The sequence below is a fragment of the Cervus elaphus genome, chromosome X, assembly GCF_910594005.1.
Source record: "Cervus elaphus chromosome X, mCerEla1.1, whole genome shotgun sequence".
NCBI classification, from domain to species: domain Eukaryota; kingdom Metazoa; phylum Chordata; class Mammalia; order Artiodactyla; family Cervidae; genus Cervus; species Cervus elaphus.
In genome coordinates, this window is record NC_057848.1 from 110,905,739 (window position 1) to 111,048,630 (window position 142,892).

Sequence of the window (142,892 nt, forward strand, 5' to 3'; positions counted from 1 at the left end):
AGGTGAGGAAACAATGGAAACAGTGACAGACTTTATCTTCTTGGGCTCCAAAATCACTATGGATGGTAACTGCAGCCATGAAATGAAAAGCTGCTTGCTCCGTGAAAGAAAAGCTATGACCAACCTAGACGGCATATTTAAAAGCAGAGCCATCACTTTGCTGACAAAGGTCCATCTAGTCAAAGCTATGGTTTTTCGAGTAGTCATGAATGGATATGAGAGTTGGACCATAAAGAGCTCTGAGTGCCAAAGAATTGATGCTTTTGAACTGTGGTGTTGGAGAAGACTCTTGAGAGTCCTTTGGACTGCAAGCAGATCAAACCAGTCAATCCTAAAGGAAATCAGTCCTGAGTATTCATTGGAAGGACTGATGTTGAAGCTGAAACTCCAATACTTTGGCACCTGATGCAAAGAACTGACTCATTTGAACAGACCCTGATGCTGGGAAAGATTGAAGGCAGGAGAAGGGGATGACAGAGGAAGAGATGGTTGGATGGTATCACTGACTCAATGGACATGAGTTTGAGTAATCTCTGGGAGTTGGTAATGGACAGGGATGCCTGGTGTGCTGCAGTCCATGGGGTTGCAAAGAGTCGGACATGACTGAGTGACTCAACTGACTGACTGACTGATAAGTTTCAAGCAAAGGTGATCGTTGAAACAATAATATAGATTAGTTACATGAAAGAAGGAAAGGTAGAGAAAAAGAGAAGAGAGTTCAACATTGGGCCTCAAGGGTGCAGGTAAAAGGAAGTACAGGAGCCAATAAAAAGGACTTAGAACAGAACATGGAAAATAGCTTTAAACGTTATAAGAAATATACGCAACAGTGTCAAATAGGAAAAAGAGCTTAACGAAAACAGGGAGCAGCAGTGGCAGAGCTTCCGTTGTTGTTGTGTCCTACTCTTTGCGATCCCATGGACTGTAGTACGCCAGGCTTCTCTGTCCACCATCTCCTGGAGCTTGCTCAAACTCATGTTTGTTGAGTCAGTGACGCCATCCAATCATCTCATCCCGTCGCCCCCTTCTCCTCTTGCCTTCAAACTTTCCCAGCATCAAGGACTTTTCCAATGAGTTGGCTCTTCCCATCAGGTGGCCAAAGTACTGGAGCTTCGGCTTCAACATGAGTCCTTCCAATGAATATTCGGGACTGATTTCCTTTAGGATTGACTGGTTTGATCTCCTTGCAGTCCAAAGGACTCTCAAGAGTCTTCCCCAACACCACAGTTCAAAAGCATCAATTCTTTGGTGCTCAGCCCTTTTATGGTCCAAATCTCACATCCATACATGACTACTGGAAAAACCATAGCTTTGACTACAGGCCTTTAGTGGCAAAATAATGTCTTTGCTTTTTAATACACTGTCTAGGTTTGTCATAGCTTTTCTTCCAAGGAGCAAGCAGCTTTTAATTTCATGGCTGCAGTCACCATCTGCACTGATTTTGGAGCCCAAGAAAATAAAGTCACTTTTTCTGTTTTTTCCCCACATGTCTGCCATGAAGTGATGGGACCAGATTCTGCGTTCTTCGTTTTTTGAATGTTGAATTTTAAGCCAGCTTTGTCACTCTCCTCTTTAACCTTATCAAGAGGCTTTTTAGTTCCTCTTTGCTTTCTGCCATAAGGGTGGCGTCATCTGCATATCTGAGGTTGTTATTTCTCCTGGCAATCTTGATTCCAGCTTGTGCTTCATCCTGCCCAGCATTTCTCACAATGTACTCTGCATATAAGTTAAATAAGCAGGGTGACACTATACAGCCTTGACGTACTCCTTTCCCAATTTGTAACCAGTCAGTTGTTCCATGTCTGGTTCTAAATGCTGCTCCTTCACCTGCATACAGGTTTCGCAGGAGGTAGGTCAGGTGGTCTGGTATTCCCATCTCTTTAAGAATTTTCCACAGTTGGTTGTGATCCACAGAGTCAAAGGCTTTAGCGTAGTCAATGAAGTAGAAGTAGATGATTTTCTGGAATTCCCTGGCTTTTTCTATGATCCAATGGATGTTGGCAATTTGATCTCTGGTTCCTCTATCTTTTCTAAATCTACCACGTATATTTGGAAATTCTCAGTTCATGTACTGTTGAAGCCTAGTTTGGATGATTTTGGGCATGACCTTGCTAGCATGTGAAATGAGTACAATTGTCTGATAGTATGAACATTCTTTGGCATTGCTTTTCTTTGGGATTGGAATGAAAACTGACCTTTTCCAGTCCTGTGGCCACTGCTGAGTTTTCCAAATTTGCTGGCATATTGAGTGCAGCACTTACACAGCATCATCTTTTAGGATTTGAAATAGCTCAACTGGCATTCCATCACCTCCACTAGCTTTGTTCATAGTGATGCTTCTTAAGGCCCACTTGACTTTGCACTCCAGGATGTCTGGCTCTAGTTGAATGATCACACCACTGTGGTTATCTGGGTCATTAAGCTGTTTTTTTTTTTTTTTTGTATAGTTCTGTGTATTCTTGCCACCTCTTCTTTATATCTTCTGCTTCTGTTAGGTCCATACCATTTCTGGTATTTTTAACTTTCTTGAAGAGATCTTTAGTCTTTTCCATTCTATTGTTTTCCTTTATTTCTTTGCATTGTTCTTTGCAGAGCTTCTGAAATTGTCAATAAAAATACCTGAAGGTTGGCAACTGCAAAATAAAACATTTTAGAGCTGCTAAGGGAAAACTAAATGCAGACTAGGCATTAGATGAAATTGGGAAATTATACATTCTATTGAGTGTAATAATGTTATTGTAGTTATATTTTTTAAGTCTTTGCCTTCTAAAGATATATATAAACCAAAATATTTAAAAGTGAAGTGTGTAGGAAGATGTCTAGAATATGCTTTAAATACTACAGCAAAATTTTCCTAATAATAATATTAATAGTAATAAATGAGAGGGCTAAATAAGGCAATAATAACAGAGTTCATTATTATTGAATTGGGTGATAGGTACATGGGGACTTATTATACCATTCTCTCTCCTTTGTATGTGCTTGAAAATTTCCACAGTAAAAGGTTTAAAAAGGAGAGTTTGGAATGACCTGCAAGATATAGTGTTAAGACAAAAACAAGATGCAGAACATGTGGATGGTATGCTATCATTTTGATAAGAAAAAAATTAAAAGAAAGACTATCAATTTTTGGTTATATATCACAGAATATCTCTGAAAAGATACTCAAGACACTGATAACTTTAGGGACTTCCCTGTTGGTGAGTGGTTAAGACTCTGTCCTTCCAGTTTAGCATGTGGGTTTGATCCCTTGTTGGGGAACTAAGATTCTCACATGCTATGCAGTGTAGCAAAAGTGAAAAAGAAACTGGAGACTTTAGTTGTTTCTTAGAAGGAGAAACTGTCTGGCTTGGGGACAAGAGTGACAAGGCGATTTTTAAACTGTATATCCTCTTGAAACTTTTGAAATTTTTAAACTATGTAAATATTCAAAAAGTAAATAACAATTAAATATTTTCTGATAATATGGCTCTGACCATAATCATTAAGGATTCCTACAATATAAATATTGTATCCAAATAAATATTGTATCCAAAATAAAAGAGGTATAATTTAGCCAAGAATTTTAATAATCCTAAAACCAAAATTTGAAATAATTTTACGGAAACATTAGAGGTGGGGAAAAATATGAAGGGAGAACAATAGGTACAAAATAATTATTGTTTCAGACAGAAAAAGTATAAGTTTAGGTGTTTTGAATACAGGAGTTATTACTCATTGACTAGAAATAAGAACTAAAACTGGAGGGGAAAAAGGAACAGGACAATTTGATCAGCCAAGTAACCAGACAAATCAGTGCAGAAGTAGAAGACTTGAACAAGACTATAAACCAGATGACTGTTGGCTGGCTGGGGACTTCTGGATATCCTCAGGATGGGAGATGACACCCAGGGAAATGACCATGTGATTAGATGATTAGAACTTCCAGTCCCATCCCCTGACTTTCAAGGGAGAGGGGCTGGAAATCAATGGAATCACCAATGGCCAATGATTCAATCAAACATGCATATCAAACATGCACCTCCATAAATATCCTAACCAAAGGAATTTGGAGAGCTTCTAGGTTGGTGGACATGTGGAGGTACTAAGACGGTGTCACACCCAGGGAAGTCATGGAAGCTCTACACTCCTTCCCCCATAACTTTATGTATCTCTTACATCTGGCTGTTTCTGAGTTTTAGCCTTTGATAACAAACCAATAATCTAGTAAGTAAACTGTTTTACTAAGTTCTGTGGGCCATTCTAGCAAGTTACAAAACACAAAAAGGGGGTGTTTGGAACCTCCGATATGTAGCTGCTCAGTCAGAAACACAAATGACAACCTGGACTTGCAATTGGCATCTGAAGTGGGAGCACACTTGTGGGACTCAACACTTAACTTGTAGGATCTGATGCTATCTCTTGGTAGATAGTGTCAGAATTGAGTTAAATCATAGAACACCTAGTTGGTGTCCCCTGAGATCTGCATAATTTCTTGGTGTGGAAAAAACACTCACACATTTGAAATACAGTAGTCCATGGGTAGAGGAAATGAGTATGTCCCCTTCATAAATTACCAAAAATGGCCCATAAAGAAATATAAAATCTGAGAAGACCTATATCTAGTAAGGATATTTAACTAGTAATTGAAGACTTCCCAACAAAGAAACACTCAGGATTACAATGGTTTCACTGGTGAATTCAACCAAACATTTAAAAAAGAAGCAACACCAATTCTTCTCAGACTTTTCCCCAAAAATTGAAGAGGAAATACTTCAGAATTCACTCTATGGCCTATTACCCTGAAACCAAAGCCAGACAAAGACACCACAAGAAAAGAAAACTACAGGCCAACATCCCTGATGTACACAGGTGTAAAAATTCCCAACAAAATACTAGCATACTTATTTTGACAGCACATTAAAGAGATCATATACAACAACCAAGTAAGATTTAGCCCTGGGATGCAGGGATGGTTCAGTATATGCAAATCAATCAATGTGATACATGATATTAACATAATAAAGGATTAAAATCACATGATCATCTCAAATTTTATACACACATACACATACCCAAGGGTTTCTCTGGTGGCTCAAGTGGTAAAGAATCTGCCTGCAATGTGGGAGACCTGGGTTCAATCCCTGGGTTGGAAAGATCCCCTGGAAAAGGGAAAGGCTACCCACTCCAGTATTCTGGCCTGGAGAATTCCATGGACTGTATAGTCCATGGGGTCACAAAGAGTCAGACATGACTGAGCGACTTTCACTTCACACATTGTAGGGGAAAAAGTGATCTAAAGATTCAGTGCAATCCTGATCAAAATTCCAATGTAATTTTTTGCAGAAATAGAAAAATCCATCCTAAAATTAATTTGGAATCTGAAGGGACCCTGAATAGTCAAAATGGTCTTGAAAAATAATAAAACAACCAAATTCAAAGATGGGCAAAGGGATTTTTTTTCAAAGAAGGTATAATAATGGCCAATAAACATACAAAAAGATGTACAACACATAATTAGTCATTCAGTTCAGTTCAGTCGCTTAGTCATGTCCAACTCTTTGCAGCCCCATGAATCGCAGCATGCCAGGCCTCCCTATCCATCACCAACTCCCGGAGTTCACTCAAACTCATGTCCATCGCGTCGGTGATGCCATCCAGCCATCTCATCCTCTGTCGTCCCCTTCTCCTCCTGCCCCCAATCCCTCCCAGCATCAGGGTCTTTTCCAATGAGTCAGCTCTTCACATGAGGTGGCCAATGTATTGGAGTTTCAGCTTCAGCATCAGTCCTTCCAATGAACACCCAGGATTGATCTCCTTTAGGATGGACTGGTTGGATCTCCTTGCAGTCCAAGGGACTCTCAAGAGTCTTCTCCAACACCACAGTTCAAAAGCATCAATTTTTCGGCACTCAGCTTTCTTCACAGTCCAACTCTCACATCCATACATGATCACTGGAAAAACCATAGCCTTGACTAGACGGACCTTTGTTGGCAAAGTAATGTCTCTGCTTTTTAATATGCTACCTAGGTTGGTCATAACTTTCCTTAGGGAAATGCAAATCAAAATCACAATGTGATACAACTTCATACTATTAGAGGTGGCTATGACTAAAAATGAAAAATAACAAGTGTTGGTGAGGATGTGAAGAAATTAACGAGACTAAGAAACTAGATTAGAACTTAACTTGACTAAGAAATCGACTAGCACTCTAGTCAATTAATTTATGACAAAGGAACAAAGAATGTACTATGAAGAAAGTACCAGTCTCTTCAATAAATGGTGTTGGGGAATTTGGACATTCACACTTGAAACTGGACCACTATATTATATCATACACAAAAATTAACTCAAAATGGTTAAAGACTTAAATGTAAGACCTAAAACTATAAAACATCTAGAAGAAAATATAGGTGGGAAATATAGGAGGTAGATCTCCTTAACATCGGTTTTGATGATGATGATTTTTTTTAGTCTGATAGCAAAGACAAAAGCCACAAAGGCAAAAGCAACAAGTGAGACTACATCAAGCTAAAAATCGTGTGCACAGCAAAATAAACCATCAACAAAATAAAAAGGCATCCTATTGAATGAGGAAAATAATTACAGGAGGGAGGGGATATATGTATACATATAGCTGATTCACATTGTTGTATAGCTGAAACTAACACCACATTGTAAACCAATTAACTTCAATTAAAAAGAAAGAAAATAATTACAAGTCATATATCTGAAAAATATTTAATACAAAGAACACATACAAGTCAACAGCAAAAAAAAAGTCTCATTAAAAATGGGCAAAAGGTCTGAATAAGATATTTTTCCAAAGAAGACAAAAGGTGGCCAACAGGTACATGAAAAAATGCTCAACATCATTAATCATCATGGATGCAATTCAAAACCACAGTGGGATAGATATCACCTCACACTTGTTAAAGTGACTATCATGGATATACTTCTTTTCTGGCCAGGTCTCTTTTCTCTGATAACGCTCTTGCAAACATGGTGAACATTTCCAAAGTCCGTTGGACTTTCTGTTAGAAGTATGGCAAGTACCAACCTCACAAAGTGACACAGTACAAGAAGGGCAAAGATTCTATGTATGCCCAGGGAAAGCGGCGTTATGACAGGAAGCAGAGTGACTATGGTGGGCAGACTAAGCCGATTTTCCAGGAAAAGGCTAAAACTACAATGTAGATTGTATTCGGGCTTGAATGCATTGAGCCCAACTGCAGATCTAAGAGAATGTTGGCTATTAAGAGACACAAGCATTTTGAGCTAGGAGGAGAAAAGAAGAAAAAGGGCCAAGTGGTCCAGTTTTGAGCTTCATATTTTATTATGAAGACAATAAAAATTTGAGATTTTTTTACTTAAAAAAAAAAGACTATTACAATCAAACAAAAAACAAGTAATAACAAGTGTTGGCAAAGACGTGGAAAAAATAGAACCCTTGTGCACTGTTGGTAGGAACGTAAATTGATGCAACCACTATGGAAAAACAGTATAGAGGTTACTCAAAAAATTAAAAATAGGACTACTATATGATCCAGCAGTTCCACTTCTGGGTATTTTAATTTTTATTTATTTAATTTTATTTTCCTGCTGCACTGCTTGGCATGTGGGATCTTAGTTCCCCAACCAGTGATCAAATCAGAGACCCCTGCATTGGAAGCACGGTCTCAATCACTGGACAGTCAGGGAAGTCCTATCTACTTCTGGGTATTTATCCAAAGAAAACAAAAACACTAATTTGAAAAGATATATACACCCCCATGTTCACTGCACCATTATTTACAATAACCAAGATATGGAAACAATGTAACTATCCACTGATAGATGAAGTGATAAACAAATTATATATATATATATATATATTTCAGCCATAAAAGAATGATATCTTGAAATCTGCAACAACATGGATGGACCTAGAGGGAAGTGAAACAAGTAGGACAGAGAAAGACATATAGAGTATGATCTTACCTATGTGTGTAATCTGAAAATAATAACAACAAAAATCCCCAAGCTTAGAAATACAGAGATCAGACTGATGGTGGCAAGAGGCAAAGAGGGGTTTTAAGAAGTGGGGGGCAGGGGTTGGGAGGAATGCATAAACTTTTTAAAGTTTAAATAAATTGTATAAGTTTTTTAAAAAGGAAATTGGAACTTTTGTACATTGCTGATGGAAATGTAAAATGCTTGTAGCTGCTGTGGAAAATAGTTTGGTAGGGTCTCAGAAATTTAAATATAGAAATACCACATGATACAAAAACTTCACTCCTAAGTATTCAGTTCAGTTCAGTCGCTCAGTCATGTCCAACGCTTTGTGACCCCATGGACTGCAGCATGCCAGGCTTCCCTGTCCATCAGAAACTCCCAGAGTTTACCCAAACTCATGTCCATTGAGTCAGTGATGCCATCCAACCATCTCATCTTCTGTCATCCCCTTCTCCTCCCACTTTCAATCTTTTCCAGCATCAGTGTTTTTTCAAATGAGTCAGTTCTTCGCATCAGGTAGCCAAAGTATTGGAGCTTCAGCTTCAACATCAGTCCTTCCAATGAATATTCAGGACTAATTTCTTTTAGGATTGACTGGTTTGATCTCCTTGCAGTCCAAGGGACTCTCGAGTCTTCTCCAACACCACAGTTCAAAAGCATCAGTTCTTCATCGTTCAGCTTTCTTTATAGTCCAATTCTCACATCCATACGTGACTACTGCAAAAACCATAGCCTTTAGTAGACGGACCTTTGTTGGCAAAGTAATGTCTCTGCTTTCTAAAATGATGTCTAGGTTGGTCATCACTTTCCTTCCAAGGAGCAAGCGCCTTTTAATTTCATGACTGCAGTCACCATCTGCAGTGATTGTGGAGCCAAAAAAAATAAAGTCTGCCACTGTTTCCCCATCTATTTGCCCTGAAATGATGGGACCAGATGCCATGATCTTAGTTTTCTGAACGCTGAGTTTTAAGACAACTTTTTCACTCTCCTTTTTCACTTTCATCAAGAGGCTCTTTAGTTCTTCACTTTCTGCCATAAGGGTGGTGTCATCTGCATATTTGAGGTTATTGATATTTCTCCCAGCAATCTTGATTCCAGCTTGTGCTTCATCCAGCCCAGCATTTCTCATGATGTACTCTGCATGTAAGTTAAATAATCAGGGTGACAATATACAGCCTTGACATACCTCTTTCCCTATTTGGAACCAGTCTGTTGTTCCATGTCCAGTTCTAACTGTTGCTTCCTGACCTGCATACAAATTTCTCAAGAGGTAGGTCAGGTGGTCTGGTATTCCCATCTCTTTAGGAATTTTCCAGTTCATTGTGATCCAAACAGTCAAAGGCTTTGGCATAGTCAATAAAGCAGAAATGGATGTTTTTCTGGAACTATCTTGCTTTTTTGATAATCTAACAGATGTTGGTAATTTGATCTCTGGTTCCTCTGCCTTTTCTAAAACCAGCTTGAACATCTGGAAGTTCATGGTTCAACGTTCTGTTGAAGCCTGGCTTGGAGAATTTTGAGCATTACTAGCATGTGAGATGAGTGCAATTGTGTGGTAGTTTGAGCATTCTTTGGCATTGCCTTTCTTAGGGATTGGAATGAAAACTGACTTTTTCTAGTCCTGTGGCCACTGCTGAGTTTTCCAAATTTGCTAGCATATTGAGTGCAGCATATGCAGGTCAGGAAGCAACAGTTAGAGCTGGACATGGAACAACAGACTGGTTCCAAATATGGAAAGGAGTACGTCAAGGCTGTATATTCCCACCTGGCTTATTTACCTTATATAGAGTCCATCATGCGAAATGCCAGGCTGGATGAAGCACAAGCTGGAATCAAGATTGCCTGGAGAAACATCAATAACCTCAGACAGGCAGTTGGATGGTGAGAGGGTAACAGGCAGGAAGGCCAGGGGTCTCCAAACGGAAGAAATAGGCTGCAAGTGCCAGACATTTTTATCTCTCTTAAGCGGCAGGAAGAAACAAACTATAGATATATTTTTTCCTTCTCTATACAAATTTAAAAGGAGGTTTCACTTAAAATGCTGTGTTGCTATGACACCTGGTTTCACCTGAAGCTAACTATTCTCAAAACCTTGAGTTAACCAATACATTTTTTCTTATAGAAATGTTTGTCTTAAGCTATGTTAATGTACCCCAGACTCTGTCTTCAAGTTGGTTCCGCCAAATGGCTCAACCTACTTGACAAACCAGTATGTTATACTCAGATATTGTTCCCCTAATCTATGTAAATGAAACTATTTGCGTGGTAATCTGCCCTTCTACAAGATTCAAGTCAATTGTTTTATGGCCTGGGATGAATTATCTGGTGTCATTCTAAATTTTAAGACATTCCTTTCTTTTCATTAACAGACTGCAAGTGACTATATAACATACAGCTGAAGACTAGCAGGGGGTACTCTTTCTGCCCCCTTCTGATGACTATGTCAGAAGCTTTCTCTATCTCCTTTATACTTTAATAAAACTTTATTACACAAAAGCTCTGAGTGATCCAGCCTCGTCTCTGGCCCCGGATTGAATTCGTCTCCTCCGGAGGCCAAGAATCCTGGCATCTTATTGTTCAGCAACAATCTTTCAATGGCATCACTGACTCAATGGACATGAGTTTGAGTAAGCTCTAGGAGTTGGTGATCACAGGGAAGCTTGGCATGCTGCAGTCTATGGGGTCGCAAAGCGTCGGATATGACTGAGCCACTGAAATGAACTGAGAAATGACTCAAGTGTCCATCAACAGATGAATGAATAAATAAAATTTGGTATATACATGGAATGGAATATTATTCAGCCATAAAAAGGAATAACATTCTAATATATGTTACAATAAATATGAATCTTGAAAACATGCTAAATGATAGCACTTGTGTTTGTTTTTGTTTAATTTGTGGACAAAGACTTAACAGACAAGTGCAAAAGTAAGTCCTCTTTTGCAACCCACAACTCATTGTTCAGTATGAGTTTTGATACAGATAAGAAGGAACATGATCCATAAAATGGGTGTGTATTGATGAGCATAAAGATTGCTTCCAGGGCTATAAAGTTAAATAAGCTTTTAAATTACCAGCTGTATTGATCCTAGTACTCAGTTTTAATGTTGACATAAAACAAACGAAGATGGGCTCCTCTTTTTAGGCTTTTATCTTCGGAATACAGTGTCTGGATTTTCCAAAGGTATTGGCATATCCTAATGATCTCTGTCAAGTTCTAGGGTGTGATAACATAGGAATTAATATCATTTGAACTTGATAAGCTTTTAGAGAACTAGACATCCCATCTCCTGACCCTAAACAGGAACCTATAGTGAACTGCTTGAGGAAATTGGATCTTAAAGATTACAGGTGGCAAACTTTGAAGTGCACTCCACTGAAGATCAGAGAGGCCCAACTAAAACAACTGTGGCAAGCATCACAGCTGTGGATTGAGCAGAACTTTTTGTAGGGCTGCCTTGAAGGTGACAACTTTGGAGGAACTATGGTGACTGGCAGTGGAAAGAATCAGGACGTGTGAAAATCCTTAAAAATTTATTGACTTAAATAACTTTGCCTATGTTATGAATAAAAAGAAACCTTTGTGCAGAAAACATGCTAAATGAAATAAGAGAAAAATTCAAATATTGTACAATTACACTCATATAAGTTACCTACAATAGGCAAATTCATACAGACAGAAATTAGAACAGTTTACCAGGTCTGTTGGAAGGGACAATGGAGAATTATCATTTAATAGGAACAGAGTTTCTCTTTAGGATGAGAAAGTTCTGGAAATAAATAGTGGTAAAGGTTATACAATATTGTGAATATACTTAATGTCAATGAATTGTGTGCTTAAAACGCTAAATTTTGTTATATATATTTGCCATAAAAAAGCAAAAAGAAGGGCTTCCCTGGTGGCTGAATGGTAAAGAATCCACCTGTCAACGCAGGAGACATGGGGTCGATCCCTGGTCCAGGAAGATCCCACATGCCATGGAGCAAACAACTGAGTTCATACACCACAACTACTAAGCCTGTGTTCTCAAGTCCAGGAGCCACAGCTACTGAAGTCTGCATACACCAGATCCACAACAAGAGAATTCCATAACTAGAGAGTAGCCACTGCTCACAAACTAGAGAAAGGCCTGCACAGCAAGGAAGACCCAACACAGTCAAAAATAAATAAATAAACAAAATTTTTAAAAAATGCAAAAAGATCCTTGGTGGTCCAGTGGTTGGAAATCTGCCTGTCAACGCAGGGGATCGGGTTCAATCCCTGGTCCAGGAGAATTCCACATGCTGCATGGCAACTAAGCCCATGTGTCACAACTACTGAGCCCTCACTTTAGAGCCCATGAGCTGCAACTATTAATGCCTGAGTGCCCTAGAGCCTGCACTTTATAACAAAAGAAGCCACTGCAATGAGAAGCCTGTGCGTTGCAACAGAAAGAGCCCAGAAGCAACAATGAAGGCCCAGTGCAGCCAAAAAAAAGTTTTAATGGAAAAGGAAAATCAAAAGCCAAAGAAGAGATTCAGAAAGTACATTTCAACCCACATAACAAGAACCTGATTTACTTCAGATACAAAAAGCTTTTACAAAGCAATAAGAAAAGAGAAATAGAAAACTAGGCAAAGGACATGAGTAGTATACACACACACATGCAGACAAAAAGGAAATATATGTGAATTTTAAGTATATTAGAAAGCTTAGGGAATTCTGGTGGCCCAGTGGTTAGGAGTCCATGCTTCCATGCAGGGGACACAGGTTCAATCCCTGGTCAGGGAACTAAGATCCCACATGCTGAGCAGAGTGGCCAAAACATAAACAAACTAACAAAAGTTTAACCTTACTCATGATAAAAAGACTGTTATGATATCACTCTTTTCCTATAAAAATGGCAGTATCAGATAGTTTGATAATATATTATTTTGGCAAGGCTGTAGAGAAACACTCATATTTTGTTGCTGGATTGTAAATCGGTATATCTTTTGTAAGGCAACTTATCAAAAAATTTAAAGTGTGCTCACTTTGGCACACTTTACTACATTACTACAGCACATTACTACAATTGGAACAATATAGAGGTTAGCACAGCCCCTGCACAAGGATGATACACAAATTCATGAAGTGTTCCACATTTTTAAATACATGTATATGTATAACTGAATCATCTTGCTGTACACCTGAAACTAACACAGCATTGTAAATCAACTATACTCCAATAAAAACCTTTTTAAAAAAGGAAAAAAATAAAGTTTATATGCTTTTTTATTTGTAAGTAACAGAAAACTCAACTCCAGTAGTCTTAAACAATAAAGAGGATCTATTGGTTCCAAATTCCAGGGGATGAGTGGGCTTGGAAATTGGTTTGCTTCTGTGGATCAACAATATCACCAAGGGCCTAATTTCCTACCATCTGTCAGTTCAGTCGTCCCAAGTGTGAGCTCCATTGTAAATTTGACTCTGTTCTTGGTAGCAAAAGGGCTGCAGCACTTGAACTCTTCACATCAGCTACACCATACTGTGCGAAAGAAGAGACAAAGCTGACTTTTATTCTCTCTCACAAGAGCAAAGGAAAAAAAAAAGAAAATAAATCTTCTTCCTCCCAATATGTCAACAAATATCTTCTACCATTTCATTGACTTGGTATCACTGGACCATTCCTGAACTTTCCCTTTGACAGGACAGTGGTATGCATTGATAGGTGAAGGCCTGGCTTGCCTGAACCAATAACCAAGGCATGGGGGATGGACTTACTTTGATCGTGTTACACGGTGGTGCACCCACTCTTGAAGCTGGGAGTGAGATCAGTTCCACTCCCTTCAAACTTTATGACTGCTGAACAATGGTGAAGACATGGCATGGATACTGGGCTGGGAATAATATCAATCACTATAATACATTGATACAACAATCATACCTCTAGGAATTTTTCCTAAAATATACTAACCCACATGAGCAAATAAGTATGTTCAGATGTTTTCATCAGTAAATCAGACAGACAGATATTCAAATGCATGTGCACACATACATATACCCCCATGTATATACTTGTATGGTTTGCATAAAAGATATCTGGAGGAATAAACAAGAAAATGACAGTGGGCATCTCTGGAAAGGGAACCGAGGGAACAGGGGTTATAACTTCAATTGTATATCCTTTTATATTGCTTGTGTTGTTTTTTGCCATGTGCATGTATTTTTAGTAAAAAAAAAATTATTAGTTATAGGTTTCTAACCTGTCAGATTGTCAAAGATAAAAATATTTCTTACTAGTTTCTTTATTGGTCAAAATCACCGAGCAGGAAGACTCTGAGCTTACCTCCTCTCAATGGCACCACCAAAATCGCAACTATTTGATGAGAGCAACTGTTGATGAGAAAGACCAGAGTCTAGCAGAAAAGATCTCCTACAGCTAAAGTAGTAGGAACCACAATGAGATGAGTAGGAGGACCAGAGTCACAGTATAGTCGAGACCCATACCCCAGAGTGGGCAACCTATAGATGGGAGAATAATTACAATTGCAGAGGCTCTCCCCAAGAAGCGAGGGGTCTGAGCCCCACACTGGGCTCCCCAGTCCAAATGTCCAACATCAGGAAGATGATCCCCCAGAATGTTTGGCTTTGAAGGCCAGTGGGGCTTACTATCAGGGGAGCCGGAGGGTTATGTGAAATAGAGACTTCAGTCTTAAAAGGCATACAAAATCTCACACGCTCCAGGACCCAGGGCTGAAGCAGTAATTTGAAAGAAGTTCATGTCAGCCCCATCTGTTGATCTTGGAGAGCCTTCCAGGGAGGCAAGAGGCCAACGGGACATAGACATATGTCTCATCCTGGAGACGTAGACACTGGGGCTGGCAAGCACCATTTTGGAATCCTGCTTCTAGTTTATTAGCCTTGGGATGCTGCCCCACTCCTGCCCACCAGCCTGTAGGCACCCATATTGGGATGCTTCAGGCCAAGCAACTAGTCAGGCAGGAACAGCCACACACACCAGCAGGTAGGTGGTCTTAAAACCCTCTGAACCCACAGCTGCCTCTGGACATGGCCCTGTCCACAGAGGGCCCAGGACCCAGTCCTATACACCAGAGCACAGGCACTAGACCCAGGACCCCCAAAGCCCTGCAGCCAGAGACCCCCAGGACTCAGCTCTGTCCACCAGTGGGCAGACACCAGCCTCAGGACACCCTGTGACCTGGACTCACTCACCCGTGAGCAAGCTCTAGCCTTGGAACCAGCCTCACCCACCAGTGGGCAGACACCTGCCCAAGGACCACTGTAGCACCACAACCTGCCATGGCAGGACCCAGCCCACCCACCAGCAGGCTGGCACTAGCCCTGGAACCTACTGGGCTATGCCCTCACCCACCAGCAGGCCAACATCGGCTCTGAGACATCTTGAGCCCGTCAGCCACCAGGATCCATCCTCAATCACCAGTGGGCTGACACAAGCTTGAGGACAACCCAGACCCTGCAGCCATGTCAAGAACTGGTCTCAACCACCAGTGACCAGAAATCAGCTCTGGGACCCCTCGGCCCTGCAGCCAGAGACCCCAGGACATGGTTCTACCCACAAGTGGACTGGCACTAGCGCCAGGACCCAGCTTCACCCATTGGTAAGTGGGCACCACTGGTGAGATCTCCTGGACTCCAACCCCGCCAACTAATGGATAGACACTGGCCCCAGGATCACCACAGCCCCACAGCCTGCCTTCTCAGGACCCAGCCAAAACATCAGCAGGCAGAGAGCAGCCCTGGGACACCCTGGGCTCCTTAGCCAGCAGCCTTGGGATCCAGCCCCATACACCAGTGGGCTGAAACCAGCTTCGGGATGCATAGGGCCCTGAAGCCAGAGATACCAAGACCTGGCTCTGCACACCAATGAGCTGGCAATAGCCTTGGGACCACCTGGGCCCTAGCCACACCTATCAGCAGGCCAATACCAGCACTGAGATGCCTTGGACTCCTCAGCCAGCCACCTAGCCCTATTTACCAGTGGGCTAGTACCAGCAATGGAATACCCGGGAACCTGCAGCCAGGCATGTCAGGAACCAGCCCCATTCAGAAGGCTGAAACTAGATCCAGGAAATCCATCCTAGAAACTGATTCTGCCTACCAGTGAGCAAGCACTAGCCTAGGACCACCCCCCCCCATAACCTGGATCCTTCAGCCAGGATTTGTGACCTGACCCTGCTGACCAGCAGCTAGTAGCCTCTATATAATGCAGGGTCTGAAAACCAACCAAACCAGAGGTGAGCCACACCTATGAGACCACCCACAGTAGTCAACCCACCATAACAGAAGGAACCACTTCTAGAGCATATAGCTCTGGTGACAACAGGGAAGTGTGCTGCTGGGACACATAAGATGTCTCCTACAGAAGGCTACTTCTCCAAGGTTGAGAAACATAACAAGCTACCAGATACACAGAAATAAAAACAGCAAATTAGGCAGAATGAGGTGACAGAGGAACATGTTCCAAATGAAGGAACAAGATAAAACTCCAGAAGAACTAGGTGAAGTGAAGATAGACAATCTACCCAATTAAGAGGTCAAAGTAATGATTGTAAACATGATCAAAGAACTCAGGATAAGAAGAGATGAACAGACTGAGAAGTTAGAAGTTTTAAACAAAGACTTAGAATATATAAAGAACAACCAAACAGACAAAGAATACAATAAGTGAAATGAAAACTACACTAAAAGGAATTAAAAGTACACTAAATGATACAAAGGAATGGATCAGCAAGCTGGCATACAGAGCAATGGAAATCACCAAAGTAAAACAGAAAAAAGAATAAAAAGAAAAGAGGACAGTTTAAGAGACCTCTGAAACAACATCCTGGAACATACACATTACAGGGATCCCAGGGGGAGAAGAGAGAGAAACGGACAGAGAATTTATTTGAAGACATAGTAACTCAAAACTTCCCTATCCTGGATATCCAGATATCCAGGTCCAGGAAGTACAGAGTCCTAAACAGGATCAATTCAAGGAGGACCATACCAAGACACACTGTAATTAAAAGGGCAAAAATTAAAGATAAAGAGAATATAAAAAGCAGCAAGGGAAAAGCAATACATACCATACAAAGGAATTCCCATAAAGCTATCAGCTAACTTCAGCAGAGACTTTTCAGGTGAGAAGGAAGGGGCACAATTCATATGAAGTGAAGTAAAGGAAAAACCTACAATCAAGAATGCTCTACCCAGCAAGGCTTTCATTCAGATTTGATGGAGAAATCAAAAGTATTACAGACAGGCAAAAAAATGAGTTCAGCACCACCAAGCCAGCTTTATAAGAAACATTAAAGGGAAGTGAAAAAGAAAAGGCCACAGCTATAAACATGAAAATTACTAAAGGAAAAAGCTTACTGATAAAGGCAAATATACAGTAAAGGTAGTAAATCATCCATGTACAAAGCTAGTAGGAAAGTTTTAAAATAAAAGCACTAAAATCATATATATATTCAGTAAGTCGTTAAAGGCTACATAAGATGAAAAGATGTAAAATATGATGTCAAAAACAGTAATCATGGGGTGAGGCAAGTAAAAATGCAGGGCTGTTAAAATGCCTTTGAAATTAAGAGATTAGCAGCTTAATCACATATATGTATATATACATTGATTTTATACACATACAGACACGCACACACACACACACCCCTGATGATAACCACAAACTAAAAACTTATAGTAGAAACACATACACAAAGAGAAAGGAATCCAAACTAACACTAAAGACAGTCATCAAATTACAAGAGAATAGAACAAAAGAATAAGAGACGATCAAAAAAATTACAAAAATGACCCCTAAGTAATTAACCAAATGGCAATAGGTATGTGTCCATCAATAATGGGGAATGCACTAAATGGAAATGCACTAAATGCTCCAATTAAAAGACATGGAGTGAATGAATGGATACAAAGACAAAACCCAAATATATGCTGCCTACAAGAGACACACTTCAGATCCAAAGACACACACAGACTGAAAGTGAGGGTATGGAAAAAGGTATTCATGCAAATGGAAATCAAAAGAAAACTGGGGTAGCAATACTTATATCAGAAAAAATAGACTTTATTTTATAGGTTATTAAAACATTTATTGGAATTTAGTTGCTTTACAATGTTGTTAGTTTCTGCTATAGAGCACAGTGAGTCAGCTGTACGTATAATACATCCTCTTTGTCACCACAGAGTACTGAGTAGAGTCCTCTGTGCTATACAATAAGTTCTCACTACTTATCTATTTTATACATGGTAGTGTAAATATATCAAAACAAAGACTGTAACAAGAGACAAAGAAGGGTATTACATAATGATTAAGGGATCAATTCAAGAAGATATAACAGTGACTTCCCTGACGGTCCAGTGGTTAAGACTCTGTGCTTCCACTGTATGGGGCACAGGTTTGATCCTTGGTCATGGAAACTAACATCTTGCATGCTGTGGCAAAGCTTCCTCACAAAAAGAAGATATAACAATAGTAAGTATACATGCACCCAACATAAGAGCACCTAAATACATACAGAAAATATTAACAGACATAAAGGGAGAAACTGAACAGCAACACAATCATACTAGGTGATTTTAACACCCCATTTCCAAAAATGGACAGATAATCTAGATGAAAAATAAGCAAGGAAACTCTGGTCTTATATAAAACATTAGTCCAAATGGACTTAATAGATAAATATAGTACATTCCATCCAATAACAATGGAATATACACTCTTTTCTAGTGCACATGGAATGCTCGCCAGAAGAGATCAAATGCTAAGCGATAAAACTAAGTTTCAGTACATTTAAGAAAACTAGTATCATATCAAGTATCGTATCTTTTCCAGCCACAATACTATGAGACTAGAAATTAACTACAAGAAAATAAAACTGCAAAAAAAACCCCACAAATACATGGAAACTAAACAAACCAAAGGATCAATAAAGAAATCAAGAAGAAAATTCTAAAAATACCTGGAGACAAAAGAAAATGAAAACATAATGATCCAAAATCTATGCGACACAGCAAAAGCAGTTCTAAGATGGAAGTTTATAGTGATACAAGGGACTTCTCTGGTGGTCCAGTGGATAAGACTCCTTGATCCCAATGCAGGGAGCCCCAGTTTGATCCCTGGTCAGGGAACTAGGGCCCATATGCTACAACTAAAGATTCTGTATGTTGAAACTGAAGATCTCACATGCTGCAACTAAGGCCTAGTGTAGCCAAATAAATAAATAAATACAGTGATACAAGCTTACCTCAAGAAACAAGAAAAATATCAAATAAACAAATCTTACACCTAAAGGAACTAGAGAAAGAACAACAAACAAAAGCCAAAGTTAGTAGAAGGAAAGAAATCAGAGAGAAATAAATGAAATAGTGACTAAAAAAACAATGGAAAATATCAATGAAACTAAAAGTTAATTCTTTGAAAAGATAAATGAAATCAATAAACATTTAGCCAGACTCATCAAGGAAAAAAAAAGAAACGAGGGGCTTCCCTGGTGGCTCAGTGGTAAAGAATCCACGTGCCAATGCAGGAGACTCAGGCTCAATCACTGATCTGGGAAGATCCCACATGTCACAGAGCAATTAAGCCCATGTGACACAACTATTGAGCCTGTGCTCTGGAGCCTGTGAGCCACAACCACTGAAGCCCATGAGCCCTAGAGCCTGTACACCACTATAAGAAGTAAGTCACAATAAGAAGCCACCACAATAATTGTGGAGCCTGTAATCCACAATAAGAAGCCACCACAATAAGAAGCCTGTGCACCTCAACTAGAGAGTAGCCCCCTCTTGCTACAACTAGAGAAAAGCCTGTGCAGCAATGAAAACCCAGCACAGTCAAAAATAAATAAACATTAAAAAAAAAAACCAAAAGGGTCCTAATCAATAAAATCAGAAATGAAAAAGAAAGTACAACTGGTACCACAGAAATTAAAGGGATCATAAGAGACTACTACAAACAACTATATGCCAATTAAATGGACAACCTAGAAGAAATGGACACATTCCTAGAAATGCACGATCTCCCAAGACCGAACCAAGAAGAAACAGAAAATATGAACAGACTAATTGCCAGTAATGAAACTGAATCAGTGATAATAATAAAAAATCCCCCAACAAACAAAAGACCAAGACCAGATGGCTTCACAGGGGAATTCTACCAAACAAACATTTAAAGTTGAGTTAACACCTATCTTTCTCAAGCTATTCCAAAAATTTGCAGTGGAAGGAACACTTTGGAACTTTCTATGAGGCCAACATCACCTTGATACCAAAACCAGACAAGGATATCACAAAAAAAGAAAACTATAGGCCAATTATCATTGATGAACTTAGATGCAAATATCCTCAACAAAATATTAGCTAACCAAATCCAACAATACATTAGACAATCATACACCATGATCAAGTGGGATTTATCCCAGGTATGTGAGAATGGTTCAGTATCTACAAATTAATCAATGTCATACACCACATTAAAAAACTGAAGAATGTAATAAAAATAAATGAAAAAATAAATAAATAAAAAAAATAAAAAGCAAAAAAAAAAAAAACCTGAAGAATGAAAATCTTATGATCATCTCAATAGATGCAGAAAAAGCTTTTGACAAAATTCAGTATTCATCTATGATTAAAAAACTCTCCACAAAAGTGGTATAGAAAAAAAGGGAATTCCCTGGCAGTCCAGAAGTTAGGACTCTGTGATTTCACTGCCAAGGGCCCAGGTTCAATACTTGGTGGGGGAATTAAGATCCCACAAGCCACGCAGCATAGCCAAAGAGTAAAAAACAAAATGGGTATAAACGGAACATGTGTGCATGTGTGCTCAGTCACTCAGTCATGTCTGGCTCTTTACAACCCCATGGACTGTAGCCCACCAGGCTCCTCTGTCCATGGAATTTTCCAGACAGGAATACTGGAGTGGCTTGCCATTTCCTATTCCAGTGGGTCTTCCTGACCCAGGGATCAAACCTGCGTCTCTTGCATTGGCAGGCAGATCTTTACCACTGTGCCACCTGTGAAGCCCATAGAGGGAACATACCTCAACATAATAAAGGCCACATATGGTGAGCCCACACCTAACATCATACTCAACAGTTAAATGCAGAAAGCATTTCCTCTAAAATCAGGAACAAGACGAGGATGCCCACTCTTGCCACTTTTATTCAGCATAATATTGGAAGTCTTATCCACAGCAATTGGACAAGAAGAAGAAATAAAAGGCATCCAAATTGGAAGGGAAAGAAAACTGTCATTTTTTTGCAGACTACCTGATACTATACATCGAAAATTCTAAAGACACCACCAAAAAAACAGTAGAGCTCATCATTTGGTAAAGTGCAGGATACAAATTAATACACAGAAATCTATTGCATTTCTATACACTAACAATAAACTACCAGAAAGAGAAATTAAGGAAACAATTTCATTTACAATCACATCAAAAGGAATGACATACTTAGGAATAAACCTAACTAAGGACATAAAAGACTGGTACTCAGAAAACTATAAGATACTGGTGAAAGAAATTAAAGATGACACAAACAGGTAGATATACTGTGTTAATGGATTGGAAGACTTAGTAGTTAAAATACTACCCAAGGTGACATACAGATTCAATGCAATCCCTAACAAAATACCCATAGTATTTTTCACAGAACTAGAACATATAATTTTAAAATTTGCATGGAAACACAGAAGATCCCAAGTAACCAAAACAATTTTGAGAAAGAAGAACAGAACTCAAGAATGATGCTCTCTGACTTCAGACTATACTACAAAGCTATAACAATCAAAGTAGTATGGTACTGCCACAAAAACAGACACATAAATCAATGGAATGGAATAAATAAATAAAACCACACACTTAGGTCAATTAATTACAATGGAAAAAAGACAGTCTCTTCAGTAAATGGTACCAGGAAAGTTGCACAGCTACATGTAAAAAATGAAATTAGAACATTCTATAATACCTACAAAGAAAGCTGAGCACCAAAGAATGAATGCTTTTGAACTGGTCTTGGAGAAGACTCTTGAGAGTCCCTTGGACTGCAAGGAGATCCAACCAGTCCACCCTAAAGGAGATCAGTCCTGGGTGTTCATTGGAAGGACTGATGTTGAAGCTGAAACTCCAATACTTTGGCCACCTGATGTGAAGAGCTGACTCATTGGAAAAGACCTGATGCTGGGAAAGACTGAGGGCATGAGGAGAAGGGGACGACAGAGGATAAGATAGTTGGATGGCATCACTGACTCAATGGACATGGGTTTGGGTGGACTCTGAGAGTTGGTGATGAACAAGAAGGCCTGCCGTGCTGTGGTTCATGGAGTTCATGGGGTCACGACTGAGCAACTGAACTAAACTGAACTGATAATACCATAAACAAAAATAAACTTTAAAACTCCTAAAACAGAGCACAGGCAGAAGAACTCTCTTTGACATAAATCACAGCAATATTTCTTTGGATCTGTCAATTAAGGCAAAGGAAACAAAAGCAAAAATAAGCAAATGGGACCTCATTAAATGTAAAAGCTTTTGCTCAACAAAGAAATGATCATGTATTAGGAGCTGAAAAAAGTTGGTTCTTGTCTCAGTTCTGCTAATAACTATAATTTTTCTGTTTCATTAAGTGATTATTAAAAGCATAACTATGCATTCTTCTCTAAAAAAAATAAATAAATAAATAAATAAAAATTGAAAAAAAAAAAAGAAAAGCCTGGCAGGCTAAAGCGTAGGGGGTTGCAAAGTTGGACATGACTGAGCAACTAACACACACACACACATATATGTGTGTATGTGTGTGTGTGTGTGTGTGTGTGTGTGTGTGTGTATGTGTATACATATATATATATATATAACAGGTTTGCATGAAGTTAGGTACTTTTCAAATCAAATAAACTGAATACAAAGAAAAAAAAATGATCATGAAAATGGAAAGGCAGCCTACTGAATGGGGAAAAAATATTTGCAAATTATATGACTGACTAGGGGTTAATATTCAAAATATATAAATACTACATACAGCTCAATATAAAAAAAACTGATTTAAAAGTGGGCAGAAGATCTAAATAAATATTATTCCAAAGAAGACACACAGATGGTCAACAGATGCTCAACACTGCTAGTCATCAGAGAAATGCAAATCAAAACCACAATGAGATATCACCTCACACCTGTAAGAATGGCTATCATCAGAGACAACAAATAACAAGTGTTGGTGAGGATATGGAGAAAAGGGAACCCTAGTACACTGTTAGTGGGAATGTAAATTGGTGCAGCCACAGTGGAAAACAGCATGGAGATTCTACAAAAAAACTGAAAACAGAATTACCATATGATCCAGCAATTCCACACTTGGGCATATATCCAAAGAAAATGAAAACACTAATTTTAAAACATAGATGTACCCCAAAGTTCATCAGTTCAGTTCAGTTGCTCAGTGTGTCTGACTCTTTGCGACCCCATGTACTGCAGCACGCCAGGCCTCCCTGTCCATCACCAACTCCTGGAGTTTACTCAAACTTATGTCCATTGAGTCGGTGATGCCATACAACCATCTCATCTTCTGTCATCCCCTTCTCCTCCTGCCTTCAATCTTTCCCAGCATCAGGATCTTTTCCAATGAGCCAGCTCTTCGCATCAGGTGGCCAAAGTATTGGAGCTTCAGCTTCAGCACCAGTCCTTCCAGTGAATATTCAGGACTGATCTCCTTTAGGGTGGACTGGTTGGATCTCTTTGCAGTCCAAGGGACTTTCAAGAGTCTTCTCCAGGGAGGTGGGAAGGGGGATCGGGATGGGGAATACTTGTAAATCCATGGCTGATTCATGTCAATGTATGACAAAACCCACTACAATATTGTAAAGTAATTAGCCTCCAACTAATAAAAATAAATGGAAAAAAAAGTCTTCTCCAACACTACAGTTCAAAAGTATCAATTCTTCAGCACTCAACTTTCTTCTTCTTCTTTTTTATTTTTATTTTTTGATCAGCTTTCTTTATAGTCCAATTCTCACATCCATACATGACTACTGGAAAAACCATAGCCTTGACAAGCGGACCTTTGTTGGCAAAGTAATGTCTCTGCTTTTTAATATGCTGTCTAAGTTGGTAATAGCTTTTCTTCCAAGGAGCAAGGGTTTTTTAATTTCATGGCTGCAGTCACCATCTGCAGTGATTTTGGAGCCCCCCCCCAAAAAAGTCTGCCACTGTTTCCCCATCTATTTGTCATGAAGTGATGGGACCAGATGCCATGATCTTAGTTTTCTGAATGTTGAGTTTTAAGACAACTTTTTCACTCTCCTCTTTCACTTTCATCAAGAGGCTCTTTGGTTCTTCTTCACTTTCTGCCATAAGGGTGGTGTCATCTGCATATCTGAGGTTATTGATATTTCTCCCAGCAATCTTGATTCCAGCTTATGCTTCATCCAGCCCAGTACATCTCATGATGTACTCTGCATAGAAGGGTGACAATATACAGCCTTGACATACTCCTTTCCATATTTGGAACCAGTCTGTTGTTCCATGTCCAGTTCTAACTGTTGCTTCCTGACCTGCATACAGATTTCTCAAGAGGCAGGTCAGTTGGTCTTGTATTCCCATCTCTTTCAGAATGTTCCACAGTTTATTGGGATCCACACAGTCAAAGGCTTTGGCATAGTCAATAAAGCAGAAGTAGATGTTTTTCTGGAACCCTCTTGCTTTTCAATGATCCAACGGATGTTGGCAATTTGATCTCTGGTTCCTCTGCCTTTTCTAAATCCAGTTTGAACATCTGGAAGTTCAGAGTTCACATACTGTTGAAGCCTGGCTTGGAGAATTTTGAGCATTACTTTACCAGCGTGAGATGAGTCCAATTGTGTGGTAGTTTGAGCATTCTTTGGCATTGCCCTTCTTTGGGATTAGAATGAAAACTGACCTTTTCCAGTCCTGTGGCCAATGCTGTTTTCCAAATTTGCTGGAATGTTGAGTGCAGAACTTTCACAGCATCATCTTTTAGGATTTGAAATAGCTCCACTGGAATTTCATCACCTCCACTAGCTTTGTTTGTAGTGATGTTTCCTAAGGCCCACTTGACTTCGCACTCCAGGATGTCTGGCTCTAGATTAGTGATCATACCATCGTGGTTATCTGGGTCATGAAGATCTTTTTTGTGTAGGTCTTCTGTGTATTCTTGCCACCTCTTCTTATTATCTTCTGCTTCTGTTAGGTTCATACCATTTCTGTCCTTTATTGTGCCCATCTTTGCATGAAATGTTGCCTTGGTATCTCTGATTTTCTTGAAGAGATCTCTAGTCTTTCCCATTCTATTGTTTTCCTCTATTTCTTTGCAATGATCACTGAGGAAGGCTTTCTTACTGGAACTCTGCATTCAAACGGGTATATCTTTCCTTCTCTCCTTTGCCTTTTGATTCTCTCTCTCTTTTTTTTTTTTTTTTGCTTCTCTTCTTTTCACAGCTATTTGTAAGGCCTCCTCAGACAACCATTTTGCCTTTTTGCATTTCTTTTTCTTAGGGATGGTCTTGATCCCTGCCTCCTGTACAGTGTCATGAACCCCCATCCATAGTTCTTCAGGCACTCTGTCTATCAGATCTAATCCCTTGAATCTATTTCTCACTCCCACTGTATAATCATAAGGCATTTGATTTAGGCCATACCTGAATGGTCTAGTGGTTTTCCCTACTTTCTTCAATTTAAGTCTCTTCATAGCAGCATTATTTACAATAGCCATGATATAGAAGCAAAGTAAGTGTACATTAACAAATGAATGGATAAAGAAGATGTGTTAAAGAATGAAATTTTGCCATTTACAACAACATGGATGGACCTGGCAGGTATTATGCTTAGTGAAATAAGACAGAGAAAATAATTTATGTTGCCACTTATATGTGAAGTCTAAAATATAAAATTATGGAAGAAAAAAAATAAAAAATAAAATATAAAATTATGTATAAAATAAATAAGCTACGTAGACTTCCATGGTGGTCCAGTGGTTAAGAACCCACCTGCCAGTGGAGGGGACATGAGTCAGATCCCTGGTCTAGGAAGATACCACATGCAGCCAGGCAACTAAGCCTGTGTGCCACAACTATTGAAGCCTGCATGCCCTAGAGCCTGTGCTCCACAACAAAAGAAGTTACTGCAATGAGAAGCCTGCACACCAGAACTAGAGAGTAGCCTCAGCTTGCTGCAACTAGAGAAAGCCCACACGCAGCAATGAAGACCCAGTGCAGCCAAAAATAAATAAATAAGCTACAAGGATATACTATACAACATAGGGAATATAGCCAATATTTTATAATAATTTAATTTTTTCAAGTTCTGCTTATTTATTTTTTTGGCTCTGCTAGGTCTTAGTTGTAGCACACAGAATCTCCAATCTTCATTGTGGCAAGCAGGATCTTTAGTTGCAGCATGCAAACCCTCAGTTGTGGCATGTGGGATCTAGTTCCTCGACCAGGGATCAAACCCGGAAGCATGAGTTTTTAGCCACTGGACCAGCAGGGAAGTCCCTATAATAATTTTAAATGCTATATAATCTATAAAAATTTTGAATCATTATGTTATACACCTGAAACTAATATAATATTATAAATCAACTATACTTCAATTTATAAATTGTTAATAGTTAGCAAGGGTGATGAGAATCAGACTCATATATACTGCTGATGGATTTATAAATTAATACATCCTCTTTGGAAAACAATCTGGCAAAATCTATTAAAATTAATAATGCACAGAATATTTTACCTAGCACCTACACATCTAGGATTTTATCCTATTGATATACATATTGGCAAAGGTGCATGAATAAACATATGTACTGCAGTAGTGTTTGTACCAAGGTGAAAACCATTTATATATCCATCAACAGAGGATTTGTTATCTATGTTATGATATATCCACAAAACGAAAGTTAATTTTTTTATTGGAGGAAAGTTGCTTTATAATGTTGTGTTGGTTTCTGCCATACAACAACATGAGTCAGCCATAATTATACATATAATCCCCTCTCTCTTGAGCCTCCTTCCCCTCCCCCCATCCCGTCCTTCTAGGTCATCACAGCAGAAGTTAATTTTAAGAAAGAATTCTACATAGCAATGAAAAAGGACAAATTATTATTATTATTGTTATTGGCAGCACTGCATGGCTTGCAGGGATCTTAGTTCCCTGACCAGGAATCGAACCCAGGCCTCTGGTAGTGAAAGCCTAGAATCTTAACCACTGGACAATTAGGGAATTCTGAAGAACAAACTGTTGATACTTTGAAAATAGATGAAGCTCACAGACAATGCTGAAAGAAGTCAGATTCAAAAGAGTTCATACTCAGTATGATTCCATGTATATGAAATTCAAATATAGGCAAAACTAATCTATGACTATAGAAGTCAGAAAGCGGTTAATCTTGGAACTGGATAATGACTGAGGTCACGAGGAGCTAGCCTCTGTAGTGCTGAAAATGTTCTGTTTTGAGCTGGGGGTTGTTTCATAGATGTATTCATACACAAAAATGTATATCTCTGTCCATATATACATATATGGTACATTGGCAGTAAAGCAGAGGAAACAATGAATAACTACAACTCTAGTGGGTAACTGCTGCAGCAGACTCTTGCTCTGAAGTCATCTAATCCCTGGTGGGCAACAACGTTTTAAAAGCCCTATGCTTACAGGTGTTGTCTAATTGGAGTTCAGCCCAAGAATAGGGAAAACAGTAGAACAGCAATATTTGAAGGGAAATAGCTGAGAATGGATTTTTTTAAATGCCAACCTTAAAACTCAGGAATCCCAAACAGGAAAAAGAAAACAAAGAAAGGAATCTCCACTTGGACATTTTTAATGAAACTTCAGAACATCAAAAAGATTGTAAAAGGAACAAGAGAATTTGTGTCTACTTATAGTATACAATACTACCTATGACATACTCTTGTCCCTCAATAGAGTAAAAAATAGAACGCAAATGTAAATCTAATCACGTCTCTAGCTCTCCTAGGTATTTAGGAAATATAAGGAATAGGAAAATATCACCACAGGGATACAATTACTAAAATGTATCTTATGGAAAGTGCTATGAGACAAATCACTCAGTTTCTTCAACTAATAAATCCCATGGGAGTTAAAAAAAATGGTGGGAGAAGGAATGGGCACCTATGGATTAAGACACTAAAGAAACAGGGACTTCCCTGGTAGTCCAGTGGTGAAGAATCTGCCTTCCACTACAGGGGACATGGGTTTGATCCCTGGTCAGGGAACTAAGATTCCCACATGCTGTGGGGCAAGTAAGCCCCCATGCCACAACTACTGAGCCAGTGTGCCACAACTAGAGAGCCTGTGCATTGCAACTACTGAGCCCATACCCCACAACTTGAGAGAAGCCTGCAAGTCACAATGAAGAGCCTGAGCAGTGCAACAAAAGATCCCTCATGCCACAACTAAGATTCAATGTAGCCCAAAATAAATAAATAAATAAACATTTTTTAAAAAAAGAAACATATCAACCAATTGCAGCATATAACCTGTGCTTGGATCATGATTCAAACAAACTAAAAATAAACACACAAACATTTATGAGACAATCAGGAAAATTTGAACAATGACTGTATACTTGATGAATATAAGAATTTTTTAGAGGTGCTGGTTTTGTTGTCATGTTCTTATGATGTCAAGTTCTTATGTCTTAGAAATACATAGCAAAATATTTATGGATGAGATGAAATAATATGATATCTGATATTTGCTTCAGAATATTCTTACGTGGGCAGGGAAGCAGGAGCTAGCAAAATATAGATGAAACAAAATTGGCCATGAGAACCAAAACAATCTTGAGGAAGAAAAATGGAGCTGGAGGAATCAGGCACCACCCCAACTTCAGACTATACTACAAAGTTACAGTAATCAAGACAGTATGATACTGGCACAGAACACAGAAATATAGATCAATGGAAGGATAGAAAGCCCAGAGATAAACCCACACACCTATGGTCACCTAATCTATGACAAAGGAGGCAAGAATATACAATGGAGAAAATACAGTCTCTTCAATAAGCGGTACTGGGGAAACTGGACAGCTATATGTTTGTTTATTTGGCTGTGTTGGGTCTTAGTTGTGGCATGCCCTATATTCAGTTTCCATTGCAGCACACAGGATCTTTTAGTTGCAGCATGCAGAATCTTCAGGACTTTCCTGTAGTTCAAGTGGTAAAGAATCTGCCTGCAATGCAGGAGGACCAGGGTTCCATCCCTGGATCGGGAAGATTCTCTGGAAAAGGGAACAGCAATCCACTCCAGTATTCTTGACTGGAGAATCCCATGGACAGAGAAGCCTGGTGGGCTACAGTCTGTGGGATTGCAAAGAGTAAGACACGACTGAGTGACTAAACCACTTGCAGGATCTTGCAGCTGTGGCATGTGAGGATCTCTTTTTTACCTGCAGCATGAAAACTCTTAGTTGCAGCATGTGAACTCTTACTTGGGGCATGTGGGATCTAATTCCCTGATCAGGGATTGAACCTGGGACCCCTGCACTGGGAGCTTGGATCACCAGGGTCCTCCTGGACAGCTACATGTAAAATAATGAAATCACAACACTCTCTAACATTATATATAAAAATAAGCTCAAAATGGATTAAAGACCTAAATGTAAGGCTGGGCAATATAAAACTCTTAAAGGAAAATACAGACAGCATACCCTTTGACATAAATTGAAGCAAGATTCTCTCTGACCCACCTCTTAGATTAATGGAAATAAAAACAAAAATAAACAAATGGGACCTAATTAAACTTAAAAGGTTTTGCACAGCAGAGGAAACTATAAACAAGAGGAAAAGACAACCCTCAGAATGGGAGAAAATATTTGCAAATGAAACAACTGACAAGGGATTAATCTCCAAATATATAAACAGCTCACACAGCTCAATATTGAAAAAACAAATGAGACTGTCATATAGAATGAAGTAAGTCAGAAAGAGAAAAACAAATATTGCATAATATCACTTATATGCAGAATCTGGAAAAATGGTACAGGTGATTTATTTGCAAAGAAGAAATAAGAGACACAGGGACTTCCCTGGTGGTCCAATGGCTAAGACTTCGAGCTCCCAATGCAGGGGGCCTGGGTTCAATCCCTAGTCAGGAAACTAGATCTCACAGGCTGCAACTGAGAGTTCGCATGCCACAACTAAAGACCCTGCATGCTGCAATGAAGACTGAAGATCCCACATGGTGCAACTAAGACCCAGTGCAGCCAAAGAAAGAGAATATAGAAAACAACTGCAAGGCTTCCCTGGTGGCTCAGTGATAAAGAATCCACCTGCTAAGGCAGAAGACCTGGGTTCAATCCCTGGTCTGGGAAGATCCCACATGCTGCAGATCAACTAAGCCTATGCGTCACAACTACTGAGCCTGTGCTACAATTTCTGAAGCCCATGTGCCCTAGAGCCTGTGCTCTGCAACAAGAGAAGCCACCACAATGAGAAGCCTGTGCACCACAACTAGACAGTAGTCCCTGCTCACTACAACTAGAGAAAAGCCTGCACAGCAATGAAGACCCAGCACAGCCATAAATAAAATTTTTTAAATTAAAAAAAAGAGGAAAACAACTGCAATCATCATAATAGTGAAATACTAGTGGCATTCACCTTAAAGTCAGAACAAAATCAAGAATATTCACCTGTTTTCTCAACTATTACTGAATGTTGCTCTGCAGGTTCTAGCCAAAGCATGAAGACAAAAGTTAAAATGCTGTAAAGGAAGAATCATAAAATGTCCTTGTTTATATATGATATACAGACAATATAAGAGAATGAACTGAGATACTATTAAAATTAAATAGAAAAAGAGTTTAAGTTTTAAATCAATAACTTTTCTCTATAAAAACAATATCCAATTAGAAAATGCAATGGGGGAAAGATCTCATTCACAGCAGTGAAAAAAATGATAGGAATAAACCTAATAAGAAACATACAAAATACTGACATGAATAAAATTACAAAATATTACTGAAGGCTATAAGTATGAATATCTGACAAACAGATAGATGTACAATATTCCTGAATGAGAAGTCTCATTATTTAAAAACTTTTCAACTAAGTGTAAATTTCTATAACAATCTCATTGGGATTTGCGAGGACAGGGATAAGAGTACTAAACAAGTTGGTTCTGAAGTTCATCTGCAAGAACATATAAAAAGAGCCAAGAAGCTTTTAAAAGATAGAAGTGAGGGAAGCCTTGCCTACCAAATATCAAATTATTATATAAAGTTGTGAAATAGTTCAAGAATAGACAAATATATCAATGGAACTGAATAGAGAAGCGGTTATGTGTGAGAATTTAGTTTATGACAAGTATTGCATTTCAAATCTCTTCTGAGGCACCACTAAAAGTAAACCAAAACAATATACAAAATGTGTACAAACCTTAAAGGATAAAAAGTTCTTGGGATTTTCTCGATGCAGGAATGTCATCTGAGAAATTGTAGCTGAAATATTAATAGTAGCTGGGAAGAAATTTTGATCTTCTACAGAGGATACAGATAAGAAGGGGCCATTTCACCAGGAAAACTTTGCAAAGATCCAAGACACCAGGTACAGTAGAGGATGGACATGACATATGGGGCTGGAAACAGAGTTTAACAGAAATTTGGTGCCTGAAAACAGTAATCCCCCCTTAATTGCAGGGGATACTTTCTAAGACCCCCAGGGGATGCCTGAAACCACAGATAGTACCAAAACTTATATATACTGTTTTTTCCCTATACGTATTAGTATCTATGATAAATTCTACTTTATAAATTAGGTACAGTAAGAGAATATCCGAATTGCCAGCATCTACTCTTGTACTTTGAGGCCATTACTAAATAAAATAAGGGTTATTTGAACACAAGCACTGTGACACTGAGACAGCTGATCTGATAACTTCTAGGAGGTTACTAAGTGATTAATAGGAGGGTAGTGTATACAGCATGGACGTGCTGGACAAAGGCATGATTTACAGCCTAGAGTGGGATGTCAGAAGATTTCATCTTGCTATTCAGAACTGTGTTCAATTTAAAACTAATAATCCAATCAAAAAATGGGCAGAAGATTGAAACAGACATTTCTCCAAACAAAACATACAGATGGCCAATAGGCACACGAACAGATGTTCATCATCGCTTAATTATTCAAGAAATGCAAATCAAAACTACAATGAGGTACTACCTCACACCAGTCAGAATGGCCATCATTAAAAAGTCTAAGTCCAAAAAAATAAATAAATAAATAAATAAATAAATAAATAAAAAGTCTAAGTCCCTGGCGGAATTCCAGTGGTTAGGACTCAGCGCTTTCACTGTCAGGTCCCAGGCCTGACCCTTGGTTGGGGAATTAAGATTCTGCAAGCCACGCAGTGCAGTAAAAAAGTCTACTAGTAATAAATGCTGAAGAGTGTGTGGAGAAAAGGGAAGCCTCCTACATGGTTGGTGGGAATGTAAATTGTATAGCCACTAGAGAAAACAATATGGATATTTCTCAAAAAACTAAAAATAGACCTACTATCATATGATCCTACAATCCCACTGTTGGCATATACCCAGACAAAACTATAATTTGAAAAGATACATGCACCTTTATGTTCGTAGCAGCACTATTCACAATAGTCAAGACTTGGAAACAACCTAAATGCCCATCGACAGATGAACGGGTAAAGAAGATGTGGTATATGTGTATATACAATGGACTATTAACCATTAAAAAGAATGAAATAATGCCACTTGCAGTAACATGGATGGACCTAGAGATTATCATACTAAGCAATGTAAGCCAGAAAGTGAAAGACAAATACTAAATGAACATAATCTATGAAACAAAAGCTGACTTACAGATATTGAGAACAGACTTGTGGTTGCCAAGGGGGAGAGGATAGAGATGGGAAGGACTAGGAGTTTGAGATTAGCAGATGCAAACTATTATATATAGGATGGATAAACAATAAGGTCATACTGTATAGTACAGAGAACAATATTCAACATCTTGTGATAAATTATAATGGAAAAGAATATGAAGAGAATATATATATATACATGCATAACTGAGTTACTTTGCTATACAGTAGAAATTAAATACAACATTGTAAATCAACTATACTTCAATAAAATATTTTTTTAAAACTTATGAGTTGCTTATTTCTAGAACTGTCCATTTAATGTTTTCAGACTACATTTGACTGAGGGTAACTAAAATCATGGGATGTGAAACCATGGATAAGGAGGACTACTATATTCAGTAAAAAATGCTTACTGTTTCCTGAGACCAGAAGAAATGCAAAATAAAAGTGAGATACCATTATTTGCATAACTTGTTGATAAAAATTTTAATTCATAACAAAATATTGAAGACGGTTTTGGGGAAACTGGTACCTCATACACTGCTGGGTGGCCATGTAAACTGAAACAGCCTTTGTGAAGGGAAATTGAGCAGTATATGTTAACACTTCAAATGTGTAAGGATATTCATACCTCCTTTCCAGCAATCCCACTTCTAGGAATCTATCCTCAAAAAATATTAGTATAAATATTCAAAGATATGTGTATAACAATTTTAATTGCTGCATAATTTGTAATATTAAAAAACTGTCAACAACTTAAGTGTTCACCAATAGCAGAATAGTTAAATAAATTATGACATATCCATACTATGCAGCACAAAAAAGAATGTCAGATCTATATATATTGATGTGGAAATATTTTAAAGGACAATAAAGTGATATGCTTAACAATTAAGCTACAGAAAAATATTTATAGAGTAATTCCAAATTGACCAAAAAGAAAAACTAAACCTCTCCTTAAAAATGTAGGTATCTTTTTAGCCCCGCCTCTGTCCCCGTCTGTGCCCTGTTGCTGTTGCGCTGCCGCTGGCTGCAGCCCCTGGACCCCTACCATGGAAGAGACAGTAGAAGATCCCCCCACATCAGCTGTCTTGCTGGACCACTGTCATTTCTCTCAGGTCATCTTTAACAGTGTGGAGAAGTTCTACATCCCTGGGGGGGACATCACGTGCTATTACACCCTCACCCAACATTTCATTCCCCGTCGAAAGGATTGGATTGGCATCTTTAGAGTTGGATGGAAGACAACCTGCGAGTACTACACCTTCATGTGGGTTACTTTGCCCATCGACCTAAACAGTGAATCAGCCAAACAGCAGGAAGTCCAGTTCAAAGCTTATTACCTGCCCAAGGATGACGAGTATTACCAGTTCTGCTATGTGGATCAGGATGGTGTGGTCCGGGGAGCAAGTATCCCTTTCCAGTTCCGTCCAGAAAATGAAGAGGACACCCTGGTTGTTACCACTCAGGGTGAGGTGGAAGAAATTGAGCAGCACAACAAGGAGCTTTGCAAAGAAAACCGGGAGCTGAAGGACAGCTGTGTCAGCCTCCAGAAGCAAAACTCAGACATGCAGGCCACGCTCCAAAAGAAGCAGGAGGAGCTGGAAACCCTGAAAAGCATCAATAAGAAGTTGGAACAGACAATGAAAGAACAGAAGGACTGTTGGGAGATGGAGCTGCTTCAACTGAAAGAACAAAATCAGAAGATGTCCTCAGAAAATGAGAAGATGGGAGTCAGGGTGGATCAGCTTCAGGCTCAGCTGTCAAATCAAGGGAAAGAAATGGAGAAGCTTGTTCAGGGAGTTCAAGATAAGACGGAGCAGCTGGAGCACCTGCAAGAGGAAAATGGCCAGCTCTTTCTCAGTTTAACTGAGCAGAGGGAGCACCAGAAGAAGCTTGAGCAGACAGTGGAGGAGATGAAGCAGAGAGAAACTACTGCAGCAAAGAAACAACAGGAGTTAATGGACCAGAACATGGACCTGTCAAAAAGACTGAGTGAGAACAAGATGATATATAATGTTCTACAGAGAGAGAAAGAGAAAATGGAAGAAGAAAATGATTTTTTGAAGAGAGAGAACAGCAGACTGCTGAGTTACATGGGTCTGGACTGTGACTCTTTGTCATATCAAGTGCCCACTTCGAATCAAGGAGGTACAAGACAAGACCCAGGACTTGTCTTTGGAAACCCATATTCTGGTATCCAAGAAAGTTCTGCCCCAAGCCTGCTCTCCATCAAGAAATGCCCCACCTGCAAATCAGACTTTCCTGATGATGTTTTTGATCACAACTTGGCCTTGGAGCAGCACCTGCAGACCCCTAGTTTGAGTTGTCCAATATGTGACAAGACCTTCTCAGCAAAAGAGAAGCAGATCTTTGAAGACCATGTATTCTGCCACACTAAGTGTCCCAGCCTCTTGGATCTACACTGTACATGTATTTTATACAGTAGAACCTATAGCTTCTTCTATGAGTTATGACCTAAGATTCTGCCTAACCTCAGTTATTAGGAATTTACTTAGTCCTACTGCCCCATAGGTGGAGTCATGTCAATTATCTGAAGCATAGTGTTAAGGGCTATTACTTCCATCCTTGAGAGTTACAACCTTTTAAGTCACCTAACTCCAGCTATATCAGCCTCTCACTTAAAATGCCTAGTCTTCTGAGGGTCTGTAGCATAAAGGCCCTGCCTGCAACAGAGCTGACCTGGCTCTTCACAGCCAGCCTGACTCAAGTGAGTAGTTTCCCAGGTTGTCCCACTGTTGTCCAAGGTCAGACCTTGAGTATGTTTGTACTTAGTCCTCACTCCTGACCCTGGGACTGGCGACTGATCTGGAATTGAGAATTTCTTCCTCCTCCTCAGGCCTAGCCCAAAATGGCATGGCAGAGAACCCAAACATCCAATTTGGATACCAAAGTTTTCTCACCTTGATTTCATAGCTCCCAATAGAAGCATTCCTGAATCATGGACATGAAACATTATTTAAATCACAGAAAGTCTTCTTTCTGTTTGTATTATACCTCTGAATGACATTTTTCTACTCTGGTTTTTCATGTGCACATAACTTTTATTGTTATAAGTCCTTTCTTAATGGTTAGTGGGACTTGGTAGAAACTGTATGGGTTTGTAACTTTCTGAGCAAGTGAGTTTGAAAAAGGATAAGTCAAAATAATGAGAACTATTGTTAGTCACATTAATACTAAAAATAAACTAGTCCTCTACTTCAGGGACTTTGGTAATTAAAAAAAAAAATGTAGGTATCGCTCATACTTTTACTATGTCTCTACATGTTGTATGCCAATATGCTTATAAATGTATAGAAAATGTTTGTAAGGATACACACCAAATTTCCTATGGTGACTTCTTCTGAGAACAATTTAAGAGTTCAAATACTGTGTTTTCCATTTTACTCACATCTGCATGTTTTTTGTTTTTTAAAGATGAAGGAAGCTCATACTAGTAAGTTAAATGTTTGTGTCATATTGATGCAGATGATACTGAACTCTATCTTCAACGCTGATTTTTCTCATGAACTTTAATTTTGCATTTCTAATTAACTGCATTTCCACTCACATGCTTTGCCACCATTTCAAGCTCATATCTAAAATAAAATTCACTATTGGAATATTCAAATAATATTAATTCTAGTTCCCAGTTTTCCTGTTTCTGTTAAAAGCACTAACCTACCTGTTAACTTAAGTTTGAAGCCTTGGAATAACTATCTTATACCATTCCCTCTCTATCAGAAAAAAATCAAGCCCAAGGTTTTTTTTTTTTTCCTTCTTTTTAAATAATATCTTACATATCTCCTTTCTACTTTCTTTATCACCCTAACTCAGGTCCTTCATTCAACAAACATATATTAAGCACATAATATATATATACGCTAGGCAGTTTTAGACACTGCATATAGTACAGAAAGACTTATATGCTAGTGAATGAGAGAAATAATGTACAAGAAAAAAATAATTATGCAATATTGTTAGCATTTATAATGCTTATCCTGTACTAGGTACTATGATAAGCAATGAGGTAGATATTAAATGAGATAGACTTATCTCATTTAATATTCCTAATGACCCTATGATATAGGCACTGTTATTAATCCCATTTTATAGTTGGGGAAACTGAGGTCTATAGCTCTTAAGTACTTTAAGGTCACATAACTAGTAAGTAGTCAAGATTTCAACCCAGGCAGCCTGATGTTATATTAATAGTTTTTCCTCTTAACTATTATGCTATATTGCTTATCATGTAAGGAAACTTCAGCAGATGATAAAGGACATGGGGAAAATCAAACAGGGTAATGTGATAGTACCTTGGCGAGTATGTGCTAACTTAGAGAAGATAGTCAAGAAAGGCCTCACTGAGAGGTGTGATTTTTTATTTTTTAGTGGAAGAACTCAAATTTGACCTGTGAAGCTTCTCACTCTGCATTTTGCTAATTGCATAGGCATTATGTGGTTTCTATGTATTTCCTGCAAATTGGCACCAGGATCCAAAGACTAGATCAAACTCGGATTCCATCCCTTTCATATGACTATAGGATAGACATAATGTCTACTATCTTTGCTCCTTATTTATCAAGGATTGCAAAACAGTGATATTCTAATTTTATTTCTTTTTATTAATTGGAATGGCTTTGGAAAAAGACTTGTCCCTTCATCTACCCAGTTCATCCAGGAAAGGCAGGATAAATAGTTGATTATCTCCCTTTATTTATTAATTTTTGAGATGATGAATTGTTTCCCTATCATGAGTGGTGATAGTTGAGCTGTGAATGTTAAGAAAGAATCACCTATTCAAAGACCTGGAGAAAGACTTCCAGGTAGGGGAAATAGGTAGTACAGAGGCATGGAGGAAGGAGTGAGTTGCATTAAGTTTAAGGAACACAGAGACTAGCAATGGCCATATTACTTTCACTCCTTCTGATGTTGTGGACTCAGTGTTTGTATCCTCTAAAATTCATACATTAAAGTCCTACCCTCCAATGTGATGGTATTAGGAGATGGGGCTTTGGGGAGGTAACTAGGATTAGAAGAGATCATGAATGGGATTAGTGCCCTTATAAAAGTCATGAGAGAGCTTGCTTTCTCTCTTTCCTCTCTACCTGGTAGAGGTCCCTCACCAGAACGTGACTATGTTGGTACCCTGATCTCACACTTCCAGCCTCCAGAACTGTAAGAAATAAATTTATTTGTTTATAAACCACCTAATCCATGGTACTTTGTTATAGCAGCATGAATCGACTAAGACATATCTCTTAAATACATTATTCTCTCCTCCATTCTTACTACCACATCCACTTAGTTTGAGGTCTCATCTTTCTTTCATGGACTACTGCAACTATCTTCAATTGGTTTCACTGTCTCTAAGAATCTTTCTTCCACCCTAGTCAATTAACTTCTTACTCACCAAAAGCTTTCAATTCAGTCTATAATTCTTTTTGGTGAGAATGAATCTAAGTTTTAATAATGGATGTCATTGGCAAAATAACACTGATTTAATGGATGGAGGTATTTGCTGGAAAGTAGTGTTAGAAACAAAAGACCACAGGCTTTGTACTCAAACCTTGATTTGAGTCCCAGTTCTGACACTTGATAGATGTGTGACTTAGAGAAAATTATGCAACCTCCCTGAAGCCGTTTCATCATCTATTAAAAAATAATAATAATGCTTTTTATACACTATTGTGAGAAGTAAAGAGAATATATATTCTCATTTGAGATATATGTATATATAATATATACAAAGAGAAATAACAGATAAAGTGTGCATGTACACATGCACATATTTTATTACAGTACTTAGATCATAGTAAAGGCTCAATAAAGTTTTTTTTAATTACTCTTCCCATCATGTATCTTGCAGAAGTTCTAGTTTCAGTGATGACTGCCACATGTTTAAACTTCAGTCATTGCTAAGAGTTGTCCAAGAGTCGTCTAAGAATATCTAAAATCTAAGAACCCAACTGGGATTTTAGAAGACGATTTTAGAAGATAATCACACTACTCTAGTCTAGCAGCATCCCTTTGACAAGCCTATGTGCGAACCAACGAGGCCCTTAGTTGATCAGTGATGTCTCATATTGATACAACACTTTTCCAAATCACTTTTCATCTCTGATCACCTCATCCCTAACCTAAGTGGGACCCCCCTGGTACTTTACCTGTCACTTTATCCAGATCAGTAATTATCTCCCAATTACGCCAGATTCAGTGTTACTCTCTAGGACCCCTGCCTCTACTGTTCTCTCTCTCTCTCTTTCTGCTCCCAGAGTCCCAGAACACTGCTAGAGGGAGAACCAAGCAGAGCAATATAAATTCATGCTGTCCAATTTCAACTTGGCCCTTGCAGCTGCTCAGCAACCCTTTTATTTGTCTCATATGTTCCCTGGCACTCTCCCCACAGAGGCTGTTTCAGACCTTCCTCTTTCTCCTCAAATTATAAACTCCAATCTCCCTCCTTCTACTTCTACAGATTTCATATTAAACACTTTCATCAGATTAACTGTCCCTCCTGCAGCAAATCAGTAATATCTTTCTCCCTTCCAGCCTTGTCCTCTAGCCATCCAGTTTCCTTCCCAGGACAGCAATCAATGTTCTTGATCTCTTGTTTATCCTTTCAGAGATATTTTATGACTCTACAAGCTAACGTACAGAGAAGAGGGAACTTGCACTGGTCATTAAAGGTAAGTAGAATTTGGATGGGTAGAGAGAAAGGAGATGCTATTCCAAGCAGAGGAAACATCCGGGGCAAAGGCACAGAAGTGGAAATGAATAAGATATATTTAGAAAACAGGGTATAGCAAGAAGAGTAATCCCCTGAGAAATAATCCCAGCTGCTGCCTCAAGAGCTACCTCTCCTTTTCTAGTTCTGACTTCAGCCTGATCATTGCTTCCCTGACTGTCCTGCTCCACATACCAGCAGAGTAGAAATCTGACACTGCATGGCCCCTTACCCATCTTATCTTGCCTGGACCTCTGTTACTATTTATTGAGCCATCTGTTTCATTCCTGCTAAAGAGGTCCTAGCTTCTTCCTGAGTCACTCTCTAGGCCAGACACCTTCCATTTCTTTGGTCACGTAGACAATTTCCCCACACCACTGAAAATAGGACAATGAATATAGAATATGCATTGTACAGACATTACAGATCTTACCAATGTATACAACAGAGAACCTATACAACAGAGGTGGAATTGGCAAAACCCATACTATGAAATTCTACTGAAAAACAATCCAACTTCCTCAACAAAAAGTTGCAAGGAAAAAAGTGACATATAATATATATTCAGTCACAATGTGCGATCTCATTTAGATACTGATTCAAACCAAAAAAGCCGTAAAATTCTTTTGACGTTTATGAAACTATTGGAAATTTAAATGCTGACTTGATATTTAATGATATTAAGGAAATACTTCTTGTTTATTTTATGTGTGCTAATGATACTACAATTATGATTTTTAAAAAAGAATCCTTACCTTTAAAGATACATAATGAAATATTTAGGTATGGAATGACATCATATCTGGAATTTGCTGCAAAATATTATAGGACAGAAGAAACAGATGAAATGAGAGTGCCCAAGAGTTGAGACAAGTTGAAGCTGAGTGTTTAGTAAGGGATTCATTACAGTATTCAGTCTACTTTTGTACATGTTTTACATTCTCCATTAAAATGCTTTTTAAAATGTTATTGAATTATCAAGCATCTGATGAAAGTGTGTGTACTAATCTGAAGGAGTGGAACAGGAGGAGCTGGAACATGAGAAGAGGAAGGTCTGGAACAGCCTCTGTGGGGACAGTGCCAGGGAATGTATGAGACAAATAAAAGGGTTGCTGAGCAGCTGCAAGGGTCAAGTTGAAACTGGACAGCAAGAATTTATACTGGCCTGCTTGGTTCTCCCTGTAGCAGTGTTCTGGGACTTCGGGAGCAGAGAGAGAGGGGACAGTGAACAGGGGTCCCAGAATCAGTAACACCGAATCTGGTGTAACTGAGAGAGAATTACTGATCCAGATGAAGTGACAGGTAAAGTACCTAAGGGTCCCACTTAGGTTAGAGATGAGGTGATCAGAGGTGAAAAGTTGTTTGGGACACTGGTCCCCAACCTTTTTGGCATGAGGGACTGGTTTCGTGGAAGACAATTTTTCCATGGACCAGGGGGTATGGGGATGGTTTCAGGATTATTCAAACACATTACATTTATTGTGCACTTTATTTCTATTATTATTACATCAGCTCTACCTCAGATCATTAGACATTAGATCCCAAAGGCTGGGGATCCCTAGTTTAGGAAAGCATTATATCAATGTGAGATATTACTGAACAACCAAGTGCCTTGCTGGTTCCCAGAGAGGCTTATCAAAGGGACTCTGTTAGGCTAGAGGGGTGTGATATCAAGCTCCTCTTCTAAGATTTTCATTGGATTTTAGATATTTGGATATTCTCAGATGACTCTTGAACCATGACTGAGGTTTTAATCAGTAGCCATGTGACCTCAAGCAAGCTATGTCCTTCTCTGAGCTTTGATTTCCTTATCTATAAAAACCGGGGATAATAACCCTCAGGGATCAGGTGTGGGGATTAAGTAAAATAATGTGGGTAGAAGTGCCCTACACAGTGGCATTCTATATATGATGTTTACTCCCTCAGGAGGTGAATACAATCATACATAATGCTGAAGTTGATGCAACTGTATGGTAAATATGTTATCACCTTATAGACTAGCAAAACCTAACTGTCAAGAAAAATTCTATTTTCTGGGAATTCCCTGGTAGTCCATGCTTAGGAGTCCAGGTTCAATCCCTAGTTGGACAACTAAGATCCTACAAGTCACGAGGTGCAGCTAAAAGAATCCTATTTTCTTACTGAAACATTATAAAATTGGACTCCTTACTGAAACATTATAAAATTGGACATTGCAAATGTGTCCCTCTTCTCCAAGGGAAAAAAAAAAGAAACACCTCGGCCTTCCCAATAGGCCAAGGTAAAAGCTTTTGGTGAAAAGAAAGAAGAATAGTAGTGGTACTAATAATAGGTACTTTGAGCTTCCCTGGTGGCTCAGAGGATGAAGCATCTGCCTGTGATGCGGGAGACCCGGGTTCGATCCCTGGGTTGGGAAGATCCCCTGGAGAAGGAAATGGCAACCCACTCCAGTATTCTTGCCTGGAGAATCCCATGGACAGAGGAGCCTGGCAGGCTATAGTCCATGGGGTTGCAAAGAGTCAGACACAACTGAGCGACTTCACTTTCACTTTTCACTGTATGTCAGACACTGATCTAAATCTGCATTAGCTACTATTATTATAACACACAGATCTAGACCTCAAAGAAAAGATATGGCCTATAGAGAAAAATGCATGAGTCATTTGCATGTGCGTGGTATTTGAAGTCATGGGCATAATTGAGAGTGTCTAGAAGAGAGTTATGTATGTCAATATATGAAGAGACCTAGATAGTATATTAAAAAGAAGAGACATCACTTTATGGGCAAAGATTCATATAGTCAAAGTCATGGCTTTTCCATTAGTCTTATACAGATGTGGGAGTTGGAACATAAAGGAGGCTGAACGCCAAGAATTGATTGTTTTCGAATTGTGGTGCTGAAGAAGACTCTTGAGAGTCCCTTGGGCTGCAAGGAGATCAAATCAGTCAATTCTAAAGGAAATCAACTCTGAATATTCATTGGAAGGACTGATGCTAAAGCTCCAAAACTTTGGCCACCTGATGCAAAGAGCCAACTCATTGGAAAAGATCCTGATGTTGGAAAAGATTCAAGGTAAAAGGAGAAGGGGGCAGCAGAAGTTGAGATGGTTAGATAGCATCACCGACTCAATGGAGATGAATTTAAACAAACTCCAGGAGATGGTGGAGAACAGAGGAGCCTGGCGTGCTATAGTCCATGGAGTCACAAAGAGTTGGACACAACTTAGCAACTGAACAACAACAATGAAGAGACCGAGCCTAGGACTGAGTCCTGAGGAACTTCATCATTGAATGGCCAGTAAGAAGAGGAGGAGCCTGTAAGAGACTGAAAGAAATGGCCAGAGAAGTAGGAAGACAACCAAGAGGAGTGATGGGTCATAGAAGCCAATGTATGAAATGTACTTCAAGAAAGAAACCATCATTAATGTCAAATTTTGCTTGAGAGTTCAAGTAAGATGGGGACTAAAGTATCCATTGGATTTAGTGACTTGGTGGCCCGGCCAATGGTAACCTTATCACCCCAGATTGAGGGAGTTAGAAGACATATTGAAGTGTGTTGTGAATGGACTAGGAAGAAGGAAATGGAAAAAGAGTAGTTATTTTAAGAAGTTTGGTTACAAAGGAGAGAAAGGAATTAATAGTAGCTGGAGAGGAATATGAAGTCAAGGGAAATTGTTTTTGTAAGACTGGGGAGACTTGCACATGTTTAAATGTCAACAAAAATATCCAAAGAGAGGAAAAGGCTGAACAAACAGGGGAGAGAGAGGATAAATAATAGTGTAAGGTTTCTAGAGAGGTGTGAGGGAATACGATACAAAGCACAGTGGAAAGAAATGAGAACTATAAAAGGAGGCAGGGAGAGTGTGCTATTATGAATAAATATGTAGATGTGATGGTGGGAAGTAGATGATTAAATGAGATAATACATGCAAAGCACTTAGTATAATGGTTGGCAGGTTAGTTTGTATCAGAAATGGTAGCTATGGTTATTGTGGTGGTGGTGGTTAATAATGTTACACACCTGCTTGAAACTCATATTTTGGGTTTGGGGCTATGTAAAAGGATCTACTATACTACCTTATTAATGCTGTAAATTTTAAGCTTTATATATAAAGTTTATATACAAGGGTTACTTGAAATTTTTGATTCCTCACCTCCATCCTCTCCAGGAATTCTGAGTAGTTGCTGGTCCCCTGATTTTGATAAGATAGAAAAAAGTTGTACATTTAAGATTAGTGTACTTTATATACTCTTCTATATATATTTTACATCTCTAAATTTAAAAAAATACATCCTCTAAAGCCCCTTTTGATGTTTCACCCACAGAAAAATGACATTAAAAGTAAACTTTTGGACTTCCCTGGTGGCTCAGTGGATAAGAATCCATATGCTGATACAGAGGACATGGGTTTGATCCCTGCTCCAGGAAGATTCCACATGCTGCAGAGCAACTAAGCCTGTGCACCACAACTTCTAAGCCCACGAGCCACAACTACTGAAACCTGTACCCCCTAGAGCCTGGGCTTCACAACAAGAGAAGCCACCACAATGAGAAGCCCAAGCACTGCAATAAAGAGTAGTTCCTGCTTGCTGCAACCTAGAGAAAGTCCATTCACAGAAACAAAGACCCAGTGCAACCAAAATAAATAAATAAATAATAATAAAGTGTTCCTACTTTAAAAAAAAAATTTAAACCTTTGAGCTCATTTTACATGCTAGGAAAGTGATGCTCAAATTCCTTCAAGCTAGGCTTTAGCAGTACGTGAACCAAGAACTTCCAGACGTTCAAGCTGGATATAGAAAAGGCAGAGGAACCAGAGATCAAATTGCCAGCATTTGCTGGATCACAGAGAAAGCAAGAGAATTCCAGAAAAACATCTACTTTTGCTTCGTTGACTATGCCAAAGCCTTTGACTGTGTGGATCACAACAAACCATGGAAAATCCTTAGATGGGAATATTAGACCACTTAACCTGTTTCCTGAGAAACTTATACACGGGTCAAGAAGCAACAGTTAGAACTGGACATGGAACAACTGACTGGTTCAAAAGTGAGAAAGGAATATGACAAGGCTGTATACTGTCACTCTGTTTAACTTACATGCAGAGTACCGAAATGCAGAGTACTTAACTTACATGCAGAGTATTCAAAATGCCGGGTTGGATGAATCACAAGGTGGAATCAAGACTGCCGGGAGATAAGATGATTAGAGAGCATCACAGACTCAATGGACATGAGTTTGAGCAAACTCTGGGAGATAGTGAAGGACAGGGAAGCCTGGCGTGCTACAGTCCATAGGGTCACAAAGAGTCGGACCCGACAGCAACTGAACAACAACAAACTTCTGGGATTTCCCTGGTGGCGCAAGTGGATAAGAATTTGCCTGCCAACGCAGGCTTCGATCCCTGCTCCAGGAAGATTCTACATGCCTCAGAGCAACTAAGCCTGTGCACCACAAACACTGAGCCTGAGTTCTACAGCCCGTGAGCCACAGCTACTGAGACCACGTGCTACAACTACTGAAGCCCAAGTGCCTAGAGCCTGTACAACAAAAGAAGCCACCTCAATGAGAAGCCCACATACTGCAATGAAGAGTAGCCTCCACTTGCCACAACTAGAGAAAGCCCATGAATAGCAACAAAGACCCAGCGCAGACAAAAATAAATAAAATTATTTTAAAAGAACTTTTTTTTTTTAAAAAGTAAACTTCCAAAAAAAAAAAGTGAACTTCCCTGGTGGTTGAGTGGTTAAGACTCCAAGCTTCCACAGCAGGAGGCACAGGTTTGATCCCTGGTTGGATAACTAAGATCCCACATGCCACCTAGTTAGAAAGGATCTGAAGGATTCAGTTCAAGGGGAAAACTTAATTTGCACTTGAATGAGAGCAGAGAGCTAAGCCAGAATTATTGAATAACCTGGAGGTCCAGGAAACCCCTTTATCTGTGCTCAAACTTTCCTGCAAGGTAGAGGAAACTTTCCTGATGCATTCTCTAACATCCCCTAATCTTGCCTCAGTTTCCAAATCCTCAGCCACAATGCTGCAATCCCTCACCTTTGCTGCCCATGTCCATTCTCCCACCCCCATCTTGCTCCTAGCTACTAATGAAACGTTATGTTCCTTGAATCTGAACTGAGATAAAAGGGTGCTATGAAAAATACTTGAGATCACCTGAGGTTTGGTAAGCTTCCTAGTTTGATGTTTCTAAGAATCTGAAATCCCAGATTCTTGGCCACGCTGTTGAAGGAGTAAATCTGATTTAAGAGAGACTCAAAAAAAGAGATATCACTCCTCTAATTAAGATCTACATTTAAGGGAATTCCCTGATGGTCCAGTGGTTAGTGCTTTCACTGCCATGGTTCTGGGTTCAATCCCTGGTCAGGGAACTAAGATCCCACAAGCCGTGAGGTGCAGCCAAAAAAAAAAAAAAAACCAATAATCTACATTTAAAAAGAAAAGGCTGAACTTCCCTGGTGGTACAGTGGATAAAAATCCAGCTGCCAATGCAGGGGACACAGGTTTGATCCCTGGTCTGGTAAGATTTCATATGCTATGGGGCAACTAAGACTGTGCACCACAACAACTGAGGCCATATGCACCTAGGGCCTGTGCTCCACAACAAGAGAAGCCACCACGAGAAGTTGGTGCACTGCCATAAAGAGTAGCCACCGCTCGCTGCAACTAGAGAAACCCTGCATGCAGCAGCTAAAGAAATCCTGCATGCCGCAACAAGGACCCAGTGCAACCAAATAAATAGAATAAAATTTTTTAAAAAGAAAATGGCTATAATGCCTTTTTAACTCTCTTTTAAAATCATATTCAAAATCCTTGCTCTAGAATTTTAGGCTCTTCCCAATCTAGCCACACTTCACTTGACTCTTTTGTTCCCTCATTTAAACCTTCTGAGGGAATTACCTGGTGGTCCAGTGGTTAGGGCACCATGGTTTCACTCCAGGGGGCACAGGTTGGATCCCTGGTCAAGGAACTAAGATCCTGCATGCCAAGTGGCCAAAAAAAAATCCTCTGATATGTTAGCAGTGGCTACAAACCACAAAAGAACTAAGTTTGGAGAGAATCCAAAGAATTCTTACTTCTTACTCTACACATTTCTGCATTGTCTTTTACAACGACAATGTATTGCTTTTGGAGTTTATAATAAAACATAAAAAGTAAAATAGAACACCTTCCTACCCAAGCCTGGCTCTCCCAACTCTTCCATAGCCATCCAAATTTCTTATTCTTCAAACTTCCACTCAAAATATATCTCTTAACCCTCACATTTATGGTTAATTGATTTTCAACTAGGGTGCCAGGTCAATTCAGTGGGGACAGAATAGTCTTTCCCACAAACAGTGCTGGGACAACTGGATAGCTATAGGTAAAAATATAAAGTTGGACCCCTACCTCATACCACATACAAAAACTTTTAAGAATTCACCTGGCAATGCAGGGGACACAGGTTTGATCCCTAGTGGGGGAACTAAGATCCCACATGGCGTGGAGCAACTAAGCCCATGTGCCACAACTACTGAAGTCCCTGTGCTCTGGAGCCCACGTGCCATAACCAGAGTTCGTGTGCTGCAATGGAAGATCCCACATAACACAATGAAGATCCCAAGTGCAGCCAAATAAATAAGTATTTTTAAAAAGATGGATCAAAGACCAAAATGAAAGAGCTGAAACTATAAAACTCTTAGAAAACACAGGAATGAATTTTTATGACCATGTATTAGGCAATGGTTTCTAGGATATGACATCAAAAACATAAGCAACCAAAGGAAAGATGGATAAATTAGAATTCCTAAGAATTTACAACTTTCGTGTATCAAAAGACACCAAGGAAGTAGAAAGACAACACAGGGAATGGGAGAAAATATTTATAAATCATGTTTCTGACAAGAGATTTGTCTCTAGAACATATTTTTTAAAAACGTCACTAAAAAGACAAACAACCCTATTAACAAATGGGCAAAGGTTTGGTTTAGACATTTCTCCAAATAAGATACAAAAATGGTCAACAAGCACATGTAAAGATGCTCAGCATCATTAGCCATCAGGAAAAAGCAAATTAAAACCACAGTGATATTCTACTTCACACCCACTAGGATGGCTGTAATTTAAAAGACAGGTAACAAGTGCCATCTAGGATGTAGAGAATTGGAACCCTCATACACAGCTGATGGGAATATAAAATGGTGCAGCCTCTTTGGAAAACAGTCTGGCAATTCCTCAAAAGGTTAAAAGTTATCATCTGACCCAGAAATTACACTCCAATTATACTTGATATATATCTAAGAGAAATGAAAACATAGGTCCACATAAAAACTTGAACATGAATGCTCATGGGAGCATTATTACAGGAGCATTACTCATAATAGCCAAAAAGTAGAAACAATCCAAATATACCTCAAGTGATGAAGAGATAAACAAGTGTTATATCCACACAATGAAATATCATTTGGTCATTAAAAGGAACAAAGTACTGATGTCGGATGAGCATCATGTTGTATGAACATGGATGAACCTTGAAAACATTATCCTAAGTGAAAGAAGTCTGTCACAAAAAACCACATATTGTATGAAATATCCAGAATAGGTAAATCCATAGAGGCAGAGAGTAGATCAGTGGTTGCCTAGGGCTATCAGTTTGGGGGGAAATTGGGAGTGACTGCTAATGGGTATAGGGTTTCTTTTGGGAATGGCAAAAACTTTTAAAACTGATTGTGGTCGGGACTTCCCTGGTGGTCCAGTGGTTAACACTCTGTGCTCTACTGCAGACGCATGGGTTCGATCTCTAGTTGGGGAACTAAGATCCCACATGCTGCAGTGTGGCCAAAAAATAAAAATAAAATTGATTGTGGCTGCACAACTCTGAGTATACTAAAAAAAACCCTGAATTTTACACTTACACCTGGGTAAATTGTATAGGATGTGTACTATATTTAATTAAAGTTGTAAAAAATGTACTTGTTCCATGGTGTTTTCCCTTTCTACTACAGTCCACATTAATCACTCCATTCTCTCAACTCCTATAGCTTTTAAAATTGTACTGCACAATTTAGCACTCAGTTAAACTACTTGATAATATTTATTATTATCTCATGTGGATTAGCCTTGACTTGTCAACCACACTACAATTTTCCTAAGAGAAATGAATAAGTCTACTGCTTCTCAGATACCTGTAAACCACCTAACATGTAACTGGGCACGTAGTAAGTACTCAGTAAATACTTGGTGGTTGTGAAGAATTGATTGCATGTGCTTGTATTCACACATGTGCGTTACACACATACACAGAAGCTGGAGGGAATGAATGCAATCTTAGATAGTGAGGTGAGAGAACGACACTATGTGAAACTGCAGAATACAAGATTTATTTAAGGGAAAAAACAGCATGGTTTGGACACTTTTGTTCTCCCCTCCTTCTGCCTCCTGCTGCTCAGCGACACTCCATGGCCAACCATACCCTGGTCTCTGAAATCCTAAGGGAGTCACTGAGGTCCTATCTAGACACTTGACTGTCTGGTGTCACTATTCCCCCATTGCTTCCTCCTCTTCCTCCTCCTCTGTCCAGCTCAAGTTATCATCTGAATCCTCAGACTCTTCCTCATCCATCTCTAACCCAACCTCTGCCTTAGCCTTCTCAGCCAGTGCATCGGGGTGCTCCAGCTGGGCCCAGGATCCTGGGTCAGCCTTGACCAGGGAAATTTCAACCCGAGATGGCATCAAGGAGACAGAGCTCTGCTCCACGTCTATGACCTGAGGAGGAGGGAAAGATAGAGGAACACAGAAGAGAAAATGAGGAAACCAAAGGGATTGGGGTCAGGGCAGGGTGGTGGTGAATGACAGGGAGAAAAATAAAAAATGCAAGATGGGGGAAAATATAGGGAAGGATTAAGTAAGGGAGAGAGAGAAAGAGGAAAGAAAGGGAGTTGGGGGGAAGGGGAGAAAATAGGGAGAAGAGGGAGAGAGAGAGAGAATATCAAAGCAAATGAAGAGAAAACCTCCACTTTCCCACTACAACTTTGTCCCTCAAGACACCCTCTATTCATTCCAGTCCGGCCCTTCTTTTTACCCCATCTGCCTCCCCCTCTTGTGCCCCTTTCTCTTCACTTACCCCCCAGAGCTTCATCTGTGCTTGGAACACACGGTTACCATCAAAGACAATGTGGACATGAAGCTGAGAGAAAAGAATTACAGGGTAGGAACAATCCCAGGTCAGAACACGTTATTATGACACAGAAGCAGGCCAGTGGTGTATTCCCTACATCCACAGGCCAGTCAGATAACCCTGACCTTACAGCTCTACCAGAGGACTATGGAGCCTACATGTTAACTGCGTATGACGACTCAGCCTGTAAGATGATAATATCACCCAATTCACTGGCCTCCCATCCAGCATCAGACATTCCTCACCTCAGTTTGACTGGCCTTCACCCAGTTGAATGCAGGAAGTGGAATCTGGCCATATACAGTCACCACTACTAAGGAATCTGTCTGATGCCAATCATGACGGCAAGATGCTGGCAGCTAAAAAGATGTGAAATGTGGATGGTAAGAATGAACTCTTATCCCAAGGGGCGTTCTCATGGTGTATGTGGAAAAGAAACAGAGAGTGTCAGAAAGATTAACATGACCTCATATTGCAAAACCGCTGGGAGCAGAAATCTCATTTGGTCCATGCAAAAGGGAGAAGATAGAGCTTGGCCATGAGGTACAGGGAGGAGAAATTATTTGGGAACTGGGTTCTAATCAAGAGTTCAGTAAAGTCGGGACTTACCTGCTTTCCCCAATCATGTCTACCAACTCTGCATCCTGGCTGTGCCAGGAACGCCCCAAAATCCAGGGTCTGGATGCCACAACAGCTCCAAGATTTCACCCTGAGGTAGGAATAGAATTCACTTCATCTCCTTTCCCCTCCCCACAAGCACTCCATCTTAAGGTCAACATTGGGAAAATCCTGTCTCACAGCCCACCCAGTCCCCTCCATCACCCCTCATGGAATTGAGGTGCTCCAGGGTGGTAGGTACATGGAGTAGCATCACTCTCTAGGCCTTGGTATACCTAAGACAGATAAAGGAGAATCAGGAAAAGAATCAGATCATTTAAAAATGTATGCAGCCTCACATCTATACCCAGCCATCCCTCAGGCATCACGTCTCTCAAACACATGCTTGAGTCCTCCACAAACTCTCACTCACAGCATCACATCCTGGGTTCTGGCAGCTGGCTCCAATCCGGATCAGGCTACTGTCAACTCCTGGACAAAGAAAACAAGAGTCAGGAACCCTATTCATTTCTTCCACCCAACTGCCACTTTCACTAAATTCCAGCCTGTGAAACCTGTCCTACTAAGGACCCACTTACCTGCTCCAGGTTCTTGGTCTAATTCCTTCTGTTCCAGTGCCATTTCCAGGGCTTGGGATATATTTAGTGGAAGCAACTTTGGAGGCAACTCTGACCTAGGGGGTATGGGTGGGGTGATTTAGTCCGGACCCACTAACTATGACCAACAGTGCCAACCTTCCCACCAGTGGTAATAGAATTGAAGAAGTCTGGTGAAAGTAGGGCAGAGTTAGAGAAGATGGATAGCAATCCCATTGCCAATTTTCTTCTCTGTGGATATGCCAAATCCTTGAACCCTGGGGAATTCCCCAGGGCTTCTCTTGCCAATCTACTCAGTTGCTCTAAATCCATATTTTTCTATACAGCTGCATTATTCCCTTTTCTTCATCTAATTAACTATAGACTTTCTTCTGTTGCTCATATTATTTCCACAAAATTTATTCATTCTTCTCGGCAGCCTCCTGGCTGCCAATACTACTACATTCTTTTCTTAATATATAAAACTCTTTTCCAAAAAGAAAGAAACCCAATTCATTCAACAATCACCCTTATATTATAACTAAGTATGTATTTGTGAGAGGCTATAGTTACTCTGTTGATTCAAAATACCTACCCCATCACCCCATACCATCTTAAAAGCAAAGGACATTATTTCTGGACACAAATTTCCCCTAAGGTACAAAATATACACCAAGCCCTGACACTTGGGTCTCCTCCTATCTCTAGTCTCTAGTTCCCAAACCTCAATGACCCATTAATCACTCCTAGGAAGCTCCATGAATGTACGAAAAACCCAGGGACCTCCTCTTTACTTGGGCCTCTCCCGACGCAAAGTCTCTGCTGACTTTGGAATCACATTCGGAGGTCTTTGCTCCTGAAGTGAACTGCTTGTACCAGGGCCCTCAGGTTGAGGGACCTCAGGGAGCTTCTCAGCACAGTGTGGTCCCACAGTACAGCCCTAGTATAGATACGGAAAGAAGATTAGGGACGGAATCCTTCTATTAGGGGCAGAATCCCCGAAAGTAAAGAATTTACCTTGATGTTTAGGAACTCAGAGAAATCTACAGTTCGCTTCCGGCAGCAGGACCAACCCTGATAACAAGAGACCCAGCTCAGCTTAGATTCCTGGCTGTTTCTTTTGCAAAATGCTCTTGCTATTCCCCCCTTGCCTATTCCTCACCTTAAGTGCGTCATGGAAGATTGGGACCCCAGGGTGATGGCAACAGGAATCTGTGGATACCAGTAACAAGATCAAGGAAGGAAAGGAATTCTTACTTTTCCAGGTTTATATCCTTACAATCTTTTCATATGGTATATAAAAAAAAGAATATCAGTAAAGACTGAAGAACATGCAGACCAATTAAACTAAGACAGGTACACACTAAATTTCTGTTCCTTTAACGGACTGCCTACAGCTGACAACTCCCTTAGCACCCACAGAGCTCCTGGCAAGGTCAGGATTACTCACCAGGAAGGTTGGTTTGGGGGTCAAAATGCTGCCCACAGCCTTTGTTATGGCAGAGTAGAGACATGGAGGCGTTGGTAAAATTACTGAAAGGGTATTTCAAGGAGTCTGGCTGCCGAGTGGGGAACACCTCTTAGTCTGGAGGCTTTTAGCTGCCTGGAAGGGCCAGCTGTTTCTATCTTTAGTTCAGGAGGCGTACACCTCCTAACATGGGCAAGGGAACTTCAATTGGTCTTCCCAGCCAATAGGAAAGAACTCAGGAACATTTCAGCTCTGAGGCTTAAGAAAAAAGTTATCAGGCAGAGTAGGGCTCAGAACCTGGGTGAGGTCAGCTAACCACTGCTGAGACTTGTTTTAGATTCACCATGCCAATTTCAAGCCTCTTACATACCAGCACCTGCTCAGAAAGAAATAACCAATTTTAAGCCCCCTCCCAGTTTGGTGAAGGTACCCCAATTCCTCTAGCCCATTCTCTTTCAAAGCAGCAGCTTTCCTCCCATCCTCATTACTTCTGTGTACCACCAAAAGCACGGGATTTTCAACCACTTTGACCATAGTATACATCTACCCTCCCCATGTTTGCCTAGATGATTAATATTTTAAGCAAAAGGTCATAAAGGATTATTCTTATAGCCTTGCACTCATCTGAGACAGAACTCCCCTTCCTCCCCCCTTCAAAAACAGCACAGAAAATTAAAAGGCTTAAAATGCATTTTAATAAGTTGATGTTGCATTAATTCATTTCTCAGAAAAACTTCAAAGGTATTAGGGACAAATCAAACATGGTACACCAATAAAAAATGCACAGCATAACTACCTAAGATAGGCAAAGCTAAGAGCTACTGTCTGACATTCAGCATACAGCAACCCTGTTCTCAAGATTGTACTAGGCCTATCAAGAAAAGCTGTGAATGGCAACATCATAGACACAAAAGGGCCATTTCTGGGTTGTCCTTACCCAAGAAAAAGATGGAGGCAAGTTTAACACAAGATTTTTTAAAGATATACTAAATGAAAATCTCTAAGAGAAAATGTCTTCCTTGGGACATGAAAGGGTAATATATGGGATATAACAGAACCGTATGTATGTTGTCTGTGACCTCTGTGGACATGTGCCTGAATTCCCACCTGGGAGTGAATGGAACAGTGGGGCCAAGGTCATTGGGGGATGTTCGGTTTTTGTGGTATATGTGGCAGGATCTCTGGGGTGGGGGGGGGTGTAAGAACAAGAAAGCAAATAGAACAGGGTGGACAAAGAGTGGAATGATTAAGATTAATGGGGGCTCTAACTGGATCCATTTTGCCATGGCTCCCTGACCCTCACAGGCTCTCAACAATCACATGAGATTTTAGGAATGCACCACACAGAATTGATTAGTGAAAGGATATACCACATAGAACTGATTTGTTAAATATTGCCCCTCCCTTACCCTCTGCCTCCAACATACTCCCTAGAGTACTACAGGCAGGGAAGACCTAAACTATTGGGAGGAATCCCTAACACTTTTCCAGAGTAGAATTCGGCTAGTCCAAAAAGGGTCTTTCTTTTAAGGGTTTTGGGAAACTAGACACTGCAATTTTATTAGTATCGACGACGTTTGTTTGGAGCAAATTCAGCTCCAGGAGCTGCACGGTTGAATGCAGGAGGGGTTCCACCAATTGCCCCAATTCCTTCCATTGTAGCAGCTTGGCCAAAGCGTTCAGTTGTTGGTGGGGTCTTAAAGAGAAAGAGAACGATGTTATAATAGAACCTGTGCCCGAGCTTCCCACCCATCCATAGTCCCTCGCCTGGAGGCCATTTCCACTCAACATTCAAGGTTCCTGATGGTAGGGGAGACTAAGTCTATTTAGAACTATAGTGGATAACCCTAAAAAGGAAGTTGCTGCCAGTTCCACCCAACCATCTTCTTTAACTTTTTATCCCGATTCCTACAGGCTAAGCAACACTACATACTAAATTCCTGGGCTGGATAAATGTTAGCCAAGTCCTTTTTCCTTAACTAGGTACATGGACAAGGGCAGGCCATCACTCTTCAGCAAACTTAACCCTATTCAAAGTAAACATTTTGACACTACAACTAAACCACCTCAGGATTGAATGAGCCATAAAGCTTTTGGACTCACATGTATTTTATATGATAATGCCTAACCTTTGTTGCCTTCCCTCCAAAAAGGAACCTATTTACCCAGGGTAGCAAAAAATGTCAGTCAAAACTAGCCAGTCAGAGGATAAAATATAATTTAAGATTGGGTTTGCACAAAACTCAAAGAGCTTGAGGTTAACATTTTATAGATAACAGTGATCCTAAATACTATTTAATCTGTAGCAAAACTGTAGCAGGCCCAAGGACCATGAAGGCAAAGTCCTTCCTCCTATCACCATAAAGCTCTGCAGTTTACCAATCCCAAGGTCCCATCTGGCATCATAGTGGCCGGTCCTGGAGGAGCTGGGGTACCAGCTGGCACAGGAGCAGGGGGCATGGCGCCTCTGTTGTTTATGCCCATAGCACCTAAAGCAGAGTAGTGATCAGTAAAGGAGACAGACATTGACCTTCTTTATCTATGCCAAAGGAAACAATTCAAGACTTCTGGGCTAAGACATGTTACCCTCCTGCCAAAATTTGCTTCCAGAAATGTCAAGCCCCTTAAATTTGGACTAGGTAGGAGAAGCTACATAGTTCACCAGAGATGAGACAAAAAAAAGAAATCTGTACCATTAATCTCGTAAGTCCTTACCTCCCATAGCCATCTGACCCATCCGTATCTCTTGCTCTCTCTGAAAAACAAAAAAAACACTCAAGACAGTCCAAGACGGCACTGCATTCATTCTACCACAATCCACTAAGGACCACATACTAAAGAACACCTACAACAGCTCCTTGAACTAACTCACTGTAGTTGTACAATGAATTCAAGTTTAGAGCTACTAGGACACAAGTCAGAGTTTCCTATTAGGAACAAATTGAGATGAAAGGAGAGACACATGATTTCTTTCAGGGCTTCAACCTGTACAACAACTGCTGAGGACATCAAAAGACCAGGCAAGGCTGCTACAGGACTGAATCTATCTGATCCTGCAGTCACTGAGATTAAATAGCATACACCAGCCCCAGCTTTTCATCCTAAACTGCCTGTGAGGCAAAAAGAGCTCCTCTTCAAACCTTACCTTTCCTTCCTATGACTGCTTCTTTCTAAAAGTGTCACAGAATGGAAAAATTGGTCATAGCCTATTGTGTTTTCTAATCCTACTGCTGAGTTTGTCGTATCATGGGCACATGAGAGATATACCGCATCAGGGAAGGTTCCCTTGAATCCTTCCTGCTGCCGTCGCATCATTTCTTCTTGTTGCCGCCGCATCTCTTCCTCACGGCGCCTGCGCTCCTCCTCCTGCCTACACAGAGTCACCAAGATATTTAAGCACAGGCATTCCAGAACTTGAACAGATTATCTATCTTAATAGGGGACTCAGCCAAGGAGATCCAAGAGCCCACTGAAAACTACCTTAGCTCTCCAGGAAACTGTTAAGTGGACCCAGCCCTAAAACAACCCAGATGTGTCCTTTAGGGGAAAAAGTTCTTTCCCAAAGGAGCCAGCCTCCTGAGAGCAGTCACTCAGCTGCTTTCCTCTTTAGTGCAGTCCCAAGAATTCACAGAACCACGGGCAGTCAGAACATCTACCTAAAGGGAGAACTTGAGAAGCAGCCAGGAAATATTTGCCAACATATTTACAAACGCATGAGGTAGCATGGTGGTAAGAAGCAGGAGTGAGACATTACCTTCTAGAGTTATTGGAGAAAAAGGGTTAGAGGAAAAAAAAAGTTACCTGAGCTCCAGCTGCTTTCGTTTTTGCACTTCTTGATTGTGCAGCTCTTCCATCCTCCGAAGTTCTTCTTGACGCCTCATCAAATCTAGAAAAACAACAGACTGATTCAGAGTATTCTCCACCCTCCTCATATAGGCCCATTGATTTTCCACAAATAAAGATCCAGAAAGCAAAGGGGATATTTAATCCCTGAGTGGCCATCCGAGGTATCCAGATTCCAAAAATGAAGTCAAACCTATTAATTCCTTCTCCACAGAATCCAGTATCCTCTGCCACATCTCCAAGCTCATTTGCCTACCAAGATCAACAAAATATTTCAGAGAATAAAAGTTGAAGTTTAGGCCTTTCTCTACTGACTGATACAAAGAAACTCCTGAAGTTATTTTGTCCTTCTAGTTTTAAGACTTAGGTAGATACTCACCCTGCCTCATTAGCATGACCTGGTGCTCATGGCGAGCAGCCTCCATCTCCATCTCCAGCTTCTCACGAGCTTCCTTGATGTTTCGGTCCACTTGGTCCTGCTGCTGCTTTTCCATCTCAATAAGTGCCTTCCAGCGCATGGCATACTCATACTCAAAAGACCCAGGCTGTGCAAATCTGGGTGGCTGTTCTCGCTCTCTATTGACAAGATTTCTGGGTTACTAAAACTCTGTCCAAGATTCTCCCAACTAAACACTACATTCCTCCCAAGGGCCAAGACAAGGGCTGCCACTGAACACATACAGCAAAGACTTGCCTCTTTTACACAGCCCATTACAAGCTTCCTTAAGAATAAATAGGCAAACAACTAACAGGAAATCTATCAGGATCACATACTTGTGAAATTGCTGGTTCTTTATAACCAGCTTCTCTGGGAGTCCCTCTTCATCATCTAACTGGTCCATGGGCTCCACAGTCACAGGTCGAGGAAATCTGGAAGAACAACACTCAGTGTTAGTCAAATTATAACCTTCATTAGGCTTCCCTCTCTACATAAGACAGTGGCACAATGAAATAATTAATGGTCAGCACTAAACAATTAAACATACTTCTGAAGGTGCTTTTACACCTAGTCCCAAGTAACCAAGTCCTATAAACGGAACTATGCGGAATATGGGGTTGACAGGATGGGGTCAGGGTTCAGATCTCTGAACACAGCCTTTAAGTAGGTAGAGTACTTAAGTGCGGGGCTGCCCCATTGCAGCCATCATTTGCCTGCAATGCTAGAGATGCTGCAGGGGCCACAGGCTTGAGCCCTGGGTCGGGAAGATCCCCTGGAAAGGAAACAGCAGCCCACTCCAGTATTCTTGCCTGGGAAATTACACAGACAGGGGAGCCTGGTGGGCTACGGTCTATGAGTTCACAAAAATGTCAGATACAACTGACTGAGCAAGCAAACTCAGAACTCAAGATAATGACTTGGAATAAATACTAAGAGAGATGTTGCATGCACAAAACAATTTACGAGTTCTAAAACTTCAAAGTAAGGGGAGATTTAACACTGACTAAATGACAACTTACTGAAAATGTGTACTTTTAATCCTCATACCATTTCCATTAATTTAAGATTACACTGAAAACCCTACCAGAGAGCTGGATTGTATCTAAAGTCTTCTAAATGAACACAAGAACATGGTTCTTAGAGGCTGACTCCCCAGACCACAGAAGGAAGTAGCATTTAAGGTATGTTTCTGAAAATGACCCCTCACTCACGTGGTTAGCAGGAAGGAGCCTTCACTGCATCTGTCCAGAGCTTTCCGAGCAGCTGGCTTCCCTGAGAATTCAACAATGCCCTTTCCTGAGGGCCTGCCTCGATCATCCACAATGACTACAGCCCTCTCCACCTGGCCGAACACAGAAAAGGCTTCCTCCAGCAGTTCATTGGACACATACTGAGGAAGGTTTCGGACTGTAAGGGATGCACTATGGCAGGCAAAGCGCACACGCAGCTGCTTTCCACGGAGTGGCATGTTGTCGAGTTCTACTTTGGCAATCTCCGCTAGGGTTCGTGTTTCCTAGGAAGCAGAGAAGTCAGAATAACTCAACAGCTGAACAATGACCACCTACACAGCCATCAAGAGTCTAAAGTACCATAGCTCAATACCTCTGTGTCTCCAAAAAAACCCCCAAAAAACCAAAACCCCTAAAACCCTTGGCAACAAGCATACAAAAAAAATGGACAGAACTGGAAGAACAGATTCGTGTGTTTCAGATAATTCTTTGGTTAACCTAATTGCTCTGATGGCCTTGTAATAAATCAATTGGAAATTCTAGAGTTAATATCACTTACATGGTCATCAGTATCACAGGCTATTCTTTTAAGTGTTAAATCTGGACAACGACCAGCATAAAACCTACCCTTACAATACAGAAGTCAGAATTATTTTAGTTTTAGCTAGTTATGTACCAGAGTAATCAGAATCACTACACCCTTGAAGAAGCCTCTTTAGAACCACACACCTATCAAGGGACCCTCCCCTCCACATTCTTAAAGAGGAACCTGAACCCCAGAAAAAATGACTTGCCCATATAGTTTTGAGTTAGTGGTAGATCTCACTAGCACATTATGTTCCTCATTTATGGAGATAGATAATGCCCAAAAAGGTTTCCCCCATGCACTTAAACACATTTCCTAAATCAAATCAGACATCTACACTTAAAAATGGTTATGATAAATGTTATATTATGTGGATTTTAGCAATTAAAATTTTTCTTTCAAAGTAGATACAAAAAAAATAGATATAAAACTGTCCCCTCAAGGTTTTGAAGACTCTTAAGTGAGATAATACATGCATAAGGGCTTTGGAAATAAATTATATAAATCTTGATCATTACCAAAAGTCTTTTTCCATTTTTTCAGGGAAAAATCTTAACTTACTAAAAGTATTTCCAGGGGACAGTAATGGGAAAGGTACAGAAAAAACAAGATTAACTATGACTTGATAGTTATTGAAGCTGGGTAACAAGTATGTGCAGGTTCACTGTACTAGTCTCTCCACTTCTATATGCTTGAAATTTCCCAATTAAAAAAAGTTCCAAAGGGGATACTTAAGCCCCAGAGTCCTAGGCAAATAAACCTATGTTGTCTTGAAACAAAAACCTATCAAGAAAAATAAAATCTGCATTTTGTCCTGTTCTACCAACTATAAGCTTTTACAATCATCATCTGAGAATTATTTCTATTGCCTAATTTTCCATATCCATCATTTCCCAGCTTCACCACTTTTTAGAGCATACTCTAAAAGACCACAGCTGCTTACCAAGCGGATAAAGCCAAAGCCCTTATCCTTATGAATGAAGACTTCGCCTGCCTTCCCATATTTCTCAAACAGTTTCCTCATTTCCTCCTCAGTGATGTCAGGAGGAAGATTGCCCACAAAGAGCCGGCTACGCTGGGTGAAGGTCTTCTCTCCTGGTTTCCTAAAATTCTTCAGGTCAATAGTCAAGCCTTCATCTGAGAGAAGAAACATAGTCACTTAAAAGATTGGGGAGAGATTTACAGTCATATCCTCAAAGAGTTACAACTGCTGCTAGATAAGAAACGTAATTGCTGTAGAGAAGTCAACACCATTTCCCAATGGAATCTATCCACTAACCACTTATCACTTAGAATGTGAAAGCAGTATGCAGAGATCTGGGGGTGGAGGGAAGGAGGGAGGACTTCTCAACAGCTCTACTATGGTCCAGGAGCCAACCTAGACTAACTCAGAGACAGAAAGACAATACAAGAGCTACTGTCAAAGAGAAAACCAAGCAAGTCAAGGAGTGATTGGATTTTTACATTTAAAATATAATTACAAAAAAAAAAAAAAAAACCCACCTGTCCCATTTCCCAATCCCACATCAATCTTCATAACCTTAACAGTTCTCATTCTTTCAGGCTTGGGGTAATGTAATAAAAAGAAATTAGTTAGGAAAGAGTATTCTTTGTAGGAATTTTTGGAAATAAGGAAGATGAGGTTGTTTGTACTTTTAGACGCATACAAGAGGTGCTCAAAGTTAGCTGAATGGATGAGAACATACCTTTAAAGATCTTTTACCCTGATTAAAACTAGGGAGGCAGAGGCCCCAGGCTAAAAGTATAATACTCAGTATCAGATTTCTTCTCCATTAAGTCTTAAAAATCTTCTTTATATTTTCTCTACCTACTAGTCATACAATGATTACCATAGTAAGAACCAAGCTCTCAGGTAAAACATGCAGTCATCTGTTTAGCAAAACGATGTGCCAATGCAGTGAAGCAACCTGTATTCAACTGCTATCCTACATATCTGCTCCTTATTTCAGAGCATCAGCCTTTTTCTATCTTAAGTATTGAGGTAAATAGGGAAAAGAACAACAAAGGTGTGCCACAAAAGCCCATTCCTTTATAATCCCAAGAGTCTAATCTAAAAATCAAGAAACTATTCCCAAAAGAAAACCTATTTCTACTTCATTACCTAGCATGTACTTACTCTGGCTGCTGGCTTGCTGCCCATTTGCAGGCATTGGCGGAGGTGGTGGCTGCTGCTGTTGCTGCTGGTGGTGCTGCTGATGGTGATGTTGATGATGCTTCCTTGGAGTGTGGTTTTGTTTCTCCAAGTTAAAAGTTTTATTGCTCTGCATCTTTGTACCCTAAAAATAAACTGGAATGTCAGACACATTCAGTGCTAAGAACATACTCAGTCACTAGTTTCCTGGTGACTTACATGCCAATTAATCACCTATGGTACTATTTCAAACAGGTATGGTGAAGGAGTACAATTCAAGCATCTAAAACCACCAGCACTAGCAGTTATATTGCACACAGAAACTAGACAAGTACTAAATAAGAACAGCTTGCAATAGAATGACTTGAGGAACCTTCCAGTTCAATAACTATATGCATTGAAGTGACTTTCCCAAAATAATCTACTCCCTAAAAAATGGCCCTATCATAATATTGAAGCACACTTTAAAAATACAATGATTGAAATAGATTCTCATTATCTCAAGGACTAGTAAGTCTTGTTCTTCTCTGGCACCTTGCAGCCCTAGCCTACAGTTGATACTGTGGAATGAACAGCAGGAAAAGTATGAGCTGTATAGACTTAGACATACTTACATTTGAAACATGGTCCTAACACTTACTAGTAAATTACTTTTGAACCAGTTTCTTAAGTTGTTATAAAAGGAATAATAAAAACACTTACCTCTCAAGGTAGCTATGAAGATGAATAAACATGTGAAAATACTAGTTCTGTACTAGCATATATTGTTATTATTTAATCACAACAGAAAAATAAATGACTATCAAAGTAATAAAAGCATCAAATACAAACATATACAATCATAAAATCTTAAATTTTGTCATTTAAAAACCAACATAAGGAAGTTCCCTGGTTGCCTAGTGGTTAGGATTCCAAGCCACTGATGTGGCTGGGATTCAATCCGTGACTGGGGAATTGAGATCCTGTAAGCCACAGCATGGCCAAAAAACCCATAAGATTAAAATGAAAATTCCTGGTATAATCCAGGCTGAATACAAAAGTTGAGGGTTTTAAGATGGAAATTTCCTAATGGATCAGCTGAGGGCCATCTCCCTTATCCAAAGGCAGTTTTCCAGTAAATTAAAGGGCAAAAATCAATCCTGAATCTTTTACCCTAAACACAAGACCCTCCAGCCAGATTTAACTGAAAGAAAGATGCAGAAAATGATCTTTTCCCTGAAAACTGTATTATTAACATCATATGATTCCCTTAGAATAAATTATATTCCTCAGATTAAAAAAATGTGACAAAGGCTTGCTAACTGTTGATTCTGGATGAGGAATATACAAGACACTTATGTGTATAAAACTTTCTTAACACTGATATATTTTTTCTATCATATCCTACCAAAACTGAAAATATCAATGCAGTTAAGTTCTGTATAAAGTTCTTTTATAAGACAACAGGTAACATGAGGTATCAAGATGTTCATATTCCTTAGCTCAGGAATTCTACTTCTAATAATTTACTCTAAGAATATAATTTTAAGATTTAAAAACTACATTCATGAAATATTCACTGTAACTGGCTTTCTGGTAACAAAATGATAAAAATGACTTTTTCTTTTTGACTAATTTTTTACATTAATTCACCAAATATTCACCAAATGCTTATTTGTTAGACACTATTCTAGGTGCCTGGGATGAATCAATGAAGTCTTGCCTTCAGCAGTGATAACCTTCCAGTGAGAGAAAATACACATAATAATTAAATTATGTAATACTTAAGAGGTTTAGTGCTAGGAGAAAATAAAAGTTGAGTGGGGGGGAAAGTGGAAGGGGAAGATCTGCAATTTTAAATAGAGTTGTGAGTTTAGCTTCACTAGAAATTTGACATTCAAGCCAAAACTTGAGTTCTCATTTATATAATTTCATCAGTCTTTTCTTTTTCATTAGTAAAGTACAAACTACATCTTTAACATAGAAAACTTAATAAAACAAAAACCCAAAGACTGACCACTGAAAAAGTCACTGTTGGCAATTTGATATACCCTTTCAGTCACTGATTTACATATTTGTATGTACTCTAAATGGTATACTCCATGTCACTAAATCTTCTACATTTATTAATGGACTCTGTATTCTGCTGTCAACCAAGCCCTTATAGTGCCGGGACACTTAGGTTACTTGTAATTTGTCACTATTACAAACCAATGCTCTCAGCTAAGTCTTGGGGCACTTCCATGAGCAGACATTCCTCCCCAATTTCCATTTTCATTTCTTTACCTTTAAAAACATACACTGTCATTTCAAAACTGCAACCATAAATGCACTGTTTTATATTCACCCTTTTCTCATTCCTAGTGTCAACTTAATTATAATTTTTAACGGTTACATAAAGTCCAGCTGGATGTACACTAATTTACTAAACTACTCCGTATGAGACATTTAGGCTGTTTTCAGCTTTTTCCTATTATAATGCTGCAATAAATAATCTCCGTAGGATAAATTCTTATTAAATGCCTTTGTGACTCTTGCCACATAGTTTACAGTTTAACGATTTTAAATACTGTGAATACGTGCAGCAGTTTCAGAGCAAATTTGATACCTTAAAAAAAGAGAGAGAATTTAAAAATAACATACAAGAAATTAAAACATAAAAATAGAGCTGGGGATAAGTAAGGTGGGCATTAGCATCAGACGTTTTCCCATATGAGTCCTACATATTAAACACCCGTGTTCCTGACCCCAAAAGCCTATAGCAGAAACTTGAATTATTTTCACAGCCATTTCTCCAACTATTTCTTCTTACCTCTGGCTAGAATCCAAAGAGTCTCTCCCTTTTTTTTAATCTCCGGCCTTTAAGAGTCAGTGGCCCCAGCCTCAATACCTTGCATCCCATTCAGGAACCCACAATGCTATATGTTAATAGAAATCCTTACAGAGATCCACTCAAAACTGAATTATTAAAAACTCTATATTTACATCCTAACCAAACCTCACCACTCCATTCAAAAAGGCCATTTTACAATTTCTTAGTAGAAATTATCTCTTTGATCATAGGGATGTTTTAAACTATTCAGAATTACTTCAACGGAAGTTATTTTTTATTTTAGAAAGTGTAATGTGGTAGTTAAGATGTTAATACCAGATATTTACTGATCACTGAATGTCAGACACTGTGCTAAGACTATATTATCTCATTTAATACTCATAACTATCTTCTGAATAAGAAAACTGATGCACATCCAAGGTCACACAAATGTGATGAAGCATGGAGTAAAACTCAGGTCTGTTGAACTCTAAAGCTCATGTTCACTGCTATGGTACAAACTGAGTAATCGAACTCACCTTGATTTTAGACTTTAGAATTCAAAACACTTACTAAAATGTCACCTAACCTCTGAGTCTTAGTTTCCTCACCTGTAAGATGGGGGTAACATCTATCTCACAGGGCTGGTTATTTTGACCAAACCAGATAATGGACATAACAGCTACTTGTTCCTGCTGGCAATCACCACCCCTATTTCTACATATGTGGTGCTCCAGTTAGACAAATGTCATCAATTACATTCTTCCCTTGCTCTTCTGGAGTCTAGCAAAAATTATTTTTACAACCAAACTGCCTACCTTTGTGTCGAGTAAATGTCTCCATAATGCCAATCTTTATACTCTTTCCCTTCAGTTTATTTCCCAAGAAGGCATTCAACAGTGAACACAAAATAATACTGTATAAATCACCTAAAACAGTGCCCACAAAGTAGCAAGTATTCAGTAAGCATTTGTCCCTTTAATGTACTTCTGATGATGACCATCAATATAATTTGGAAATATGTGCAGATATTTGGGTAATAAATTCACTGCCCCTAGCCACTGGGGCCTCTGAGAAGGGACTAAATCATAAAGATCAACAGTAAGGAGTTATGTCTACTTATTTGCCCCAAAGACTAACCCTGATGGACTTTCTTGAGAGCAAATACATAATGCTGTTAGAAAAACTGGGGCTATTTGCAACACAACTGCACAAATGTTGTTTAAGACCACACACTACACCACATATCTGTAACCTAAATAAAATGTCCCCTTAATTTTCAGGAAAAGGACCAACTTTTAAGTGGAAACTGTGTAGGGGGAAATCTGGTAAAAATCTACCAGATGGAGATGGCTGCCTGGATGTGGACCAGCCTGAAAGCTGCAGCAGGCACTGGCAAGGTAAGGTCCTTTTCTAAAAATCTCTTAGGACCTTTCATTTAGTAACAAGGAACATAGACAAAGACACAATATAAATCTAGCCAGGACCCCCCCCCCCCAATTAGAGTGGCCAGATGTATCAAATAAAAACACATTACAATTAAATCTGAATTTCAGATTTTGAAAAATAAATGATTTTTAGTGTCCCATTCCACGTATAGTAAAAAAATTGTTGTTTACGTAAAATTCAAATCTAACGGGGTGTCCTGTATTTTCTCTGACAACCCTACCCCTACCTCAACTTTGGAGATAACAAAGTGCCTCCCAGTCCTCTTTAACCTCGACTTCTGTTAAGAACACAAAGCGGCAGCTTACGACAATAGTTTTTCCAAATGTAAAATACCCGATAGGAAAGCCATAAAATTCATTTTCATTTTTAAAAAGTGATGTCATAAATAGATCGAGTAGACAGGCAACAGGACAAAAAAAATCTTCAAGAACCTGCCTAGGAAAATAGCAAGGGCTGGACTAGCAGATGAACTTCCCAGCTGAGAGTTCTGACAAAGAAGCAGAGCTGGGGTAGGGGAGGGGGCCCCCTTTCTCCTCCGGAACTAACGGCCTCACGAGGTCGAGAGGAGGAGCGCCCGACAAAGCGCCTCCTCCTGCAGCCGCGACTTCAGGGCTCTCGGATAATAGACCCCACACCCTCAGGCCCAGGGCGGCTCAACGACTGGGGAACTTACTGACAAGATTCAGCTTCCAAGATGTGTTGCACAAAAAAACGACAAGGGAAGGGAAACGGGAACCAGGTTAAAGCAGAAGGCGAGACCAAGGGAGAGCGATGGGCCCCCGCGGGTGGGATAAGACCGTGTGGCCGCCGAGGCAAGGCCTCAAGGGGCCGCGGAACGAACGGCCCACCTTCCTCCAAACGCAGCCTCGCCCTCATCTCTTCCTTCACCGATTGTCGCTAGAAATCCTACCCTTCTCTCGAACAAGAACTAAGTCGACCCCATACTCACCCTCTACCGACTGTTTTCTCCTCAGAGTAACGGCGACGCTACACGGCCTTTACCGTCCCGAGAAAAGAGCGCGCGACCGCCGGAAACGAGACGGCGGAGATCGGTGCCTCCCAAGGGGTACAAAGTGGCGTTCCCTATTGGTTGTCTGACATGCCAATCAACATTTATCTCCAGAGGTGGAATCGGTTTTCCACCATTTCTTCGATCTTATTGGCTACTGAATGTGAAAGACTGGAGTTCGTGTGAACGACAGATGGGGACAAAGAGCGAGGCTTTGTACCCAGTGCGCTTGCGCAAGTTGCGTCCGCTAGAGGCGGAAAAGGAAGGGGGGAGGGGGATAAACGGGTAGGGAGTGGAGGGTCGGAAGGAGAGACGTCAACCAAGTAATGGAAAGACCAAAAGACCAAGTGATGGGAGGGGCAGAGGAGAAGGGGAAAAAGGGAGAGAGAGAGAGAGAGGAAAGTGGAAAGAGAGGGAAAGAGAAGGGGAGATAATGGGCGCGTAGGCGTGCTCTGAGAATTCCTGCACTGCGCCTGTGCAAACAGCTAGAGTAACAATGTCATTGTATTCAGTGTAGTAGATCTAGCTTTTTTCTACTGAAAAAATGCCCCGCCATGTTTCTTTTTTCACACTTCCTCATTAAAACTTACACTCTGACACTTCTTACTTAATCAGATTTTCTAGTTGCTTCTCCTGCTGCCAGGTGGACTCATGCAGCCCAGCTGAAACAGTCATCACTATGGTTATGGTTAAAGAAAGAGATTGAGGAGAGGAGGGGAGATCGATACTTCAGTCTCTGCGTAATTACACAGAATTGTAACCAGCACTCTTATTTCCATGGTAACCAGGGAACCCAGCAGTCCAAACATCATTATTGTTACCGTGCTTTACAGAGAGAATCAACAGGTGTCATCATTGCCATGGATACATTTTAGGCCTCCAGATCAGACGGATTTCTGTATTCCAAAGGATGCCAATTAGGTAATCACCTTCATTTTTCAATAATGCCTAGCTAGCCCTGTGGCTAATCAAGGACTACAACTGCTCACCTGATAGGTCTTTGTAGTTAATTCCACTAACTCACACTCAGGGTTTCAGGGGTTCCCACTGGCGCCACCTTATGTGGGGACACAGTGATCTAAATCTGCATTATCTAGAACCTTCTGCAATGACAGAAATGTTCTATTTCTGCTCTATTCAATATGGGAGTACCTACTGGCCATATGTGGTCATTGAGAACTTGAAATAGGAGTGTGTGTGAGGAACTGAATTGTTAATTCCACTTCATTTTAATTAGCTAAAATTCAAGTAGTCACACCCGGCTAGTGGCTACCATATTGGACATATCAATACCAATAATTACCAAACTTTTTGAGAATAAATAATACCTCTACTGGGCTTCCCGGGTGGCGCTAGTGGTAAAGAACCCACCTGCCAATGCAGGAGACACAAGAGACTGGGCTTCAACCCCTGGGTTGGGAAGATCCCCTGGAGGAAGGCATGGCAAACCCACTCCAGTATTCTTGCCTAGAGAATCCCATGGACAGAAGAGCCTGGTGGGCTATGGTCCACAGGGTTGAAAAACGTTGGACATGACTAAAGGAACTTGGCATGCAGGCAACACCTTTATAATGAAAAACGAATTAATACCTCTACCCTGAAAAAGGCATTTTTCCTGCTTACAGAAAACGAAAACAAATACCCAGGAGTGAAAATAGAAAAGTCTCTCCTGTTCATCCCAGTGGTTACAATTATGACTGCATTCTTACATTTCTATTTTCTATATTTATACTGTCCTGGTCAAAGAGAAAAGTTTCTACCTTTTTATACATGAAGGATTAAGCTACATATACTTTTCTGAGCTATGGCTTTCTCATTTTAAAAATACTTTAGCTATCTTTCCATATAAATGCATAAAGATCTATAAGAACTTTTAACATCAAATATTTTACAGACTCTGGCATGACTGTTTTTAGTATATGTTGAGTGAAAAACAAAGTTAAAAAAAGCTATGGATTCAATAACATTTTAACAAACTTTGTTAATTACGATAGCTGTTTACACCATTGGAAAACCAAATAAAATAACAAAAGAAAACTTGTACTTTTGTGTATCTTCTTAAGGCAATCACAACATAAGCAGAGAAATGTTAATGTAAACAATACTGTAGGCAAATGAAATAACAGTATCATGCTAAAGGTAAAGGTCACAAAGAGTCAGACAGGACTGAGCGATTGAACTGAACTGAAAAGGTAAAGGTAACACAGCTCTACTTGAGTGGATCAGGAATGGCTTCTCAGAAAAGAGCACCTTTGAATTGTCTTAACTAAGAGGTTGACGTCAGAGACACCAGTGTACAAAGGTTCAGAGACAGAATGACCTATGTTTTAAGTAATTTGTCATGACTGAAGAGAAGTGGGGAGACTGAATGATTGGAAATTCGACTGAAGAGATGGATATAGGCTAAATAATTAAGGGCCTGTGCCATACTTAGAATTTTTTACTTGAATCTGTAGATGATGGAGCTCAGTCATGTCTGACTCTTTGTGACCCCATGGACTGCAGCCCACCAGGCTCCTCTGTCCATGGGATTTTCCAGGCAAGAATACTGGAGTGGGTAGCCATTCCCTTCTCCAGGGGATCTTCCCGACCCAGGGATCAAACCCAGGTCTCCTGCATTGCAGGCAGACTCTTTACCGTCTCAGCCACCAGGGAAGACAAATAATTAAGAGCCTGTGCCGTGCTTAGAATTTTTTACTTTAATCTGTAGGTGATGGAGAGATTTAAGGGTTTTGTAAAAATAACATGTCTTTATTCTTATTTTAAAAGTAATAAATGCTTATTGAAGGAAACATTCAAAAATACACATAAATATAAACACCATCCATGGGCCTCCCAGGTGGTGCTAGTGGTAAAGAACCTGCCCACCAATGCAGAAGACCTAAGAGACACAGGTTCAATCCCGGAGTCAGGAAGATCCCCTGGAGAAGGAAATAGCAACCCATTCCAGTATTCTTGCCTGGAGAATCCCATGGACAGAGGAGCCTGGCAGGCTACAGTCTATGGGGTCACAAAGAATTGGACACAACTGAAGCGACTAAACACACACACATAAACATCATCAAAATTCACTATGCAGAAACAGCTGTTGGACTTCCCTGGTGGTACAGTGGATAAGAATCCACATGCCAATGCAGGGGACACGGGTTCGATCCCTGGTCTGGGAAGATCCCACATGCCACGGAGCAACTAAGCCCATGCACCACAACTTCTGAAACCCATGCACCCTAGAGACCACATGCACAACTATTGAGCCCACCTGCTGCAACTACTGAAGCCCGTGCACCTAGAGCCTGTGCCAAGAGAGGCCACCGCAATGAGTAGCCAGCACACCAAAACAAAGAGTAGCCCCATTCACCGCAACTAGAGAAAAGCCCACACACAGCAACAAAGATCCAGCACAACCATAAATAAATAATTTTGAAAAAGAAACAACTGTTAGCATTTTGGTAGATTTTCTTCCAGGCTATCACAGATACATGCACACACACACATATAGAGAGAGACAGAGACAGAGAGAGACAAAGAGACTGAGAGACAAAGACAATAATTTTTTCCATATATGATAGGTCTGAACTTCAGAAAGATTACTGTATTAATGTACTGAGGTTGCTGTAAAAAATTACCACAAACTTGGTGACTTAACAGGAATTTATTCTCTCACAGTTCTGGAATCCAGCAGTCTGGAATCAGTATAAGTGGGATGAAATCAAGGTGCCAGCAGGGCCAGGATCACTCAGGAAGCTCTAGGAGTGTTTCTTGTCTCATCCAGCTTCTGGTGGCTGTTGGTATTCCTTGGTTTGTGGCTGCATGGCTCCAATTTCTCCCTCCGTGGTCACAGGGCCTTTTCTTCTTCTTTATATGTCAAATCTTCCTCTGCCTCTCTCATATAAGCACACTTGTCATTACATTTAGGGATCACCTGGAATACTCTTCATCTTAAGATCCTTAACTTAATCACATCTGCAAAGTCCTACTTTTTTGCCAAATAAGGTAATATACACAGGCTCCATGAATTAGGACATGGATATATTTGGGGGGCATTATTCAGCTACCACAGTCACTCTGGCAACAGTGTGTAGTAAAGATTGGGAGAGACAAGCTAGGAGATCAGAACACCAGCTAGAATACAATCATAATTCCAGGTGAAAGATGGGGAAGGACTGAACGAAGTGTTTGTAGGGATAGAGAAGAGGAAACCAAATCTAAACAATTAGAAGGTAGGATCAAGGAAATGTAATCAATTAAGAAGGTAAGGAGTAGAAGACTAGAATGATTTGCAGGTTTCTGGTTTGGGTGCCTGATTGTCTGGTTGTGCCACTAACCAGGAGAGGAACCAGGGGAAGCAGAGGGAAAGTCAATGAGTGCAGTTTTGGTCAAGGTGAATTTAAAATGAGAAGAGCCAACAAAGCAACAGAGTAAAAGGGTCAAAGCGAGGCTCTGAGAAGTCCATTTTTTCCTAATTATCATTATCAATCACATAATACTTGAATATTTTCAAGGTACTGAACATAATAATGGCGCTAGTGGTAAAGAACCCGCCAGCCAATGCAGGAGATGCACGAGGCACGTGTTCGATCCCTGGGTCAGGAAGACCCCCTGGAGGAGGGCATGGCAACCCACTCCAGTATTCTTGCCTGGAGAATCCCATGGATAGAGGAGCGAGGTGGGCTACAGTCCTAGTGGAGTTGCACAGAGTTGGACACACCTGAAGCAACTTAGCACGCACACCGAACATAGTAATATAGGGTTTTTCAGTACTAAGGATGATCTGTCCTCCACAAATTACCAAGTAACTAAATAAACAGGTAACATCAATTAAAAAAAAAAAAAGGTGGTACTTCCCTGGCAGTCCAGTGGTTAAGATTCCACTTCCAATTCAGGAGCCATGGGTTCCATCCCTGATCAAGAAACTAAGATCCCACATGCCACATGGTGCAGGCAAAAAGAAAAAAGTGAATGGTCCAGTGTGCAAGATTCTGTCTTTTTTTTTTAATTGAAGGCTAATTACTTTACAATATTGTGGTGGTTTTTGCCATACATTCACATGACTCAGCCATGGGTGTACATGTGTCCCCCATCCTGACCCTCCCTCCCACCTCCCTCCCCATCCCATCCCTCAAGGTCATCCCAGTGCACCAGCCCCGAGCACCCTGTCTCATGCATCGAACCTGGACTGGTGATCTATTTCACATATGATAATATACATGTTTCAATGCTATAATCTCAAATCATCCCACCCTCGCCTTCTCCCACAGAGTCCAAAAGACTGTTCTTTACATCTGTGTCTCTTTTGCTGTCTTGCATGTAGGGTCATCATTACCATCTTTCTAAATTCCACATATATGCGTTAATATACTGTACTGGTGTTTTTCTTTCTGACTTAACTTCACTCTGTATAATAGGCTCCAGTTTCATCCATCTCATTAGAACTGATTCAAATGAATTCTTTTTAATGGCTGAGTAATATTCCATTGTGTATATGTACCACAGCTTTCTTATCCATTCATCTGCTGATGGACACCTAGATTGCTTCCATGTCCTGGCTATTGTAAACAGTGCTGTGATGAACATTGGGGTACACGTGTCTCTTTCAGATCTGGTTTCCTCAGTGTGTATGCCCTGTAGTGGGATTGCTGGGTCATATGGCAGTTCTATTTCCAGGTTTTTAAGGAATCTCCACACTGTTCTCCATAGTGGCTGTACTAGTTTGCATTCCCACCAACAGTGTAAGAGGGTTCCTTTTTCCAAGAATCAGTATAGTGAAAATGAGTATACTACCCAAAGTAATCTATAGATTCAATGCAATCCCTATCAAGCAATCAACGGTATTTTTCAGAGAACTAGAACAAATAATTTCACAATGTGTATGGAAATACAAAAAAAAAAAAAAAAAAAAAAAAACCCTAATAGCCAAAGCAATCTTGAGAAAGAAGAATGGAACTCGAGGAATCAACCTGCCTGACTTCAGGCTATACTACAAAGCAACAGTCATCAAGAGAGTATGGTACTGGCACAAAGACAGGAATACAGATCAATGGAACAAAATGGAAAGCCCAAAGATAAATCCTATAGACACCTTATCTTTGACAAAGGAGGCAAGAATATACAACGGAGAAAAGACAAGTTCTTCAACAAGTGGTGCTGGGAAAACTGGTCAACCACTTGTAAAAGAATGAAACTAGAACACTTTCTAACACCATACACAAAAATAAACTCAAAATGGATTAAAGATCTAAATGTAAGACTAGAAACTATAAAACTCCTAGAGGAAAACATAGGCAAAACACTCTCTGACGTAAATCAGAGCAGGATCCTCTATGACCCACCTCCCAGAGCAATGGAAATAAAAGCAAAAATAAACAAATGGGACCTAGTTAAACTTAAAAGTTTTTGCACAATGAAGGAAACTATAAGCAAGGTGAAAAGACGGCCTTCAGAATGGAAGAAAATAATAGCAAACGAAGCAACTGACAAAGAATTAATCTCAAAAATATACAAGCAGCTCCTGCAGCTCAATTCCAGAAAAATAAATGACCCAATCAAAAAGTGGGCCAAAGAACTAAACAGGCATTTCTCCAAAGAAGACATACAGATGGCTAACAAACACATAAAACATGCTCAACATCACTCATTATCAGATAAATGTAAATCAAAACCACAATGAGGTACCATTTCACACCAGTCAGAATGGGTGCTATCCAAAAGTCTACAAGCAATAAATGCTGGAGAGGGTGTGGAGAAAAGGGAATCCTCTTACACTGTCGGTGGGAATGCAAACTAGCACAGCCACTATGGAGAACAGTGTGGAGATTCCTTAAAAAACTGGAAATAGAACTGCCATATGACCCAGCAATCCTGCTGCTGGGCATACACACTGAGGACACCAGAATTGAAAGAGACACGTGTACCCCAATGTTCATCGCAGCACTGTTTACAATAGCCAGGACATGGAAACAACCTAGATGTCCATCAGCAGATGAATGGATAAGAAAGCTGTGGTACATATACACAATGGAATATTACTCAGCCATTAAAAAGAATACATTTGAATCAGTTCTAATGAGGTGGGTGAAACTGGAGCCTATCATACAGAGTGAAGTAAGCCAGAAATAAAAACACCAATACAGTATACTAATGCATATATATGAAATTTAGAAAGATGGTAATGATAACCCTGTATGCGAGACAGCAAAAGAGACACAGATGTATAGAACAGTCTTTTGGACTCTGTAGGAGAGGGCAAGGGGGGGATGATATGGGAGAATGGCACTGAAACATGTAAGTTATCATATGTGAAACGAATCGCCAGTCCAGGTTCGATGCATGAGACAGGGTGCTCGGGGCTGGTGCACTGGGATGACCCAGAGGGATGGGATGGGGAGGGAGGTGGGAGGGGGGTTCAGGATGGGGAACACATGTACACCCATGGTGGATTCATGTCAATGTATGGCAAAACCAATACAATATTGTAAAGAAAATAAATAAATAAATAAAACTTAAAAAAAAAAAAACACACAGTGAGGGACCATCTCAGGCCGGTCAGAATGGCTGCTATCAAAAAGTCTACAAGACTCTGTCTTAAGAACTATAAGTGGACGCCACCTGTATTCAACATTGTACTAGAGGTTCTAGCCAGGATAATTGGCAAGAAAAAGAAATAAAAGGTATACAAAATGGAAAGGAAAAAGTAAAACTTTCTCTCCTTGGAGATGACATGATCTTATATACAGAGAATCATACGGAATCCACTAAAAAATGATTAAAATAATAAACAAGTTCAGCAGGGTTGCAGGATACAAGATCAAATGTCAAATGTATTTCTATACACTTGCAATGAACAATTTGAAAATGAAAATAAGAAACAATCCTATTTACAATAATATGAAAAAGAATAAAATGCCTGGGAACAAATTTAACCAAAGAAGTGCAAAATTTATACTTCAAAAGCTACAAAACATTGTTGGAAGAAATTAAAGAAGATCTAAATAAATGAACTTTGATTAATCAGATAACAAGAGTTAGCAAGAATGCAGAGAAACTGGAACTCTGCTGCTGAGAATATAAAATAGTTCCGCTACTTTGGAAGATAGTTTGGCAGTTCCTCAAACAATTAAGCATAAAGTTACCATATGATCCAGAAATGGCACTCTACCTGAGAGAACTGAAAACATTTATTCACACAAAAGCTTGTAAAAATGAATGTTTATAGCAGCGTTATTAATAATAGCCAAAAGGTACATCAACTGATGAACAGTTAAACAAATATGATATATCCATCCAACGGAATATTATTCAGTCATAAAAAAGTAATGAAGTTCTGATACATGCTACAACATGGATGAATCTTGAAACCATTATGCTAAGTGAAAAAAGCCAGTCACAAAAGCCCACATATTTATATGATTCCATTTACATGAAATGTTCAGAATAGGGGAGTCTATGGAGAAAAAAAGTAGAACAGTGCTTGGATAAGGCTTTGGGAAATGGAGAGATGGGGGAAGATAGCTAAAGGATATAAGATTTCTTTTTAAAATGATGAAAATGTAAAATTGACTGATTATTAATGGTTGCACATATCCCTGAATATACTAAAATCCATTAAGTTGTACATTTTAAATGGCCAAATTGTATAGTATACGAATTCCATCTCAATAAAGCTCTTATTGTAAAAAAAGTATAAGTTGGACCCAAGGAAGTAATATTAACCTAAGTTGATTTCTCAAGGGACAGCACCATAGCAGAAAGTCCTGTAGAGATCTTGGGACCCATATAGACCCGAGGGTGTGTGTCTTATAAATTCAGCTGACCCTCTGTGGAGTAAATTAGGATATGTTGCTTCCTAACCTGGGAGAGATGTTTGGACAGGTCAGAGTGAATGTTAAAGAGTGGAGTGTATGACTTCCCTGATGGTCCAGTGGTTAAGAATCTGTCTGCCAATACAGGGGACAGGGGTTTGATCCTTGGTCTGGGAAGATACGACATGCTGTGGGGCAATTAAGCCTTCAAGCTCCAGAGCCCATGCTCTGCAACAAGAGAAGTCACTGCAAAGAGAAGCCCACATACCACAACTAGAGAGTGGCCCGCACTCGGTGCAACTAGAGAAAGCCTGCTCCCAGCAATGAAGACCCAATGCAGCCACATATAAAATTAATTAATTAATTAATATTTTAAAAGAGTATAGTCAAATTTACACTAAGTCAGACTGCCACCATTGGACTTTCTGATTAGGAGGAATAGGTGCTCTTTTGCTACATTTCTCTCATTCTTCTTCTTTTTCTAAAATCTTCAAATAATTTTATTTTGTGTTTTTAAAGTTTCTTAACAATACAAAAAGAATTTTGCTCTCAATATTTTTTTCTTAATTTTCAATGAAGCAATGTTATTGACTCTGCTTACTTTTTAAAATTGAAGTATAGTTGATTTACAATTTGTGTTGATTTCTGCTTACAGCAAAGTGATTCAGTTATACATAAATATACACTATTTTTTATGTTCTTTTCCATGATGGTTTATCACAGGATATTTAATATAGTTCTCTGTGCTATACAATATGTATGACCTTGTTGTTTATAATAGTTTGTATCCACTAACCCCAAAACTCCCACTCCATCCCTTCTCCAGCTCTCTCCCCTTGGCAACCACAAGTCTGTTCTTTATGTCTATGAGTTTGCATAGGTTCATTTGCATCATATTTTAGATTCAACATATAAGTGGTATCACATGGTATTTGCCTTTTTCTAACTTACTTCACTTAGTATGATAATCTTCAGGTCCATCCATGGTGCTACAAACGGCATTACTTCATTCTTTTTTATGGCTGAGTAGTACTTTTCTTTTTAAAGAAGATGAAGATTCCTTATCTTTGACTGTCTGCCTTTCCTCCCCTCTTGTTTCACTCTTATTTCTTTCCTTATTAACCTTATATTATAGAAATGTTACTGCAATTTGAGTTCACTGAGGCTTCCCCCCCTTTCTCTGGAACTCATTTGTCCAGCAATTCATCCAATAAACATACCAGGGACTATGCTAGAGATTGGAGATAGAGATGAGTAAGAACCAGCCCCAATTGTTGAGGAGCTCACAGTCTAGCATTTCCCCATTGTCTACCTAAATGCATATTTCCTTTTCTTCATTCCAGGGTACTTTGTGTATGTGTGTATGTGCACGCGCTTAGTCACTCAGTCATATCTGATTCTTTGCGACCCCATGGATTGTAGCCCACCAGGCTTCTCTGTCCATGGGATTCTCCAGGCAAGAATACTGGAGTGGGTTTCTATTTCCTTCTCCAGGGGATCTTCCTAACCCAGGAATTGAACTCTCATCTTCTGCATTGCAGGCGGATTCTTTGCTGTCTGCACCACCAGGGAAGCCCAAGGGTACTTTAGAATGGTATAGAACATTATATAAAAATCCATATGTTTCCAGAGTCAGTTCTAAAGACTGAACATCACTCTAATCAAATGGCTGCCAAGTGAAAGTGAAAGTTGCTTAGTCGTGTCTGACTCTTTGCGACCCCATGCAACAGTCCATGGAATTCTCCAGGCCAGAATACTGGAGTGGGTAGCTATTCCCTTCTCCAGGGGATCTTCCCAACCTGGGATAGAACCCAGGTCTCCCGAATTGCAGGCAGATTCTTTACCAGCTGAGCCACCAGGGAAGTATCACCATTTGTGTATTCAAGTTATATGCAGCCTTGCCTGTCATGAAAAAATAATAAAAGCTTGACATCCAGCAGTAGTTAGTTAAGTAAAACATGGCACATGCAAATGATGGAATAATCTACAGCTATTACAAGTATGTTGTAGAACACACTGTACAAGATAATTCCTACTTTGAAAAAATATATATGCAAAAAGAAAACAAAGGACTGGAAGGATATACATCAAAAAGAGTCATTGTATCTCCAGGTATGATGGGTAGGATAAAAGTGATCATTGCTTTCTTCTTCAAACTTTCTATGCTTTTCAATATTTTTACAGTGAACATTTATATTTTTATAATCAGAAAAGTATATATATAACTAAAATGAAAGAACTCTCATGAAGACAGGGACTGAGTTTTTACCTGTCATGGTGTTTATCAGAACTTTAGGAGTGCTTTATAAATGGTGAATAACAAGCAATAGAACTCAGTACTATGCCATAACTGTAACAAGGCTGAAATGAGTGTTGAATTGCAGGCCACAGTCTTACTCAACACTTGCTCCATTGTCCCCCATCAGCTCATTCTATGTTAGAGCCTTTCATCTGTGGCTAATACATACTCAAACCTATTAAATATGGGCACTCTTCGCTTACTCAAAGAGAAGTATATATACATATATATATATATATTTTTTTTTAACAACATGAAGGCTCCAGGGTGTGAAGTCCCAAATCATTCATGAAATCAGCTCTATTCCTCTTATAATAATAACAAGTATCTATTAAACACCTGCTATATGTCAGGCAAGTGTACATCTCACTTAATCTTAGTAACATTGCTATATGAGGTATCATTAAATTCACTATTTCTTTCCAGTCATTTTCTTTTTTATATAATTGTATTTATTTATTTATTTTTGGCTGGGCTGGGTCTTCATTGCTGCTCGGGCTTTTCTCCAGTTGTGGCAAGCAGGGGCTACTCTCTAGTTGCAGTGCTCGGACTTCTCATTCTGGTGGCTTTGGTTGTTGCAGAGCATGGGCTCTACAGCACTTAAGCCTCAGTAGCTGCAGCTCCTGGGCTCTAGAGCACAGGCTCAACAGCTGTGGCCCACGGGCTTAGGGCTTAGGACTTAGTTGGTCCGCAACAGGTGGGATCTTCTTGGATCAGGGATTGAACCCGTGGCTCCTGCATTGGCAGGCATATTCTTTAACACTGAGCCATCAGGGAACCCCTTTGCAGTAATTTTCTAAGCACACCTATATATAGAATTTTTCTACAAAGTTAGCATCACATTTTAACTCCTTTTGTAAAAAATGTAATATCAGAAGTGTTCTCATGTGTCATTTGTTTTTTTTTAATAGACTATTTTTAGAGTAGTTTTAGGTTTACAGCAAAATAGAGCTTAAAGTACAGAGTTCCCATATACTCCCTGCCTCCCAGCTCCACAGCCTCCCTTAACTATCAACATCCCCCACCAGCGTGGTACATCTGTTGCAACTGATGAACCTACACTGAGGCATTTATTGTTGTTCAGTTCCTAAGTCGTGTCCAACTCTTTGCCACCCCGTCAACTGCAGCACACCAGGCTTTCCTGTCCTCTACTATCTCCTAGAGTTTGATCAAGTTCATGTCCATTGAGTCGGTGATGCTATCTAACCATTCATCCTCTGCCACCCATTGGAAAAGACCCTGATGTTGGGAAAGATTAAAGGCAAAAGGAGAAAAGGGTGGCAGAAGATGACACATTAATATCATTCAAAACCCACACTTCAGGTAAGAATTCACTTTTGTTGTACATTCTATGAGTTCTAACATGTCACAAACATGTATTCACCATTACAGAATCATGCAAAATAGTTTCACTGCCTTAAAAATCCTCTGTGCTCCACATCATTAGTTTTTTCAAAAATGTGTTTGTTAATGATTACATTTATTGTATGAATATAACCAAAGTTGATTTGAGCAGTCCCCTATTGTAGATTTGGATGGTTTTCTTATCTCTGTTTTAAAGATGAGAAAAATAAGACCTACTGACTTAACAAGTGATGTATCCAAAGGCAACTGGCTAAAAAGAAGGCAGAGTTGAGATTAGAGTTCTGGTCTGTCTCCAGAACCCACACACAATACCTCTGAATACACCATCAACCCCCTTTAGATTGTCTCCTCTCAACTTGAAACCAGGCACAAGGATCACAACCAGAGCAGCCAAAGATCCAAGCATGTGTTGAGAAGGGCTGGCGATACAAAAGAACAAGGTGGCCCAACTGAGATGGAACAAACTGAAAAGCAAAAAGGAGATACAGGGACAGAGAAATAAGAAGAAAGTGAGAGATGGTTACACAGTATACTGGTTAAGATAAAGAGAAAGCTGGGTTTGGGAAAGCTAAAGGGGAAAATTCTTGCTTTTATCTCTGTGTATAGGAGAGAGCAAAGATAACCTCAAGGCCATGAGGGGAGCCAGGAAGGATAAGGTTTCTGAAAAAGTGAATGTGGCAAGGCTGGATAAGACTCCGGAGGACTACAAGGCTAGGAGAGGCTTAGTGTGGGAAGGAAGAAAGGCCCAGAGAAAAGAGGCAGGCCAGAGCAGGAACTGGACACCAAACCTAAAAATGTGTCGGGACTCCCTTCCAGCCCGAGCCTCTTCTAGTATCTCAGAATACTAAATACTCTCCAGCCCTTAGAGGTCGGAGAGGGGAAGTGGAGAGCGGGGATTGTAAAGTGCTCTAACTCTAATGAGGGCTGGGAATGGATCCTGGCACGCATTTTTTTTTTAAAGCCTGTAGGCCTAGTGCTAATACCCCCTCCCCCTACTCTACTTCTCTAGCTTCAACCCCAGCCACACCCACATGCTAAGGACCTTCCAGGAGGGGGAGTGTGTGTTGCGTGTGTGTGTGTGTGTGTGTGTGTGTGTGTGTGTGTTGCGTGTGTGTGTGTGTGTGTGTGTGTGTGTGTGTGTGTGTGTGCGCGCGCGTGCGTGCTCGTGCCTAAGAGAGACAGAGAGACAGAGACAAAAAAGAGACTGGGGGAGAGAGTGCGCGCGGTGGGGGTGGGGGGTGAGGGACAAGGACAGAAAGGAGGGAGAAACAGAGAGAAAGGAGGAAGAAAATCTGTCGGCCTCGGTGAGGAAAACTACTGAAGAGATAACTCAGGGGGCTCTTGGGGGAAGACTCAGGGAGAAGATCCCAGAACTTACCCTAAGACCGTGGAAGGAGTGGGGGAGTGTCTTTGCAGGACCTGGTTTTGGGGTCACCAGGCAGTAACGGTTACTGCATAGGCGTTGTCACTGAGCCAGAGCCATTTAACCCGCCCTGGGTGGCTGGAGACCAGGCTTAAGACACCCCACAACTCTGAGTCTCAAAATGGTTAGGAGGGCCCGAGGCTGCAGACAAGAGGAGGAGGGGCACGTGAGGGCTGGGTCCCTGCCTCCCCCCACCCTCCGCTGTCACTCATTACCCCAACATTCGCCCAGGGGGCGGGCTCCGGAGAGGTGGGGTTGGGGGGAGGGTAATCTTGGCAGGCGCCTGCTGCATGGCGTAGGTAGGGACTGTTGAGGGGGGCGGACGCCGGGGGGTTGAACACGAGTGGGAAGCGGAGAGCGACACGAGGAGGGGGAGGGGACCGGGAACCATTTGAATGAGAGGAGGGGATCACGGGTAGAGTGGGCTCCAGGAGGTAGGGCGGGCACGGGTGTTGACGAGGGGCCAGACTGTTGAGCCAGGTAAGGGAAGCAGGTGCGTAGATTTGTTTTTTGTGGGTTAGTGTACTCGGCCCTTTGGTGGAAAAGGGGGTGCCTCCTTCCCCAGGGGCGGGCTTCCAAGCTCGGGAGGCTAGCTTTTCCTCAACTAACGGGGCCCCGGGCGGGGGCTCAAACTCCATCTCCAGTGCCGACGTTCCACTCCGCAATTTCCAGGCGTCCGTTGGGCTGGGAGTCTCGCGCCGGGGGCCGGCGCTGTCTCGCGAGCCCCCTCCTTGAGCCAGCCAATGGGGTTGGTTGCTGACGCCGCCCGCCCGCCTGGTGCATAGCGCTGGGCTCCGTGAGCGGCGCTGCCATTTAAAGGGGCCGCGACCCCTGTCCCGGCTGCTAGGGAGGGAGGTGGAGAAGGAGCGCGGGGCCGTCGCTGACTGCAGTTCTAGGCTTGTAACGGTTACACTAACCCTGCCGCAGGTAGGGGTCGGGCCTGACTAAGCCGAACCGAACCTGCAGGCAGGAGCTCGCAGTAGCCGGGAGGGGGGTCTGAAGAGAGACCGTAGCTCCAAAATGTCTTCCTGTAAATGCCTGCGGTGGGGGGTGGGCAACAGGAGAAGAAGGACCAGGGGAGCAATAGGAAAGGGGGACTGGGCTTGAGGAAGTGGGCGACCCTGAAAGGTAACTGGGGGGGAGGGGTTAAGAAGGGCAGTTTGGGGGGGCGAGGAGAGGGCTGAGGGACGACTATGTAACGCGGGGAGGGGGGGTGGGGCCAGACAGGGTGGGTAAAGACTGGGGAACTGGGGGGCTCTAAGAGAGAGGCGGGGGGAGATAGAAACTGAGACCGCGGGGGCGGGAAAGGCTCCTGGTGGCTACGGCCCTGGGAGACTCTAAGGGGGCGTTCAGCCGGAGTTGGGGGGGGAGTGAAAGGTGAAGGGGGAGGGGAACTGGGAGTTGCAGTGGGGTGGCGGGGGCTAGGCGGGCGGGTGGAGCGCCTGGAGAGTGGGGGTACAGGGCCAAGGCGGGGAACGCTTCTTCCCACAGGGGGCGCTGTACTGGGGGGGAGGAGTGGTCATTCGCACTAAAACCTGTGGTAATGCTTGTCGATAGTGGTGGGGGCGGTTCAAGAGAAATCCAAGTGGATGGTGGGGTGTGTCCCAGAGCCTATATAAGAAGGAATTCTGGCGAAGACCACCTCTTCTGCCCCCTTTTCTACCCTTAATCTACAGCCCACATCCAGTCATCCTCATGGATCCCAGTGATTTCCCCAGTCCGTTTGACCCATTGACCCTGCCAGAGAAGCCCTTGGCCGGAGACCTTCCAGTAGACATGGAATTTGGAGAGGATCTACTGGAATCTCAGACTGCCCCAACTCGAGGATGGGCCCCCCCTGGCCCTTCTCCATCCTCGGGAGCCCTGGACCTGCTTGATACCCCTGCTGGCCTGGAAAAAGACCCTGGAGTCCTGGATGGAGCCACTGAGCTGCTGGGGCTGGGGGGGCTGCTCTATAAAGCCCCCTCTCCCCCAGAGGTGGACCATGGTCCTGAGGGAACCCTTGCATGGGATGCAAGCGATCAGACCCTAGACCCTGGACCAGGGGGCAGGACCCCTGAGGTCGTGCCACCTGACCCAGGGTCTGGGGCAAATCCCTCTTCACCTGAGGGGCTACTAGAGCCTTTGGCTCCAGATTCTCCAATAACTCTGCAATCCCCACATATTGAAGAAGAGGAGACCACCTCCATAGCTACAGGGAGAAGGGGCTCCCCTGGGCAGGAGGAGGAGCTTCCCCAAGGGCAACCACAGAGCCCAAATGGCCCCCCCAGCCCTTCAGTGGGAGAGACTCTGGGGGATGGAATCAACAGTTCTCAGACCAAACCTGGGAGCCCTAGCCCCCCTGCACACCCTTCCTTGCCAGGTAGGTTGCCTGATCAGCTGGAAAATCAAGGCTGGGGGATGGTAAGGAGGTGGCTGTGTGTTTGGAGGAAGAAGTGGGGGTGGAGGGTGGAGACATAAGAGTAGGGATGTGTATGGAGGAGTTAGGGGTTTGGAAAGGAGGAATGGGGGTGTGGTGAAGAAGATGAAGGAAAGTAGGGAAGGGGGAGCTCAGTGGCTCTGGAGGAAAAATAGGGGCAAGGTTTCAGGGGGTGGGTTGAGAAGACTGGATTTTGTGGGAGAGAGTCCCTTTTTCTTCTCCCAGTGGTCTTTTGGTACCAGGGTCCTCCTTACTTCAGGACTTGGGGAGGACACCAGGCTTCTTGGTTCTAAGATCTTTCTGTTTTGTTCTAGATGAGAGTGGGGTTTCTGGGTTTGATGAATGATGCTAGGTTCTGGAGCCAAGTGCAGAGTGCTTTCAGAGGAATGGTAGACATGCAGGGCCTAGGATTGTGTCTCTGATAGTCAGAGACTTGAGAGGCTCACATTTCTTCCCAGTTCTACCTAGCACTGTGCCTCTCCCAGGTTGTGACCAGGGTCTTAGGGCTTATATAACTACCTGAGTCCAGGGGAACCTCCCCATACATTATTGCTTCCTTTTCCCCTTGCTACCTTTGGGTGGTTGCATTTGTTTTTGTTGATAAACTATAAATTCTTGAAAGGGATGTTACCTGTATTTCCTTAACTCCCAACCATTGGGATAGAAAGCTGGTGGGAAGGTAGGATTGTTTCTTCATGGAGAATAGCTGCAGCCCCCCCCCCACTTAGTGCATAGCTCGAGGTAACCCTGAGAGGGGCCTCAAGAAGCCACAGGCACGCGAGTTTTCCCTTTCAGTTTTGAGTAAGTTCTTCCCCAGGAATGGAGGCGGGGGTTGAGCCAGGGAGGGGGTGGTGAGGGCAGGCTCAAGAATTAGGCTGCTTTCTGCTTCCTTTGCAGGAGATGGCCTGACTGGGAAGGCGAGTGAGAAGCCGCCTGAGAGGGTGAGGGGGGAGGGGACTGGAAGGAGTCTGGTTCCCCCTATAGCTCTGGGAAGGGCAGACCCTTCATTTTCCCTCCCAGATGTTGTTCTGTGGAGAGTGTGTGTGAGGAGAGTTAGGAGGAGGGAGGGAGCACTTGTGTCTATTGCTTCTTAAGGAGAAAGTCCAGCCTCCTCCCCTCCTCCTAAGGGCTGGGTCCAGGGTCCCTACTCTCTCTTCCCCCTCCCATCTTTGTACACCCCCCCAAACCCTGTACTAGTGCAGCTGGCCCTTTAGCCTGCCCCTGGTGTCAGCTTTCCTCCCTCCCCATGTTTCCAAGGTGCAGAAGAGAAGCGAGCGCGTTAGAAGAGTAGAGCCTCCAAAACCTGAGGTTGTGGATTCCACTGAGAGCAGTGAGTAGGGCTTGAAGAAGTGTGACCGGGTGGGATGTAGCCGGCATGGATCTCCCAGCTCCTGTGGTGCTGCGCACCATGCAGAATGTGAAGCACCTGTCTCTGCCCTGGATTGGCATGGGAACCCAGGGCAGTGGGGGAAATTGAAAACAAGAGCAGTGAGAATGGAGTTTCCTGTTTCAGCTCTGCCATCCCTGTCCCCGAATCTTCTCACTTGGATCCCTACCTTCCCCTTCCTAGGACGTTACAGAGTAATTAAGGGATGGTGACACCCAGTAGCTTGAGATTCCAGTGTAATAGGGGCAGAGTGGAAAGCCAAGAACCATAGGGATTGGGGAATCCCAGGATCAGCTCAACTACCTGCAGGTCAGGTGATGGCTGGAGGCCTGGTCCCTTAGCCTTTTCTCCCCATGCACCCCCCCACCCCACCCCCGCTCAGTTCCAGTGTCAGATGAGGATTCTGATGCTATGGTAGATGACCCCAACGATGAGGACTTCGTGCCATTCCGGCCCCGGCGCTCTCCTCGCATGTCTCTACGCTCAAGCGTGGCACAGAGGGCCGGGCGCTCTTCAGTAGGCACCAAGATGACGTGTGCCCACTGCCGGACACCGCTGCAGAAGGGCCAGACGGCCTACCAGCGCAAGGGGCTGCCGCAGCTCTTCTGCTCTTCATCCTGTCTCACCACTTTCTCCAAGAAACCCTCTGGCAAAAAGACCTGCACCTTCTGCAAGAAGTACGTGAGAGTCCGGGGCTGTGGGGAGAGCAGGGATCAGGCTGGGAGTAAAGGGTGAGAGAGATTCTGTTGGCAAGACCCTAGTACCATACGGGATAGAGGCAATTCACTAATAGAAAGGGTGTCTGAGAATGTTTTTGATTCTGTGGTCATTGATCCCAGAGGAGTAAGGTGGAGGCTCATGAAGTGAGGGGGTGGTATCAACTAAATGTACAAACCTGTCCCCACCTCCAGGGAGATCTGGAACACCAAGGACTCAGTTGTGGCGCAGACTGGTTCGGGAGGCTCCTTCCATGAGTTCTGCACATCCGTCTGTCTCTCCCTGTATGAGGCCCAGCAGCAGCGCCCAATCCCCCAGTCTGGGGATCCTGCTGATGCCACTCGCTGCAGCATATGCCAGAAGACTGGAGAGGTGAGGAAGCTGGATGGGGGCTGACTTGCAGAGCCTGGCCAGCCCTGAGCCGCCCCTGCAATCCTGGGGCTGCAGGGGCCAGGCCCTGTGGATGAGGGATGTGGGGAGGGGGGAGCAGCCATCGTGAGGGAGTGGATTCAAGGCTAGAGCTTCTCCAGGATTGTGTGCGGCTGGCCGTCCTTGCCTCCCAAGACCTCAGCATCAAGTCGACATCCTGATGTGCAGGTTGGGGGGTCCCTGGGCCCGCTGTCTGCTGTAAAGGTCTAGGGTGAGGTGGGGCGGGCCATCCTTGCACCAGGGTGGGTGGTGGTGGCCAGGCCCCAGCTCAGGGTGTGTGTGTGTGTGTGTGTGGCAGGTCCTGCATGAGGTCAGCAATGGCAGCGTGGTGCACCGGCTCTGCAGCGATTCTTGCTTCTCCAAATTCCGGGCCAACAAGGGACTGAAAACCAACTGTTGTGACCAGTGCGGGGCTTACATCTACACCAAGACTGGGAGCCCTGGCCCCGAGCTCCTCTTCCACGAGGGCCAACAAAAGCGGTTCTGCAACACAACCTGCTTGGGGGCATACAAGAAGGTGGGGCCGAGGGAGTAGTGCATTAGAGGGCTGTGGAAGGGGGTGCGGTTCTTGGGTGAGAAATAAAGGTGCCTGACGGGTCGAGGGCTGGGAGAAATAAAACAAATAAAGGGGGTTTCAATTGTATCTGTTATGTTTTATTTTTGAAGCTGGCTGGTGGACACACAGGTGTTTGTTATCTCATCATCTATACTTTTTGTATGCCTGAAATATCTCATGTTTTAAAAATTTAAAAAATAAAAGTGAAGGGACAAATCCAGCCTCAGCCTCTCCTTCCCCATCCTCACAGAAAAACACACGGGTGTACCCATGTGTCTGGTGCAAGACCCTGTGTAAGAACTTTGAGATGCTATCCCATGTGGACCGTAATGGCAAGACCAGCTTGTTCTGTTCCCTGTGCTGTACCACTTCTTACAAAGTGAAGCAGGCAGGGCTCACTGGTAGGTGCAAAGCCCTCTTCTCTGAGACCCCTGCTGGCCTTCCTTCTACCTCCCATACTCCCTTCTTCTATAGTAACCCCTGCTGCCCAACTTCGGCCCCAACCACACTCCCGTGGATTTCCCATTCCATCTCTCTCTGCACTGCCTTACACCTGCTATGTGTTCTCTCTCTCTTTCTCTCTTTCTCTCCCTCTCCTTCTTTCTCTCTCCTTTTCTCTCTGTGCCCCAGGCCCTCCCCGACCCTGCAGCTTCTGCCGCCGCAGCCTCTCTGACCCCTGTTACTACAACAAGGTTGATCGCACAGTCTACCAATTCTGCAGCCCCAGCTGCTGGACCAAGTTCCAGGTACTCCAGACCCTGGACGAGGGATAATGGGTGTGGCAATAGAAAGGGTATGAGATCTGGGGTAGGTAGGCCTGGGCAGAGCAAAGAGCAAGCCTGACTTCCCCTCCCTCCACCAGCCCACTGCACACATCTTGCCCCTCCCTTATTTGTCTTCCTTCCCTCCAGCGCACGAGCCCTGAGGGGGGCATTCACCTGAGCTGTCACTACTGCCACAGCCTCTTCAGTGGCAAGCCTGAGGTCTTGGACTGGCAGGTAAGATCCCCACCCCCACCCATATTTTGCTACATGACCGGATGTCTGTCTGAAGGGGTCCTTTCACTTGGCTCTCGCTGGGTCCAGATGTCACAGCCCTGTTCCCCCACCCCGTGCCCCATCCTAGGACCAGGTGTTCCAGTTCTGCTGTCGTGATTGCTGTGAGGACTTCAAGCGCCTCCGGGGTGTGGTGTCCCAGTGTGAGCATTGCCGGCAGGAGAAACTCCTGCATGAGAAGCTCCGATTCAGTGGGGTGGAGAAGAGCTTCTGCAGCGAAGGTAAGGAGTCGGGGAAGGGCCGGAGAGTCCTGTACCTTGCAGCTGAGAAGAATGGCAGATTAAGTAAGGCAGGCTTGCAGGGTGGTCCGTTCTGCTCAGGACACTCTGGAGGCTGTTTGACGTTTCAGGTGCACTGCCTTGAGAAAGTTGGGTCTCATGGCCACAAGGAGATCTCATGTCTCTGGACTCTTCTCTGTTGCCCCCTTTCCAGGCTGTGTGCTGCTATACAAACAGGACTTCACTAAGAAGCTGGGATTATGCTGTATCACTTGTACTTATTGCTCCCAGACCTGCCAGCGCGGAGTCACCGAGCAGCTGGATGGCAGCACCTGGGACTTCTGCAGCGAGGACTGTAAGAGCAAGTACCTGCTGTGGTACTGCAAGGTAAGGGGCGCTGCATGTCACAAAGGAGGGAAAGGGCAGCAAGGAGTACGGGCTGTTGTGCCACCATCAGGCTGTGGGTTCATGTCCAGGGAGGGGGTTCCGACTAGCCCAGCTTCCATAGAGTGGCATGGCTTATCCCAGGGCAAAGGACCCAGCGCATTTTAGGGAGGCAGGTCTGACCACCCTGTCAACACCCTCAGGCTGCCCGGTGCCATGCCTGTAAGCGCCAGGGGAAGCTGCTGGAGACCATCCACTGGCGTGGGCAGATCCGTCATTTCTGCAACCAACAGTGTCTGCTGCGCTTCTACAGCCAGCAGAACCAACCCAACCTGGATACCCAGAGTGGGCCTGAAAGCCTCCTGAACAGTGAGTCCTGGGCAGGGGGCACAGTCTGTTAGAACTGGCCTGGACTCCTCTGACCCTGGGCCCAGCACCTTTCTTCTTCCTCTCCTGCTTTTACCTCATCCCTGGCCAGAGCTCCTGTTCCTGTGCTGTTTTTTAGCTTCTGAACTGTGCAGGTACTAGAGGAGTCTCATTTAAAGGTTCTGAGAGCTTTAAAAAAAGGGTTCTGAGAGTTAGATCCTACTGATTTTCTATAAGGGATGTATTGTAAGGAATGGGTACCTGCCATGGTAGAGTGGGGCATATGGGGGTTGTGGTTAATTTTCAGAGAGAAGGCAGTGTCAACACAAGCTCAACATAAACACCTTTAGGGAGAATGAAGACTATTGTCATTTCTAGAATATCACCATGGCCCCTCCACACTCCAGGGGTACTAAACTCCTGATGGCCATTTAATGGAAGGTCTCAAATTATGGGTTTTTGGGGAAGCAATGTTTTTAATCCTTCTTGGCAGCCAGGAGCAAAGAATCTTTTTGGCCACTATTGCTGGGACCTAGAAAAGATTAGAGCTGGGATGGAGTGGAGGGAAAATTCTAGACTTACTGTTCACATTCGGTATTCTCTTAACAAAGCCCTCCTGGAGCAGGAGTGAGGAAAACAGAGAGCTAGTGCCTCAGATGAGAGCATTCATTTGTTTTGATCTACAGGTCAGTCTTCTGAGGCAAAGCCCCAGACACCCGCTCAAACCAAAGTGGAGAACAGCAACACCATAAAGACCCTCGAGGAAAATGGAAATCTGGGCAAGGTCAAGGCAAGAGCCAAGGGGGAAGATGGTCTCCAAGGGGTTACCGTAGCAGTGGTACTCATGTTCCTTTGTGTTTGCAGATCCCTGTGAAGACCCGACCAGCCCCCGCTGCTCCCACTCCTCCACCACCACCGCCTCCACCCCCAGCAGCACCCCGCAAAAACAAAGCTGCCATGTGTAAACCACTGATGCAGAATCGGGGGGTCTCCTGCAAGGTGGAGATGAAGTCCAAAGGGAGTCAGACAGGTGAGCAAGGGTACCAAGGCGCCACAGGCTGTATTTCATGGTCTTAGGCCTCCTCCTGTGCCTGGGAGCTGGACAAGGGAGTTTCTTAGATGGCTGAAGTGTCCTGCATATTGTCCTGGAATCCCAGGGTCATCTGTCAACATTTGTTTCAAGGGCAGCTTTGTGATACTGAGCACATGTTAGAGCTTTTGGGCGTGATGAACAAGTATCAGGTCCTGGGGTGGATGTGACCCATCTGTCAAGGTCTCTGAGAAGACCCTTTTCTTGTCAACAGAAGAGTGGAAGCCACAGGTGATCGTGCTGCCCATCCCAGTGCCCATCTTTGTGCCAGTGCCTATGCATCTGTACTGCCAGAAAGTGCCGGTGCCTTTCACAATGCCTATCCCGGTGAGTGTTCCTGCCCTTCCTGCTGGGGGCCTCTTTCACCTTTCCAGGCTGGAGGCCACCACCCCGACTCCCTCCCTCTCGCTAGCTGTCCATCTCATGTGCTAGTGTGGTTCTTGGCATTTAGTTGGGCTTCATGCCTCCAGGTGCCTGTGCCCATGTTCCTGCCCACTACCTTGGAGAGCACAGACAAGATTGTGGAGACCATTGAGGAGCTGAAGGTGAAGATCCCGTCTAACCCCTTGGAGGCTGATATCCTGGCTATGGCAGAGATGATCGCAGAGGCCGAGGAGTTGGACAAGGCCTCATCTGACCTTTGTGGTATGCCATGGGTAGCGGTGGTGAGGGAGACAGGGTGCTACCAGTCTGTGTCTGTCTAAGGGGGTGGAGAATGGTGATCTTATTGCCTGGTGGAATGGGGGAACGGTTGGGATCAGCCCCTGAAAGCCTTTTGGGGGCGCCAAGGAGGAGCTGCAGAGGCTGAGCCAACCTCCCTGCCACCCAGATCTTGTGAGCAACCAGAGTGCGGAGGGACTTCTGGAAGACTGTGACCTGTTTGGGCCAGCTCGGGATGATGTCCTGGCCATGGCCGTCAAGATGGCCAATGTGTTGGATGAGCCTGGACAAGACTTGGAGGCAGACTTCCCCAAGAGTGAGTAGGATTCAGGGCGTGCCCACTGCATATAGTAGCATGTGCACCATCAGGAAAGAAGTGTTGCTTGTGACCCCAAGAATGACCCTAAACAGAAGACTGTCACAGAGAGCAGTGCCAGAGATACCAGGACACTTTTCTACACTTGAGTCTTGTTTTTTTTTTCTTTTTGTAGTTGTTATAAAACACATAAAATTTACCAACTTAACCATGTTTAAGTTTATAATTCAGTAGTGTTAGGAATGTTCCCAGTGTTGTGAATTTTGTGTGTACGTGCCTGTGAGCATGTTCTTTGTGTATAGCTTTGTCCTGTGACTACAATGAAGATGTCTGGGAGGCTCATCTCAAGTCAAGTGGACAAGTAGTGGGAGTGAGGTGGGAGGACTACAGGGTTTAGGTCTTAAAAAATTGATTTCTAAAAAAAAAAAAAATCGATTTCTTCTTCCTTTCCCCTCTAGATCCTTTGGACATTAACCCCAGTGTGGACTTCCTCTTTGATTGTGGCCTGGTAGGGCCTGAGGACGTGTCTACTGAACAAGACCTTCCCCGAACCATGAGGAAGGTGAGGACTGGAGCTGCTATATCCACAGAAGAGGGATAGAGGCACAAAGGGCAGTGGGGTGGGGGTGGGGCTTTCATAGCCAAATCAGAAGCCTTAGTTTCCCCTTCCCTAGCCTCCTTTCTCTACCAGTGTGCACATTGTGTTGTGTTAGTCACTCAATCATGTCCGACTCTTTGCAACACCTTGGACTATAGCCCACCAGGCTCCTCTGTCCATAGAATTCTCCAGGCAAGAATACTGGAGGGGGTTGCCTTTCCATTCTCCAGGGACTGTGTGCATTAAGGTACAGCCAAACTCTAGTTTCTCCCCAGTTCATCAGAGCTCATCAGAGCTGTTCCTGGAGTCCTGTGCTGTGGAAGCTTGCTGTGTTCTTACATTGGTCCCACCCCGCCCTGGTGGTGAACACTGTCCTGACTTGTTTCCACAATGCTCCTGGCCTTACCTCTGCTACCCACTCCTTTCTCTTCCTCTCCAGGGTCAAAAGCGGCTGGTGCTTTCAGAGAGCTGTTCCCGGGACTCCATGAGCAGCCAGCCTAGTTGTACTGGACTCAACTATTCCTATGGTGTCAATGCTTGGAAGTGCTGGGTGCAGTCAAAATATGCCAATGGAGAAACTAGCAAGGGTGATGAGCTGCGCTTTGGCCGTAAGTAACCAGGGGAGGAGGAGGGGAAGGGGAGAGGGAGCAGGGCTGTGATTCAGCTGAAGGTGTCCATAGGGCATCCTGTGCAGATGTGGAGGAGTTGCAGAATAAGGGGAGCTGCCATCTAGGTTTCAAGGCTGAAGGCTCTTTGTGTGATTGTTGGATTTGTTCTGGAGCTGGATGTGACTAAGGGATGAAGGGGTTAATGATGGAGCTAAGGGAAATTCTCCATGTGGAACTGTCTTAATGCCAGCCACCTCCACTGTGTATCTCTGCAGCCAAACCTATGCGTATCAAGGAGGATATTCTGGCCTGTTCAGCTGCTGAACTCAACTACGGTTTGGCCCAGTTTGTGAGAGAAATCACTCGACCCAATGGTGAACGATATGAACCTGATAGCATCTACTATCTGTGTCTTGGCATCCAACAGGTACCACTAACATGCTGCCTCACTTGTCATCACTCAACACAGTAGGCAGGGTTCTACCTGAAATGATTCTGTCCCACTTCCTGTTCCTTACCTCATCTCCTGCCTTGAGCAGGCATCTTCTACTCCAGACAGGACAAGAAATGACAATGCTCTTCCAAAATCAAAGCTGCATTCCAGGACTGTTGACCAAGAAGCAATATTCATTGCTGTCTGGGTTGCTTTGTCGTCCTCAAACCCATGTTCGGAGGGGAGGGATGGGCAGATCGAGGTCTCCTGAATGGTGGGGTAATGTTTGGTTTCCATGGGGAAAAGTCAAACGTGCCTTAGCTGACAAGGGGGTCTGGGGTTGTGAAGAAGCAGCTGTGATACACCTGTTCCAAACTTTCTTCTCCAGCAGGGCCTCAGCACCTGAGAGCTGTAGGTTTACCTGGGGAAAACCACTCTGGATCACTTAATCCAGCAACTGTTTCCTATGGTCTCCTAACTGTCAAGGTTGCCATACCTGAGGCCTTTGGCATCATTGTCTTTCCTCTAGGGCCCAGAGTCTAGCTGTATGTGTGTCTGTTTTTCTTTTTCCAGTACCTATTGGAAAATAACCGAATGGTGAACATTTTCACGGACCTTTACTACCTGACTTTTGTTCAAGAACTCAACAAGTCTCTGAGTACCTGGCAGCCCACGCTCCTCCCTAACAGTAAGGGCCAGGGACTTGGCAACCCCTCTGCCCTTTGCTCTGTTCTCCCAGTGTACCACTCCGAGCCCTGGACTCTTAGGTCTGCCACTCTTCACAAAAGGGCCTGAGTACAGGAGCGTGTAGTTGGGTTCCTTGGGATTTAGAGCTAAGGGAATCAGAGCCCCTGTCCTTGAACATGAGGAGGGGATCAAGACTTAGGTCTGAAGAGCTATCTCTGGGACCAAAAAGTGACCAGGGTTTGAGTGGTAAGTGGAGAAAGAAAGAAGTTGGACTCCTGAAGGTTTACGTGAGTGAAGCTCCTAATGCAGGTGGAAACTATGAAAAAAAAATTCCCCCCAAACCCCACCAAAAGTCAACAAACAAATCCAGTCCTCCTGTGCAGTATAGCAAGGTGTCAGGGTTTTACATGTGGTGGTCCTTTAGTGACCAAACAAGTCTGGTGTGCTCAGTGCTTGTGAGTGGAATGTGTGGGAGCAAAGGGGATAGGTGTGGGTAGCCAGTTCCTCCTGACAGCCTCTCCCCCTTGCCTTTGCAGATACGGTGTTCTCCCGAGTAGAGGAAGAGCACCTCTGGGAGTGTAAGCAGCTGGGGGTCTACTCCCCCTTTGTCCTTCTCAACACCCTCATGTTCTTCAACACTAAGTTTTTTGGGCTTCAGACAGCAGAGGAACACATGCAGCTCTCCTTCACCAATGTGGTGCGGCAGTCCCGCAAGTGTACCACCCCTCGGGGCACCACCAAGGTGGTGAGCATTCGCTACTATGCTCCTGTCCGCCAGAGGAAAGGGCGAGGTATGATGCTACCCCCTCCTTTGCTTTTCCTCCCCCTCTGCTTTCCCCTTCCCTGCCCCACCATGCCACCAGGTTGGCCTTCTTCATTATCTCTAGCTTCTCTATCCTTTCATTCCTGAGTTTCCAGAAAAAAGGAACAACAGCCAGTCCTTCAATCTGGTGGGAAGTGATTGTTGCATATAGGTCACCCAGTTGCCTGTTTCCTGCCTTTCCTCATTTCAGGGCAATTTACTTTTTAGGAGGTGTGGTGAACAGGTGGGAAGCTGCTGGGTGTGTTTGGCTGAAGGGGGAGTTGACAAGAGTGAATGACAGGCTTTCCATGGCTCTGCTGCTGGGCGTAACTGCCACAGTACCTTGATTTCTATTCTGGCCCTGAGATCAGTTCCCAAGGTCCCTTTTGGACCTGAGACTCTATCAGGACTAATGTATGGGGTGCTGGGGCCATCGCTGTTTGTCCCAGAAAGCAGCCCCAATTTTACAGTAGGGTCTGTTTTGTCAGTTTGTCCATTTGACTTCTGAGATCACCTCTTTAGGAAATCAACTTTGGGAAGATGATAGAGAGTATCTAACAGTGAGAACCAAGGCGCTCTTCAGAGTAGCACGCTGCAGAATGTTGAGTTGGTGCAGAGAGACTGACTGACTCTTGTGCCTTTATTTCTCCATGAGACCATTTTGTGTCCTGAGGCCTTCAACCTGTGCCCTGGACTGTGCTCTTGGAGATCCTTCATTGAGACTGCACTTTTAATGAGTCCAGGTCATTTGCCTCCTCCACAGACACAGGTCCTGGGAAACGGAAGAGAGATGACGAAGCCCCCATCTTAGAGCAGCGTGAGAACCGCATGAATCCCCTCCGCTGCCCCGTCAAGTTCTATGAATTCTATCTCTCAAAATGGTGAGTTGGCAGGTTTGCAGAAATGGCATTAGCCTGGGGACCCACAGGCTCTACTTCTCCCAGTTACTGATCTCTGTCCACCTGCACCCCCTCCCACCCCACCATTGCAGTCCTGAAAGCCTCCGGACTCGCAACGATGTGTTCTACCTGCAACCTGAGCGGTCCTGCATCGCTGAGTCACCTCTCTGGTATTCTGTGATCCCCATGGACCGCAGCATGTTGGAGAGCATGCTCAATCGCATTCTGGCTGTGCGTGAGATTTATGAGGAGCTGGGTCGTCCTGGGGAGGAAGACCTGGACTGAGCCCACATGCTTCCCGTATCCATCTTCCACATGACGTCTGTCCCACGGCCACGTCCCACAGGGCGACAGGCCCAGGAACCGATGCTACTCATTCTGAAGGGCCCTGACTGCCCTTTTCTACTCATCCATTCCCTGCCTTCCCTAGGAATCCCTGGCTTTTACCTTCTCCCAAACCACTTGACGACCATAAGGCCCCAGTCCTCTGTACTGAGAGACTCCCAGTGATGGGCAAAAACCAGCTAGGCCATTTTCTTCATGTTTCAGAGTAAACTCCTGGGGCCAAACTCTGAGTAAATAAAGTGTTCATAGCTCTGGTGATCCTGTTGGCTTTGGGTTTCCTGACCCATCCCACATAGGTCAAGGCCCTTGTTCCTAGGTTTTGCCAAGGGAAGAACCCAGCTGCCTTCTCAACCTTGTGCCCACTCACTTCTCTACTCTTCCCTGAGCACAAACTAAAGGGTCTTGTATGAAAGATACGAAAGAAACTATGAAAGTAATGAGGAGACCATTTACCTAAAACACAGAGCTTAGGCACTCTTCCCTCCCACAAGGTAATTGGTGGTTGGAAGCCCCTCACTACCTGGTTCCTCTTCCCCACCCCAGCAAGCACCAACCCTTGGTGCTGCAATTTAAAAAATCTTCTAAATGATTTTTTTCCTTCAAAGGCAGAGAATGACTCATAAGTATGGGGAGAAGATGCCTGTCCCCTTGGTTTATGTGTTTGTCTCTCTCTGCCATCTTAGGTTGGCATGAGCCATGGTGTCAACATGCTTAGCGGCTTTCTGTGACTGCCTCCCTTTAGTTCAGTGGACAGAGTTCTGAAGGCAAAAACCACCTTCTGACTTGGGCTGGGGCTGGGTTCCCCACTCTTGTTCTTCCCCCATTGTAAGAACCAGGCCAAGCCTGTGGGGGCCCTGAGTCATGCAGGATGGGATCTGTGGTCAAAGGATAGGTGAAGAACTGTGGGCATGGGTCCTGCCCCCACTGCCTCCATCTTTTCTCTTCCCCATCTTGCCTCTGTAGTTGCAGAAAACTCTTAGCGTCCAGCAAAGGGGGTACCTAGTTCTTTCCCTGTTGGCTTTGCTGTTCCCCAGCCTCCTTTTTGTGTTTTTATAACTGTCACCAGTTTAGCCACTGTTTAAATTGTATATATTGTTCTGAGGCACCTGGCCTGTCCCTTCAGTGAGCCATGCCCACCTTGTGTTGTAGTGAGAAGCTGTTGTCACAACTAACCTTCTGTCTCTGGAATTGTTTGTTTCAAATAAAGAGTTAAAGTTGTCTTTTGCCTTCTCTTGGGGAGGGAGAGCAGTGTTTTGAGGGGTGAAGGATATAGTGGAGCAATGCTGGACCACTTCAGATCTCTCAAGGTGTAAAGTGAGGTGTCCCACTGCAGGCTGAGAATCATGTTTATCCATCTCACTGAATGAATCCACTAGGAATATGGTCCTTGTTATAACAAGTTTACAAACACTCAAGAGAAAGATTTATGCAGCAGCTATCTATTAAGGACCTACTATGTTTAAGGACCTGGTTTCAGATTATACATTTCAGAGAAGACAGATGAACTAGACTGGGATCCTATCCCCAGCAGGTTCCCAGGCTAGAGGGGAGAGAGAACAGTGAACAGTTAGCTGTGAGACTAGCAGAATGAAATACAATACCTAGCGCTATGGGAGAGCAGAGGAATAAGGAACTCATTTCAGGTTTACAGGGGGGTTGTGTGCAAGCTCACTGAGGGAGGTGGCAGGTGAGCCGGGTCTCAGTAAGTAGGAGGGGTTGGGGACCAGCACAATCAAAGGCTGTGATTTCCAATGAGGGGGTGAGGGGATCAGATGTGTTGCTTTAGGGAGGAGATCTCCAGGACAATATGAAGGGTCGGGGGTGGGGTAGATCAGAAGGCCAGGACATCAGTGAAAGGATTGTAGCTAAAATTCTATGAGCCTCAATGGGGACAGAGAAGAAAAAGAGGATGAATTCAAGATGAGTTTCAGACATTTTGAAGGTCAAGTCTGTAGGCTATGGAAGAGAGGGAAGAATCAAGCATGAAACTCAGGTTTCTAGCCTTGATGACTGGAAAAGTGAGACATCTTTTTTTTAAAAACAGAACAAATCCACACTTTTATTTACTTAATACAGCTTCACACAGATTCTGTGTCCAATGGCCTTGGCATGAAGTTTGCTTCAGAATTTGACAAGCCCTGCTGCTGTTCATTAGGATGAATTACATTTCCCCGGATTGCTCTGGTTTTGTTAGGTTTTTCACCAGGAGTTGCTGTGTTATTCTTTGCTTTCAACACGTAAGTACATCTCTTGCCTACATATAGTTCGATTTCATCTTGAGCATAAAAACTTTCAATTTTAAGAAGGGCTGTGTGCTCCTTCTGGTTCCAGACACCCTGCTTATAGCAAGCAAAAAAAAAAAATGGCCTTGGATCACAGCCTTCCAGACATGTTTGTCCTTTTAGAAGTCTTGTTCCCAGCAGGCCTCCACAGGCTCCAAGATGACTGAAACAGTGAAAGTGACACTCCTTTAACCAAGTTGGGAAACAGAGGCAGGGTTTTGTTGTTTTATCTTGGGGGTTGGTTGGTTTTTTTCAGGGGAGTTAGGGTAGGAGGAGGTTGGTAACAAGTTGAGGTTTTGATCACATTTGGTTTGAGACTCCATTGACACATCCATGTGGTGGGCTGTGCAACATGGCATAAAAGAAAATACCCAAACTTGAGTTTTAATCATAGTTCCGCCACTAAAACTTGGGCAAGCCTCCCTTTTGAGTCTCCCCTAAAAATGCCCTGACTTGCTCACAGAATTATTGCAAAGGTCAGATGATAAAATGGTATGAAAGAGCAATAATGATGCTAGATGCTACTATATATACTAGGCAGTTGGAAATGTGGGTCTGAGGCTTAAAAGAGCGATAAAGTGTCTTACTTTGTTCTAGCTTTGTTGAGATATAATTGACATATAATACTGCATAAGTTTGAGGTATACAGTGTTGATTTGGTACACTTGTATATTGCAAAATGATTACCACCATTGCATTAGCCAACACTTCTGTCATTTATTTACCATTTTTTTGTGTATGTGTGCTGAGAAGTTTTAAGATCTCTCATAGTAACTCTTTAGTATATAATACAGTGTTGTTAACTATAGTCACCATGCTACACATTAGATCCTCAGAACTTACTCATATTAGAACTGGAAGTATATACCCTTTGGCCAACATCTCTCAATTTTCCCCCACACCCTAGCCCCTGCAAACTACCATTTTACTCTGCTTCTATGAGTTCAGCTTTTTTGGATTCCACATACAAGTGATATCACACGGTATTTATCTTTCTCTTTCTGACTCGTTTCACTTAGCATAGTGCATGAAGTGTCAATTTAGAAGTCATCTGCAAAGGGCTCCTAGCTGAAGCTATGAGATTGGACAAGATCATTCGGGGGAAATAAGAAGAGAAAAGAATAAAAAAAAAAATGGTACCTTGGAGAATATCTTCAATTAACCAGCGAAAGGAACTGAGAAGGAGAGACCAGACAAATAGGTGGAACCCGAAATCTGCCAGGTGCCAAAGGTAAAACCACCTGATTAAAAGCTATCCTTATACCACAGGCCAGGATGAAGCCTGTTAATTTGCTTTCTCCTCCCATCCTCAGCAGGACCCAAAGCCATGTAGCTCTCCTACCTCCTTCCCGTACTAGAACAGAGAAGGGTGTGATGTCATTTGCCCAACTCGGTTTCTGCCCTGTGCCCAGCCTTGTGCTAATCACAAGTAAGATGAGTAAGAACTCAGAGTCTGTTCTGAGAAGTCCCCAATCTGATAGGACCAAGCCTGGGACAAGAGTGAGTCAATGAAGGCATTTGGGGTGCAAAGTTTAAGAAGGCACTCATGGCTGGGGTCATGTAAATATAAGGTTGGCATTTGAGCCACCCTGAGAGTGACTGCCTCCTTAAGGAGGTGTTTTACACCCTAGGTGCCTTGATTGCCCCACCCTGGTCTGACCCTGGGGAAGACTCATGTGTCAATAAAATAACCAAGGTAGAAAGTAATTATTCATTCTGTCCCAGGAAATCAAAATGGACCACAGAGGTGATATGGCATCTGTGTTCTCATGAAGAGTAGATAGTTTATCAGGTAGCATAGAGGTGCAGGGGTTAATGTGCACAAAGGCATGGAGGTAAAAGAGATCTTGGAGTGTCTTTAGGAAAGGGAGGTTGGGCTGCACAGGAGGTGGAGACTGCACAGGAAAAGGGATGAGGAGTGGTGGGAGGTGTTGCTGGGGGAAAAGGGATCAGGTTGTGAAAGGCATCCAATACCATGGCCTGCTAAGGTGACCAACCAGTTTTAGCACTGAAAGCCCAGCATCCTGGAAACCCCTTGGTCTGGGCATACCTTATCCTCAAAGCAGTGGAAAGCCATCAAAGGATTTTCACAAAGAATTGACAGGGTAGGCTTCATGGGTTTTTGTTTATTTGTTTTTTAAATTTTCTTGACCTCACCATGGGCTATATGGGATCTTAGTTACTTGACCAAGGATTGAACCCATACCCCTTGCATTGGAAACACGGAGTCTTAACCACTGGACCACCAGGGTAGTCCTAGGCTTCATGTTTTAAGGTGACTCTAGCATGTCTGGGTGAATAGAGAACTGAGTGCTGAAGAAACCCAGGAGGCCAGTTTCAGGGAGCCAGTGGTACAGAAATGGGTATGTCCTTTGCCTAGGGCATCTGGCAGACATGAGTTCTAGATCCTTGGCTCAGCCCTTTCTTTCCTAGGGCTGTTTGGTCTGGCCAAGTTACTATGTGGGCCTGTTTCCTCATCTGTAAATTGGGGACAATAATTATGCTTACTTCCATGAATGGTGAGGATTAAGGGAGATACGGTTTAACACAGTGCCCAGCACACAACAAGCACTTAATAAACATTAGCTTTTATTATCTACATTACCAGTGAGGAGATAATTTCAAGGCCTGAAGAAAGACTGCAGCATAATGGGAATGCTGAGAAGGAAAGGAACTTGAGAAAGATTTGGGAAGCCAACTAACAAGACTTTCTTTGTTGGTGAATTGATTATATTCTAGTGTGAATGATTTGTTGTTGTTGTTGTTGGCATTAATCCTCCAAGGTATCTGCTTTTCAAGACCTTTATCTCTAATTGTGGGATGAGGGGCTTTGCCCCTTAAAAGGAAGATGGAAGGCAAAGAGAAAGTGGCAAGAGAACTGCTGGAAAACGAAGCCTGTGTTTGAGATTTCTAAGCTTAAGGAAGAGAAATAGTAGGATTTTTAAAACTTATCATGATTCACGGGGTTGAAAGGTAGGGGTTCTAAATAACTCTCTCTCCCCGTTTTGCCTGCACTCCCCAAATTGCCTTGCTTCCTAGAAATGGACAATTTCTGGATCCTGCTCCAAGCAGAGATCTTGGAAGAAGCGCAGGGCAGCCTATTCTTCAGCTTTCATCATTCCTCTCTCCTAACCTTAGGGCCCCCCAAATGCACATCTTGTTTTCCAGCAACGTAATTTTTTCATATCATACTGAGCTTCCCCCACCAGCCTCCGCTATCATGAAAGCCTTCCTAGGGCAACATAGAGTGTTTACTTTGGGATAGAGGACATAGCACAGATTTTGGATTAGAATAGGCCTAAGTGTTCATTCTAGCTCTGCAGTTTTCAGCTGGACATACTACTCAACCTCTCTGAACCTCCATTTCCTCATCTACAAGTATGGGTATAGTAATAGCTATGTTACCATTACTGAGATGATATATATAAGTGCTTAATTTATCACTAAATCTGGTCCATACTGAATGCTCCATAAGCAATCCCCTTTCTTCTTTCCTTTCATCCACCTGAGATATTTCCCTTTTTCTTTCTTTCTTTTTTGGCTACACTGCATGGCATGTGGGATCTTAGTTCCCCAACCAGGGGCTGAACCCACATACCCTGCAGTAGAGCAGAGTCTTAACCACTGGACCACCAAGAAAGCCCCACACTTAAGTTATTTCTAAGTCTAGGAATAAAGTTTCAGATTTAATTATGATTGAAACACATTCTTTTCATTAAAACTACATGAAGAATTAAGGCCCTCCCCCCAAAACTATCCTTCCACTTATATCTGAATGTGGTCATATGTACCATTACATGTATGCAAACATGAAGATTTGCCTACTTCAGCACGCAATTGACAACTAGACAGTCAAGAAAAGATGTTAGTTAGGTGAGACAAAGAATTTGGCTCAGTGTTTGAAAGAGCTGGTGAATCTTTCAGTTCAGTTCAGTCATGTGTCTGACTCTTTGCGACCCCATGGACTGCAGCCTTGCTGGACTGACAGGCCTCCCTGTCCATCACCAACTCCCGGAGTTTACTCAAACTCATGTCCTTTGAGTTAGTGATGCCATCCAACCATCTCATCCTCTGTCATCCTCTTCTCCCGCCTTCAATCTTTCCCAACATCAAGGTCTTTACAAATCAGTGAGTTATTCGCATCAGGTGGCCAAAGTATTGGCGTTTCAGCTTCAGCATCAGTCCTTCCAGTGAATATTCAGGACTGATTTCCTTTAGGATGGACTGGTTGGATCTCCTTGCAGTCCGAGGGACTCTCAAGAGTCTTCTCCAACACCACAGTTCAAAAGCATCAATTCTTCGGCACTCAGCTTTCTTTATAGTCCAACTCTCACATCCATACAAGACTACTGGAAAAACCATAGTTTTGACTAGATGGACCTTTGTTGGCAAAGTAATGTCTCTGCTTTTTAATATGCTATCTAGGTTGGTCATAACTTTCCTTCCAAGGAGCCAGGGTCTTTTAATTTCATGGCTGCAGTCACCATCTGCAGTAATTTTGGAGCCCCAAAAAATAAAGTCTGCCAGTTTCCACTGTTTCCTCATTTTTATTTGCCATGAAGTGATGGGACCAGATGCCATGATCTTAGTTTTCTGAATGTTGAGCTTTAAGCCAACTTTTTCACTCTCCTCTTTCACTTTCATCAAGAGGCTCTTTAGTTCTTTTTTGCTTTCTGCCATAAGGGCGGTGTCATCTGCATATCTGAGGTTATTGATGTTTCTCCCAGCAATCTTGATTCCAGCTTGTGCTTCATCCAGCCCAGCGCTTCTCATGATGCACTCTGCGTATAAGTTAAATAAGCACAGTGACAATATACAGCCTTGATGTACTCCTTTCCCGATTTGGAACCAGTCTGTTGTTTCATGTCCAGTTCTAGCTGTTGCTTCCTGACCTGCATACAGATTTCTCAAGAGGCAGGTCAGGTGATCTGGTATTCCCATCTCTTTACGAATTTTCCACAGTTTGTTGTGATCCACACAGTCAAAGGCTTTGGCATAGTCAATAAAGCAGAAATAGATGCTTTTCTGGAACTCTCTTGCTCTTTCGATGATCCAGTGGATGTTGGCAATTTGATCTATGGTTCCTCTGCCTTCTCTAAATCCAGCTTGAACATCAGGAAGTTCATGGTTCACATACTGTTGAAGCCTGGCTTGGAGAATTTTGAGCATTACTTTGCTAACGTGTGACATGAGTGCAATTGTGTGGTAGTTTGAGCATTCTTTGGCATTGCCTTTCTTTGGGATTGGGATGAAAACTGACCTTTTCCAGTCCTGTGGCCATTGCTGAGTTTTCCAAATTTGCTGGCATATTGAGTGCAGCACTTTCACAGCATCATCTTTTAAGATTTGAAATAGCTCAACTGGAATTCCATCACCTCCACTAGCTTTGTTCATAGACATGCTTCCTAAGGCCCACTTGACTTTGCACTCCAGGATGTCTGGCTCTAGGTGAGTGATCACACCATCGTGATTATCTGTGTTGTGAAGATCTTTTTTTGTATAGTTCTTCTGTGTATTCTTGCCACCTCTTCTTAATATCTTCTGCTTCTATTAGGTCCATACCATTTCTCTCCTTTATTGTGTCCATCTTTGCATGAAATGTTCCCTTGGTATCTCTAATTTTCTCGAAGAGATCTCTAGTCTTTCCCATTCTCTTGTTTTCCTCTATTTCTTTGCATTGATCACAGAGGAAGGCTTTCTTATCTCTCTTTGCTATTCTTTGGAACTCTGCATTCAAATGGGTATATCTTTTGTTTTCTCCTTTGCCTGTGGCTTCTCTTCTTTTCACAGATATTTTTAAGGCCTCCTCAGACAACCATTTTGCCCTTTTGCATTTCTTTTTCTTGGTGAATCTTTGGAGGATGGCAAAGATGGTGGGAGGAAATAAAAACAGATACTTGCATAGAACTTACTATCAACTAGGGACTATTCTAAGTGTCTTTTATGTAATGAATGCATTTGATCCTCACTGCAGCCCTGTGACAGACGTACTATTATTATCTCTATTTTACAGAAGAGGAAACTGAGGCATAGAGTGGCGAAGCAACTTGGCAAAGGTCAGCATGCTGTACTGAGGGTCTTCAGTTGACATGGAGAACAGTTGTTCACCATCCTGAATACATTACCCTTTCTCTTTGAAGTCCACTGTCAAATTGCTCTGCCCTTTCTTCCATAGTTCTCCATCAACCTTAATGCATCAAGTTATGCAAGGTCTGCCCTGACCTGAATCTCCTCAGTATCTCCAGTCTGCTTTACCATGATAAGTACAGAATTGCCTACAAGTCTAGTAGGAGCCTGGGCTTCCCAGGTGGCGTAGTGGTAAAGAATCCACCTGCCAATGCAGGAGATATAAGAGACATGGGCTTGATCCCTGGGTCAGGAAGATCCCCTGGAGGAGGGTATGGCCACCCACTCCAGTATTCTTGCCTGGAGAATCCCATGGACAGAGGAGCCTGGCGGGCTATAGTCCTTAAGGTTGCAAAGAGTCAGATACAACTGAAGCAACTTTGCATGCACGCACACTAGTAGGGACCTAACTTTTAAAAAAGAAGGATACCTACCTGTGATAGTTGAGAATTCAAACTCCTGTGTAAATTTCTACACATAGCATATGAGACCCTTCATGGCCTGGCCCCAACCTGAATTGCCAGTCTTATTTCCTATCACACCCTGAGCCCCATCCCAGGCATTTTTTGCTCTAGGACACACTCCACTCTTTGAAGACCCTGAGCCTTTGCACATGCCTATATCCTCTTTCCTACTGCCCTTAATTCAACAGACTAAGCACTTACTGGATGCTAAGATTATGCAAGTAATTACCACACAGTTTGATAAGAACTCTAATCAACACACACTACTACAATATCCTGCAGGAAATCAGAATAGGGGGAGGACTCCTTCCTTCTGAGGGGCTAGGGGGAGGGAGCAAGGAGAAGAGAGTTTCATAAGGTTTTCACAAGGTTTCATATAGGAACTGACCTTTGAGCTGAGTCTTCAATGATTAGGAATCTGCCAGTCAAGGAAGGGGGAGGAAATCTCCAAATGGTCTTTGGCTCCTCAGTCTCACCACACTCAGATATCAAGTCCTGGCATCAATCCTGCATCCAAAGAGTCTCTTACATTTGTGTCCTCTTACTCCTCCTGCCGTTGTCCGAGTCCCACAGGCCCCACTTGGGCTGTTGCCACAGTCCCATGGCCAGTCATTCTTCCCCTCATTTTTCCAACCACCAATCCACTGTCTCTGCAGCTGCCAGAGTGAGCTCCCACACTGCAAATCTGAAGGTGGCATTCCCCTACTCAAAACTCAACTATAGAATAGTCTTAATGCCTTATAGTGACATACAAGGCCAATTATTAGCAGGTCACAGTTTATCTGTCCTACCTCCCCTCTAACCATTTCCCTCCTCAAATCCTTCATAGCAGATTGTTTGTCTAACTCTGAAGACAACACCATACCCTTTCAGATATCTGTATGTTTTCTGTCCACTTTATTCTCCCTCCCTAAAGTGCCCCAATCCTTTCCCCACCTGACAGGTTCAGACTGGCCTATTCCAGGAATCAAAGGGAGCCTAGCTTGGTGGGCTTTTATAGTCCCTTCTCTCCCACAGGTCAGGTCTGGCATTTAAGTATTGTGGAATCAGTAAATGGAGCAAGCATTCCCCTCTAGCCACCACTGTGTGCACCCAGGCTATCTGATTGGGCATCTGAATCAGTTCATGGTTGCCATGCCAATTCTCTATGGAGACTGCAGCCTGCTTTGAAATCCCAACTCAGCTGGCTGGGGCCTTGACTACTCTCCTAGTTCAACCAGTCCCTTCATCCAGGAGCTGACTCTGTTCCTTTGCCCTTAGCTCCTGGTATCTCTGCACACACAGTTGCTCTAAAAAGACCAGAAATGTCTCTAAGAAGTACTAGTACCATGAGAGAGAATGCCAGAAGCTTGTTACCAGGCCTTTTCTATCCTCAGATCACACCCCTTAAATATTTACCCTTAAATGGATCATGCTCAAAAGAAGTTTGTGACATCTCCTGGACTTTGCTGTTTAGACTGCTGTCCATTCCCTGGGGCAACCCTACGTTGCCAAGTTCCTTCCACTAGCTCCAACCTAGCTGAACCAGCCTCACTCCTTTCTGGCTCATCGAGTTCTAGCATGCCCTAAGGCTGTGGTCTCAGTGCTGATGATACTGTTGTCCCTTACTTTTACAGTGTATAACCAGCTTTTGAACACATCTTGTTTGGGTCTCGCAAAAGCTCTGTGAAAGAGGTAGAGAGGTTATCATCAACCTTATATTTCAGGTGAGGAAGCTGAGACTCAGAGAGGGTAAGTATAATGTTTCCAGGAGCTAGAAGTAGGTTTCCTAATTTCATTGCCATCTTCACTACTACAGTTGCTCTACTGGGTGTCTTCTGTGTGGCAAGTACTAAGCCCTACTTGCCTCCTGTATAAGAAACCCTTACATGTTTGTGACATAACCTCAAATAAAAAAGTCAGTCCTAAGGTCAGCCTGCTGTACCCGCCTACCTCTTTGCTATATATATTGTGCACACCAGCTCCCCTCAAACTTCCTTTGGCCTGCTCCCACCTTCCCAGGTACTCAGTGGTAAAGAATCTGCCTGCCAATGCACGAGATGTGGGTTCTATTCCTAGGTCAGGAAGATCCCCTAGAGGAAGAAATGGCAACCCACTCCAGTGTTCTTGCCAGGAAAATCATATGGGTAGAAGAGCCTGGCAGGCTATAGTCCATGGGGTCGCAGACAGTCACACGACTGAGCAAATGAGCACACATGCAAGGACCTGTTTCACAATACACAAGAGTAAGTGTCCTTTTGACTGGAACACCCAGCCCAGTAGCTTTATTGTCCCACCACTGCCCCCTGGAGAGGAAAGTCTTGATCTGGAGATGGAACCCCTTTCCAAGGGGAATTCTTAGAATCTGAAGAGAAACTAGATTTCTGAGGTGATAGATTTAACATTTCTCAATGTGGGAAGGGTATGAAGTTCCTTTGTTGAACAAGGATGGAATTTTAAAAAGAAAAACTTTCTCTCTTTGGCCTTTTGGACAGAAATGAGCTGCTGTTGTTTGTTGTGTTGTGTTGTGGAGGGAGGGGGAATGTATTTCAATAAGAAAAGAAATCTCCCCTCATCGTGATGGGGTGGGGACCTCTCCTCTGACAGTAGCTGTCGGTTTACTAAGGAAGAAGGAAATTTCTTGCAGGAAAGGAATGTCTGTCTTTTAAGAGAGGGGGGCACTCTCTTTCAGGATTGCAGAGTGTGTGGGAAAGGAATACTTGTGCACTCCTTTCTTTTCCAAAGGAGAAACCTCCTTGAATGAGGAACCCTCCCAGGCTTTCTGTCTGAAGGAAAAAGACTGTTTCTAGAGAACAATTCTGATAAGATTATGCCTGATTTTCTCTTCCTTTCTGACATACTTCCCACAGGGAGTCAGCCTTCTCTGAAAGGGAGTAGCAAATAATTTTTTCTGTTAAGAGGTATGGAAGCTGAAGGGAGAAACCCACTGTGGGGGAAACTTTTAGTCCTAAGGGCCATTGGTGAGGGCAGTGACTCTGCAACAGGGAACCCGCATGAGACTGGGGGAGACTTTGGGGAATCCATGGAGCCCAGAGTGTTAAAGGAAGCTTAGAAAGGTTCTGGGCCAGCCCTTGTTTGCTCATAAGAAAGTGGAAGCTTGCAGAAGGGAATACTTTGCTACTAAGTGACAGAACCAAGACTCAAACCCAGCTTTATCAAGTGCCAGCCTGGAGCTCTTCCCACCACAACCCAGGGAAAGAGGGGAGGTACCTGCTGCTTGCGTGAGTGATGCTGAGGAAACTGCTGCTGTGAAATGTTTAACCTGTGTTAGAGACATCTCTGGGGTGGGAGGCATTGATTCCTGAGGGAAGGAAACTGGGGAGAAGGGTAGAATTAGGGCTACATCTGAGAAAAGGGGTCAGAATCACTGTGCAATCCAGTGGGTCGCTTGGAGAGCATCCATAGGGAGTGAAGGCTGAGTTTTGAGGGAGGACAGGCTGCAGGGGACAGGCCTCGCCGAGGAGATGCATGCTACCCTCTCAGACTTGTGAACTTTCTCCATCATTTCCTGTCTCTCCAGAGGGAGTTGTCATTTTAATCTTTTTAAAATCAGAGGAAGGGGTCCAAGGAAACTTTTTGAGGGCATGTAGATGTTTTATAATAGATTGTGGTCATGTTTACAAAACTGCACAAAATTACCCAAACTCAATAAACTACATACTTAAAATGGATGAAAAAAATCAATCAGAGAAAGGGATGAGTGAATTAGAGTCCAATAAAGCTGTTATTTTAAAACGGGGGCAAAAGAACCCAAACCAAACAAAACACAGGAGAGAATGGCTCTGGGCCTGGTTGTGCCTGGCCTCTGGGGTAGTGGGATACATGCGGCAGTCCCTCCTTGGCAGCTTCAGCTACTCAAATTGCTCTCTTTCTTTTCGCATTTCTTTCTTGATCAGCAAAAAGCCAAGGCCAGCTCATCCAGGGGGTGGTCAGAGATTGCAGGAGAAAGAACTTCACAAACACACAAGCCACCTCTTCGTTTACTGTAAAATCCTGTTTAATGTGTAACATTTCAGGCACAGAGAGGCCTTGGGGACTAGAGGCAAAGGCAACCCTGACCAACCCCCACTCCAACTTATCTGCCTGCTTCTCCCTCCCTAGCTCCTCCACTCCAGACATGTCCTCCTTTTCCTCAGGGCCGGCAAGCACTGTTCCTCCTTTTCTTGCGTTTGCTACCCTCCCTTCCCCACCCACACATCCACAGCACCCTCCCTCCACTCCACTTGCCCACATCCCTCCCCACTGATGTGACTCCAGAAATAGGGTATCTGACAGCACGGGGTTAAGATTAGTTTCATAATTGGAGATGTTGTCAGAGCATCCCACCTCTGGTCCCCAGTGGTCCCAGGGAGAGGGAGAGGGAAGAGGAAGGGGTGCGGGCAACGAGAGCTGCCTGCGCCCCCGATAGCCTTGAGTGCTGGCGTGGGTGGCCTCCAGCTCCCCACACCTTCAGGCCCTGAGGCAGAAGGCCCTGGGGAGGAAGGGAAGTAGGGAGGGAAGGAAAGTTTTGATGGAGCAACCCCTAGCAGGCAGAGGCCTGCACACTGGCAGGGGAGAAAGAGGGGCAGGCCTGGGGCAGGACAGGGGTGGGGGGCAGGATGGGAGGTTGCCTGGTCTGTGGCATCAGCAGGCCGAGCAGCGGTCACTCTTCTCGGCCAGCCCAGCCCCGGTGCCGGGGCTGCGGCGCAGTATGTCTTTCAGGGAGCCGTCCTGCTCACTCAGCAGCTTGTTGATCTCATTCTGCTTATATTCAGGTGAGAGGCGATGGCCGAAGCCCCCCGAGCCCTTGCGGGAGGGTGGATTGGAGCGGCGCTGGGCTCGGCGGGCACAGGCCCGGAAGATGAGGTACACCACCTCGGCCACATTGAGGATGATGCAGATGCCTGAGGCGGCCAGCATGAAGACCGTGAAGATGGTTTTCTCCGTGGGGCGGGACACGAAGCAGTCCACTGTGTTGGGGCAGGGGTAGGCATCACACTTGACCAGCCGCACCATGGCGTAGCCAGGGTAGAGCAGATAAAAGACATACATGAAAGCAGCCTCGAACAGCAGCCGGAAGACCACGCTGATCACATAGGTCCACCACAGTGTCCCTGAGATGTGGACCTTGTGCCTCTTCACCTCCTCCAGGTGCAGGGGGTCGCCGTGGCCCTCAAGTCGAAGCATTTTCTTTTCAATGTGCTGCTGGTGTGCCACGTGCATGGCCACGAGGAGAGCTGGGGTGGACACCAAGATGAGCTGCAGAGACCACAGACGCACGTGGGAAATGGGGAAAAAGTGGTCATAGCAGACACTGTTGCAGCCAGGCTGGAGGGTGTTGCAGATGAAGGAAGACTTCTCATCACCCCACACGCTCTCGGCAGCCACCACCAGCACCATGATTCTGAAGATGAAGATGACAGAGAGCCATACTCGGCCAATGGCAGTAGAATGCCGATTCACGCCGCTGAGCAAGGTGTACAAACCCGTCCAGTTCATCCTGCCTCATTCACACCTGCAAAACATGAGCCACAGAACAAGCTGTCAGAAAGCTGGGGTGGAAAGCAAGGCTCCATAACACTGCCTGACACCTCCCCCCAACCCTTCCAAGAGCCAGTGACAAGAAAGGAAGAAGGAGAGTCATAGCTTTCCTCACCACTCCCTCTCCCTTGCCAGCCTCTCCTTCTCTTTCTTTTCCTCCTCACTCATTCACTTCATGACTTGACCTCCCTGAGCCCTGTCACTCTTCTCCACCTTCATCCAACATTCTGAGCCCTTCCTTGCCAGGCCCATCTTGTTCTGCCATCAGCCATCCTCTTTAGCTTCCCCTCCCCCAGCTCCTTAAGTCTGGACCTGGGCTAAACCCAACAAAGCCCCGTTACCTTGGGGAGCGCCTATCCCTGAGGCCACCCAGACAGGTCCCCTATGGTCTCATGTCTATGCAGGGGGAGTGGTCCCTGGGTTCGCGCCTGCGTCCCAATTCATCACCGCCCGGTGCTGGGGAGTCATATGCTGCTTTATACCCAGTGTCTGCACAATGGGACCTTTGTGGGGCTCTGAACAACGCCCTTTAGAATTCAGATCAAACGCCCTGACTTCCGCCCACCCTACACACAGAGCACTTGTGTCCCAGCGCCGGACACCCAGCCTGCACCCACCTGTTCTGTGCCCGCCCGGTCCATCGCCGCACCCACCCCATAGCCCCGCCAGAAGAATGGCCACGGCGGGGGGGAAGATGGAACAAGGACAGGTGCATGTAAGATGGGACCCAGGGGAACCAGAAGCCTCTGGCCTAAGGCACTCTCCCATGACTCTGCTAGAAACTTAGATTCAGCAGGATTTTTCCTGGCTTAAATCCCTTCCAGGATATGGGTGAGCCTGAGGTTAGGAAAAGGAGTGCACTTTTATCAAGGTAGGAACTGTGCTAAGTATTTTCCCATACATTCTTTCTTTTGACCCACTTAGCAAGCCTCTAAGGACTGCTACCCCAGTCTTTCCAGCTGAGGAAGCTGAAGCTCAGATAAGTTAAGTAACTCACTTAAGGTCACACAGCCGAAGTGTCTGAGTAGGATGAAACACAGAAGTGTCTGAAGCAGAAGTCTAGGCTCTACACGGTACAGTCTTTGTGCTTTTGCAGATGATGTTCCCCGAAGTGTAGGCTAGCTGTTAATGATGACAAAAACAGCAACAGAACAAAGGCTACCCATAAAAACATAAGAAACAAGGAAGTTGCTAATCTGTGAGTGCAGTCTGATCCCAAAGTTACGGAGCAAAGCCTGACCATCTCTCCTTGAGCCCATACAGAGGATGGCCAAGTGAGGACAAGCCAGAAGGAAAAAGCAAAAGTTAACCAAGCAAGCAAACAGAAGAAGATTAGAAGATGGAAAAGATAAGAGCCACCTAGCTTTGGGTTTTGTTTTTTTTTAATCTACTATGACTTTGGGGTAAGTCACCAAACCTCTGAGTCTGTGTGCGCATCTATAAATGAGGTTCATACTCAGTGTTATTGTGAGGTTCAATGAAGCAACCTGTAAAAGTTCTTAGCCCAGCTCCAATTTCATGGTTGGTGATCAAGGGAAGTAAAACTTTATCAGGAAGAGAAAACAATGTGGCTTGGGGGGAACTAAGTGGTTTGCCAAACCCAATATCCCTCTTTTTTTCTTCCCAATGCTAATGTTGACCTATAGTGTCTGTATGAAATAGAACAGACTGTTCCGTTGCTGCCCTGCCCCTGGGTCAAGTGTACGTTGTGACTCCTGGTTTCCTGAGCTTGCCAGTTGCTCTAGGGAAGAAATTCCCCTCTGTCTCTTAGGCAGGGGGAGAAGGCTTCCTTCTACCTCCCACCATGTTTGCCATTAAGTTATAAGGAAATCATGCTGCAAGCCAGGAACTGGCTGCGATGACACAAGGCCTGAACGTTGTGGCAAATTCTGGGTGGTCCTCTCTGTTGTAGGGGGAAGAGGGAGGGTATTAGTAGCTAGAATTAGTCATTAAGTCATGGCAGACTCTTTTGTGACCCCATGGACTATAGCCAGCCATGGGTTAGGTTTTTCTGTCCATGGGTTTTTCCAGGCAAGAATACTGGAGCAGGTTGCCATTTTCGTCTCAGGGGATTGTCCCAACCTACAAATCGAACCCAGGTCTCTTGCATCTCCTGCATTGGCAGACGGATTCTTTACCACTGAGCCACCAGGGAAGCCCAAGAAAAGTTGAGGGAGCAGAATGAAAGAAACTGAGGGGCAAAGGGATAGTCCGAACAAGGTTTCTTCATGCAGCTTAAAAAAAAAAAAAGCCTCAGTCAGTTCATGCTGTGGGCCTAAACCAGTGCGGGAAAAACAGGAACACAGGTGCCCTTTCTCCCAAGCCTGGGATTTTGAAGGCAGAGCTGGTACAGGAGGTACAATGGAAAGAAATGCTTCATTCAATGAGACGTGTTAGAGTCAAAATAGGTGGTGGAGGAGCATATTGTTAAGAATAACCATTTTCCAAGCCCCTGCTCTGTGCCAGGCCCTTGCACACCATCTCCTGTAAACCTCAAAACAACCCTGAGAGGTAGATGTTAATTGTAACCTTCATGTCACAGATGAGGAAACTGAGGTAGAGAAAGGTGAAGGGACTTATCTCAGTGTCACAAGGTACATGTGGTGAGTACATGCCAGAGCTGGGATTTTTGAGCCAGGTCAAGCTGACTCCCTGGTGGCTCAGTGGTTAAGAGTCTGCCTGCAGTGCAGGAAATGCAGGAGGCGCAGGTTTGATCCCTGTGTCAGGAAGATCTCCTGGAGAAGGTAATGGCAACCCACTCCAGTATTCTTGCCTGGAGAATCCCATGGACAGAGGAGCCTGGCAAGTTACAGCCCATAGGGTTGCGAAAAGTCAGACACAACTTAGCGACTAACGCATATGCACGCGCACACACACACACACACACACACACACACACACACACAAGCTGACTCCAGAGCCCATGTTCTTTCCCAGAAGCTTTGCTGCCTCAGATACAAATATAATTTTTCTTTCTATGAGTGCTTTTAAGAAACAGAGAGATTGAAGATTGGTCTGACTTTTATCCTCCTCTAGCCCTTCTCTTCTTTCCTATAACTGACAACTCTTCTCCTCCCTTCCCAGGGCTTTCAGTTGCCTCTAGATTTGTTCTGTTTCCCTGTCCTTACCTTTCTCTGGCTGCTTCCTCAAGCCCCAAAGCGAACTTCAGCTGTTCTCTTCTCTCTGTCGTTTAGGGACGCCTCACAGACAGCCTGGCCACCCCTGAGTTTCTAGGTTCTTATAGCTCTCCACCTCCCATCTTCTTGAGCCCTCTGGGACATAGCCAGGAGCTCCCTTTAGAGCCCCTAAGGACCCTTGTGTGAGCACTGAGATCTCAATTTTTGTTCTCCCTTTGGAAAGAGCTGATCCCTATGTCAACATCAGTAACTCAAGGGTTTCATTTCAAAAACATTCATGGGAGTTACCTGATTTTGAAATCCAAACTGTTTTTGTGACTTTGGGTTAAAGTCCAGGTGTTGATATGCTCTGTGTTGCTCCAGGCATGTTTGGCTCCTGTGTTTAATTAGACAAGATTTCTCTGACCATGTCTGGCTCTGGCCTTGTCTTCAGATCCAGATTTGCCCAAGCACTCAAGCACAGGTCAAAATCAGGAGATTGTCCTTAGTCCCTGCAACTAATATTATACCCACTTCTCAGATAGAGAAGGTGAGGCTCAGAGAAGTTAAACAACTTACCTCAATGACAACTGCACTTCTGCTAAATGGTAGAGTCAAATTTCAAATTTGTTTTCCTCTGACCTCAAAGTCTTTGTACCTTGGCAGCCTCTCTTCCTTTAAGGACACTGCATTCTGAGATCAATTAGATCGCAGAACTCAAAAAAATGTTCTCAGCATTCCTTTCCACATGTGCCTGCATGCGTGTGTATGCGTATACACACACGCACGTTCAAGTCTATCTCTTTCTGCTCCTACCTCTTTCCTGTCCCTCCTTCCAACTATAGGAAATCCTTGCATCTTTTTGGTTTGGGAAAGAGGGGCCTGGCTTGGCTAAATGAGGTTACACTCAGCCTCAGACTCCATACTCCCTCCCCCATTTCACAGGCAGCCTCTGGCAGGACAGGACAGGGGGCTTTTTTTCAGATTTTCTTCTGAATTTCCAGCTGCCTTCATCGGTTTGGTGCGGCTAAGACAAAACCCCTCCATCCCTCTCCCTCTTCACCTGCTTCTCTTCCCTGCCTCCACCCTGCGGTTCCATAGCACCTTAGTCACTGCACTGTTTCCTCCACACTGTCATATGTATTCTGTGGCCAGGCTTGGGTCAGGGCCTGTCTAGCTCATTCCAGTTTTCTCCTTCTCTCTCTCTGCCATGATCTTTCCACAGAGCTCCTAGTAATATCAGCTCCCTTTCTCACTGTTTGGACTATACCCTTTTACTCCTCCATCAACTATCTGACTTCCTGTTGCTCTCTACTTGGGCTTATTAAAGCAGCCACCACTTAGGGAATACCTATTCTGTGCTAGGAGTAGTCTGTTCCTTAACTCTTATCCTCACAACAAACCTGTGAGCTGTGAGTTATTGTCTTCAATGCACGAGGCAATGGAGACTCAAAGAAGCTGAGTAATTTATCACACAGCTGGTAGGCCAGTGCTGGAACTCAGATTAGGACTCATGTTGACCCCTCATCAAAGCTTGGGTCCCTTCCCCATTGCTCTGCTGCATCCTCCTCTATACTTCTCTCCATTCAAACCCATCTTGTCTCTATTCTCCTCTCCTCATCTCATTTTCTAAGTCCATGCATTCTGCCGTGCCATTCCCAACAGCTGGAACAACTTTCAAACAGCTAGGGGGCTACCCATCCTTTAGATATCCCAGTCATCATTTACTCCAAGCTCAGCTTGAGTCTCCCTGCCTCCCTCAAGAAAATGCTCCCAAATCTTGGCCCGGTTGGCTGGTCCTCTGTGCTTGCCGAGTGCGCTGTATTCATCTGTCCACAGCCCCTATGTTGGTTGCACGCCTGGTTAGCCTTCTAATCAGGGAAGGAAAACAGCACCTGGCAGTGCCCAGCGGCCCCCACTGAACCCTAACCCTGTGTGGCAGGAAATGTCTTAAAGATATAAACTTGGCCACCCTGAGCCTGGGGGCCCCCCTCCAGTCTTTCTGGGGATTTGACCCTGTGGGGAAAAGGGTGATTCTTGCCTGGGCAGAAAAGAGTGAGAGCAGAAACAACACTGGGCCTGGGAAAAGGATGAGTTGGGGGCTACAGAGAGAGACTAAGCAAGCCTGGCACCCGGGTAGGAGGTGCCTCAGTCCAGCTCAGAGCGAAACACAGAAGGGATCTAAGTGGCTGAATGCTAAGAGGAGAAGGCAAGACCCAAGCCTCTCCCCAGCCCCCACTTCTGCCCTCCTGGGCCACACCAGCCCCTGGGCCCACGTCCCTCAGCCCGCAGCTTCCTCACCTGGCTGCTGCTGCCCTTTCCCAGGGAATGTCTGCAGGCGTGTCTGCACTATGTCACTAGGTACTGTCAGCCCAGTCCAGGGGAGGGACAAAGAGTCCAGGGCTGGAGCCAGATATGGCCCACAGCCCAAGAGGAACCAGACAAACATTAACCAGCCCTACCTCCTCCCTCATACAATCATTAAATAAGATTGATCCCCTGAACTCCCCGTGACTTTGGAGAGACAAATCACATAGCCTGAAGTTACTGCCCCATCCCAGAGGAAAAGAGACATCTTCGTCACCCATGTATGCATGTTTAGCCCAATCTGGGAGACGGAACTGGACCTGGGCCTTAGCCTTCAGCCTTCCCCCACCCACTGGCCATAGGTAGATCTGGTGTGTGGACGAGCTACAGAGAGGGCTCCTGCACTGGGTGCCATCCCTTCCAGCTCCCAGCCTTGAAAATGCTGACTGTGGGGAGAGAAAAAACAGCCATGGGCAATGGCTACTGGCCCCTTGAGGCCAAAGTGAGAGATGGCAGGGCTTCCCCCACATGGCAGTACTGGGGTTCTCTTGGGCCGTCTGCTTATTGCTCATGCCCTAAGAGGCTAGGGATGGACCAAAGTGTTTCCAGTCTCATCCTACAATCCCCAAACCTCTTCCAAATTACCTTCTACCTTCGGGGCCAAGGCAGTTGAGCCACAAAATGTACCGTGTGCAGCAACAGATCTTGGCAATCATTAAGGTAAACAGAGAATGTCAACCATTAACTGAGAGATAAGTCCAGTTTGAAGGACAGTTTACCTGAAGACCCTGCTAATTCTGTGGCCCGGATGGCAGTGAAGAAATAACTGAAGTCAGCTTTACTGGTTCCCTGCCTTCTGTTCACTCCAGCCCGAGCTCACTGCCAGGTAGAGAGCCAGAACCCTGGCTTCCCTTGGCTATACCCAGGCTATAGGTACATCAATTGAAAAGTCTTTACTGGACACCTGTTGAGTACCCAGTACTGGTTACATGCCAGGGGCAGATGGCAAAAGAGGGGAAAACATTCTAGCTGTTCTTAAGGAATTTATCAACTTCCTGAGAAAATGAGACTAAGACTCAAAAGTTGCCAGGAAAATGTCAGTGTATGTTCAGTTATGTGGTTCTAACTTAGACTGCTGAGGGAATTTGAAGAAGGGGAAGTGAAGTGAAAGTCACTCACTCGTGTGAGACTCTTTGCGAACCCATGGACTATACAGTCTATGGAATTCTCCAGGCCAAAATACTGGAGTGGGTAGCCTTTCCCTTCTCCAGGGGACCTTCCCAACCCAGGAATCAAACCCAGGTATCCCGCATTGCAGGCAGATTCTTTACCAGCTGATCCACAAGGGGAAGATGAAGATAAATTGAGATAATCAGGGAAGGCTTCCTGGAGGAGGTAAAGTTTGAGTGGAAAAGTGAAGGATGGGTGGGAATTGGAAAGGGGAAGGTTAGGGCTAGGTTTCTAGGGAAGAGGAACACTGAGTAAAGGTACAAAGGTAGGAATGAGTGGGACATGACTGGGAGACAGAAAGGAGGCAAGACTGTGTTGGGTGGCTGTGGACGATACCAGCAGTCAGGTAAAGGGTTCAGAGCAGGAAGGATATTGAAAGTCAGGTCGGGAATTCCTTCAGTGAGTGTCTGGTAAATTTATAAGGCAAAACCAAGCTTGACACCATGGGGGGAAGGCTGAACGCCATTCTTTGGCATTTGGCAGTTCATGCTGAGCGTACAGGTTGGAGTGGATAACGAGGACTAGCATTTCTGGAGTACTTAATGGGTGAAAGGCAGCGTTCAAAGTGTTTTGCAAGTATTACTTGGATCCTCAAAATAGCTCTCTGCAGAAGATGTTATTAATATTCCCATGTTACAGGGGAATTAAGGCACACAGAGATTAAGTGACATGAGTGAGGTCACTCAACCAGCAAGTGACAAAGCAAGATTTGAACCCAGGCAGTCTTGCGCCAGAGATTGTTTAACCACAGCATCAGAGCTGATGAGCTCTACAGGTTCCAAGAATCTGAGTGAGAACTGGTCCTTAACTCTAGAAGGTTCAAAACTAGCTGGAGAGATGAGATATATGCCCAAGTACCTACAACAGGGATTATGTCCTGAATGACCTTTGTAGATACGAGGGGCCAGAAGGCATTCAGATGTAGGAGTAAAAGGTACTTATTATTGGAAGAGACAGAGTTGGACATGGATCATAAAGGAGATGGAGAGGCCAGGCATTCCAGGTGACAGGAAGCTGTGAGATGTGTTTAGGGAACGGTGGGCAGACCTGTTTGACCAGAAGAGAAAGCTCCTATAACAGAGCTCCTAGGAAGGGAAAATACAGGTCAATATTAGTGTGTACTCATTGTTTCTTAGAGTTCTGGCAGGGTTTCTCTAGGGTGCTTGTAGTTCTAGGCTACAGGAAGTCTTTTAGAGTAGCTTGTAGTGGTATAAAAAATACTGTTTCTAGAATTGACTTGTCCTCTGCCTGTTTATTGCTGCTTGAACACATCTTCTGGAAAGGGGAGAGAAGAGAGAGCATGGGAGGGGAGGAAAATGGAGAGGAGAGGAGGAAAACGTCTATGGCGAGCAGTGCAAATCCTTTTGCTCCTGGTAAGCAGCTAAAATCAGTGTCTGCCTTGAATCCTAAGCAGACTTTCCTCTCACAATGGACGTTTGGGGGGAATATTAAAAAATTTTTTTTTACATCAGCCTGTTTACTTCCTCAGTGTAAATCTTTATTAGATCTTAAAACATACAAGATAAGAGGTCCTAAACATAAGCCTGTTGTCTCCAGCATAGCTCAGATATTAACCCAAACAAGGGCTTTCCTGTTCTGTCCCACCCAGGACCAGGACAGTTGCTGGAAGAAATTGATTACTTTATTTCAGAGCACATTTCTCCAGCAACATCGTCAGAGTTCAGAGGTTCTAAACTCGTCAACAAAATCAGAAAGCCAGTGGGAGCTCTGCTCATTACATCCCGGAACAGTGCCGGTTGCCTCAGCCGAGCGAGGCTTCTTAAGGCTTCCCTGGATGGTCTGCAGCAGCGCTGCCTCGCATGTGGAGTCCATCATCGAGCCTGTTCGGGCCTCATTACCAAACAAAATGTGGCATTTTGTATGGCTTTGATCAATGAGACAGCACTGCTGTATGGCTCAGAAATCAAAGGAGACAGCTTCCCATATAAATGTTGCTTAAGACACACAGGCCAAAAAGATCTTCCCAAATGGGTCCATAGGATTAAGGAAATGGCTAACCCTGAAAATCTGCAGAGCATTTCAAAAGTTCTCACCCCAGCTCAGGCTGTGGAAGGTTATGCAAACTGTTTCCAGTAGGGGCTGCTAGGGAAAGATGGAAGTTGTCCTGTATTCATAATTGCTCTCGGTTGTCACAAATCCTTTTTATTTATTTATTTTAAAATTACCTATCTATTTATTTATTTGGCTGCACCAGGTCTTAGTTGCAGCATGCAGGATCTTCGATCTTCATTGACGCCTATGGGATTTTTGGTTGTGACATGTGAACTCTTAACTATGGCATGTAGGATCTAGTTCCCTGACCAGGGATCAAACCTGAGCCCCCTGCATTGGGAGTGTGGAGTCTTAGTCACTGGACCACCAGAGAAGTCCCCACAGATCCTTTTTAAAGGATGTAATTGTATGAATAAGTTTGTGCCTCAGGAATTCATATTCTTAGAAGAGATCAAAAAGGGAGAGCTATCACTATTTTTCCAAGGGGATTTCTGAAGAACTGGACGCAGATAGTGCACCAATTCACTTGATGTTAAGCATATACCCTTTGCTCTCAGGACAGTTTGGAGCAGGGAACAAAGCAAAATTGCTTCAGCTCTCCCCCTCAAAAAACTTAAAAGTGTGAAATATCCTTAAACCAGCCCCATATTGTCAGGATGGTGCACTTATTCTACCAACAGTAAAGCCTAAAGGTGAGGTGGTGCTTCTTGGAGCTTATAGATTTCCAGGGAGTAAGAGTGTTAAGCAGCATCATATCTACTCCCTGCAGTTTGAAATTCTTTTTGCCCCCGCCTCCCTCATTTTTATATTTTATTAAGACCCTGGACTTCCCTGATGGTCCAGTGGTCAAGAATCTGCCTTCTAATACAGGGGGCACCAGTTTGATCCCTGGTCCCAGAAGATCCCAAATGCCACGGAGCAACTAAGCCCACGAGCCACAACTACTGAGCCGACACACTTGAACTGCTGAAGCCCATGCACCTAGAGTCTGTGCTCTACAACAAGAGAAGTCATCACAATGAGAAGCCAGGTACACACGGCAACAATAGCCCTCCTGCTCACTGCAACTAGAGAAAGCCCGTGTGTAGGCCCACCACAGTCAAAAAATAGAAGAATAAATCTTTTTTAAAAAGACTCAAACTCCTGGGGTTTAGGAATGATCCTGCATTTCACTGATGATCACTGCACCAACGGAGAGTATGCTTGTAAAAGACCCCAGGAAATTCCACATCATTTCAGGTAGCCAAGTGAAACAAGCATAATGAAAAATTGGAACTGTTGGGCTCCTATCTTAATGTTACAGCTTGATGTCCATTTCCTGATCATTCTGCTTTGGGGTACAGGGCACTGTAAGACACAGGGAGCAAAGCAGGGGAAGAAAATTCCCAGGTTGCATCCAATCCCAAGGGTAGAAGTAGTGTGATAGGGGTGAGGAATCAGAGAGGAGCCCAGGTTGCAGCAAAAAAAAAAAAAATGGGGCCAAGTGTCAAGTATGAAGGGTGAAGCAAAAAGGACACAGAAGAATTTAGCTTGTTCTGCTAATTGTCCAACCTGATGAGCTAACACCCTGCCCATTAAGCTGTTAATAATTTAGTACTTTCCAGTTTCCTTTCTTTATATACACACCTATCATTGAACTCATATTGTATACAAAGGGAACTTCTTTTTCATAGGATCTGTTTCCAGGGCTTCCAATTAGAAATGTATTCATCACCTACCCCTTCAAACTGATAATAAAACATGTAAATCAGACCCTACATAGAAGCTCTGAGGCTCATCCTTTCTGTCTAATCTTTGGACTCCTCAGCCCTTCCCCCTGTCAACCAAGTTTGCCAACCATAACACCACGAATGCCTTATTGAGAATCCCCCCCGTCTCAGCAATCACAGCCACTGCCCGTTATTTCTTTGAACCACTCAGCACTCCTAGGTCAATACCTAGGGGAGTGTCAGGCTGCTGATGACATCCTGAAAGCAAAAGCTTCTGCTAACAAGTATTGTTCATAGGAGGGATGAAAAGCTATCTAGGTAGGAAACCGAGACATTTTCCCCCCTATTTTACCTGCCCCAACTGACTCTGATGACAGTTAAAGGGCTGATTCCTAGGCCCATTCAGATCACTGAAATCATGAATTTTGATTGCTTTTTGATTCCATTTTGGTTCATTTGGTTGATTTTTCCTCCTATAAAAGACAAGGATGAAAAAAAAAAAAAAGACAAGGATGATTGAGCTACTTCATTGTTTCCTAGGAAATGGGTGTTCAGTGGCATTGGATTTGCCAGCATGAGGGCGCTTTTCAGAGTGTCAAGCAGTTATTGATTGCTGAATCTGTGTTAGTGCTTTAATAAACATAAACTGCTCTTTGTCACTGTTGACATTTCACCTCACAGTGTTGGGGATGGGTTGAGCTGTAGCACGCACTGAGGTTTGGCATTATTCCTAGAGAACAACATTGTCTATGAAATTGAGCTGCACACCTTGATAAAGAAGCCCTGACTGTTATCACATGAGTCACTAGAACTTCCACAATATTTTCATACTTATCACAGGCTTTTGGGAAGGGCTTTTTCCCAGGTATTAACCCACACTCTAAATTATGTAGCCACATATGTAACACTGGAGTGTTTCACTCAGTTCCAATGATGCTAAGTTTGTCTCTGAGCCCAGAAGAGCAATTTCTGATGCTGATTTCCTGATGGCTCCTGATTCCAATTCCATACTATGCTGTACCCCTTATACTGAAAATTTGAGTATCAGAAAACCATCAAAACTTAACCTCTCTTTAGGGCACTCAAAGCCACCACACATAAGTGTGAGAATCTTTAACTGAATGGTATCTGAGACTGGGCCTCTACCTTATCTGTTTTCCTTCTTAACCACATTTTTTGAATGATATGTCTATACTTGCCATCTATACTTCATCTGGTATTCACTCTTCAGTTCCACTCCAATCCGGCTTCTATACCTGCTCCCTACTCCATTGAAATAGTTTTCACCAAGGTTACTTTGTTGCTAAATCCAATGGACATCCCTCAGAACTAGTTTTACTGACTCTGAGATGTTGGATTCACTTGCCCACTCCCACCTTCTCTAAACTTTCTTCTTTGATTTTTCCATATAAAAATATATAGCCTCATCCTGTGGCATGTGGGATCTTAGTTCCCCAACCAGGGATTAAACCCATGCTTCCTGTATTGGGAGTGCCGAGTTTTAACCACTGGACTTCCAGAGATGTCCCTCTCTTTTATATTAATCTTTATGTTTGCTGTTACACAAGCAATGTATGTTCCTTATGGAAAACTGGAAAATACCAAAACAATTCATAGAATAATAATAAAAAGAATGTGTAGCATCACCATCCAGAGATAACCATTACTGCAAGGTGTGAAACCTTACAGTCATTTTTCAATTAAAATATATACTTATACTTTTATTATAAGTTGTCATCATATACTACATATTATTTTTATTGAGATATAATTGACATATAACATTATATTAACTCTAGGTGTACAGAATAATGATTCAATATTTGTATACATTGTGGAATGATCACTACAGTCACTCTAGTTAACATCCATCACCACACAGAATTTTTTTCTTATGATGAGAATTTTTAAGATCTACTCTTAACAACTTTCAAATATACAATACAGTATTATTTCTACACTTACCATGCTGCTCATTACACCCCCATGACTTATTCACTTTGTAACTGCAAGTGCGTACCCTTTGATTCCCTTCACACTTTGACCCATCTTTCACCCCCCACCTCTGGCAATCATCAATCTGTTCTCAGCAGTGCATACTGTTCTATATCCTCTTTCACTTGCTATTATATCATGACTATTTAAAGATGTCGCTTGCTTCTTGGAAAGGAAGTTATGACCAACCTAGACAGCTTATTAAAAAGCAGAGACATTACTTTGCCAACAAAGGTCCATCTAGTCAAAGCTATGGTTTTTCCAGTGGTCATGTATGGATGTGAGAGTTGGACCATAAAGAAGGCTGGGTGCTGAAGAATTGATGCTTTTGAACTGTGGTGTTGGAGAAGACTCTTGAGAGTCCCTTGGACTGTAGGGAGATCAAACCAGTCAACCCTAAATCAACTCTGAATATTCATTGGAAGGACTGATGCTGAAGCTGAAGCTCCAAAACTTTGGCCACCTGTTGAGAAGAGCCAACTCATTGGAAAAGACCCTGATGCTGGGAAAGATTGAAGGCAAAAGGAGAAGAGGGAGGACAGAGGATGGTATGGTTGGGTGGCATCACTGACTCAATGGACATGAATTTGAGCAAGCTCTGGGAGATGGTGAAGGACAAGGGAGCCTGGTGTGCTGCAGCCCATGGGGTCACAAAGAGTTGAACACGACTTAACTACTGAACAACAACAAAGATGTCTCTAGATATTTTTCTAAAGCATATTTTTTAATGGCTACAGAGTCTTTTTTGACTTTTCTTACACTTTTCTGTACTGATGTCTCTCTTGTCTCTCTGATTGCTCCATTCTTTTCTTTTACTCTGCCCCTTAAATGTTGATGTTCCTCAGAGTTCTAGTCCCTCTGTTTCTGTCATTTTTCAGGCTCTCCCTGAGTAGGCTCATCTAACCCATGGCTTCAACTACAGATAGATTCAAATCTGTATCTTCAGGCCAAACCTCACTCCTGGTCTCCAAATATGTATATGATGCCCATCTCATCTCTTCTGCTCCCAAATCTGCTGCCCCTCCAGTGTTCCCTTAACCCATTGAATGGTCTCATATCCACCCAATTGCTCAAGTTGGGAATCTGCGGACTCAGTACTAGTTTCCTCCCCTTGCTCAGCCTCCTATAACTCTGTATTTGATAAACAACTAAACCCTGTAGGTTTTGCTTCCTCATATTTTTCAGCTCCTTTTCTTTCTTTCTATTCTACTTCCACTGCCCTAGTATAGACTGCAATAATTTTACAATTGGGTTAGTAAACCAGTTTCCTGTCTGCCTTTCTCCATTCCTGGCCTCTTCCAATCCATTCTCCAAACTTTCCTTAGAGTGGTCTCTCTAAAAGATATATCTGATCATACCCCTCTCCAGCTTCAAATTCTCCATTGGTTCCTCATTGCCTTTAGGATAAAATCTGCCTATAATACCTCTTCCTCATTTCTTTGCCAACTCTCCATTCCTTGAAACTCAGCTCAGATAGTCTGCTCTTCACATACAAAGGCTGAGGAGTGGAGAGAGGTAGCCAGTGGCCTTTTATGCTAAATTCAGGAGTTAAGGTTTTGTTCCATCCACTTTCTCTCTCCCTCAGTTTCTCCTCTATGCTGTATATCTCTGCGACAGCACTTATCAGAGTCCACCATATTGTCTGTTTACTTATGTGTCTCCTCTATTAGGATAATACTTTAAAAAATTATTTGACTGTGCTGGGTCTTAGTTGCGACTTGTCGGATATAGTTCCTGACCAGGCATCCAATCCATGCCCCCTATACTGGGAGTGTGGAGTTTTAACCACTGGTCTATCAGGGAATTTCCTAGAATAACAATTTTTTAAGGGCACATTCCATTCATATCTGCATCAGTACCCATGTACCTGACATGTAGTAGGTGCTTAGAAAAATTTTGATGAATGACAATTGATAATGATGGAGGTAGCCAACAAAGAAATGAACTTGAGGTTTTCAACCTGTCCTTAAACTGTCAACGTGAGAATGCAGGAAGTTCCCCAGAGGTTCAGTGATTAGGACTCTGTATTCTCACTGCTGAGGGCCTGAGTTCAATCCCTGGTCTGGGAACTAAGATCCCACAAGCCACAAGGTCCAGTCAAAATGAGAATGCAAGTCATCTTTTATCTTGCCATTACTCCAGAATTAGGATGATCTGCACAGAGGCCTTAGCTGAAAGCTGTGTCCAATGCTACTGAGAGACCATGAAGGACTGTCACACATGCCTACCTACCTGGCCTGCATTACCCCTCACAATTACCCACTCTTCCAAGGGAAGTGATCCAAGGAGCTTGATCAAGAATCCTTTTCCATACTACACAGCCATAAAAAAGAATGAAATAATGCCATTTTCAACAAAATGGCTGCAACTAGAGATTATCATACTAAGTGTGGAAAATTCTTCAAGAGATGGGAATACCAGACCACCTGACCTACCTCCTGAGAAATCTATCTGCAGGTCAGGAAGCAACAGTTAGAAATAGACATAGAACAACAGACTGGTTTCAAATCGGGAAAGGAGTACGTCAAGGCTGTATATCGTCACCGTGCTTATTTAACTTATATGCAGAGTGCATCATGAGAAACGCTGGGCTGGATGAAGCACAAGCTGGAATCAAGATTGCTGGGAGAAACATCAATAACCTCAGATATGCGATGACACCACGCTTATGGCAGAAAGCAAAAGAGAACTAAAGAGCCTCTTGATGAAAGTGAAAGAGGAGAGTGAAAAAGTTGGCTTAAAACTCAACATTCAGAAAACTAAGATCATGGCATCTGGTCCCATCACTTCATGACAAATAGATGGGGAAACAGTGGAAACAGTGGCAGACTTAATTTTTGGGGGCTCCAAAATCACTGCAGATGGGGACTGCAGCCATGAAATTAAAAGACCCTGGCTCCTTGGAAGAAAAGTTATGACCAACCTAGACAGCTTATTAAAAAGCAGAGACAATACTTTGCCAACAAAGGTCCATCTAGTCAAAGCTATGGTTTTTCCAGTGGTCATGTATGGATGTGAGAGTTGGACTATAAAGAAAGCTGAGCACTGAAGAAAGGATGCTTTTGAACTGTGGTGTTGGAGAAGACTCTTGAGAGTCCCTTGAACAGCAAGGAGATCCAACCAGTCCATCCTAAAGGAAATCAGTCCTGAATATTTGGAAGGACTGATGTTGAAGCTGAAACTCCAATACTTTGGCCACCTGATGCGAAGAACTCACTGATTTGAAAAGACCCTGATGATGAGAAAGATTGAAGGTGGGAGGAGAAGAGGATGACAGAGGATGAGATGGTCGGATGGCATCACCAACTCAGTGGACATGAGTTTGAGTAAACTCCGGGAGTTGGTGATGGACAGGGAGGCCTGGTGTGTTGCAGTCCTTGGGGTTGCAAAGAGTCCAACACGACTGAGTGACTGAACTGAACTGAAGTCAAAAAGAGAAAGATAAATACCATGATATTACATATGTGTGAGATCTGAAATATGACACAAACGAACATATCTATGAGACAGAAACAGAATCACGGACGTAGAGAACAGACTGGTGATTGCCAAGGGGGAGGGGACTGGGGGAGGGATGGAGTGAGAGATTGGGGTTAGCAGATGTAAGTTTTTATATACAGAAGGGATAAACTCTACAGCACAGAGAACTATATTCAATATCCTATGATAAACCTTAAAGGAAAATAATATAAAAAGAATATATATATATATATCCAAGTCACTTTGCTGTACAATAGTAATTAGCACAACATTATATATCAACTATACTTCAATTGACAGAAAGAATCCTTTTCTAGGGAAAGATAAACTCATGGATCATGGTAACTTCCCTTTGCAAATGGCTCCAAAGACGTTCTACTTCTACCTTCTCCCCTCTTTAGGACTGGGCACTGCTCTCTCTAGCTATTTGTAAACCAGCTGGCAAGGAACAATGGACCTGCATTGATCTCAGCTTATTTTAAAGAATGTGTGGGACTTCCGTGGTAGCTCAGGTGGTAAAGCGTTCCACCTACAGTGCGGGAGATCTGGGTTTGATCCCTGGCTCAGGAAGATCTCCTGGAGAAAGGAATGGTATTTTTGCCCACCCCCATCCCCCCCCCCAAAAAAAGAGGCTCAAGAATGTGTGGATAAGAATTTTATCTGAGTTGTCTCATCTCTCCTACCTTATCGCCCTCAAGCAAACTGTCAGGTTGAACCAAGGCTTCCTGAGCACTTTGTTGAAGATCAGCCAATAGGGTTTCCCAGATTTTTCTTCTCTTAACATGTCACTCCATGTTCAGCAACAGGAGTTGGTCTTGCTGAATTACTAATGAAGGGATGTCTCAAGACTTGGTTCCACAGTTTTCTTCTCCTTTCCTTTCCTTTCAATAAATATCTGTTAAGTACCCATTGTGTGCCAGGAACTCTCTTGGGGCCATGGAGGATGCAAAGATAAATGAGACAAGTCTCATTTGTTGGTTAAATAATCAGCTTAAATACAAGGTAAGTGAAATAAATGTTAAAAAGAAGTATAAGCAATATGCTGTGGGAACACAGGTAAAAAAAAGGGAGACAGGAACTCACTAAACACTCAGCTATGTTGTCAATTCCTGTCACATACGTTATCATAAAGATTAATTCTGACTGGGGGAATCTGAAAAGTATTCATGCACTAGGACATTTAGTTGGGCCCTGAAAAATGAATAAGAATTTGACAGGAAGAAAATCAAAGTAAGACAAAGTTGAGAGAACACTATGTAAAAAGGCAGTAGGGCATGAAAGTGCATGAGCTGTTCAAAGAACACAGAGTTTTGGGCACGGCTGGGTCATGAAGTACAAAAGGGTAGTATGGGTAATGAAGCATGGAAAGGTGGGCTGGCAGCACATTTTGGAGGAGTTTTGATACCGAGCTCGGACATTTGAGACTTCCCTGGTGGCTCAGGTGGTAAAAGCATCTGCCTACAATGCAGGAGACCCGGGTTCAATCCCTGGGTTGGGAAGATCCCCTAGAGAAGGAAATGGCAACCCATTCCAGTATTCTTGCCTGGAAAATCCCATGGACAGAGGAGCCTGGTAGGCTACAGTCCATGGGGTCACAAAGAGTCGGACTCGACTGAGCAACTTCACTTTCGGACATTTGAATTTTATATGGTAGACAAGGAGGAACCACCAAAAGCTTTTCAATGAGGGGAATTACAAGATGGAAATGAAGTTTTAGGGAGATTAACTTGGCAGGATGAACTGGGGATGGGGTAAAGGAAAGGTTGCAAGAGTAGATAGAAGGCTGTGTCAATAATCCAGGCACAAAGTTATAAATATTCAGTCTTGGGAGGTGGCAGAGGTGACAGGTCCAATAAGACAGCAGGACCTGCACCAATGGTGCAGGACAAAGCACACTGACTTGGAGCTCCAGTAGTCCTGGGTTCCAGTCCTGACTCATATTTACAGGCTGTGGGGATTTACCTTTCAGGGATTCAGATTTCTTTTCTGAAAAAGGTGACGCTTTGGGAAATAATTATCTTTAAGTTCTCTTCCAGCTCTAATGGCCTCTGGTTCAAAATAATTCACTTGTCCAATATCACAGAACCATTATTTGGTCCCAGGCAGTTTTGTCCCTACAGGCAGTGTGCTTAACTCCTGCACTACATGGACATTTATATAGGACCAATTGACCAGATTTGATAAGGAGAAGGCAATGGCAACCCATTCCAGTACTCTTGCCTGGAAAATCCCATGGATGGAGGAGCCTGGTGAGCTGCAGTCATGGGGTTGCGAAGAGTTGGACATGACTGGGCGACTTCACTTTCACTTTTCACTTTCATGCATTGGAGAAGGAAATGACAACCCACTCCAGTGTTCTTGCTTAGAGAATCCCAAGGACGGGGAGCCTGGTGGGCTGCCGTCTATGGGGTCACACAGAGTCAAACACAACTGAAGCGACTTAGCAGTAGCAGTAGCTGACTAAGAGAATGAAGGCAGCATTGATATGGTAATGGAGTCAGAGGGAAGCTAGCCTTGTAGGGAAAGATGATATTTCAGACATGCTAAGTATGAGGTGTTGGTGGAACATCTGACTAACTATTGAAAGGGTGGGATAGCAGCTCTGGAGAGAGGCAAGGATGGGAGATTTCAAGCTGGCAATCAAAAAACCTAAAAGCAAACCTAGAAACTGTGCAAAAAGATGAGTTTTTAGAAAGAAAAAGTGAGTATAGGAGGGCAAAGAGCAAAGAACTGTGGGAAGTGAGAAAAGGGTGGAAATAAAGACAAGGAAGGAACAATTGACAGTGAACCTTGAACAAGCTACTTCCATTTTCTGGCTCTTTTGTCTCCTCATTTATAAAATGAAGGAGTTGGCACAAGATAAGGCTGAGATGTTCTATGCATAATCAGAGAAGATAGAAGAGAACCAAATGCCATGGAAACTGAAGAAGAGAGTTTCTAAAAGAAGGTTTGAAGAGGTCACTTGCATCTAATGGTGCAGAGGTGTCAGGAATTAAGGATTTAGATGAAGCTACTGCATTTAGCAGTTTAAAACGATCCTCTCAAAGGTAAGACTTCTCTCTCTCACACACATACCACTACTTTTCTGTACACTTTCTCCTGCCACTTCTAAGCGCAAATATTCTGCAAAGTTCCATCTCTGCCCTTCACAGCACTGCAACCACCCTCCAAGGTAATAAGGTAAATCAAAAATCTCTGGTCCATATTTTCCTTTCACACTTCAATTCACATATCTAATTGCCTATTGGGCATTTCCATCAGTCACTGCAATTTAGCTGGCAGTAAAAATAATAATATTAAACATAATCGCTAAAATTTATTTATTACTTAATCTTGTTTTGTCCTATACAGTAGGCATTTTATTATCCTTATTATGCAGATGAGGAAACCGAGGCTCAGAAATATTAAATAATGTGTCTGTGCTTGCTCAGTCATGTCTGATTCTTTGCGACCCTATGGACTGTAGCCCATGAGGCTCCTCTGTCCATGGGATTCTCCAGGCAAGAATACTGGAGTGGGTTGCCATGCCCTCCTCCAGGGAATCTTCCTGACTCAGGGATCAAACCCAAGTCTCTTGAGCCTCCCTCATGGGAGGAGGATTCTTTACCACTAGCACCACCTGGGAAGCCCAATAATGTTTCTAAGAGCACGCAAATGGAATGTTGCAGAACTAGAATTCTTCCTGATTCCAGAGCTCGAGAGATTAATAATTTCACTATGATCAATCACCAAGTCATCATCTTTATTTCCTAAATTAGCTCAAATGCCTTGCTTTGCTGTTTGTTTCATTCTCCTCCAATATTTTGCCACCCTCTTCGAACAGGCGCTCATCCTCTCTTACTCAGAAAGTTATGGAAGTCTCTCAGTGTGTCTTCCCACTTGCAATTGGACTCTTTCAATTCTGGACATGTGACTGATCTAGCTTAAAATAACTCTGGAAGCTTCCCATTATCTCTATTAAAGTCCAAACTCACTAACATGCCCTTTATCTGCACTGAGCCACAAGTCATCCCCAAACATGGCAGAGACATTTCTGTCTACAAGCTTTTGCCTTTGTGTCCCTCTACCTAGAATGCCCTCTCCACCCTCAACCAGGAGAATTTCCACTCATCTTCCAAATCCCAGCTCTAATGTCATTTCCTCTGTCAGGATTTCTCAGATTCCCAAACCCTTCTGACAGAAATTATGCTTCCCTCATCTATGCCCCCAGACCTCTTTGTCTGTCTCCTATTGTGTTATAGGCACCTTGGGGACAGTGACCTCACCTTGATCTTCTTCATATCCCCAACAGCCAAGGCACCCAATAATATGTTCTCCTGAGTTGAAAGAAATTGTAATACTCACCTTCTATATATTTGTTATTTAACATATGGTAATTGGTATTGTGGGCTTCCTTGGTGGCTCAGCAATAAATAATCTGCCTGTAATTCAGGAGACCTGTGTTTGATCCTTGGGTCAGGAAGATCCCCTGGAGGAGGGCATGGCAACCCACTCCAGTGTTCTTGCCTGGAGAATCCCATGGACAGAGGAGCCTGATAGGCCACAGTTCATAGGGTCACAAAGAGTCAGACATGACTGATACGACTGAGTAAGCACTGACACGACTGAAGCGACTTAGCACACACACAACTAGTGTTGCTATTGTGAAAAAGAACTACCCAGATTCCGATTTTCAGAAAAAATAGTTAACACTGACATCTTCACATCATAGTTCAGTCTCTGCATTCTGGTCTCTGCCCCAACCATCAGCTTTCATTATGCTGATAAGTGGTTTCCATATTAGAAAAGCTGCAGACATACTTCAGAGGGAACTTCTCAGTAGTGTGTGATGTTAAGAACAAATCTCATTTCTAGAAAATTACTCCTTCTTTGGTTTCCATTATATCGTGCTCATGATTTTTGTCTGTATTGTCCTCCTCGGGCTCCTCTGTAGATGTTCCCAGAAATCTAGCCTCAGTGTCTTCTTGTGTGTGTGTGTGTGTGTGTGAAAAAGTCTTTTTAAGAAAAAAGTTGAGTTAACAAAAAAATTTAACAAATTTCACTTAGCAAAATACACCCGAAAGGAAATCACAGTACAAAGAAAGTTTTTAAGTCAAGGCCTCACCAATTCCTACAGTATTAGTAATGTGTCTCAATTTTCAAAACTAACTTTTGAAAAGCTTAAATTTAAGAGATTTTAAATGAAAATAAGCTAGAATGAACAAACATGAGAAATGTCCTCTTTGAATTAGGGATCTAGCACCTTGAGTTTTCCAAAAAAGCATGCCTCCCCAATGTGTTCACAATGGTGTGGTGTAAAAGATCCACATTTAACATACTTAAAGCTACTTTAACTCAGATAACATCACTCCAGAAGTACACTACCAAAATGTTAATCAACAAAAGATGAAAATAGTTTTATTTTACTCAATATCACTTTCTAGAAGAAAGTTTGCATGAGAAAACACTTAAGAGGTAATTTTTTAATCCAGATTTCACAAACTCATGGTGCAAAACGGGTCCCCTAGCTTCCTCTAGAGTAATAACTGTTTTTCACTGCTTGTTGGCTGCCTGTGAAAATTTGACTGAAATAACTCAAAAGCTACTACAAAACTAGTTATATCTACCCATGCTGTTCTGGCCACCATAGCCAGCCCCATAATAGCCACTCACAGACTGGCTCTCGAGACCACTGTAAGTGGACTGGGTTGACACCCCACGCCTTGCATTATCTGACTGCTATATGCCCCATTGCTGGCCCCTGTTGTGGAATTCAAGAAAAGTTCTATGTATCTATGTTGCATGTTTGCCCTGTCTTTGGACATGGCTGCTACGGCTTCTTTATGAGTGGCAAACTCAACATCAGCTTCACCGGTCACTCTTCCATCAAGGCCAATCTCAATGTGGACTCTCACAGGGTTGAGCGGGGAGAAGAAGTTGTAAATGTCATTCTCTGTGGCTTTGTAGAGCAGCCCTCTCGTATGGATGCAGTGTCCAGTGGTGCTCTGGACAGTGAACCTACCATCTCTATACCTGTAGTCGTATACCCCAGAGAGTGAGGTCTCCCAAACAGGTCGGAGGCAAAGCTGTAGCCATCACTGAGGCCGCTGTACTCCTCATAACCCCCATAGCCTGAACTGTAGGCACCGGACCTCATCCTCTCCAGGCCTGCCTGCTTGATGATGCCAGTATACCTCCTGGCTGTGCCAGGGCGGTCATAGGGCCCCGGCCGCTGCACTGACATGAACTTCAGTGGGGGATCCGAGTATGACCTAACTTCTTCCTGACTGCTATTGAACATCTCAATATACCTGTGCCCTATTCTCTTCTTGTGCTTCCCTAGAGCCTTCTCTGCTAACTCCTGTGAAGTAAACTGCACAAAGGCTTCCCCTGTAGTCTTGCCCTCAGGATCCACAGGCAATGTGATCCCGTTTGGCATGATTTCCAACCCTGAGAAGACCTGAATGATCTCTTCCTTGGTGCATCCAAACGGGAGTCCTTGAAGTCGAACAAAACCATCACTGGCAGTGTCACCACTGTTTGGACCACTGTGCTTCAACACCCAATCCATCTCGGTTCTGTGGGACGTGAACACTTCAATATACTGATGTCCCATGCTTTCCCTGTATTTTTTAAGGGCCATTTTTACATCATCTTCTGATTTGAGTTCAACAAAAGCCTCACCACTCTGCCTGCCTTCTCTACTGTAGATAAAATGAACATCTGTGACCCCATCATGGATCATGTAGTCGGAGAGGAAATTCTGCACATCCTCAACACAGCAGGACCAGGGCAGGCCACGGAGCTTGACCACAAAACCTTCACCTCTCTCAGGGCCCAACATCATGGACACTTGACAGAGCAGACGTCAAACAAGCTTGGGTGCAGCTTTGTGTGGCTGAAAAGAGAGCAAAAACTTAAAGAACAGCGGGGGATGCCCACAGCCAAAGACATTCCCGGTAGGTAACGAATCGTCCTGCTTCTCCAACAAGACACAGCGCAGTCCCACGTCCTCCTCAGTGTCTTCTTACTCCAAGACTATTGCTGAGTGATTTACTTGACTCTCTTGCTTTCAAGTACTATCTGTTTGTTGATGACTCTTAGAGCTCTATTTCAGGTTTTGATGGTTCCTTCCCACCTCCACCCCTCCAGCTCATTCCAGCTATTCCCAATGTGAACATCCATTTCTTTGCAAACTCCCATACTCCTCTCCTGGAATCTGTGCAAGGTCAGTAGATGAATATATCTTCATATATAGTTTACCTTAGGATTCCCCTTGGTGTTGTATATTCTATGTATTTGGGCAAATGCATAATGATATATACCCACCATTATAGTATCATACAGAGTAGTTTCACTGCCATTAAAATCCTCTGTACTCTGCCTATTCATCTCTCCACCAACCCTAGTCCCTGGCAAGCACTAATTTTTTCACAGTCTCCAAAGTTTTGTCTTTTCCAGAATGTTTTACATTGAAATTTTAAGTATATAGCCCTTTCCAATTAGCTTCTTTCACTTGTGTGTGAGTGTATACATACTCAGTTGCTCAGTTGTGTCCGACTCTTTGTGACTGTATGGACTGTAGCCCACCAGGCCCTTCAGTCCATGGGATTTTCCCAGCAAGAATACTGGGGTGGGTTGCCATTTCCTCCTCCAGGGGATCTTCCTAATCCAGGGATCTGCACTGCAGGCAGATTTTTTACTACTGAGCCAGAGGGGAAGCCCTATGCATTTAAGGTTCTTCCATGTCTTTATATGGCTTGATCACGCATCCTTTTTTAGCAATGAATAATATTCTATTGTTTAAATATACCACATTTTATTTATCCATTCACCTAATGAAGGACATCTTGGTTGCTTCCAAGTTGCACCGATTATGAATAAAGCTGTAATGAACATCTCATTGCAGGTTTTTGAGTAGACTTAATTTTTCAACTCTTTTGAATAAATACCAAGGAGTTCAATTGCTGGGTCATATGGTAAGAGTATGTTTAGTTTTGTAAGAAACCACCGGACTGTCTTCCAAAGTGTCTTCCATTTTGCATGTCCACCAGCAATGAATGAGAGTTCCTGTTGTTTCATATCCTCACCAGCATTTGGTACTTTTAGTGTTCAGCTTTGGGGCATTCTAATAAGTGTGTAGTGGTATCTCATTGTTTTAATTTGCATTTCCCTGATGGCATACATGTAGAGTATATTTTTGTACGTTTATTTGCCATTTGGTTATCTTCTTTGATGAGCTGTTTGTTAAAGTCTTTGGCCCATTTTTAAATTGGGTTGTTTGTTTCCTCACCATTGAGTTTTAAGAGGTTTCCTTTTTTTTTTTTTTTTGCATATTTTGAATAACAGTCCTTTATCAGATGTGTCTTTGGCAAATATTTTCTCCTAGTCTGTAGCTTGTGTTCTCAATCTCTTGACATTATTTCATAGAGTAGAAGTTTTTCATTTTAATCTTAAGCTTGTCAGTTCTTTTTTTCATGGATTGTGCCTTTGGTATTATAAAGTCATTGCTGGGCTTCCCTGGTTTCTCAGTGGTAAAGAATTCACCTGCTGATGCAGGAGACATGGGTTTGATCCCTAGTCTGGGAGGATCCCACATGCCTTGGGGCAACTAAGCTGGTGTGCCACAACTACTGAGCCTGTACTCTAGAGCCTGGGAACCAAAACTGCTGAGCCCACGTGATGCAACTACTGAAGCCTGAGCGCCCTACAGCCCATGCTCCACAACAAGCAAAGCCACCATAATGAGAAGCCTGTGCACTGAAACAAAGAGTAGCCCCCACTCCTTGCAACTAGAGAAAAGCCCACACTGCAGTGAAGACTCAGAACAGCCAAAATAAATCAATAAAATTATCTTTTTTAAGTCAGTGTCATATCCAAAGTCATCTAGGTTTTTTGCCTATGTTATTTCCTAAGAATTTCCTTTTTTTATTTTTTGGCCACACAGCATGGCTTAAGGGATCTTAGTTCCCCAATTAGGGGAACCCATATGTCTTGTAATGAAAGTGTAGAGTCTTAGCCACTGGACCACTGGGGAAGTCCCTATATCCATTTTTTGGATATAGATGTCCAGTTGTTCCAACCCTTGTTGAGAGCACTATCTTTATTCCATTGTATTGCCTTTGCTATTTTGTCAAAGATCAGTTGGCTTTATTTATGCGGATCAATTTCTGGGCTTTATATTCTGTTCCATTGATCTTTTTGTCTGTTCGTTCACCAAAACCATAATGTCTTGATTGCTGTAGCTTTACAGTAAGTCTTGACACTGGACAGTGTCAGTCCTCCAATTTTGTTCTTCTCCTTCAGTATTGTATTGGCTATTCTGGGTCTTCTGCCTCTTCATGTAAACTTTAGAATCACTTTGCTGATATCCATAAAATAAATTGCTGGGATTTTGATTGGGATTTCTTTGAATATCAAGTGGGAAGAACTGACATCTTGACAATATTGAGTCTTCTGCTCCATGAACATGAAGCATTTCTCCATTTATTTGTTTATTTAAATAACAAACTTAAAAAAATATTTATTTATTTACTTGACTGCACCAGGTCTGAGTTGCCACATGTAGGATCTTCAATCTTTGTTGTGGTATGTGGGATCTTTAGTTGCACACACAAACTCTTAGTTGAGGCATGTGAGATCTAATTCCCTAAGCAGGGATCGAACTTAGGCACCCTGCATTGGGAGCGTGTAGTCTTAGCCACTGGACCACCAAGGAAGTCCCTCTATTTGCTTAGTTCTTATTCACTTTTGTTCTTCACAGTCTTGGAATTTTCCTTATGTATATCTTATACATTTTTTTAAGATTTATATCTAAGTATTTGATTTTTGAGGGTGCTAATGTAAATGATATTGTGTCTTCAATTTCTATTTTTCAAGTATTCATTACTGGTATTTAGGAAAGTGACTGACTTTTTAAATTTATTTATTTAGTTTTTGACTGCTGGGTCTTCATTGCTTTGCACGACCTTCCTCTATTTGTGGCAAGCACGGGCTACTCTTCATTGCAGTGCACAGGCTTCTCATTGCAGTGACTTCTCTTGTTGTGGAGCACAGGCTCTAGGCATGTGGGCTTCAGTAGTTGCAGCTCAAGGGCTTCACTAGTTGTGGCACATGGGTTTAGTTGCTCCACGGCATGTGGAATTTCCCCAGACCAGGGACTGAAACTCTGTGCCCTGAATTGGCAGGCAGGTTCTTATCCACTAAGCCACAAGGGAAGTCCGCAACTGACTTTTGTATATTAACCTTGCTATAATTGCTTATTGGTTCCAGGAGGGTTTTTTTGTTGTTGTTGATTCTTTTGGATTTTCTACATATCATGTCATTTGCAAACAAAGATAGTTTTATTTCTTTCTTCCCAATCTGTGTAACTTTTCTTTTCGTTTTTTGTTTTATTGCATTAGCTAGAACTGCCAGTACAGTATTGAAAAGGAGTGATGAAAGGGGATATCCTTACCTTGTTCCTAATCTTGGTGGGGAAGCTTCAAGTTTCTTATCGTTAAGTATGATGTTAGTTGTAGGTATTTTGGTATTAATTATCAAGTGGTGGAAGTTTGCCTCTATTCCTAAGAATTTACTAAGGAATTTATTGAGAGGTTTTTTTTTTTATCATGAATCAGTGTTGGATTTTAATCAAATCTTTTTCTGCGTCTACTGATATATGATTGTGCAATTTTTCTTTTTTAACTTGTTGATGTGATTGACTGCATTACTTGAGTTTTGAATGTTGTACCCGTCTTGCATACCTGGGATAAATCCTAACTGGTCATGGTGTATAATTCTTTTTATATATTGCTGAAGTTGGTTTGCTAATATTTCATTGAGGATTTTTGCATCTATGTTCATGAGAGATATTTGTTTGTAGTTTTCTTTTCTAGCAATGTCTTTTTCTGGTTTTAATATTAAAGTAGTGCTGGTCTCATAGAATGGGTTAGGAAGTAATCCTTTTCCTTCTATCCTCTAAAAGAGATTGTAGAGAATTGGTATAATTTCTTCCTTAAATGTTTGGGTGAATTCATCAGTGAACTCATCTGGATCTGGTGTTTTCTGTTTTGCAGGGGGGAGGTGGGTATTGACTCAATTTCATTGATAAATCAGCCTATTCAGATTGTCTTTTTCTCCTTGCGTGAGTTTTGGCTGCTTGTGTGTTTCAAGATATTGGTCCATTTCATCTGCTGCTGCTAAGTCACTTCAGTCGTGTCCGACTCTACACGACCCCATAGACGTCAGCCCACCAGGCTCCCCCGTCCCTGGGATTCTCCAGGCAAGAACACTGGAGTGGGTTGCCATTTCCTTCTCCAATGCATGAAAGTGAAAAGTGAAAGTGAAGTCGCTCAGTTGTGTCCAACTCTTAGCGACCCCATGGACTGCAGCCTACCAGGCTCCTCCATCCATGGGATTTTCCAGACAAGAGTACTGGAGTGGGGTCCATTTCATCTAGGTAGCCATATTTGTGGGCATAGAGTTGTTTGTGGTATTCCTTTATTATCCTTTTACAATGATCCCTCTTTCATTTCTAATATTAGTAATTTGTGCTCTCCTTTTCTTAGGTAGCTATAGTTAGCCTGGCTAGAGGCTTATCAATTTTATTGATCTTTTCAAAAACTCAGCTTATTTTTGTTGATTTTCTCTATTGATTTCTTGTTTTCAATTTCACTGATTTCTGCTCTTTGGATTTAATTTGCTCTTTTTTTTTCTTGTTTCCTAAAGTGGAAACTTAGATTATTGATTTTAGATCTTCCTTCTTTTTGAATATAAGGATTCAGTGCTATAAATTTCCCTCTAAGCACTGTTTTTGTTGCATTCCACACATTTTGATAAGTTGTGTAATCATCTTCATTTAGCTCCAAATATCTTAAAATTTGTCTTGAGATTGCTTCTTTGACCTTTGTGTTATTTAGCAGTGTATTGTTTAATCTCCATGTATTTTGGGATTTTCCAGTTATCTTTCTGTTACTGATTTCTATTTTAATTCCCCTGTTGCCTAACAGCAGACATCATATGATCTTTATTCTTTTGAATTTGTGATGGCCCAGAATGTGGTCTATGTGAATGTTCCACACGAGCTTGAGAAAAATGTGTATTTTACTGTTGTTGGACAAAGTAACTATGTATGTCAGTTATATCCAGTTGATTAATAATGCTATTGAATTCAACTATGTCTTTCCTTATTTTCTGCCTACTGGATCTGTCCATTTCTTATACAGGAGTGTTGAAGTCTCCAATTATAATAGTGGATTCATCTATTTCTCCTTGAAGTTTTATCAGATTTTCCCTCACTTAATGATAAAGAAGAATTTTACAAGACACAGGAGAGATTGGGTTCAACTCTGAATACAATAAAGACAAGTGGGATTTTATAGCCAATAACCAGAGTGAAAGGGTCAGTGGATGGAAAATTACTAAGAGGACATGTCAAGGATGGGGGATTCTTGCTAAACTGACCTAACAATCTTACTAATGGCAGGCCAAGGAGTTACACAACTGAAGTGTGGAATGAAGAACTTGATCATATATCAAAGATGGGAGGATGACTTAGCAGAATTCTTTGCCAAGGGACTTCCTTGGTGGTCCGGTGGTTAAGAATTTGCCTTTCAGTGCAGGGGACATGGGATCAATCTTTGGTCAGGGAACTAAGATCTCACATGCTGTGGGGCAACTAAGCCCATGCACCACAACAAAGGTCCGTCTAGTCAAGGCTATGGTTTTTCCAGTGGTCATGTATGGATGTGAGAGTTGGACTATAAAGAAAGCTGAGCGCCGAAGAATTGATGCTTTTGAACTGTGCTGTTGGAGAAGACTCTTGAGAGTCCCTTGGACTGCAAGGAGATCCAACCAGTCCATCCTCAGGGAAATCAGTCCTGAATATTCATTGGAAGGACTGATGTTGAAGCTGAAACTCCAATACTTTGGCCACCTGATGCGGAGAGCTGACTCATTTGAAAAGACCCTGATGTTGGAAAAGATCAAGGGCAGGAGGAGAAGGGGACAACAGAGGATGAGATGGTTGGATGGCATCACCGGCTCAATGGACATGGGTTTGGATGGACAGGGAGGCCTGGCGTGCTGCGGTTCATGGGATCACAAAGAGTCAGACATGACTGAGCGACTGAACTGAACTGAACCACAACTAGAGAGCCCGTGTGCTGCAACTAGAGAATTCTGTGTGCTGCAACTAGAGAAGCCCGCATACCACAATGAAGAGCTTGTATGCCGCAGGAAAGACCCAGTGCAACCAAAAAAAAAAAAAATTCTTTGCCAAGACTGAACTGGACAGACCAAAGAAAAGATATTATTCTTTTCTCTAAACAATTTAATTTCTCATCTGGTCACCTTTTGTTTATTAGAGACCAGTTGAACCATATGTTAAGACTAGGAAGTAGAGGATATTTGCTGGATGATGTGAGCCATTGGGCATTTAATGAGGGGAATTTCTGTGGAAATAAAATAACTACAAAGGTTAGTGGTTGGAGCAGATTATAAACCCAGTTTCTGAATCCAGAAAGCAGCCAGTCAAGAAGACTTATATACACTGGGCTCAAAGAAAATTTCCTTATACTAGTGGAATGAGGACAGCAGTGGCAATCTGATGGGTTTTCTAACTTGAAGTTTGCATGGTTGTTTCCTGGAGCAGAACATGAAAGATGCAAGTATTCCAGTGAATTTCCTGAGTGACCCACACAGCAGCAAGCACAAAGGCTGCCCATATATGATCTGCTGTGGTGATGGCCCCTTTGAGGTTTACATTAAGTTGTCCAGCTTCAGCTTACATAGCTTCTTTAGATCATGGGGGAAGGTCAGCTACCAGACAACCTTGAATCCCAGTAAGGACCTGGGCAGTGATGTTTTACTTCTCAGCAGCACCAAGTCAAAAGGGTGAGAGAAAACTTGGAAATGCCAGTTTGTAAATTGGAAATGCCAGATATTGAGGGAAACTAGAAGAATTAAGAAACTGGTAAGGACTGACAAAATGTGCAAGTTGACAGGATTCAATCCAATTTACAGGTAGACAACAAAGTAGAAAATAAAATGTAGTTTACTAAGAGGTGAAAAATAATTCAAAGACAACAAACAGGACTACAATCTAATAACCAACAGAGGTATACTATAGTTTTCTATGGAACACAAGATTTCTCTCTACAGTCACCCCCAACTTTTTTGATTCTTGTTTACAAGCTACATCTCATCTCATTAGATTTGGCCTGATTATTTACATAAATGCAGCAAAAAATGGTAATTGACCACATACACTTTTTAAAGTTTGCTTTCCTGGAACTTTTCATAAAGAATTCCACGTTAGACTTTCAAAGGCCTTCTTGAAGCCAAGCCAAGAACTTGCCACCAGATTTCACTTGCAATATTTATAAATGAATTCCTCTTTTCTTGAGGTCTCCCAAATAGCCCAAGATTCCTGGGCCTTCCTTGCAAGAAGTGACCTTCTTTATTCACCTGTAAATCTGGGAAATCTGCAAGCCAGGTACCAGGACAGTTTTTTCAAGAGGACTTTGTAAGCATTGTTCTATAAAGTCAATCTTAGTTCTGTAAAACTGTCTAGTCATATCTGATTCTAGCACATTATTTTCAAATATGACATTCTGATCAACATCTTGGGTTATATCTGCAATGTTTCTAATTATGTCCTGTTATGAGGAGGACAGATTCTTATTGAACTTATGCAAATAATTATATTGTCATAGAAATAAGAATACTCAATAAGAGTTTTAAAATTCTGGAGAAATCAGTCAGGGAGAAAAGTTTCATTTCTGTTTACAAAAGTACAGTTTACTAGTTGTTATTAGTATAGCTAACTTAAGAGAAAAGAGAAAGGGGTTCCTCAAATCCAGCAGCAATACTCCAAACAAAAGTCATAATCATCCTTCATTCAGTGCCATATAATTCATTCTTATTCTGCTTGATTTTGGGTTAGCAGTTTAATGAACCCATTAGGTTTTCCACTGGAGTTTTGAAAATCCTAACTAAATCCAGTGGTATGGTCTCAAAATTATTTAAATAATGCCATCAAAATCCTGTGCCCCTGGTTACCTGGCAAAGTCCTTTCTAGGTCCCTGAGACTGTTAAATTTTCAGGAATTTTGTGAGTGGGTTGATGTCACACTGGTAGCTTGAAATTGGCTATGTGGAGTGTATTTACATCACCAAAATAAGTAAATTAAGGATCTCCTCCAGCACTCAGAGCTGGTAGTTAAACATTTACCAGCACAACACTAGGCACCTCCAACTCAGAATACCTCAAACTGATGAGTTTTCTAGTTTGAAGTTTGTATCTTCTCTTGTAAAGCCCACTCCTCACCCTATATTCCAATCTTTATGTGAATGATGTCACTATAGATCCAGCCGTCAATCAAGAAATCTTTGGCATTGTCCGTGACTCCTTTTCCCCAATCATTCACCACATCAGTCACTGAGTCTTGTCAGTTCTCCCTCAGAAATATTTTCCTGAACTAATAGTCGCTGTCACTATCTTAATTCAAGCTCCCATCATTTTTTACCTGCACAATTGCAATAACCTCCTGAGTGATCTGCCTGCCTCCAGTACATCTGGACATTATTTCTCACGTAGTCTTCCTGAAACACTCCAACGCAATCCCATCAATTGTCAACATAAAGACTGCAGCTGGGTCTCCTTTACTTGTAGGAAAATGTTCAAGATTGTGAAGCAGCACCCACAAGAGCCTTCATAATCTGGCCTCAAGTCTTCTTCAGATTTATATCCCCCTCCTCCCTACTGTATACCCATGATCCAGTATGAATTGCTTATTGTTCTCCAAATGTAGCCTACTCTTTCAAAATTTTATACCTTGGCTCATGATATTCCTTCTGCCTGAAATCTTCCCTACCACTCCAGAGTCTGGGAAATTTCCCCTCTTCTTTGAAGACCCAGCTCAGAGTTAATATTCTTTGTGAACTCTCCCAAGGAAAGTTAGTCTCCTTCCTCCTCCACACAGGGTCTGTTCATGCCTCTAATACTAATACTAGAACTAATCATTGTTTTGTAGCTATCTGTTTTATAGTTCTGACTCACACCCCAATAGACTGTGCCTTACCCCAGAGCCTAGCGTTAGCACTTAAAACATAGTGAAAGCTCAAGATATGATGTTGAAAGAACAGATGGGAGGATGAATGAATGCAGTTGATTCCTAGCTCTAATAACTGGGCTCTTTCCTAGGTCCCATCCTTTAAGCCTCATTCAGGTGGCCCCAGCTCCTCAGTCCTAACTTGGTGCCCTATATGGCCACTTAGTCTTTGCTAGAATAGTGCTTTATCCGGCTCTTGCCAGACCTTTGACATCTGGCATCAGGCTCTGGAAGCCCAGGCCCCATGGCATAGCCTCTGTCACTGGCTGCCAGAAATTCTGGCTGCCAACCACCTGCCAGTCTGGGCTCCTTCCTAGTGTCTGCTGCATCCTGGTTACCCTGATGCTTGCTCTACCTGCCTGTCTAAACAACTGGCTGGAGGTTCTGCTGCTGCTTCTGGGATCTTCTACTTTACCTGGTCTGCTTTCAAAGTCCTGGCCCTCCATATTCTAGCTTCCCTTGCCATCAAAGGAGTTTCATTTCTATCAGTATCCAGCTAGCAGATTAGGTAAAGCATGGCGATTAAATTCATGGGCTCTAGATTCTAACTGCCTAGATTCAAATCTCATCACTTCCACTTACAGCCAGATGTATTATCTTGGGGCAAGTCACTTCATCTCTTTGAACCACAGTTTGCTCATCTGCAACATGTGCATAATAATGATACCTACATCATAAGGCCAATGTGAGACACAAATAAGATAATATGCTTAACACAAAACCTGGCATATGGTATGTACTCAATAACTATTTGCTATCATTCTTTTTTTTTTAAAGAACATTATTTATTTGTTATTCATTTGGCTGCATCGCGTCTTAGTTGTGGCTTGCGGGATCTTCATTAGGTCACGTAGGATCCTTTATTGTGGTGCACGGACTTCCTAGCTGTGGCACACAGGCTCCAGAGTGCCCGGGCTTCGGTAGTTGCAGCATTCAGACTTAGTTACTCTGCAGAATGTGGGATCTTAGTTCCCCAACCAGGGATAGCACCTGTGTCCCCTGCATTGCAAGCTGGACCCCTAACCACTGGACCACCAGGGAAGTCCGTGCTATCATTCTTATTTTTATGTTCCCAATATCTAGGACAGAGTTGGCACTCAACAAATATGCACTGAAAAAAGAGGAGGAAAAAGAATAACAATCAGCAGTTATTCAAGCTTTCCTGATCAAAGTCTACTCCAGCTAAATCTATTCCCACCTCAGGATGTAAATACCTTATGGTCATTTTGTTCTGTCACTTACCTATTTCTGAAATCCCACCTCCTCTAGAAATCCTTTTATAATTAAGAAGCAATAGCTTTGCTTGTCCCAGTCCACCTAGGCCTAAAACTCTCACAACTGCCCACCTCCACTTTTCATCACAATTTCATGCATTTATCCTGATTTCTTGGAGAAGGCAATGGCACCCCACTCCAGTACTCTTGCCTGGAAAATCCCATGGATGGAGGATCCTGGTAGGCTGCAGTCCATGGGGTCGCTAAGAGTCGGACATGACTGAGCGACTTCACTTTCACTTTTCACTTTCATGCATTGGAGAAGGAAATGGCAACCCACTCCAGTGTTCTTGCCTGGAGGATCCCAGGGACGGCAGAGCCTGGTGGGCTGCCATCTATGGGGTCACACAGAGTCAGACACGACTGAAGCAACTTAGCAGCAGCAGCAGCAGCAGCATCCTGATTTCTTAGCCACAAACTACACTGATCCCCAGATGTACCACTGGCATAAATATCTCTGGACTACACATTTTACCACATTAACCCACTTCTCTCCCCCATCTCCATGTGTGCTTTCTGCATTTTTGGTGTCACTTAGCCCTTGTTGCCTTTGATGGTCAGGGCAAGGGCTATGTGTAAACTAACGAGGACAGATAGAGTTTTGAGTAGAGAAATGCTTCCAGATTGTTTTTTGATGAAGATGAAGGAGAGGAGGTGGAAGCAGAGCTGAGGAAGGGATAGGATTTGTGTCCCTACTTGCTGTTCATGCCAGCAGGGGCAGAAAGCATGCTGCTTCTTTCTTATTCATTGGCTACATTCCTCTCAGAGGCCAGAGGGGCAAGCCTGGACAATGCAAATGAGCTGTGGATGGGACTTAGCCAACGGTCCTCCAAAAGAAAAGCAGGGAGGCTGATGAGGAGTGAACAGAAAAGGAAGGTGCCTTACATATTTCTCAGCAACTTCTTTTCCCCAAGTGACAAACTACTCTTTCTTCCCAGAGACACAATACCAAAGTGCATAAGCTCCCTCTGAATAGCTGAGAGCACTTTGCAGATGGGGTGGTTCCTGAGTCTCTAGCCTTTGGTATGATACTCCAGGGAATTTGTTGTGCACCCACTACCTACAAAGCCCTATACAAGCAGTATTAAACCTAGGCGAACTGAAGCTTTCAATCGCAGGTTTTAGCTGTGGCATAAGAGAGAGAAGGGGTAAGTAGTGATGAGCGTGTAAACAACTGAGCAACTGAGCCTACAAATGCCCAAAGGGGACACATTTAGCCAGTCCCTTTCCCACTTTCTAGTATAGATCTACTATTAATGCTTGCTTCACTTGACTCTAACCAGCAAAGCATGCTGTGAGGACACTTACCCAGGGGGAAGTCCGTCTGTGTAAATGGACTGGGTTCAGGACAGCTTTTTAGTTCGGTTTCAGCCCCCTACTCGTTTTTCTCACCCCCTCCCCATCGCCCCCTTCCCTCCCCTCCCCACACCATTAACGACTCAAGGTCTGTTTCCTCTTTGGGGCTGCAGTTCCAAGCACAGTTGTCACATGTGGCCTGATGTAGATGCCCAAGAGACTGACAGAAATGTTTGAAAACTTCCAAACCTAATCATGCCTCCCCTGACTCCTCCCTCTGCGAGGCCA

At 42.7% G+C, this 142,892-nt stretch overlaps 5 protein-coding genes, 3 non-coding genes and 3 pseudogenes across 31 annotated transcripts; 6 read left to right on the forward strand and 5 right to left on the reverse strand.

The window, feature by feature from the left end:
* Positions 1-6,981: 6,981 nt before the first annotated feature.
* On the forward strand, positions 6,982-7,425 carry LOC122689602 (annotated as a pseudogene).
* Positions 7,426-10,844: 3,419 nt separating this feature from the next.
* Positions 10,845-10,972, forward strand: LOC122691111. Its single transcript, XR_006340348.1, has one exon. It is a non-coding gene; the product is annotated as a small nucleolar RNA SNORA40 (small nucleolar RNA).
* A 2,028-nt stretch (positions 10,973-13,000) lies between these two features.
* Positions 13,001-13,103, forward strand: LOC122691052. Its single transcript, XR_006340299.1, has one exon. It is a non-coding gene; the product is annotated as a U6 spliceosomal RNA (small nuclear RNA).
* A 108-nt stretch (positions 13,104-13,211) lies between these two features.
* On the reverse strand, positions 13,212-52,750 carry ITGB1BP2 (integrin subunit beta 1 binding protein 2). Of its 8 annotated transcripts, none has more exons than XR_006340119.1 (13): positions 52,351-52,750; positions 52,063-52,112; positions 51,918-51,974; positions 51,695-51,840; positions 50,904-50,998; positions 50,738-50,796; positions 50,530-50,600; positions 50,317-50,416; positions 49,953-50,066; positions 49,654-49,716; positions 43,693-43,731; positions 13,719-13,834; positions 13,212-13,482 (listed from the first exon to the last, which is right to left on the reverse strand). XR_006340119.1 is itself a non-coding variant. In XM_043897808.1 (13 exons), exons 1-12 carry the CDS (start codon positions 52,412-52,414, stop codon positions 40,339-40,341), a joined length of 891 nt encoding a protein of 296 aa, XP_043753743.1. In that variant the 5' UTR covers positions 52,415-52,750; the 3' UTR covers positions 13,387-13,482; positions 40,315-40,338. The 8 variants fall into 8 exon arrangements, 7 of the variants coding, with proteins under 7 accessions (XP_043753741.1, XP_043753742.1, XP_043753743.1 ...); XM_043897808.1 differs by lacking the exon at positions 13,719-13,834 and adding an exon at positions 40,315-40,371 and having other exon boundaries at positions 13,387-13,482; XM_043897806.1 differs by lacking the exon at positions 13,719-13,834.
* LOC122690831 (calcium-binding and coiled-coil domain-containing protein 2-like) lies at positions 33,813-35,324 on the forward strand. The gene has a single exon (XM_043897800.1). The coding sequence runs from the start codon at positions 33,885-33,887 to the stop codon at positions 35,307-35,309; it is 1,425 nt and encodes a 474-aa protein (XP_043753735.1). The 5' UTR covers positions 33,813-33,884; the 3' UTR covers positions 35,310-35,324.
* Positions 52,751-53,040: 290 nt separating the features above from the next.
* NONO (non-POU domain containing octamer binding) lies at positions 53,041-79,864 on the reverse strand. 3 transcript variants are annotated; one of them, XM_043897803.1, is made up of 11 exons: positions 79,707-79,864; positions 60,603-60,762; positions 59,409-59,602; positions 57,862-58,163; positions 56,986-57,081; positions 56,591-56,787; positions 56,170-56,254; positions 55,636-55,738; positions 55,084-55,123; positions 54,748-54,857; positions 53,041-54,064 (listed from the first exon to the last, which is right to left on the reverse strand). In XM_043897803.1, exons 2-11 carry the CDS (start codon positions 60,751-60,753, stop codon positions 53,930-53,932), a joined length of 1,413 nt encoding a protein of 470 aa, XP_043753738.1. In that variant the 5' UTR covers positions 60,754-60,762; positions 79,707-79,864; the 3' UTR covers positions 53,041-53,929. The 3 variants fall into 3 exon arrangements, with proteins under 3 accessions (XP_043753738.1, XP_043753736.1, XP_043753737.1); XM_043897801.1 differs by lacking the exon at positions 79,707-79,864 and adding an exon at positions 65,807-66,065; XM_043897802.1 differs by lacking the exon at positions 79,707-79,864 and adding an exon at positions 65,807-65,949 and having other exon boundaries at positions 60,603-60,773.
* On the forward strand, positions 79,513-94,938 carry ZMYM3 (zinc finger MYM-type containing 3). 9 transcript variants are annotated; one of them, XM_043897791.1, is made up of 25 exons: positions 79,513-79,632; positions 81,428-82,113; positions 83,068-83,111; positions 83,428-83,500; positions 83,940-84,234; positions 84,469-84,646; positions 85,002-85,220; positions 85,510-85,660; positions 85,890-86,005; positions 86,171-86,257; positions 86,385-86,535; positions 86,747-86,919; positions 87,120-87,285; positions 87,969-88,072; positions 88,147-88,312; positions 88,587-88,699; positions 88,843-89,017; positions 89,202-89,348; positions 89,807-89,910; positions 90,386-90,554; positions 90,830-90,981; positions 91,561-91,675; positions 92,211-92,465; positions 93,240-93,357; positions 93,468-94,938. In XM_043897791.1, exons 2-25 carry the CDS (start codon positions 81,447-81,449, stop codon positions 93,658-93,660), a joined length of 4,131 nt encoding a protein of 1,376 aa, XP_043753726.1. In that variant the 5' UTR covers positions 79,513-79,632; positions 81,428-81,446; the 3' UTR covers positions 93,661-94,938. The 9 variants fall into 9 exon arrangements, with proteins under 9 accessions (XP_043753726.1, XP_043753727.1, XP_043753734.1 ...); XM_043897792.1 differs by lacking the exon at positions 79,513-79,632 and adding an exon at positions 79,995-80,050; XM_043897793.1 differs by lacking the exon at positions 79,513-79,632 and adding an exon at positions 80,098-80,231.
* Positions 94,939-95,787: 849 nt separating this feature from the next.
* Positions 95,788-96,111, reverse strand: LOC122690702 (annotated as a pseudogene).
* A 10,456-nt stretch (positions 96,112-106,567) lies between these two features.
* Positions 106,568-113,648, reverse strand: GJB1 (gap junction protein beta 1). Of its 7 annotated transcripts, XM_043897553.1 has the most exons (4): positions 113,530-113,557; positions 111,538-111,625; positions 109,110-109,234; positions 106,568-108,086 (listed from the first exon to the last, which is right to left on the reverse strand). In XM_043897553.1, exon 4 carries the CDS (start codon positions 108,068-108,070, stop codon positions 107,216-107,218), a length of 855 nt encoding a protein of 284 aa, XP_043753488.1. In that variant the 5' UTR covers positions 108,071-108,086; positions 109,110-109,234; positions 111,538-111,625; positions 113,530-113,557; the 3' UTR covers positions 106,568-107,215. The 7 variants fall into 7 exon arrangements, with proteins under 7 accessions (XP_043753488.1, XP_043753485.1, XP_043753486.1 ...); XM_043897550.1 differs by lacking the exon at positions 111,538-111,625 and having other exon boundaries at positions 113,530-113,648; XM_043897551.1 differs by lacking the exon at positions 113,530-113,557 and having other exon boundaries at positions 111,538-111,746.
* An 11,740-nt stretch (positions 113,649-125,388) lies between these two features.
* On the forward strand, positions 125,389-125,461 carry TRNAC-ACA. The gene has a single exon. It is a non-coding gene; the product is annotated as a tRNA-Cys (tRNA).
* Positions 125,462-129,554: 4,093 nt separating this feature from the next.
* Positions 129,555-130,788, reverse strand: LOC122689679 (annotated as a pseudogene).
* Positions 130,789-142,892: the final 12,104 nt, after the last annotated feature.

What these genes read in the sequence shown, in the direction of transcription:
- NONO (XM_043897803.1), bottom strand. Translation starts at nt 60,753, where the DNA reads ATGCAGAGCAATAAAACTTTTAACTTGGAGAAACAAAACCACACTCCA. An exon ending in CGAAAGCAGCTGGAGCTCAG is followed by an intron (nt 55,739 to 56,169) that starts GTAACTTTTTTT and finishes GACTCTGTGTAG; the next exon opens with GCAGGAGGAGGAGCGCAGGC. An exon ending in AGGGAACCTTCCCTGATGCG is followed by an intron (nt 55,124 to 55,635) that starts GTATATCTCTCA and finishes TTTGTTTTTCAG; the next exon opens with AGAGAGCAAGAGATACGGAT.
- ITGB1BP2 (XM_043897805.1), bottom strand. Translation starts at nt 52,414, where the DNA reads ATGTCTCTACTCTGCCATAACAAAGGCTGTGGGCAGCATTTTGACCCC. An exon ending in CCCCCAAACCAACCTTCCTG is followed by an intron (nt 52,113 to 52,350) that starts GTGAGTAATCCT and finishes TGGTATCCACAG; the next exon opens with ATTCCTGTTGCCATCACCCT. An exon ending in TGAAGGCCAGTCAAACTGAG is followed by an intron (nt 49,717 to 49,952) that starts GTGAGGAATGTC and finishes CTTTTCTCTCAG; the next exon opens with CTTCATGTCCACATTGTCTT.
- ZMYM3 (XM_043897791.1), top strand. Translation starts at nt 81,447, where the DNA reads ATGGATCCCAGTGATTTCCCCAGTCCGTTTGACCCATTGACCCTGCCA. An exon ending in TATGCCAGAAGACTGGAGAG is followed by an intron (nt 84,647 to 85,001) that starts GTGAGGAAGCTG and finishes TGTGTGTGGCAG; the next exon opens with GTCCTGCATGAGGTCAGCAA. An exon ending in GGAGGCAGACTTCCCCAAGA is followed by an intron (nt 89,349 to 89,806) that starts GTGAGTAGGATT and finishes TTTCCCCTCTAG; the next exon opens with ATCCTTTGGACATTAACCCC.
- LOC122690831 (XM_043897800.1), top strand. Translation starts at nt 33,885, where the DNA reads ATGGAAGAGACAGTAGAAGATCCCCCCACATCAGCTGTCTTGCTGGAC.
- GJB1 (XM_043897550.1), bottom strand. Translation starts at nt 108,070, where the DNA reads ATGAACTGGACGGGTTTGTACACCTTGCTCAGCGGCGTGAATCGGCAT.